Below are 101,697 nucleotides of genomic sequence, written 5' to 3' on the forward strand. Positions count from 1 at the left end.
AGTGGGCAAAAGAACGATGGATTTAACCCAGATCTCTTGACTGGGGGAGAATGTCTGCATTGTCAGCATTCCGTCCATCAATTGTTTGTTGTAACGCTTTTCGCCCTAAGTGGGATGGGTATTCCCAGACGTGGGACCCGTGCTCACTACGCCACTGGAGTCAAGCTATCCTGGCTGATGACGGCTGATAGCCAGAAACCGGTCCTAGGATGCTTGATTCCGGTCCAGTGAAGACATGGCTTGGCAGTTCGGGCTGGACTGTTCCCATGAGGCACAGGGTCAAGACTGATTTGCATATGGCCATGTCTAAACTGGGGTGGTGTAGTGGGCAAAAGAACGATGGATTTAACCCAGATCTCTTGACTGGGGGAGAATGTCTGCATTGTCAGCATTCCGTCCATCAATTGTTTGTTATAACGCTTTTCGCCCTAAGTGGGATGGGTATTCCCAGACGTGGGACCCGTGCTCACTACGCCACTGGAGTCAAGCTATCCTGGCTGATGACGGCTGATAGCCAGAAACCGGTCCTAGGATGCTTGATTCCGGTCCAGTGAAAACATGGCTTGGCAGTTCGGGCTGGACTGTTCCCATGAGGCACAGGGTCAAGACTGATTTGCATATGGCCATGTCTAAACTGGGATGGTGTAGTGGGCAAAAGAACGATGGATTTAACCCAGATCTCTTGACTGGGGGAGAATGTCTGCATTGTCAGCATTCCGTCCATCAATTGTTTGTTGTAACGCTTTTCGCCCTAAGTGGGATGGGTATTCCCAGACGTGGGACCCGTGCTCACTACGCCACTGGAGTCAAGCTATCCTGGCTGATGACGGCTGATAGCCAGAAACCGGTCCTAGGATGCTTGATTCCGGTCCAGTGAAGACATGGCTTGGCAGTTCGGGCTGGACTGTTCCCATGAGGCACAGGGTTAAGACTGATTTGCATATGGCCATGTCTAAACTGGGGTGGTGTAGTGGGCAAAAGAACAATGGATTTAACCCAGAACCCAGATCTCTTGACTGGGGGAGAATGTCTGCATTGTCAGCATTCCGTCCATCAATTGTTTGTTGTAACGCTTTTCGCCCTAAGTGGGATGGGTATTCCCAGACGTGGGACCCGTGCTCACTACGCCACTGGAGTCAAGCTATCCTGGCTGATGACGGCTGATAGCCAGAAACCGGTCCTAGGATGCTTGATTCCGGTCCAGTGAAGACATGGCTTGGCAGTTCGGGCTGGACTGTTCCCATGAGGCACAGGGTCAAGACTGATTTGCATATGGCCATGTCTAAACTGGGGTGGTGTAGTGGGCAAAAGAACGATGGATTTAACCCAGATCTCTTGACTGGGGGAGAATGTCTGCATTGTCAGCATTCCGTCCATCAATTGTTTGTTATAACGCTTTTCGCCCTAAGTGGGATGGGTATTCCCAGACGTGGGACCCGTGCTCACTACGCCACTGAAGTCAAGCTATCCTGGCTGATGACGGCTGATAGCCAGAAACCGGTCCTAGGATGCTTGATTCCGGTCCAGTGAAGACATGGCTTGGCAGTTTGGGCTGGACTGTTCCCATGAGGCACAGGGTCAAGACTGATTTGCATATGGCCATGTCTAAACTGGGGTGGTGTAGTGGGCAAAAGAACGATGGATTTAACCCAGATCTCTTGACTGGGGGAGAATGTCTGCATTGTCAGCATTCCGTCCATCAATTGTTTGTTGTAACACTGGATTCAAGCTGGCCTGGCTGATGAGGAGTGAAACCCCGAAACCAGTCCCAGGAGGCTTGTTTCCAGTCCAGGGATGACCTAGCCTGGCAGTTCGGACTGGACTGTTCCCACGAGAAGCAGGGTCAAGACTGATTTGCATATAGCTGGGTCCAAACAGGGATGGCATGGTGAGCAAAAGAATGATGGAGTAAACCCAGATCAGTGACTGGGGTGAGTGGTTGAAAAGTTTCAGCACACCATCCATCATCTTCTTGTGTTTGCATATGTTGTAGTTTTAAGAGTGTGCAAAGGCCTGGACATGATACTAAATAGGACTATGAATAAAATTGAATGCATTCATTGATAACATGACTTTTATGATTGCATTTACTTTATTTGTTACTCGGGAGTCGTTCTTGCAGCTCTAGAACACATTTAAAAGTTTTTCTATTTATATTTGCTGTTTGAACTGTGTACAGGTAAGGCTTAAAAACACTGGCTTTGGGTGGTTTCGCTTATTTTTGTACCAGCCGGGAAATTAACATACCAGCCAGGTACAACCCCACTCGCAGGTGGGCAGAGATTTCACCTTCACTTCCTGTTCCTTCTCCTGTTTGCCAGGTGGAGATTACCTAAAAAGTAATGACTGTGACGAGTAGGACTAAAAGTAGTGAGGATTACTAGTAAGTAACCAGGGCATTTCTGGCATTCATTGCTGGTACTATCTGCCCGACAGACTTCGGTTATTGGTTATGACATAATGTGGAGCATGTGGTCCGTGGGCTGCGCTGCCACCTCTGGTGCAGGAAACCAGGGTTCGAGCCTCGAGGTCGCGTCCACATCCTGTGATTCTGGTCAAATCACTTAATCTCCCCGTACCTGAATGTGTAATGTAAATACGGTGCTATATAAAGCGCTCCAATACCTTCGGGTCGAGTTCGCGCTATATAAATATGCAACAAAAACATAAAAAATGAGTGATGTTATATAATGAGGCCGTTGGCCACCTCGAGTGAATTTTAACCTCGTCACTTCCTTATTCTTTTGGACATGGGAGAGGAAAGTAAAAGTTACATTACTTAATGCAGTTGTTTATATAAACAAACCGAGTCAACACCAGTTCGGGCACGAGTCCCACAGGTTATCTCTAAATAGTTACCATTGTCAGAGCACCTCATAAAAGGCTGTTATAGTGTAACTGTGGCCTCTGTACTATTGATCCGGTGTAACTGTAGAACAAACTGTATGTTTACAACGAAAGTCGGACATAATTCCAGAAATGAAACCACGAACGCTAGGCAGCACGGGGGGAAACCTGCCCGGTTTCTTTTTCGTTTCTGCGGAAATGGTGGTGTGGGTATCGGTTCTGGACGGCGCGGCGGGGGCAGCGGGGGATGTTATCCTGGACGCTTTTGTGTTCCTACCCTTGACTACTGGCTCCTCCCCGCCTCCTCCTCGGTGTCTGTCAGCTGCTGTCTGGGGCAGCTGAGCTCTCAGCCGGGGAAAGGAAACCGAAAGACATCATGTACATTCAGAGAAGGCGGGGACGGGCCAACGCCTGCACAGCCCTGTCCGGGGTTTAAAGCCCAGCCTGGCGGGGGCGAGGCTTCAGAGACCGGGAAGAACGGAGGGCGAGCGGCTCGCGGAGCAGAGGCAGCCACCGGCAGCGGGAGCCCCAGGGAGAGGTGAGGAAATGTACAGAGCGCAGGAGGAGGCGGGGAGGCACTGAGTCACGGCCGACAATACCCCTCACAGTCACATCCGGGCCCCAGAAACACGGCCCCCAGAGCAAGAGGAGCCTCCGGAGGAGAAGAGCCATTGAGGGAGGTGAGGGCATCCTTCGATCGGAGGGAGGGGGAGCTCTTTGTGCATCCGGTGAGGGCTCAGTGCTTCAAGGGAGGCGGTCGAGCCGGAGGATAACAGAGCAGGTGAAGAGAGAGCACAGGCAGAATTACAGGGCAGAGCGGGGGAGAAGAGGTTGAAACACAGGGCAGAGAAAGAGATGAGACAAGATAAAAGGGCAGGTGAGGGGAGAGCCGAGGTTGGAATAACAGGACAGCGAAAGGGGGAGAGAAGAGGCGGAATGACAGGGCAAGATAATGGAAGAGCGGAGGAAGAGCGAGAAACAGAGGCGTTAAACAGGACAGGGGGAGAACGACTAAACAGAACAACAGGGCAGGAAAGAGATGAGGCAGAGAAGCAGGAAGGGGTGAAGGAAGGTAGAGGCAGAACTGAGCAGCAGAATAACACGGAAGGGAGAGAATAACAGAAGCACACAAACCAGAACAGTGAGGGGGAGAGAGAGGCCGCATAGGCAGGGTGAAAAGAAAAGTCAGAGGCAGAACAAGAAAGAGCACAGGTGAAAAAGAACAGAGGAAGAACAACAAACAAGGTGACATCAGAGGTAAAATAATAGCACGGGGGAGAGAAATGGAGACCTGAGGCCCGGGGTAGAGACGAGGCATACTAGCAGGGTAGTGTGAGGGAGAGCAGAGGTGGTGTGACAGGACAGGCGTAGAGAGCAGAGACGGAATGACGAGAGGTGGGAGACAGCACCAGCGTAATAGTACCTGGTGATGGAAGGACAGTGTTTAGTGAGAAAACAGAAGGGCGGGAAAGCACCCGGGGCTAAAAAAAACGGTGGGTGAGAGAGAGCAGGGTCCGAGGAACAGGGGGGTGCCCCATGATGGGATCAACGGTCGTTGAGCACACCTGGAAGTGTCCAGATCACTTCGCAAATCCACAGCCCATCTAATGGAAATAGGACAGGGTGTGGGGGGCAGGCGGCATCTCTAAGTGGAAGATACGGTGACACTGTGAATGACGCAGAAGGATGGCGCCCGGGGTTACATGATGAGTTATGTGTGCTCTAGTGCGCACGTTGCTGTCTGTCTCCCAGTCTGCCTGTCTGTCTCAGGCTGCCATGGCATTGCTTTTCAGTGATCTGAATGGTGTGGGCGACCGGAAGTGCGTGCTCAGTGCTGTTAACAGCCAGCACTGGGCTTTGCATTTTTGTAGCCAGTGGACTCACAGGCTGTGCGAACGCGGTGGCGTGCATTCGAACTTTACTCCCGGGTTCCTGTTGGTTCACTGTGACTCGGACACCATTTTAATTTCGAGGGACGCCTGGACTGCGTTGGCCTGCTTTCGACTTGTTCAACTCTTTTCGTTTCACAAGACTACCTATTCTGTGAGAAAAAAGAAGCTAGAAATACCAGTTCTGTCGGTGCGCTACTAGCATAGTCCCTGTTGAGAGGGAAGCAGCTGTCACTTGTACTTACTGATGTCTCTTCGTCGTTCCAACTGTGACATATTCCTAACTTGTGAAGGGGTCTCTGGAGAATGCCGTGTGTAGGTCACAGGTTTGACTGATGGTTTCCTGGGCTGCCAGGTTACTGGGCAGGACCCTGTGTGGGCACTGTTACTTACCACTGATGACCTAGGGCCACAATAATATTCTACGCTGAGTGTTGTGTCTCAAAGTTTGGGGATCGAACAAGAAGTAACATCTGTGGCCAGTAAATGCTTTACTGTAGAAAAATACAAAAATAAAAGGTCAGTCAGCAGTTCAGCTAAGAAGTTACGCGCAAAATACTAGGTGTTAACACCTTCTGCGGCCAGTATAGAGGCCTAAATGTTTTTACAATGTCATAGCGCGTATTGCTAACTTTCTGATGGCATGGGTCATATGGCCAAAGTTATCTTGTGAGTATTGGTTCTGTTCGAATAGGGGTTGTACAGAAGCACTCTGGTCTCTAGTTCATAGTGTGCAAACTCTGACAAAAGGGTCTCAAATGTGGGCAGAGGAAAGAGATGAGGGTACACTGGACCTGACTTTGGTATTTGATATCACCCTGTTACCAAGATGTATAAGGAAAATACTACTCACCCTGTAAGCATTTATTCGTAGCGTGTAGTGCTGTAGATTCACATGCTTAGCATACTCCTGCCATCCGGTGTTGGGTTTAGACATTTGCAAGTGGTTCTTGCTAGAAGGTGTCTCGAGTCTTGAGATGTAGTGGGACTTGCCCTCTTGGTGTACACTGTGCATGGGCACCAACTCCCATGTTTTTCACACAGTAGGTTAGAGTATGTACGGTTTGAATGTAAATATGGTGTGTCAACAGGAGCGGCCCGTGCAGTTAAGAGCGGTGGGGCTGGGTGGAGATTCGACAGACGACAAGGGAAAATTAAATAAATTATCAAATTTCCCTTGTCGTCGTCTGTCGAACCCCCCCCCTCCTCCCCCCCACCTGGCCCCACCTCTCTTATCTGCACAGGCCGCTCTTTTGTGTCAAGCTCAATATGCAGTGAAACAGAGAAAGAAAGAGATCTGCAAAAAGCAGAGGCCTCTGAGAAGGAAGTTGGGTGCATGTGAATCTGTAGCACTACAGGCTACAAACAGATGCTTACAGGTTAAGTAGCATTTTCTGTTTTTAGCATTAGTGGCTGTAGATTCACACGCTTAGCATAGACTGTAAGGCATGCACAAAAGACCTGGGTGTGGAGTTCCCACTCTGGCACTTGTTGATGCATTCTGCTGGGCTTATCTGCAAGATCATTGTCCGCCCCAGGGGTGCTCCATCAAGAGGTGACTGTTGTAGGGGAAAGCCCAATACCAAATCCCCTGGGGTAAGTGAGAGAGCTGAGGGGAGCATGTAACGCTCAGCTTCTGTAGGTATCCTGTTGTCTGTCTTGATGAGGGCCACTTTGCCCCAAATGACTTCTAAGCAGGCTCTCAAAGCTAAGTGAATGGCTTGAAGTTCCAAGTAGTTGTTGTGCAGCCCTGTTGCTGTGAGGGCCACTTCCCTGGACAGTCGTGTTGTTGGAGGTGCACCGGAACCTGTGAGAGAGGCATCTGTGGTAATGTTCACTGGCCTGAAAAAAGGCCCGCCTAGCAAAAAGTTGTTGTTGTTCTACCATTGCAGAGAGCAGTGCGTTTTGATTCGCACTACTAATAGATCTTTTTTTAGTGGTCTTGTGCTTGAGACCATTAAGCTGCTTAGCATGCTCGGGGCGTGGCGGGGGACGCTGTAGTGAAGGCTTGCATGGGCAACAGTGGCAGTATAGGAGGTTATCATTCCTAGAAGGTACATGACAGTCCGCACCGTGAGTTGAAGATTGGGCTGATAAAGAGGATGCATGTGCTGGAAGGCTGTGTCTCTTTGTTGATTGGGGTAAGCTTTTACCGTGACTGCATCCAAAACAAACCCTAGAAGGGGTTGGCTTTGAGGCTGCAGGTTGGACATGGCAGAATTGATGGTAAAGCACAGGCTGTGGAGCAGGGGCACCGCTGCTTGAGCGCGTGGGACACTGCAGCTTGCTGCTGCTCTTGATCAGTCGAGGCAGTGAAAGAGGTGTATTGGAGAGTATGCTGAGATCTAGAGAGCTTCTCTGAAAGAAAGTAATTCTCCTCCTTGTCACATGCATATCAACCATCTGAAAGGCTGCAGCCCTTTGAGTGACCTCATGATAGGCCAAGGTGTCACCCGGGAGGGAGGCCCTGCTGATTATTGTCCTAGACTGGGGTCACCTGGGGGATCCATGTGGTAGTAAAACCAGAGATCATCATTTGGGCCTGGGTCTGACAGCTGCATATGATGGTCAAAGTGGCCATAGGGGCTTCGTGGCGCTGCATAGGAAAGACAGGATCGTCTGGTGGAAGCAGTGGAAGAGGTGTGCATGGTCGTAGTGATGATGGTGGAGGCGGGCTGTTTGACTGTGGAAGAGGACCGGTGGCTTTGTCCTTACATCTCTTTGGTGCCGGCTCGGGAGGGAAGCCTGGCAGAAGGTTCCCTCTCGAAGGCCCGTTTACTCTTTTGAGGAAGAGGTTACATAGGCAGTGGTGGAAGTGGTTTTGATGTGATCTTGCCTGTGACTGGGTAGATGAACACAAAAAGAACAACTGATGGACGGAATGCTGAACAATGTTAAACACTCACCGCCAGTCAGAGATCTGAGCCTAAACACTGCCATATGCAAATCAGTCTTGACCCTGCTCCCCATAGGAACAGTCCACCCAGAACTGCCAGGCCAGGTACCCCCAGAAACAAGCATCCTAGGACTGGTTTTGGGGTGGCTGGGACTCGACTTCTGATGTGTGCCTGCCCTTGGCCGGAGGCTTGCCTGGTTCTGAAGCCTTCTGCTGGTGCTGATCGGACCCTGAAGGCAGCAGGGACCCTTGGCTTGCCTTTTCTCTGCATCTGTGCTCTGGGCTTGCCCAGACACCCTTGGGAATGGTGCTCTATCTCAGTGTGGAATGCAAAAAGAACAATTGATGGACAGAATGCAGAACAATGTCATACATTCACCCTAGTACAGAGATCTGAGCCTAAATCCATCATTTTGTTGCTCACCAAGGCATCCAAGTTTGGACTCAGCCATATGCAAATCAGTCTTGACCCTGCACCCAATGGGAACAGTCCAGTCTGAACTGCCAGGGCAGGTCCTCCCTGGACAGGAAACAAGCATCCTAGGACCGGTTTCGGGCTTTCAGCCCTCATCAGCTAGGATAGCTTGACTCCAGTGGCATGGAGAGCACGGGACCCACATCTGGGCATACCCGTCCCACTCTGGGTGACAAATACAAAAAGAACAATTGATGGACAGAATGCAGAACAATGTCACACATTCACCCCAGTACAGAGATCTGGGCCTAAATCCATCGTTTTTTTGCTCACCATGCCATTCCAGTTTGGACCCAGCCAAATGCAAATTGGTCTTGACCCTGCAGCCAATGGGAACAGTCCAACCTGAACTGCCAGGCCAGGTCCTCCCTGGACTGGAAACAAGCATCCTAGGACCGGTTTCGGGCTTTCAGCCCTCATCAGCTAGGATAGCTTGACTCCAGTGGCATGGAGAGCACAGGACCCATGTCCCATGGCTTGGCAGTTCGAGCTGGACATTTCCCATGAGACACAGGGTCAAGACTGATTTGCATATAGCTGTGTCTGAACTGGGGTGGCAAAGTGAGCTAAAGAATGAAAATGGATTCAACCCAGACCTGTGAGTGGGGGTGAGTGTTTGAAAAGTTTCAGCACTCTGTCCATCATCTCCTTGTGTTTGCTTTGTTCGTCCTAAGTTGGCAGGGTATGTCCAGACGTGGGTACCTTGCTCACTTTGCCACTGGATTCAAGCTAGCCTGGCTGAAGAGGGCTGTTAGCCCGAAACCGGTCCCAGGATGCTTATATCCGGTCCAGGGAAGACATGGCTTGGCAGTTCGGGCTGGACTGTTCCCATGAGGCACAGGGACAAGATTGATTTGCGTATAGCTGAGTTTGAACTGGGGTGGCAAAGTGAGCTAAAGAATGATGATGGATTCAACCCAGATCTGTGACTGGGGGTGAGGGTTTTAAAAGTTTCAGCACTCTGTCCATCATCTCCTTGTTTTTGCTTTGTTCGCCCTAAGTTGGCAGGGTATGCCCAGACGTGGGTCCCTTGCTCACTTTGCCACTGGATTCAAGCTAGCCTGGCTGAAGAGGGCTGTTAGCCCGAAACCGGTCCCAGGATGTTTTTTTCCGGTCCAGGGAAGGCGTGGCTTGGCAGTTTGGGCTGGACTGTTCCCATGAGGCACAGGGTCAAGACTCATTTGCATATAGCTGTGTCTGAACTGGGGTGGCAAAATGAGCTAAAGAAGGATGATGGATTCAACCCAGATCTGTGACTGGGGGCGAGTGTTTGAACAGTTTCAGCGCTCCGTCCATCATCTCCTTGTGTATGCTTTGTTTGCCCTAAGTTGGCAGGGTATGCCCAGACGTGGGTCCCTTGCTCACTTTGCCACTGGATTCAAGCTAGCCTGGCTGAAGAGGGCTGTTAGCCTGAAACCCGTCCCAGGATGCTTTTTTCCGGTCCAGGGAAGACATGGCTTGGCAGTTCGGGCTGGACTGTTCCCATGAGGCACAGGGTCAAGACTGACTTGGATATAGCTGTGTCTGAACTGGGGTGGCAAAGTGAGCTAAAGAATGAAGATAGATTCAACCCAGATCTGTGACTGGGGGTGAGTGTTTGAAAAGTTTTAGCACTCCGTCCATCATCTCCTTGTGTTTGCCTATCTCGGTGAGGGACTTCTTCTGTGGCCCTGACTTGGTAATATGGGCCTCAGTGCCTGAAGGTATACTTGCTGCCCTGTGCTTAGTCTGCATGTGATGGACAGTCCTAGGTTCCAGTTCAATGTCCTCCTTGTGCTGGTTATTGGACTCTTGACACTGTCTCTGGACTGGGTGTTAGTTGCATGGCCAGGAGATCAGATGGGCCAGCCTTCTCATGTTCTGTGCCGAGGAGGTGTTCTTCCCCCAAAAAGTCTGGGGTGTCTGAGGTGTCTTGGTGATGCTTCTGCATTTGTGCCTGGCATCATTCCCTTTGATACCGTAGGGTCTTCTTGCAGGCACAGATCACAAGCTTGTGATGGTATGTCCAGGGATATTTCGAGAGGCAGCAAGGGTAGTTCTGAAAGGTGGTCTGTTCCATCATCCACACAGCATTCTCTGGCGAAGGACAGGAGGTGATTTTTGACACCTGACATGGTGCGAGTCCAGTGATGTTCCAGGGTGTCAATAATGGTCTTTGGTGCTGCCAAAGGTCTTTAGGGGTCAGGGAGATGAAGGTACTTGAGCCCAATCTAATCCAGGGCGATGGGATCAAAGGGTAGCAGAATGGGGCTGACAAAAAACATGTTCCAAGACACGACGAGGTTGAAGCCCACTGTGCACATCTGAACCTGATGACGGAAAAAAAACGATTAAAAATGGAGTCCGTCACTCATGGGGTTCAATCTAGTGCTAAAAATACTAACGTGGAAAGTTAGTGGCTTGGGGGACAGGATCAAGCGTGGGGTTGTTCTTCAGTACATTAAAGTCAGATACCGGACATAGTACTGATTCAAGAGACGCACCTGATTGGTAACTAATGCGGTGCACTGAACAGATGGGGATACCGCATGGTCGGACACTCAGGGTTCACCTCGGGTTCGCAAGGGGCAGGGGTGCTTCTACGCAGGGGATGTCCATATATTGTGAATAAGACTTGGGATGACACACAGGGCAGATATTTTGTGCTCTCTGGTACTTGGGAGGGGCGAGTTATCAATCTCGTGCCTGTATATGACCCACCAGGCCTTCAGCGACCGGTACTGCGTGACATCGGGGTGCGGCTGGTCGAACTTCCAATAGTAGTGCTAGTATTGGGCGACGACTTTAATCTCGCAATGGATGGATCGCGGGACCGCCTCCCTCCCAGGAATGACCCCCATGGAGGATCCCAATTGTCCGGATTTGCATCCGCCCTGGGTCTGGCAGACGTATGGCGCTGGCTCAACGCTACCACCACACAATTCACTTATTATTCAGGTGCCCATATTAGCCAGTCCCGCATCGACCATATATTCACGCTTGCTCAGGATATCCAGTTTTTCGTAGCCTCCGAATGTTTAGCCCGTGGGATTTCAGATTATTCTCCAATACTGACGACACTAACCATGGGGCAACCTAAGAGTCGCTCCATCCTCACAATAAACCCGTGGGCACTTAAGGTGCCTCATATCAAATAGGCTCTACTTAAGGACTCTGACTATTATTTCAACGAAAACGTAGGGTCGGTTTCGTCGCCCTCTGTGATCTGGGGGGCATAAGGTGTGGTTACAAAGGGTAGGGCTCTGTCACTCATGGTAGGGCACAAGAGGGAACTCACCAAACGTGTGGTTGAACTCGAGGAAGATATCCTCGCAAGAGAAAAGGCCCTAGGGTCGATGCCTGATGCAGAGGCTCAACACTTGCTGGACATGGTGAGACTAGACTACTGTCAGCTTCTAAATGAAGCTTCCACGCCTGATACACTGCTATTCGACATAAAATATACGAACATGGCGAGCATACGGGCAGGATGTTGGCCTGGTTGGAAAAGAAAGTACGCGCATCCAGTTGGATACATTCAATTCAGGGTGCAGATGGTCAACTCCTTACTGACCCCCAAGACATCACTAATGCATTTGCAGCATATTTTTCCTCGGTGTACACACCTGCCGAGAATTCACTGTGCGCCATGGCTTCAGAACTTTTGTCTACCATTAAAGTAGCTTGTCTGTCTACACATGACAGGGACTCTCTGGTAAAGCCATGGGACCTAATGGGCTCCCGATTGAACTTTTGAAGCCAATGGCATTCAAGCTCTCCCCCCCACCTGTTAAGCATGTATATGGAGAGTTTTGACACTGGGGTATTACCCCCTGAAGTCAGGATGGCTTCCATTGTGGTAATACACAAACCAGGCAAACCCGCAACGGACTGCAAATCTTATCGTCCGATTTCCCTCCTCACAGCAGAGGCTAACATTCTTGCCAAGGTATTGGCCAATAGGCTTCTCCCATATTTGACCAGATTGGTACACCCTGACCAGTCCAGGTTCATGCCAGGCCGCAATACTGCCTTAAACCTACGCCGCCTGAATGGGGTTTTGGGACGAATCGACACCATAAAGAAAGATGCCATTTTGCTGTCACTTGACGCAACAATGGCTTTTGACACCATTGAATGGGAGTTCTTATTCGCGGTTTTGGACCAGATGGGGTTTGGCCCCAAATTCATTAAATGGATAAGACTTCTTAATTCCCAGCCAACTGCGCAGGTGGTGGTCAATAACAATGTGTCAAAAGCGTTTCTGCTGCAACAGGTACTAGGCAGGGATGGGGGGCACCCCTTCTTTTCGCGCGTGTTCTCGAACCATTGGCGGTTTGGATCAGGTGAGATCCGATGATTAGAGGGCTGCAATGGACTGACGACCATTTCCCTAAACGCGGACGACATCCTCCTTTACCTAGCCTCACCAACTCGATCTCTCATTCAAGCTCTAAATATTTTCCGGGTATTTGGAGCCCATTCTGGATACACTATCAACTGGTCCAAGTCGCAGTTGTATGTCCTTTGGGGTGACCCACCGCGTAACCCTAGGGGCTACAACATACCAGTGGCTTCACAGGGTTTTAAATACCTCGGTATTTTTATCACCCCAGACCCGGTCATGTTCCATGAGTCTAACCTGCTCCCACCATTTACCCGTCTCCGCTCTGACGTTAAGCACTGGCATTCTCTTCCCCTTACTTTCCTGGGACGGGCTTCCCTTTTTAAAACGCTGGCGCTACCACGTTTTCTTTACGTGTTACAGAACTCCCCCACCACGATCCCCGACATTTACTTTACTGGGTTGGAGGCCACTGTGCGTGAACTGCTCTGGGAGGGACGTGCCCCACGGATCGCCCTCCATAAGCTGACGATGGGGTGGTATGATGGGGGCATTGCATTGCCTGATATTAAGTTATACTATCAAGCCTCTCAATTGATCGCCATTAACAAGTGGGTACACGGTGAGCATGATGACCCGAACTTTCGTACTGACCGCTGGCTCTTGGGTAAGGACAGTTATAATCGGGCCCTCTACACAAACCCACGCAAACTTCAACTTACTGGGCCCACGTCGCCTACAGTAGAGACCTGGCATGGGGTCAACAAGAAATGGGATTGGAATAACACATTCACCAAGGCCACTGCACTCTGGGAGCCCGAAATGTTGGGCCAACTTAGTCATTGCCCTGGATTTGATAAGTGGGACATGATAGGGATCTCGTCAGTGGGCGACATGTGAGTGAAAGGTAAGCTAGCAACATTTGAAGATATGCAGGCTAAATACCACTTAGCTCATACAGAGGCTTACAGATACCTACAGATTAGCCACGCGATTGCTGCTGCCCTGCCTAAAGAGGGCCCTCTGGCTGCATCCACCCCCCTGGAGGAAAGACTGTTACTCGACCCCATGCCATCAAAGGCCATATCCCTCACATACAAGAAGCTTCTAAACAACCGACCTGACCCCATGAGCCGATTGTGCCAGTGCTGGGGGGTGGATCTGGGGGAGATCGAGGATGAGGACTGGCGTGATGCCATGGCGTCCCCTAGGGAGGTGGTCATTCCCTTTTGCCTGCGTTTGGTACAACTGAAAATCCTACACCGCGTTTGTTTTGACGCATGCACACTGTTTAAAATGGAAAGACGACCTGACCCTCTGTGCCTCCGGCGCTGTAATATGCTAGGCACCTTCTTCCACATATTGTGGTAATGTCCCAAAATGGAAACATATTGGGGGACCATTACGAAGCAGATGGAGAGGGCATGTGGTAAATCTTTGAAGGCTACCCCCCCGGCTCTGTCTACTTTGGGATGCCACGGATCTTACACAAGCAGAACAGGCTTGGACTTCGACTGGGTGGTCACTTGCGAAACGCAATATTGCGCAGAAATGGGGAGTAGAGACGGCCCCATGCCGGAGGGATTGGGCTATTGACATGGACAGGGCAATGATTGCTGAAAAAGACGTTTTCAAGCACAGAGGGTGCCCCAAAAAATGGGATTATAAGTGGGGAAGGTGGAACAAATACAGAGGTGACTTATGTGTATCCCCAACCATTGAGCTACGGCGAGATAGACGCCTCCAGCTGGAGTTCTCCGGATTTGAAGACACACACCTGCCCTGATGTGAGCGTCATGCTTGCTCCATTGAATGTCAGCTAAAGGGAGGGGACTCTTTATTGCGAATGATCATGTGCCCGGGTGCGGATTGCGACATAACAGATATGTTATTCACACTTGTGTGGGTTGGCAGGGTGGTGGACTGTACTCAAGTCGTACTGTATAAGTTGTATTTGCCATTTTTTAACAGTGGACCCATGTATCGGAGTACCCAAGCAATGTATCATGTCTTCTTCCTTTTGCTTAATAAAAATTGTTTATTAAAAAAATAAAAATGGAGTCCGTGCCCATGCGCAAATACACCAAGAACAGTCACACCACATCTTGTGATAGGAGAGACTTCTTTGAGCAAAAACAACTTGCAAAAGTCCAAGCTCAGCACTAGACAGCAGAAGTATGCTAAGCATGTGTATCTACAGCTAAACATACTACAAACTAACAAGCACCGTGGCAGAACGTCACCTCCAGTGATCGAGCTAACCAGACAGTTTGGTTTATTCTAATGGCTCCAAGGATCCTGAAGGAACTTCTCTCCCTGTTGCTGGCCAGAGTTTGTCAGCACGAGTCCCACCCAGACCTGTTCTGTCTGGTGTTATATGTATTGGCTTGGCTTAAGAATGAGCTGGACATGTGCCCGTTACCACATGAAATAGAGGCTAGGTGAGGTTCACCGGGGGGGGGGGGGAAGGGGGGGAAGGGGCGGGGGCGCAGGGGAGACTTACACTGGATATAGGGAAAGGACACCAGGTGCACACATTTTGGTGCACGGATAGGAAGTGTATACTTGTAAGTTCGACAATCCTCTGTGCTTGAATGATTGTCAAACTTACTGGAGGAAGAACACCGAGTTCTGCAGACCGTGTACAATGGCAGGGAGGCGCAGCTTCACAAAGCTTTGCAAAAACATTTCATGACCTCCAACACACTGAGAACTGTGGCCCACACTCTGATCATTTCCTCCCTGGCTTACGGAAATGCAGTTGTCGCAGGAGTCCATCTTTCTTATCTCGGGTCCATCGATGTAGTTTTCTATCCGATGGCACAAATTATCTCATCAACATTATCTCATCAACAAAGAATTTAATTTGCATGACGCCGATGTTGAGGGAACTTTGGCTTTCCATTCAAATCAGAAAACAATTCGAAATTGTGGGCCCGATTCACAAAGGTAACTTACACTTTTGGGTAAGTTTATACTTTTGAGTAAGTTTACAACTTTTCTGTATTTACATACTACACTTTTGTAGTAACTAACACTTTTATAGTAAACCCAGCACTACACATGGCCAACTACTGGTACTGCAACAACCTTCCATAGAGAATAAAGGAGATAAAACTTTTCCACAAAAGTGTAAGTTGCTACAAAAGTGCAGTTTGTGAAGGTGGCCTCATGTTTCTTGTTCACAAGGCCATTTGTCTCAAGGCCACTTCCTATCTTGTGACACTTCTCACCGTCTTGGGTGGTGAGAGAGAGATGTTATAAGCATAAACTTCCTTAGTTCTAAAGCAAGTCTTTCTGGAGCCGAGCAGGTCCTTGCCTTTAGATCTTCCTCCCCTCAGAACTCACTGGACTTGCTCACATTCAGCAAGTTACTAAAAGCTCATAGTACCTGTGAAACCCAGGATCTCTGGAATTGTGGTATTGTGCGTCGTTTTTTGCATACTTCTAGATTTGCTGCATTTGCCATATAATCCATCATCTATTTCATAATCTGGAGATTTTAACAAATGTGTTTTGTTTATATCTCCAACGATTCAGAAGTTACTAAGAACCCAGGGTGTTGCAGCGCAGTGGAAGGCCCTTTGCAAAGGATGACTGGTCACCTTTTTGTTACTTGTTGCTGTATTTGGTTGTTGTGGTGGTACTAATCAGGTTCAACCAATGCCCAGACAGTGTTCACAAGTGTAAACATGACCAAATAATGCTATCACAAAATGTGCTGCGTTATGGCACATTATTTGCCTTTTCTTGCAGCATAATTTACTGAACACTGCCCGCATAATCTGGCCCTGTCCTGCCGCATAATTCCAGTGGCCCAGGTTATACCTCAACTAATCTGCTAATATAATGCCTGGGGGTTTCGCTCCCCCCCCGATGTATTATTCTACAGAGTTAACGCTCTTTAGATGCCTCTTTGCATTATATCGTTTCTGGTTAACTTCTCAGGTACACCTCACATCTTTCTAGGTATTGCTGTACTGTAGAAAATCATAAATAAATACAACTTAATAGAATTACTTTAGTTCCAGCAACAATTCACTGACCAGGGTACTCCTTACCTAAAGTGCCTGAGGGGTGCAATGGCCATTTGCATCCTCTTATATTTGTGCCCGGGGCCCTTTGGTATTACAGCAGGTCCACAGACAATCCAGTGGTTTCAAACTGCTGCTCCAGCTTTCAATGAAGTGCTGTCCCCAGTGGAGGTGCAAGTTTGTGTCTGCACTAAAGGAAGTGCATTTTATTTTTGTAATATTGCATGTAGTCTCAATATATGCTTGGCACAAATCCGGTCTGCGTGCCGCTTTAATGTAATATGACCCCTGTTGTCCCTTTCCTTGTGTTGTATCTCCCTGTCCCAGTATCTATACCTTACTGTCCACGATTTATTGATTTCCAATTGTTAACATGTCCCTCTCTCATTGTGTATTACTGCTCTGCCTCTTGTTTATGGCTTCCTATTACCCCATACCCATGTCTCTGTTTTTTTGTTCTTCATCGTTTGTGTATTTCTTATTCTCCTGTGTTTGTTTCCTATTCTCCTGTGTTTGTTTCCTAGTATCTGTGTCTTTCCAGGTCTGTGTTCCCTGGGTCCATCTCAACTGCGTTTGCACCTCTGTGTGTCGTTTATCTGCACTTCCTGTGTCTGTTCCTCTCCATATTTGTAGATCCCATTATCCTGTCACCCTGTGTATTTCTTTCTCTGTTCGAGTCTCTCCATCTCCAAGTCTCCCCCCCCCCCAATCAGTCCCAATTTATACGCCTCTTTGTATTCCGATATCCTTCCATGTTTCCTGTATCCAGGTCTTGGGGTGCTCGTCTAAATATAAACTGTTATATGTAAAAAGCTGTTGCAAATTTGGCAACGTTTTGAATAATGAATATCACTCTCCCTTTTTGTCAGATTTTATTAAAGATGAAAAATTGAATACTTATTCATGCACATGCATCACACTTCCAGGCAGCATTTTAAGACTCTAAATATTTTAAAACCTAAAGCAAGAGAGGAAAGGATTAAAGGGTTTCAGTAGCCTCTATAGGGCAAGCACAGCATATTTCCTTCAGCAGAAAGCCCACTAGTCAAGTGTTTCTCAATGAATGCTCTGTAAGCAGGTGGGAGATGGTGATACAGAGAGTATGCAGTATTCTCTAATGTTCAGCAGGACCCAACTTTCTTCTCACCTTCATTTGATAGGTCTTTGTGCAGGGGCGGTTTTACGGAGCCTTTTTTGGGGGGAGGTTTATATAGCGCAAACTCGACCCGAAGGTATCAGAGCACTTTACATGAGCACCAGTTGCGTTACATGAGGACACATTAATTTTTGTTAGGAACGGGGAGATTAAGTGATTTGTCCAGAATCACAGGATGTTGTGTCCCAGCCGAGACTCGAACCCGGTTCCCCAGCTCTGAAGTCGACCACTCTAGCTATTAAGCCACATCCTCATCTCAGTCAACATTTTCCACTATATGTGAGCCTGGGCTTGAGAGTGTCATTTGGCATCAAATAACATAAAAAGGGCCAGGGAGTATTTTGAGACCAGCAGGTAAAAACTCCCAAAGACATAGACAATCACAACAATGTACCTGGGTCTAACAGCTGAAACTGGATTGAATGTCGAAAAAACTCAAAACAAGACCATGTTTCTGACAAAAGAAAAAGCACGTTTTTTTTTAGGATGAGAACCCTCACCCAGCCTGAGGTGGCATGCTTCATCCTAGGGTTCCTCCTCAAATTACAACGACTTGTTGTGGTGTGGGTTACAACTCCTATAATAGGAGGAGCTCTTTGGTGTTTAACTGCCCTATCAGTGTCTACGGTGTGAGTAAGCTTCTCCGAGTGCAAAGAGTGCGATGTAGTGAAGAATACAACTGTCGCCGGGTCAGACCATCAAACTTTTTTCTTGACTGCCAGGGTCTGGCACCCCCACTGCCATCTATAGCCTTGCTACTCGCTTGTTATCCGCTTGGTGTTAGAGTATGGCTTGCATCGCTCTTGTCCAAAGTGTTAACTAGAGAGTCACGGACCCCTATGTCTTCAAACTACCACCATCTATGTTATTTATTTGAAGAGTAGGTTACCCACCATAAGGTAACCACAAAGTGTTGAACGAACACGGAAGAGATAGAAAAGTGGGGCCATGGAGAGGAAAGAAGGGGACAAAATAGATAGAGCAAATTAGGTAGGAACATTGCAAATGGGGTGTCACCTCCAAAATTCTAGTATCTCACTAGACCGTGACAGTGCAATGTGGGTGTTAGACTGTTAGCGAGCAAGAGAGATATTTCATGGAATGAGGGAGGGAGAACGAGAGAGAGAGAGAAAGAGAATTAGAGCACCAGTGTTTTTGATTTGTCGGTTCAGTTTGCCTGCATTGCCACTGATTCTGACCTCATTGGACCTTTTTCTCTCTTACCTTTGACTCTGCAAAAAATCCTTAATTGTGCCCCTACGGTCCTCACTCACTCTTTCATTTTTGTGTATTTCTGCCTAAAGTGGAGCCTACCTGCCTACCAGCATTGAGAAAATGGATGGTAACCACCCCAACAGACGGCCCTGGCAGGGTCCACAACACCCCCCCAATGGTAACAGAAGAGGTGAGAAATAAATTCTGCATTGTGCTGCTATTGCGGGAAAGGGCAGATTCTGCAAAATATATATTTTCTTCGGCTGACATAAAGCAAGTATGGGGGTGATGTGTTTCTTTCTTTATCAGTAATTTATATACACCATATCCAATGAATAATAACATAGGTGTGATCCAAGAAGTTTGGCAAAAAAACCCTTGACAAAGTCAATTTGTCTGGTTTACACATTTAACAATCAATCAGGGGTTTATATAGCGCGCTACTCACCCGTGAGGGTCTCAAGGTGCTGGGGGGAGGGGGAAGCGGCTCCAGATCAGTCGAAGAGCCAGGTCTTGAGGTCCTTCCTGAACGTGTGCAGGGTCGGGGAGCGTCTGATGTTCACCGGGAGCTTGTTCCAGGTCTTGGCTGCAATGTAGGAGAAAGCTCTCCCGCCGGTTCTCTGTCCGCGGATGCGGGGGACCTCTGCCAGGGCGAGATTGGCGGAGCGAAGGTTCCTCTTGGGTACGTGGAAGGATACTCTCTCATTGAGGTATTTGGGTCCGATGTTGTTGAGGGATTTGTAGGCGTGGGTGAGAAGTTTGAAGGTGATCCTCTTTTCGATGGGGAGCCAGTGGAGGCCTCGTAGGTGTTGGGTCATGTTCTCGTAACACGGTGTCCCGAGGACGAGTCTGGCAGCTGCGTTCTGGCTGGTTTGGAGTTTGTGTAGAAGAGTTCTGTTGATTCTGGTGTAGAGGGCGTTGCCATAGTCTGCTGGTTATGAGTGCGTGGGTGACGGCCCTTCTGCAGTCGGGGGGTGGTCCATTTGAAGGTCTTACGGAGGATGCGAAGGCAGTTGAAGCTAGTGAAAGCGACGGCGTTGATCTGGCGGGTCATGGAGAGGGAGGAGTCAAGGATGATGCCGAGGATCCGAGCATGGTCTGTAGGGGTGTGTGGGCTCCCCTGGGTGGTGGGCCACCAGGTTTTGTCCCAGGCGGAGGTGCAGGGTCCGAGGATGAGGATTCAGGTCTGTTGGGTCGGCCGTTGGTTTCTTGAGGCGGGGTTTCACCTCATCCCGTTTCCAGTCGTCTGGGCAGATGCCGGAACTGAGGGAAGCGTTGATGGTCCGTCCTAATTCGGGTGCGATGACAGCGGTGGGGCCCTGTGGAAGATGTGCGATGGGCAGGGGTCCGTTGGGGCTCCTGAGGGAGTTTTCTTCATGGTCGCGGTGATGAGTTCGACGGTAGCGGGGTCCCAGAATGTGATGGTTGGCTTATCAGTGGCAGTGGTGGTGGGTAGGGGGGTGGTGTCCTGTGCTGATTCGCTGAAGTTGTCTTAGGGGACCTTGATCTTCAGATGGAAGAAGGAGCTGAGCTTGTCGCAGAGTTCCTGGGAGGGTGTGACGTCCGTGGCTTCGCAGGTGGGTTTTGCGAAGTGCTGTATGACGTTGAACAGTTCCTTAGCGTTGGTCGGGACTTTTTCTCTTATGAAGGTCCGTTTGGTGTCTCTTATGTGCTGGTGGTATTCCTTCAGGGCGCTCTTGTGGTTGTTCTGTGCTTCTGTGGGTTTCTGGTTTTGCCAGGTTTTCTCTAGGCATCGGCAGGAGCGTCTTGCTTCTTGAAGTTCTGCGGTGAACCAGGCGGCCTTCAGAGGGCGTTGTTTGGCGGGGTGGCGGAGAGGTGTAGGCTTGTCGGCGCAACAGGCGACCCAACGGTGAAATTCCCTGGCTGCGGAGTTGGTGTCGGTCGTGGCCCTGGGGGTGTTTTCACGGATGGTGGAGTTGAGGTGCTCCTCTGTGACCCTGCTCCAGTTCCGTCGTGGCAGGCGCGGGACGGGCTTGGGTGCGGTGGTGGTGTTGAAGGTGAAGAATTAAAAAGAAGTTTACTGCAGTGAAAAATAAAAGTGTTTTTTGTATACATTGCATGCCTAAGATGAAGGGTCAATTTAGTTTACTTTTGAGTTGTAAATAGCCCCTCATGCATTGCAGGGCACGCTTCCCACAGACTGATACACCAAATAGACAATAGCATATGGTGAGAGGGATAGACTCCTCTGGGTGGAGTCAAAGCACTGCTCTCTGTATATTTTAAAGATTTGCTAACAGTAGGTTATGCAAAAAGCCACTTTTCTCATTGAGCCACCCCTAAAAATGAAGACGTACCCCATGACTTATGTAATATGCAGTCATGCAATATGCTCACTTTATGGTTATTTTGCTGCATAGGAACCACACCTACTGTTTCTTTTCCTGAGTTAAGCACTATAGCCAACTGTAATGTTGTGCATTCTCTTGAATAGTTTAGCAAACTTATTCTTATATTCAATGGAAGAGTCAGCGGGGCTTCCGAGGCCCTAGTGAGAAGACTAGCCAAAGCCTAAAGAGAAAAAAAAATCAGCTATACTGTCTTGGCTCCACATGCCATTGGAATTATTTTAGTCTTTGATTCCATATGTCAACTCAATGGATCAGAGTAAATGAGAAGTGCAATAGCTTTATTTTAACCTTTTGCAGATACAACTAATATGTGCACAACATCAGTGATGATGCCTTTCAACTTTTTAAACTGATTTCAGTGGGACTTGGCTATATTTCTGACTTTCTAACTTAGATCTTGGTTTAAATGAGGCACTTAAGACTCTGATAGTTTGCGTTTATGAGTACGCGAAGCAGTACTACAGAAGTACTCTTCTACATACTCGCATACCTTTTGTGAATTGGAAACTTTTAGCTGTGTATTTGTAAAATTGCACAGAGGGTACATTCCTTTCTATTTGTACCTAGTGTATATGAATATTCCTTGAATATGCTCATTTTATCCTGACTTTTGATGTCTTGGGACCAATTCACAAACGCATGAAAAAGAGTAAGTAAAGAAGTACTACTTTACAAACTCCAGAATGTCTTTGTGAATAGGTCCTCATGTTTCTAGACGTATCTTAAATGTTTTTATTTTTATTTTCAGCGCCTGGAGATCGTTTGAATGGTGGACCTCCAAGGAGAGGAAACCGAGCAGGAGGAGGTCAACCTAGAGGAAACCCGCCCGGTGCAGACCAACCAAGAGGAAATGCACCTGGTGCAGATCACCTACAAGAGCACCCACCAGGAGCAGACCAACTACGAGGATACCCGCCCGGGGCAGACCAGTTAAGAGGAAACCATCCAGTGGGCCCTCCGAGAAGAAACCCTCCGCCCCAGTTTGACCCTTTAGTTGGTCCATTACAAGGTGATGATGGACATAACCCTTTAGGGAGGGGCCCACAGCCTGCTAGGAGGAACCACTGTGGCCAAGGCCATAACAGAGGAAGAGGGCAAAGGAATGGACCTGAAAACGAAGGAAGGAGAGAGCGATATGAGAACCACAATGGTGGCAGAGAGCGAAGGGTTCCGCCACAAGGGAATCCTTGTTTCCAGGATGCAGCACAGGGCCACGAGCAACCTCAGCAGGTGAGGAGGCTGGGCTATAAAGCATTGGAAGAACTCCTTGATAAAGATCCCTCTGAAGTGGTCATCACCCTTGCATCCCACTCTGGGCTGAAGGAGCTGCTCTCCATGCAAGCCATTAAACCTAATTTCCTGGAGCTCATCTGTCAGGTGCTGTGCAAGGCATGTAGCTCCAAAATGGACCGTCAGAGCATTCAGCACCTGTTAGGCATTTTAAAGGATTCAAACTTTCTCAAGATGTGTCTTCCCCAGTATGTTGTGGGCATGATGACTGAGTATTTACCTGCCCGGAGGCACCAGTATCCAGTGCACATTGGGAACATCGTTTCCCTTCTGCAGGAACTGGTGAGTGTCTTCCCAGCAAGTTCTGTCCAAGAAACGTCCATGCTTGTTTCTATCCTACCATCATCAATGAATATCCTGAGGGCATCTGGGGTGGTTATTGCAGAAAATGTGGAGAAGAGTGTGGAAAAAATTCGAACCAATATTCAGCATCTGCAGGAAAGGAGACGAGAAGGAACACTTCGTGTTGACACCTACACTGTTTTGGATTCAGAGGACGATGACCGGGATAGTTACCGCACAGTTACCATTTACCCTACATACAATGAGATTCACAAGAATGACAAACCTTTCCTTCGTCCCAACATGCTCTGTGGGGGATATGAAAGCACTTCCATCTACCTGGACACGCACTTCCGCCTCCTGAGGGAGGACTTTGTCAGACCCCTTAGAGAAGGCATCATGGAGCTTCTTGAGAGTTATGAAGATCAGGGCTTGCGAAAGAGGCGCTTTGATGACATCAGGATCTACTTTGATACACGGATCATTGCTCCCATGTGCTCCTATTCCGGCATTGTCTACAAGGTACAGTTCGACACGCAACCCCTGAAGTTTGTTAGGTGGCAGAACTCCAAGCGTCTTATATATGGCTCCTTGGTTTGCATGTCCAAGGACAACTTTGAAACGTTCTTATTTGCAACTGTGTCGAACCGTGAATTAGAAGACCTGCAGCATGGAATTGTGCAGCTGCGCTTTGAAAAAAGCCAGGAACTCCTGGCAGAAGTCCAGCCCTCTGACTCTTTCCTTATGGTGGAGACCACGGCTTACTTTGAGGCCTATAGGCATGTCCTAGAAGGTCTGCAGGAGATTCAGGAGGAGGATGTGCCCTTCCAGAAATATATTGTAGAGTGCAGTAGAGATGTGGCACCCCCCAGATATTTGCGAATGGGTGGCACCTATGATCTCACATCTTTGCTCGAGAGTGACTCCGGTGCAGAAAAGGCACATGTTGATCCTCCACATTTGCACATGAGTCGCACCATTGACATTCTTCGCCCCGAAGAGTGGCCTTCAAAAGAAGCTCTGCACTTGGATGATTCCCAGATGGAGGCGCTACAACTTGCTCTCACCAAGGAGTTAGCCCTTATCCAGGGGCCACCAGGAACAGGTGAGCCACAGAGAACAACACATTTCCTTACATATGCACTTAACTCTGACCCTTGCCTCTTAGAATTCAGTAATGTCTTGAGATGTCACCTCACACAATTCACGGCATGTTACCTGGTGATATTTTTGTTCATTTGAACCAAAACATACAGGGTCCACCTACTTATAAGGTACATGGGATTGTACCATTGACATTTGAGGTTCTTACAGGCTCCTCTCTATAAATATGCAGAAAAATAGTCCACCATGGTTTGTGCCACCCAGAACCTTATCTTTGATGATTCTTGGCCTTTGCCTTTCACCTTGAGGGCTTGCCTGTTCTCTGTGGCATCTGTGTCGAATGGCTGCCACACCGGATTGACCTTCACTTTGCTTGGCTCTTGTGTGTGGTGAAAATGAAGACTGAGATGCTGGTCACTGTGCGTTAAAAGCCACCAGCACCCTAGAGTTTTAATGAACTGGTTGAAGTGTCTGTAGCACCATTTTATTATTAATCTTGAGCTAACATTATAGCATCACACTGCAAGTAGCAGAATAATAGGAGTCCAGTGTGGGGGAAAAAGAAACCGTAGGCCTTTTTGCTAAATCTGAAAGTGCGCTCCGTGGTAGAAAGGATGTGGCAACGGGTGGCATACCAATTGTCACCGAAGTGAGTGGCTGATAGTATTCAGAGGTTGGAATGCAATATGTGTTGGCAGCATTTTCATGAGCTAGGACATCTGAAAATGAAATGCTGTTAGACTATTGGAAAAAAGGGTTAATCCTAAGAACAAACGTGAAGCTCCATGATTACTCTTTATGTTTTGTAGCTTGGTGCCGTCTGTTTTCAATCTATGATCGCAATATTGCAAACCTTTTTCTCAAAATCAATAGAATATTTAACAAAAACATTAACTTGTGGCCAAGTGCCACAAATTTGTGATGTTTTCAAGGACAAGGTAACCCAAAGGTATAAAAGGGACCATGGGTAAGGATTGTTTTTCAAAGAACAAAAGGCCCCTTAGTTTGAAAATGCATCTAACAATATACATAGAAATTGAATAAGTTCTATGTCACAAAACTTACAAAGAAGAATTTCCGAATATTTATTCAATCACATAATAGGAAGGAACTTAAATGAAAGTGGGAAACAAGAGACAACATACAAAGGAAAACAGCAGGGTAAAAACCATAAAAACTCAGACATTTAAAGGGGAGTGACAATTAACAATATTGCAAAGACCATGTCACAATTTTTGGTACTAGTGCTATTGTACTTATAAATCGGCAATATGCATTAGGCATGGTACTGTGTGTCGACGACATTTCGATCCAGTTAAGCGATATTGGGATCATCATCAGGATTTAGATTATACCTGAGATTAACAATTGTCTGTGAAAAAGACGGGAGGAAAAAAAGTGAAAAATATTTAGGGAAGGTTACAGTAATCATGAAGATCCAAGCTAGATACAGAGAAGGGCGCACTCTCATACCATGCACGGACGTGAGTGAGTGGCGTGCAGCCCAATATGTACAAGGAGGTGTCAAAAAACCTTACAACGTGTAAAAGTGCTTACTAGAGCTACTTAGAGGAATAGAGGGGGGGTGACCCTATAAAAAAAACTGGCCTAGTCATAGATCTGGTGTGATGAGCCAGTGGAATCTCTCGTAGGAAGGGAACTCTACGCGGTAGAGTTAAACAGCAATGATAGCGAACTGGGGGAAACAAGAAAATGGGAGGATGAGTTTGTGGTTGGATGAAAGAACAGTGGTGGAGTAATCTGGAGATTAGAACAAATTGGTGATGGTAAAAAAATCTAAATTTAACCCCAAAAATTAAAAGGTGTGGTGGGTCATGCTGTATTAGTTTCATTGTATTGCCTTGCATTATGTTTCACGTAGTCTGCAGAACACATGTGTGATTTCATGTCCATGAAAAGAATCCAGTAAATACTCCTTCCGTTTTTACAGTGTTTATAGGTTTCGAAAGAGACTGAAACTCCAGAGATTTTGAGCTTTGAAAATCAAGAAAGCAGAGGGTAGTGAAGAAGACAGGGCCAGGGAGGTAAGAGAGTGTGAAGGGTACAGACACACACTCTCTCCACTAATTAGTATACCATTGTTAAGTTGGGTAGTTTTTTGTTAGATTTGAGACCTTACTGAAACAACTGAGTAGTTGATCTGAAACTTGGCAGACAAGTGCATTTTAAGTTGTTTCCATGTTAGCCAACACTTAAACAACCCCAATGCCAACAAAACAAATCTAGCATGTTTTCAACTGCCGGTAAATAGCTGAAGCAGCTTCTAATGAAGTATCCTCTGTTGCTGTGAACAGAACCTTGGGTCCAGATTCACAAATGTTTACATCAGTTAAGTGCTGTGCAGAAATTGAACTTTGCAAATGTAAATTCTACCTTCTGTTTTGCAGGAATTGGACGGGTAATAATTTATGTCCGTCTGTAGAAATAAGGAATGTAGGTTTACCGTAAGGGGCGTAAATACGTGTTAGTAGATGTGTGGCCTGCATTTACCTCTTGCAGATACTTAACCAATGTAGAAATGCTTGTAAATTTGTCCATGTCAAATGTAGGAGTAAGTCGTTTTCCAGGTAGGGAAGGTGGCACCCATTATTTATAGGGGGAAGGAAAAGATGCCAGTGCTAATAAACATTTGTGTGTCATTAATGCATTCAGTTTTCTACCTAAATGACAATCATTTTAGTACTCTCAAAAATGTATGATTGTGGTAGATTTACTCCAGAACAAACTAGGATTTTTTTTGATCCCGAAAACATCGAACGTGTGCTTTAAACATAGGACTGGCCATGTGGAAGCAGATTTCTGATTTATCTTCGCGAGGCTTTGTGACCCGGTATCTGGGAGATCAATACCGATTTCTATGCGTTGTTGATGGCTAGTCCAGTGAGGATTGTTACACCACAGCTACTCATTTCTCTGTCTGATTCTACATGTTCCTGATGGCTATCTTCAGGTTTTAAAGAGGGCCTGCATTATCTGAGGTTGGTAGGGTTGATATCCACAGAAAGTATGTTGTCAAACAACTTTGTGGCTGTACTAGGTTTTGTTTAGCTGAAAATGCTAATTATTGGCCTTTGTTTGTGGTGTTACCTGGCAAGGTCCTGCAGATGACCATTTCTGCTGAGTTTTTGTTGCCATAAGAGAAAATGGCCAGGCGGCCTCTTCCCGTCCCTTGGTAAATGCACGGATGTGTCATGTTAAAGCACCAGCACTGAAGATTAGTATTTAATGATAATTTCAGCATTCATATTGCATCCATCGGTCGCATTGCATGTAGCAGGAGCAAGCGTCATTCTGTACGTCAATCACTGGAAACATGTTTCATCCACCATGTAATTCCCTGCACTAGATCGTATGAAAATACTTGAAGGACAGGTTGATGCACACCAAGCAGGAACCGGGAATGTGTCTTTTAAGTGGGATGGGGCAGCATAGAATTTTTGCAGTTATTTTAAGTGTTAGGAGGAACCACTTCTTTTAAAAACATGATTTCCAATTTCTATGCCTTTTCACTAGGGCTCTTGCCCATTCACTGTAAAGCTCTTTATTATAACTTCCTTTTTCTGAACAATACACCATCCCGGAAAGTACCTGAGAAACTAAAGTTATTTATAACATTTTTTAAAAAGGCCCAATGTCAATGACTGCCTATGGGGTGATTTCCAATGTGACCAATCTAGAAAACGAAACTAAACTACATCTACAGTTAGTGAACTGGTCAGACGGTATTTGGCTATAGCAGAATACCAAAACAAAGGCAATAGGCATGATTACATGCTTAATGTTATTATATGTAGACTGACAACATATTGCCACCACTGGCTTCATGGTGCTGGAGGCAAAAAAACTGCCAGCGCCATTGCCTGACTCAGAAAGTAAGACAATCCTTCATTTCTTAGTATCTTTGTGAAGCTCCAATGATATTAGATGTCTTAATTCCCTTGGTCGTGAATTAACAACTTGGCGCCTGAATATCTGAGGGAACGCCCATGCAAACGTGCCATTTTGAGCCACACGATGTGGCAGAGAAATTGACATTCTAAATGCAGTAGCCGTGGTCAAGCATAATGCTGAAAGGCTTTGGCATTCAAAACCTCTGTCCAGCAGCTAAATGGAGTAAGCACCCGTGCTGCTTCTCCACGTCATCAGATTTCCGCATGTGCAGTACAGTTCATATCGCAAAAAATATGCATCCCTTGTACTCTATTGATTCTGTATTCTGAAAACCCAGATAGAGGCTGTTAAGCGATTACATGCTAGAATAATCTACAAAAAAGCAACTACCATAGCAGGCATGTGCTAGGGAAGAAATTGTAAGAATTATGTAATGAGTTAGAGAAAATGGAATCATGCACTCGACACTGCATAATCTGTACCATAAAGGATAGGACGTATCCTAAGCACAACGCTTACTTTCCTCGCTTCTCTCTTTCTCCCACTCCTCTCTCTGAGCCTGATTCAGAAAGGGCCTCCGCACTCATGGCAAAGACCTTGCAGTCGTAGTAGAACCTCCGCAATGCCGTTTCTCCTAGCGCAGGTCTCGGCACGAGTGCATGGCCCCTGCCACGACTCCTGGGCCTTCGAGTGTGGAGGCCCTTTGTGAATCAGGCCCAATGTCTCTGTCTCTTTCACCACCTCCACCATCCTCCAGCAGCACAGGCTGAAATAACTGTGTCCAAGTTGCGCTTTTAACGGTACTGGGCATAGTTTCGTTGATGGGTTGACACCATAATATTCTTGATCTTGTGGTGACAATGTGTTAGAACCTGGTGATGGGTTGACAGTATGATGGAGCCTCTGATGATCATCTGCTTTTGTTAAGAGCCTGGGTGACATAAAGTAGATCACACAGCACTTGTGGTACAACCTGTGGGGAATCAATGACATTGTGGTAAAGCCAACCATTATGACTTTGTAATTGAGATTCAGTGATGTGGTCACATTGTGTAAGAGCATGTGTGATGTAGTCACAGTCATATGTGCTATATTACTATTGTCATATTCTTGAGGTACACATCTCTAGCTGACTCCTTTGCAGCGGTCTTTCTTCCACACCGACCAGTCCTTTTTGAAGTGCTTGTCCATGGTACCATAGTGTAATTTGCCTTTCTGTTCTACCAGGTAAAACTTATGTTGGCCTGAAGATCGCGCAGGCACTTCTCACGAATGACCACGTGTGGCAGATCAACCATCGAACATTTCCCGTCCTTGTCGTTTGCTACACAAACCATGCCTTGGACCAGTTTCTAGAAGGTAAGGTGCTTGAGTTTTTTTAATCTATGAAGGGGAAGAGATCATTTTGAGGAGGGACAACCCCGAGAGGAGGATTGTTACCTAAAGGGATATATGTTGTTCTATAAAACTGACTTCTTGATTTTGATTGGGGTTTTTAGGACTATCTAGTAGTTTGCAGATCTGATCCGAAGTCGCATGACAATGTGCATTTGGCATGTAGTTCGCAATACAATATAAACAACTAAATAAATGACCCCTAGATACAGTGTATCGTCACTTTTCCACGCTCCACTGCTCAAGTTTACAGTGTACTGTTCAGCGTCGGATTGGTAACGCAGGCGCTTGGGCAATGCCCAAAGGGCCGGTGTCCAGTTCCAGCTGTGGGCTGCTTTTTTGAGCAGTCTGGGGGCGATTTGGCGGTGTCTGCATTGTTTGGATAGCGCCAGTGGGTGCCTGAGTGGCCTTTCTGGAGGCAGATGGGCGCCCATTACCTCCCTCTTATCAAAGGGCAGAGGTGTCACTCCCTTTCTCTCGCTGGGCCGGCCTATTAACATATGCATATTGAGCGGGGGCAGGGGGCCTGAGCAAAAGTGGCCTCACTTGTATTGAGGTACGTTTCACCAGTGTAAACTAATCTATGCATTTTTTTACCCCCCCCCCCCACTTTTTAATAAAACTGCGCCGAAGCAGTGTTTTACAAAGGCAATTTGCAAATGTGGGCTACTTTTTTTTTAGGTTGCCCGGGCCGATTTTTAATCCCAATCCAACCCTGGTACTGTTGCATGGTAGTTGGTTCAGTTGTGTTTAGTGTTGGCACACTTGCAAGAAAAAAATACCTGCCAGTTGTTGTTGTTTTAAGAGCCTACAAAGGCCTGGATGTGAGACTAAATAGGACTGTAAACCAAATCGTATGTATTCATTTGTAACATGGCTTTTCTGTCTTTGTTTACTTTAATTATTAATGCAAAAACAACCGTTGATGGACAGAATGCAGAACAATGTCATACATTCACCCCAATACAGAGATCTGGGGCTAAATCCATCGTTTTTTTGCTCACCATGCCATTCCAGTTTGAACCCAGCCATATGCAAATCAGTCTTGACCCTGTGTCTCATGGGAACAGTCCAGCCCGAACTGCCAAGCCAGGTCCTCCCTGGACTGGAAACAAGCATCCTAGGACCGGTTTCAGGGTTTCACCCCTCCTCAGCCAGGATAGCTTGATTCCAGTGGCATGGAGAGCACGGGACTCGCGTCTGAGCATACCCATCCCACTCGGAGTGACAAATGCAAAAACAACAGTTAATGGACTGGAGTCAAGCTATCCTGGCTGAAGAGGGGTGAAACCCTGAAACCGGTCCCAGGATGCTTGATTCCGGTCCAGGGAAGACATGGCTTGGCAGTTCGGACTGGACTGTTCCATGAGGCACAGGGTCAGACTGATTTGCATATGGCCATGTCTGAACTGGGGTGGCGTGGTGAGCAAAATAACGATGGATTAAACCCAGATCTGTGACTGGGGGCGAATGTTTTGCCAATGTGCAACATTCCATCCATCATCTTGTGTGTTTTACTTTAATTATTAGTCACAAACCATTAACACAGCTCTAGAACACATACAAAAGTGCTTTCTATTTATATTTGCTAAATGTAAGGGCTAAAAATACTGGCTTTAGGTGATTTTGCTTATTTACATGCCGCTTGGGACATCAAAATACCAGTAGTACCAGTAAAAAACCGGTCAGGTGGCAACTCTTGTTGTGCTGTCTTGGACTTTTTCACTTCATATTTAAGTCCATAAAGAAAGTGACTTTAACAACCTAAGCTTAGTGATTTGCTTCTATGGTGATTATCTTAGTTAAATAAGTACATGTACTGTTGCTCTACTCACAGTTGAGACTATTCAGCTCACGCGTAAGTGAAAGATTTTTACAGTATAGTCACGATGACAACCTGCATGAGATGATTTTAATTCAAAAATATATTCTTTATTTATTAAAAAAACTTTCTTCATTGATTTTATAGTTTTTGACACTCCAGGATATGCAGTATAGCATTGCATGATAGAGTACTAGCTGACTATCCGAGTATAAGAGTATGCTTATCGTTTTAGTTTGCCACTTGTCAAACTTGTTGTGTTCGAACCTGCAAGTATATCGTCGATATGGTCAACAACTCCATAACAATAAACATCAACAATACCATATTAATGTATGTCGAGTAATTGCATCTTATGATCAATGTGAAAGTAAGTAATGAACTTTATCAAACTGAAATTTAAAAACTTTCCACTTTCAGTTTTATATATGTTCCCTGTGGTGGATATAGGGGTTCAGTGTGCAGTTGGGTCTGCGGGGTGCACCGGCATCTGGTCGATGTCGGGGTGAGGGCGAGGCCCGCCAAGCACTAGGGGGGTTTCAAAATAAACTTGCCTCAGTACTTTAAGCATGTAGAATTAAAGCACTAGATTGCAGCTCCAAAAAATTGCTAGTTTGAAGTTTTAGAATCCTTTTTGCCTAATTGTGCATCTGAATTCCTTGAATAGAAAGTCAATTGGGACATCTATAGTTTTCTGTGACGTTGGACAGCATGAGTGTGTGAGTGTGAGAGTGTGCTTGCACAAGATGTGTGTGTGAGCTTCAGGAGGGCGTGTAGACTAAAATGAGGGATGTTGGGCTGAGGGATTTTTGTTGAGACATCTGGGTGTGTGTTGGACATTCACCATTGTATTAGTGCTTCCGGAGTGTGTTGTGGTATTCAGAGGGTTTGTTCAGTAGCGGTGGCTGGTATTGTGAAGTGGTGAGGCGTGGGGGAGGGGAATGCAAACTAAAAAAATATTTTTTTATAAATATTAAAATTACACTTATCTGCTCTGACATCCACCGCCTTCCTCCCGATCCTCGCCTCCCGGACGTCCGGGAACTGCTGCACACTGTGCATGCTCCCAGCTCCCAATCCTAGTGCTGTTCACATGCTGGGAATGCTAATCTCAGCATGTGAGCAGCGCTGGGATTGATCTGAGTGCATCAGTTCAATACTCAGACATGGACTGGAAGCCTGTGTTGGTTTCTCCACCCAGCTGTACAAAACAGCTAGGTGGAGAAAGGCTAAGTGCGCATGACGGTTTGACTGGCCAAACTGTCATGCCCACTTGGTAGTGCCCACCACTCCACGCTCCTCCCTTTTGCTGCAGCATCAGAATGAATGGCCCCGTCCCTCCCTTGGCTTGCAGCCTGTAGGACAACAAATAAAATGATAATAAAAATGTTTTATTATCCTTTTATTTTTGTTGGTTGCTTCTGCTGGCTTTCAGCAGGGGAGGGTGGAGACGCTTCTCCGCCATAACGGAGAAGTCCCCCTGGGTTTGTTGGAGTATCACTGGAACGCTTTGTGGCTTTTGGAGCATATGATGGAGCATGAAGAGACTGTGTAGATAAATATGAAGTGTATGTTGGGGCATGAGGGTGTGTTCTGGGAAAAAGAGAAGTGTGTTCTGTAGCATTGCAGTATATGTTTTGATTTTGGCAGTGAGGCATATCACTGGAAGTGTGTGAGCGGTCATCTGAGCAGTCGTTGTGGCATTCAGAGAGGGTGTTGTGGAATTAAGGGTGTATACTGGGGTAATGGACTTTACTGCAGGCATTGTAAGTATGTATATGGTCTGAGATGTTTGTATTTAAACCTAAATGGTCAATGTAATGCCAGGAGGAGAGTTGACTGTGGTATATGGTGTGCCGGGGTGACTGAAAAAATGTTTTGTAGGATCAAGTCATATTGATTGAAGCACGCAGGGTGGTTTTCCAATAGCTGTACTTGTTGCGTTGCAGTGTGTTAAGATCCTGGCCTGTGTGATGGGGAATAGGGGTTGTGGGGTGGGCATTGGGCGTGTGTTTTGGTATTGGGTTTGTGTTGGAGCACTGATGTGTGTTTGACATGGCTTTTATATGTGCGAGGGCGTTAGTAATTAGTGTGTTGGGAAGTCCATAGTGTATGTTGGTGGTATCAGAGTTGTGTTCTTGGTACAAAGGTAATGTGTGCTGATGCCATCAGAGTTTTGTGTTGAGGCAGTGGATGCTAGGGCTCAGAAAGTGTGTTTTTGGCATCTGGCTTATTTTGGGCCATGGCGTGTATTTAGTTTGTGTCACAGATCAGATCAATCCCTCCTTCAAATGAGCCCCTAAGCAGAAGTTCTAGAAGAACTTGCTTGAGCTATACCCTTCTCCTGAACCTGCACTCTCCAAACTACTTTTTAAGAGTCTCCCCAACATGTGCTACTGTACTGTAAATTCCGGCTAAATTGCATGATTTCTGACTGTATATTGTATTACTGTTAATATGATTTTAAAGTGCTCCTCCAACTTGTGTTGGGGTCATGATGCACTTTATCAAGAAACTAGCTAAATAAATATATAAACAGGAGTGAGTATTGGGTACATGGGTGTGAGATTTAACATAAAGGATGCATGTTTTGTTGTTTCACAATTGGGCATGAAGATTTTGTGTCTGACCAGTTAAATGCTGAGCTCTAGCTTGTGTGTAGAAGAATTATGAGTGTATGTGTGTGTGCAGTTCTGGCAACAGATGTTGGTGTTTGGGCATCATGAATGTGTGCACAGACTTCATAAGTGTGCACGGACATCAGGACTCTGTGTATTTTGGCGTTATGAGTGTCTCTGCATGCATCATGATTGTAAACGGATGCATTGGACTTTAGTGCTTGGTTATCAGAATTAAGATAGGATCATCAAAAAGTGTTATAAATATGCAGACTCTGTTGACACACTAGGCTGTAGGGTGTTATGTTATGTTAATTCAACTTCTAAAGCGCAACAGTTACCCTGGGGTGTCTTGGCGCTGAGCACTGCCTAATGGATAGCTGTGGTGTAAGGTGTTTATAAAGTGAATAACCAGGTTTTTAGCCCCTTCCTAAATGAAAGAGGCTTGGTTGTGTTTCTGAGGTGGACAGGTAGATTGTTCGATTGTTCCAGGCCTTTGAGGCACATGTGATAAAGCTCCCACCACCCCAACATGCTTTTTTAACTGGGGGAACTAGCTTTTTCCCTCCCATAGAACAAAGGGTCCTTCTGGGAACATACCATTGGAACCGTTTTTTTAGGAAGTCCGTGCCCACTCCCTTGAGGGCCTTAAAAAACGTGCAGAGGGCTTTAAATTGTGCCCATTGCTTAATGGGGAGCCAATGAAGTTGCTTTAATTCTTTCTTAACCGAGACAAACCCAGGTGTCCCCGTCAACAACCTGGCTGCCGCGTTTTGAAGTCTATTTAGGTGTTTTGTTTAGATATTCAAGTATAGACTATTACAATAGTCTAACCGTGACATGATGAGGGCCATGACCACTGTCCTAAGGCTGTCTTCCGGAAGAAAACGCGTTATTTTCCTTAGGATTCTGAGGAGGAAAAAACTCGTTGAGCTGGCCCCACTTATCTGGTCCCCGAAAGTGAGTCTGTTATCCACTATGACCCCCAGGTGCTTCACTTTCTTGGTAGGGTCTGGCTGAGTTCCCAATTCTTCCGGCCACCAGTCGGGCATCCAGAGGTTCAAGTTGTTGCCAAATGTGATGACCTCTGTTTTGCCAGAATTAGGTTTCAAGCAATTTGAGGACATCCATCCCGTGATACCTCTCATACAATCAAGAAATCTTGATCCTGTTTCGGCCTCTTGCCCATGCCTGAGGGACAGCACTATTTGCGTGTCATCTGCGTAGGATGTCAATTGGAACCCAAAAGACCTTATCAGGGCCGCCAAAGAGGACACGTAAACATTAAAAAGCGATGGGCTGAGGGACGAGCCCTGTGGCACCCCACATGGAGGGGAGAAAGGTTTGGACCTATCTTTGTGTAGGTCCACCATTTGGGTTCTATCTGAGAGAAAAGATCTCAGAAGGTTCCATGCATTGCCTTGTACCCCTGCCTCTGATAAACAGTCTATCAGAATCTTATGATGAACCGTGTCGAAGGCTGCCGAGAGATCAGCATGGTCATGACCGCGTTGCCTCCAAGGTCTAAGGCCTCTCTTACTTCCTCTGTAGATTTTATCATGGCCAACTCAGTGCTATGATCAGCTCTGAATCCATAGTGTGTTGGGTCTAATATATCATTTGTCTGAAGGAACAAGCTAAGTTGGGCATTCTCAATCATTTTTGCCGGTAGGGGGGAGACACGAGATAGGACTATAATCATTTGGATCCTTGGGATCGAAGTTCTGTTTTTTGAGCAGTGGAAGAATAGATGCAGTTCTCCATTTTTTGGGAAACTGGCCGGATTCGAAAATGGCGTTGAACAGGGGGGTAAGGGCTGTACCAATAATCTCCGGGATTTGTTAGATTACAGACGATGGACACGGGTCCAAAGGAGAGCCTGATCCGATGTTATCCAGGAGTTTAATAGAATCTTGTATCTCTAATGGTGTGAAGCTATCAAGCGTCGATATCACTTTGGAACCACTAGACCCCACCCTGACTGCCGCGACAATGCCCTCTTTCTGGATAAGCGTAAAAGAGGAGAAAATTGCTTCCACCCTTTGCTGAAAAAAGGCGGCTAAGTCTTCACATAATTCCGGACTGCTCAGATTTTTGGAGATGTTGGGGGCGGTGAGTTTAGTTATTGTTTTAAAAAGTTCTATTGAGGAGGATTTTGCTTGGGCGATATGCTCCGAAAAGAACGTCCTTTTAGTGTCAAATAATCGTTTTTTGTAGAGGATCAGACTTGACTTATACGCTTCTTTATCAATACTATTGTAGCCTCTTCTCCAGGCTCGCTCTAGTCATTTACAGGTGTGTTTTTGCTTTTTAATTCTTCTGAATACCAGGGGGCTGATGGCTGGGCCCGCTTCGGAGTCCATAGTTTTACGGGAGCTAATTTGTTACAAGCGGCATCTACCCATTCCGTGTAGGCGGAAGTAGCATCGTCAACTCTAGATGAGAAAGTGGGAGCAGTTGCCTTGAGTAAGTCTCCTAACTCCGCATTATTGATATCTTTCCAGGCCCTTATTTCTATCTTTTCCTTTGGCTCTAGTATGTCTTGATGGCAGTTTGGATGCATCAATTCAAATTGAATGGTGGTGCGATCTGTCCAGGGGAGAGAAAAAACCTCGGTACAGATCAGGTTGGGATTGTTGGAATAAATCCTGTCTAAAGTAAGTCCCGCCGCATGGATGGGGCCCACTACCAGTTGCCTGAGGTCCCCCACATTCATCACTAGTCCCAATCTAATAGTGTCAGGGTCGGTGAGATTCTCAAGATGAAAGTTAAAATCGCCCATCGCTGTGCACGAATTTGAGCAAAGTCCCTCTTCCAGTAGCGTTCCAAGGGACTCCAGAAAATCACCTCTGTGGCCAGGGGGTCGTTAGAGAAGGATCCCCTTAAGTGTATTATGACAGGAGGTACGTATACTATTTTTTAAATATTTTTTTTTAAAACAAACTTTATTAAGATTTTCCATGAGAAGGAGCAATAAGTTACAAACTGCATGAATCACATTAAGTATATATAGGGCAGAGGAGACAATGCAGGCATCTTGTGCAAACCTGTAAATAATGTAGTATATTCGTCAATACATTCCTAAAATGCCTCAGGACGGCCTGAAGGCCTCCAACCATGTACATTGCTATGTATTACATACCCATCCTTCAAGATACTTTACCCACGGGGAGCGGTGCCCGCCCAACAATCCTCCAACTCCCAATCCCACCCTGAACCCACCCACCATACCAAACCATGCCACAAAAATTCAGTCTGAGGGCTGTAGAGCATTCCCCTGGGGGAGGGGTGGGGGGGGAGAAAGAAGAGGGGAAGGAAACCACACCCTAAGCGTGCGGTAGGGGAAGGAAGGCGGCTAAACAGTGCAGGAAGAGGGGAGAACTAGATAAATGAAAAGTGGAGTACGGGTGGGAGGCGCAGACCACCACCCACTGGGAAGTGGCTTCAATCATTCGGGATACTTCATCACCCAGTGCCAGGGGACAGGTTCTAGCAATCCCCATTCTTATCCGCCGACATGCACCCCGGCTCATACAGGGGGACTCTGGGGAGCAGGTCCCTGCAGCCCCCTCCACCTCCCCCACTTCACTCTTAAACAGCTCAGTCAGGTGTGCCCATTCTAGGGATATAGGACGCTTGCGCAGCCCCCAACTCTCCTCGCGGTGCAGGGCCTCTCGCTCCACCACCGACCATCTCAACACCTCCTCTCCCCAGCCCTCTACACGCGGTGGGGCACGAGACTTCCAACGCTGTGTTATCAGGCGCTTTGCCAGCATTAATGTCAGATTGGCAAAACGACGCAACAGTTTCGCTTTAAGGGGGAGCGGTAAAAGGCCCAATAAACAAGCCTCTGCTGCGTCCCAGGAGGGGCGTTCGGTGATTGTACTTAAGACTTGCGTTATCTGTGAGAAAGTGCCATCTTTCTTGCATGGTATGCCCCCACTTTTTGCTAAATTGCTGAATGTACTTCGATTGAGTGTACCCTGGGTTCCTGCCAATCAGGTGCCCAGGGCCTATGTTCCTTCCTTAAACCACACAAACTCCAAATTGGCAAACCCTAGCCACATGTCAGCCCCTAGTAAATGGTACCCTAGGTACCCAGGGCCTTGTGACCAGGGAAGGCCTCTAAGGGCTGCAGCACTCATTGTGCCACCCTCAGAGGCCCTGTACCCTTACACACACACACTGCCCTTGCAGGCTGAGTGTCTGGGTGCAGGACAAAACAAAGAGTCGACATGGCACACATCACTGTGTACCATGCCCATCACCTACACTGCCAAGGCATATGTCAGCCACCCCTCTAGCTGGGTGCATTACGCCTATGGTGTGGGCACAGGAGCAGGAGCCCTGTGCCCCTACAGTACCCGGGTCCATTCCTGGGCACTGTAAGTGCAGTGCTGTCACTTAAGAATACATGGTGCTGAGAGCTTGTCAAACACGAGCTCCACAGCACCATATTGGCAACACTGAAGCCTGGGAAGTTTGGTATCAAACTTCTCAGCACATTGAACCCACACTGATGCCAGTGTAGGATTTAATGTACTAAGCACCCCAGAGGGCATCTTAGAAGATGCCCCCTTACAGCTAACTTGCAATCCACGTCTGCTCTGAGGCTGCCCAGGCTGCCACACAGCAGACACGTTGCTGGACCCCTGGGTGGGAGAGCCCCTGCTCTCCCGGGCCTGCAACAATGCACATCCTGGGTGAGGTGAGAAATCTCCTCCCCCAGGATGAGCAAAGGGAAGCTTCAAAGGCATGCCGCCAGTTGGAGTTTCCCCAGGCCACTGCAACCCCCCACTCTGGCGGGAAGCTTGGCCGGAAACCCCATACAAGGACAGGGGATGTGCCAGCCTGCCCACCCCACCCCTCAGGTGGGGGAGGCGAGGTGAAGCACATCTCCGGGCTCTCGCCATCTTGAAGATGGGAGGCCCTACCCTATCAGGATTAGGCTACTGCCCCCCTCCCACAGGAGAGAGGCAGGATAGGGGGTGTACCCACCCCAGGACAAGGACCCATTGGTCCCTGGCCTTCACCTACCTGTAACGCCCCTAAATCTAGTATTTAGGGGCCCCCTGAACCTTCCTTCCTCAGATTCCAGATAGAAAAACGACAAGAAGAGCAAGAAGAACAAAGACCTGCCCTGCAGCTGCTAAAAAGAGAAGAAGACACCAACTGCTTTGGCCCCAGCCCTACCGGCCTGTCGACTCTCGAACCTGCACCAGCGCGGCATCCCACGTGGCCAGCAACCTCACCAACCCCGGAGGACCTGGCTACCCTTTAGCTCTAAGCCCCTGGGACTCCCACGAGTAGAGGCTCTACTCAAGAAACCTACTTGCTATCCCTGGCACCAGCCCGGGACCGCGGACCCAACACACTCTGCACCAGCCAAGCCTGGCCAGTGCCGGAGTGGACAAAGACCCAGAGGACGACCCCACGGCGACTGTGACCCAGAGTCCGGCACCCAAGGACCCCCCTCGACATCCCGGAAGAAGCCTGCAGCCTCAGAACCAAGTGCCACCCCAGCCGCGATCAACCAGAGGGTAAGATTCCCGACGTCAAAAGGCACCCCTGCACCCGGCGCCCTGCGACCCCCTGTGCCCAATCCCGGGGTACCCACCTAACCTACAACTACCCAACTTACCTCTCGAAGTGGTGGTGGCACCTGAAACATCCTCGTCCCCGAGCCTGCAGCCTCTTTCCAAACCGGAACATTCCCATTGATTTCCATTGAGCGCCCTAAGGCTCAAAAGCACCCTGCACCCAGCCGCCCGAGTGGCCCTGGCAGTGCCCTCTCTACTCTAACCTACTTCCCCACTTGCCCTGAGTAAGTGACCAGGAGCCCAGCTCCCACAGCCGCGTGGCTTGCCAGACAGCAGCCACCAACCAAGGCCCCCCTATCCCTCATAGGATAACATTGGGCCCAACTCTCTCTGCACCCGGCCGTCCTGAAACCGCTGAGGGTGAACCAACTGTACTTACCTGACACTGGGGGACCCCTGAGTCCATGCCCGGAATTTCAACACTACCAGTCGAGTACTTACCCTTAAACCGCTAACTTCATTTTCCTCATAGGGTAACATTGACTGGCTTTTTCTTCAAAAATCTTCTAAGTGTGAACTTTTCAAAACTGCAAAAATTCACCAAAAATCAGCCAAGTGACAAAAACGAATTTACTCACCTGCTCCTAGGTGAGCTCCCAGTGCTGGATCTTGGTGCCCAGCCCTGACTCTGAAAAGTGTTCACAACTATACTTACTTCTAACTCATTTTTCTCCCATAGGAAACCATTGTCTGCTTTTCTGTGAAATTTCTTCTAAGTGTCTACTTTTGCAAATTTGAAATATTCTTTTAAAATCGTACCATTTCTGCAAACGAAATTACTTACCTGCTTTTGATAAGGACCCCAGTCCTGGGTCTAGGCACCCAGTCCTGGATTACTAAAGTAACGATTAAGTACTCTACCTGCAATTTGAATTTCTTGCCATAGAGATCCATTGAATGTTTTCTGTGAAATATTTTCTAAGTGCTAACTTTTGAAATAGCTAAATATTATTTAAAAATCATTACAATTATTAAGTCGACTTTCATCACTTGATTCTGAATACTGACCCCAGGCTGGTTCTAGGATCCAGACCTGGAATTCCAAAAGTAATCTGAAAAGTAATTTATTACAAATAACCTGAATTTACCATTGAGCTCAATGCATTGTTATGTTTAGGAAATAGGATTGTTTATTGCAACCAACTGTGACTGTTTACACAAATTTATTGCTTGAAACAAAAGTATTTATATTCAACCTCTCATTCTGAGAAAGTATATTTTTACCCCCTTTGTGGTTCTAAAAATAAAACAAGCATATATTTTATATATACAAATCATTGGCCTAGAGTTCAGTTATTGAGTGTGTGAAACCATTTGCTGACTGAGTGTGTACAATAAATGCTTTACACTGTCCTCTGGTACTGCCTTACTGCTCGACCAAGCTACCACTTTTGAGAGTAAGGTCATACCTAACTTTGACCTCTATCAGCCTCTGGGGGACTGTGGACTCTGTACACCCTGTACCTATTAGGGAACAGTATATACAGAGCCACTTTCTCACATTGGTGGATCAGCGGTGGGATACAAACTTGCATTTGTTGGACTACTTGGTTACCATCTGATCACACGACAGAACTCCTAAAAATTGCCTTTAGAATTCTGATTGGTTTTTCCAAAATTACTAAAAGTCTTGCTAGGGCCTTGCTTAAGTCCCATTAGAATTTTAGAAAAATAAAAGTCACTATAGTCAGGGTAGAGGGTTAGAACTGTCAGGTTAGCATGTCTCAAACAAACCCAGCTATTAGTGATAATAATAACATGGACCTGGTGGAGGAGCTCGACCTCACACCTTACTTACACTTGTCTTTCAAGGAATTGAGGTCCTTATGTAAACTCAAAAATTTACAAATGGTTCAGCATCCAACCAAACAAGGGCTCCAGGAGCTCCTGGCTGAGTATGCTAAAGACCACCCATCTGAACATGGTGATGGCCAGTCAGATGGGGAAAGGGAATCAGGGGAGGAGGACAGCAACCTCCCCATACTATTCCCTAGGGAGGAGATGGCACCCATACCCTCCAACTCAAGACATAGCATCTGGGCACCTAGAGACCACACAGGTGGCTCTGGTCCCAGAGACAACACTGGGGGACCCCCCAGTGAAGAGGACAGCCTTGTGAGGCTGGCCAAAAGAATAGATCTAGAGTCCAGGCTCCTGGCTCTAGAAAAGGAAAGGAGAGAGATGGGTTTAGCACCCATCAATGGTGGCAGCAATAATAAAAACAAGGATAGGGAGGAAACTTCTGACCTTAAAATCCCCAAAGGGATTGTCCCTAAATTTGAGGAAGGTGATGATATCAACAAATGGTTCACAGCCTTTGAGAGGGCTTGTGATATCAGGAAAGTAAAGAAACCTCTCTGGGGGGCACTCCTGTGGGAACTGTTCTCTGGTAACTGCAGGGACAGGCTTCTGACTCTCTCTGGGCCAGAAGCAGGATCCTATGACCTCATGAAGAAAGCTCTGATTGAGGGATTTGGATTCACCACTGAGGAGTATAGAATTAGATTCAGGGGGGCTCACAAATCCCAGACCCAGTCCTGGATTGATTTTGTAGATTTCTCAGTGAAGACACTGGATGGTTGGTTAGCTGGACATGGTGTGCAGGATTTTACTGGATTGTACAATTTATTCATGAAGGAACATATTTTGAGTAACTGCACAAATGAAAAGTTGCATCAGCATTTGGTAGACCTAGGTCTAATTTCTCCCCAAGAATTGGGAAAGAAGGCAGACCACTGCGTCAAGACTAGGGTGACCAAGACAACCACTGGGGGTGACCAAAAGAAGGTGGTCACAAAACCTCCCCAGGGGAAAGGTGGTGAGAATCCCCAAGATAAAAAGTCTGAGTCTTCCAAAGGGCCCCAAAAACCTGTTCAGGTGGGTGGGACCCAAACTACTCCCTATGTGCCCCAACCATATAGGGGGAAGAACTTTGATCCCTTAAAGGCCTGGTGTAATACCTGTAAGAAGCAGGGACACCTAACTGTATCTTGCCCCCAAAACAAAGCCCCTAAGGCACCCAGTACAGCCACTCCTGGGGCAGCAAGTATACAAATGGGATCAGAGGTGTACCCTGAGCAAATCTGGGAACACACTGAAGCAAGTTTAGTCTCCTTTGGAGAAGTGGAGTTTGCCACTGTGGCTGTGTGGCCCCCCAACTTAAAGAAATACTTACAGTACCCCTGGGTAAATGGAACTAGGGTAGAAGCTCTGAGGGATACAGGTGCCAGTGTCACTATGGTGAAAGACACACTGGTTTCCCCTGAGCAATACTTGATTGGGAAGTCTTACCCAGTCACCAACGCTGACAGTGTCACCACTAGTCATCCCATGGCCATGGTAACATTAGGCTGGGGGGGGGTTACTGGCCTGAAACAGGTAGTGGTCTCTCCAAAGTTGCCAGCTGCATGCCTGCTTGGAAATGATCTGGAAACCTCAGCCTGGGCTGAAGTTGAGTTAAAGGCCCATGCAGCCATGCTGGGCATCCCTGAATTGGTGTGTGTGCAAACCAGAGCACAGAGCAAGAGGAAGGGTGAAAAAGTAGGTTTGGAGCCTGGAATAATGGCCCAACCAACCAAGAGGAAGGGCAAGGAGACTGGGGGACCAGCCAAACACTCAGAACCCCTCTCCCCCTGGAGAGGATGTAGATACCCCTGAGGGAACTGAGTCCATGGAGCTTGACCCTTACCAGGTTGAACTCTTGGGCCCAGGGGGACCCTCTAGGGAAGAGCTGTGCCAGGGCCAGCGAGACTGTCCCACTCTTGAAAGCCTGAGACAACAAGCTGCTTCAGAAGCCAGGGGAGATGTCAGTGGTACCCACAGAGCTTATTGGGAAGAGGGATTACTGTATGCTGAGGCAAGAGACCCCACTCCTGGAGCCACCAGGAGGGTGGTAGTGCCACAGAAGTACAGGGAGTTCCTCCTAACTTTGGCTCATGACATCCCCCTAGCTGGACATCTGGGGCAATCCAAAACTTGGGAAAGGTTAGTGAGTCACTTTTACTGGCCCCAGATGCACCAAAAGGTGAAGGAGTTTGTCAGCTCCTGTGTTACCTGTCAGGCCAGTGGCAAGACAGGTGGCCACCCAAAGGCCCCCCTCATTCCACTACCAGTGGTGGGGGTCCCCTTTGAAAGGGTAGGTGTGGACATTGTGGGTCCACTTGAACCGCCCACAGCCTCAGGGAACAAATTCATTCTAGTAGTAGTGGATCATGCTACTAGGTACCCTGAAGCAATTCCACTTAGGACTACTACAGCTCCTGCAGTAGCCAAGGCCCTCCTGGGTGTCTTCACCAGGGTGGGTTTTCCTAAGGAGGTGGTTTCAGACAGAGGTTCCAACTTCATGTCTGCTTACCTAACACACATGTGGAAAGAGTGTGGAGTGCAGTACAAGTTTACTACACCCTACCACCCACAAACCAATGGCCTTGTTGAGAGGTTCAACAAGACATTGAAAGGTATGATCATGGGACTCCCTGAGAAACTCAAAAGGAGGTGGGATGTCCTGTTACCATGCTTGCTTTTCGCTTACAGGGAAGTGCCACAGAAGGGAGTAGGTTTCTCACCCTTTGAACTTCTGTTTGGTCATCCTGTAAGGGGACCACTATGTCTTGTAAAAGAGGGCTGGGAGAGGCCTCTTCAGGAACCCAAACAAGACATAGTGGACTATGTGCTTGGCCTAAGGTCCAGAATGGCTGAGTATATGGAAAAGGCATCCAAGAACCTTGAGGCCAGCCAGGAGCTCCAGAAGCACTGGTATGACCAAAAAGCTGCACTGGTTGAGTTTCAACCAGGGCAACAGGTGTGGGTTTTGGAGCCAGTGGCACCAAGGGCTCTCCAAGACAAATGGAGTGGCCCTTACCCTATCCTAGAGAGAAAGAGTGAGGTCACCTATCTAGTTGACCTGGGCACTAGCAGGACACCCAAAAGGGTCATCCATGTGAACCGCCTTAAACTCTACAATGATAGGGCTGACATCACCATGCTGATGGTGACTGATGAAGAACAGGAAGCAGAGAGTGAGCCACTCCCTGACCTCCTATCCTACAGCCCAAAAGATGGGTCAGTAGATGGTGTGATTTTCTCAGACACCCTCTCTGCCCAACAGCAGACTGACTGCAAGCAAGTCTTGCAACAATATGCTAGCCTCTTTTCCCTGACCCCTGGTCTGACAAGCTGGTGTACCCATGATGTGGACACTGGTGACAGTGCACCTGTCAAGAACAAAATCTATCGACAGTCAGATCAAGTCAAGGAAAGCATCAAAGCTGAGGTCAGCAAGATGCTGGAGTTAGGGGTCATTGAGCCTTCAGAGAGCCCCTGGGCTAGCCCAGTGGTTCTGGTCCCCAAACCTCATCAACAGGGTGAAAAGAGAGAGATGAGGTTCTGTGTGGACTATAGAGGGCTCAACTCTGTCACCAAGACAGATGCTCACCCTATCCCAAGAGCAGATGAACTGATAGACAAATTGGGGGCTGCCAAATTTCTCAGTACCTTTGACTTAACTGCAGGGTACTGGCAGATTGGCATGGCCCCAGGAGCAAAAGAAAAGACAGCATTCTCCACCCCTGATGGGCATTATCAGTTTACTGTGATGCCCTTTGGGTTAAAGAATGCCCCTGCCACCTTCCAGAGGTTGGTGAACCATGTCCTGGCTGGGTTGGAGTCCTTTAGTGCAGCTTATCTTGATGATATTGCTGTCTTTAGCTCCACCTGGCAGGATCACCTGATCCACCTTGGGAAGGTTTTAGAGGCTCTGCAGAGTGCAGGTCTCACTATCAAGGCATCCAAATGCCAGATAGGGCAGGGCACTGTGGTGTACTTGGGCCACCTTGTAGGTGGAGGCCAGGTACAGCCCTTACAACCCAAAATCCAGGCCATCATGGACTGGATAGCTCCAACAACCCAGACCCAAGTCAGGGCATTCCTTGGCTTGACTGGGTACTACAGGAGGTTTGTGAAGGGGTATGGGTCCATTGTGACCCCCCCTCACAGAACTCACCTCCAAGAAAATGCCCAAGAAAGTTAACTGGACAGTTAGTTGTCAAAAGGCTTTTGACACCCTAAAAGAAGCAATGTGCTCAGCACCAATTCTAAAAGCTCCAGATTATGCCAAGCAGTTCATAGTGCAGACTGATGCCTCTGAGCTAGGGATAGGAGCGGTCCTATCCCAGACCAATGATGAAGGCCAAGACCAACCTGTTGCTTTTATAAGCAGAAGACTACTCCCTAGAGAGCAGCGTTGGAGTGCCATTGAGAGGGAGGCCTTTGCTGTGGTTTGGTCCCTGAAGAAGCTGAGGCCATACTTGTTTGGCACTCACTTCCTAGTTCAAACTGACCACAGACCTCTCAGATGGCTAATGCAGATGAAAGGGGAAAATCCAAAACTACTGAGGTGGTCCATCTCCCTACAGGGAATGGACTTTGAAGTGGAACACAGACCAGGGACTGCCCATGCCAATGCAGATGGACTTTCCAGGTTCTTCCACTTAGACAATGAAGACTCCATAGGACAAGGTTAGTCTCATCACCTTTCGTTTGGGGGGGGGGGTTGTGTGAGAAAGTGCCATCTTTCTTGCATGGTATGCCCCCACTTTTTGCTAAATTGCTGAATGTACTTCGATTGAGTGTACCCTGGGTTCCTGCCAATCAGGTGCCCAGGGCCTATGTTCCTTCCTTAAACCACACAAACTCCAAATTGGCAAACCCTAGCCACATGTCAGCCCCTAGTAAATGGTACCCTAGGTACCCAGGGCCTTGTGACCAGGGAAGGCCTCTAAGGGCTGCAGCACTCATTGTGCCACCCTCAGAGGCCCTGTACCCTTACACACACACACTGCCCTTGCAGGCTGAGTGTCTGGGTGCAGGACAAAACAAAGAGTCGACATGGCACACATCACTGTGTACCATGCCCATCACCTACACTGCCAAGGCATATGTCAGTCACCCCTCTAGCTGGGTGCATTACGCCTATGGTGTGGGCACAGGAGCAGGAGCCCTGTGCCCCTACAGTACCCGGGTCCATTCCTGGGCACTGTAAGTGCAGTGCTGTCACTTAAGAATACATGGTGCTGAGAGCTTGTCAAACACGAGCTCCACAGCACCATATTGGCAACACTGAAGCCTGGGAAGTTTGGTATCAAACTTCTCAGCACATTGAACCCACACTGATGCCAGTGTAGGATTTAATGTACTAAGCACCCCAGAGGGCATCTTAGAAGATGCCCCCTTACAGCTAACTTGCAATCCACGTCTGCTCTGAGGCTGCCCAGGCTGCCACACAGCAGACACGTTGCTGGACCCCTGGGTGGGAGAGCCCCTGCTCTCCCGGGCCTGCAACAATGCACATCCTGGGTGAGGTGAGAAATCTCCTCCCCCAGGATGAGCAAAGGGAAGCTTCAAAGGCATGCCGCCAGTTGGAGTTTCCCCAGGCCACTGCAACCCCCCACTCTGGCGGGAAGCTTGGCCGGAAACCCCATACAAGGACAGGGGATGTGCCAGCCTGCCCACCCCACCCCTCAGGTGGGGGAGGCGAGGTGAAGCACATCTCCGGGCTCTCGCCATCTTGAAGATGGGAGGCCCTACCCTATCAGGATTAGGCTACTGCCCCCCTCCCACAGGAGAGAGGCAGGATAGGGGGTGTACCCACCCCAGGACAAGGACCCATTGGTCCCTGGCCTTCACCTACCTGTAACGCCCCTAAATCTAGTATTTAGGGGCCCCCTGAACCTTCCTTCCTCTGATTCCAGATAGAAAAACGACAAGAAGAGCAAGAAGAACAAAGACCTGCCCTGCAGCTGCTAAAAAGAGAAGAAGACACCAACTGCTTTGGCCCCAGCCCTACCGGCCTGTCGACTCTCGAACCTGCACCAGCGCGGCATCCCACGTGGCCAGCAACCTCACCAACCCCGGAGGACCTGGCTACCCTTTAGCTCTAAGCCCCTGGGACTCCCACGAGTAGAGGCTCTACTCAAGAAACCTACTTGCTATCCCTGGCACCAGCCCGGGACCGCGGACCCAACACACTCTGCACCAGCCAAGCCTGGCCAGTGCCGGAGTGGACAAAGACCCAGAGGACGACCCCACGGCGACTGTGACCCAGAGTCCGGCACCCAAGGACCCCCCTCGACATCCCGGAAGAAGCCTGCAGCCTCAGAACCAAGTGCCACCCCAGCCGCGATCAACCAGAGGGTAAGATTCCCGACGTCAAAAGGCACCCCTGCACCCGGCGCCCTGCGACCCCCTGTGCCCAATCCCGGGGTACCCACCTAACCTACAACTACCCAACTTACCTCTCGAAGTGGTGGTGGCACCTGAAACATCCTCGTCCCCGAGCCTGCAGCCTCTTTCCAAACCGGAACATTCCCATTGATTTCCATTGAGCGCCCTAAGGCTCAAAAGCACCCTGCACCCAGCCGCCCGAGTGGCCCTGGCAGTGCCCTCTCTACTCTAACCTACTTCCCCACTTGCCCTGAGTAAGTGACCAGGAGCCCAGCTCCCACAGCCGCGTGGCTTGCCAGACAGCAGCCACCAACCAAGGCCCCCCTATCCCTCATAGGATAACATTGGGCCCAACTCTCTCTGCACCCGGCCGTCCTGAAACCGCTGAGGGTGAACCAACTGTACTTACCTGACACTGGGGGACCCCTGAGTCCATGCCCGGAATTTCAACACTACCAGTCGAGTACTTACCCTTAAACCGCTAACTTCATTTTCCTCATAGGGTAACATTGACTGGCTTTTTCTTCAAAAATCTTCTAAGTGTGAACTTTTCAAAACTGCAAAAATTCACCAAAAATCAGCCAAGTGACAAAAACGAATTTACTCACCTGCTCCTAGGTGAGCTCCCAGTGCTGGATCTTGGTGCCCAGCCCTGACTCTGAAAAGTGTTCACAACTATACTTACTTCTAACTCATTTTTCTCCCATAGGAAACCATTGTCTGCTTTTCTGTGAAATTTCTTCTAAGTGTCTACTTTTGCAAATTTGAAATATTCTTTTAAAATCGTACCATTTCTGCAAACGAAATTACTTACCTGCTTTTGATAAGGACCCCAGTCCTGGGTCTAGGCACCCAGTCCTGGATTACTAAAGTAACGATTAAGTACTCTACCTGCAATTTGAATTTCTTGCCATAGAGATCCATTGAATGTTTTCTGTGAAATATTTTCTAAGTGCTAACTTTTGAAATAGCTAAATATTATTTAAAAATCATTACAGTTATTAAGTCGACTTTCATCACTTGATTCTGAATACTGACCCCAGGCTGGTTCTAGGATCCAGACCTGGAATTCCAAAAGTAATCTGAAAAGTAATTTATTACAAATAACCTGAATTTACCATTGAGCTCAATGCATTGTTATGTTTAGGAAATAGGATTGTTTATTGCAACCAACTGTGACTGTTTACACAAATTTATTGCTTGAAACAAAAGTATTTATATTCAACCTCTCATTCTGAGAAAGTATATTTTTACCCCCTTTGTGGTTCTAAAAATAAAACAAGCATATATTTTATATATACAAATCATTGGCCTAGAGTTCAGTTATTGAGTGTGTGAAACCATTTGCTGACTGAGTGTGTACAATAAATGCTTTACACTGTCCTCTGGTACTGCCTTACTGCTCGACCAAGCTACCACTTTTGAGAGTAAGGTCATACCTAACTTTGACCTCTATCAGCCTCTGGGGGACTGTGGACTCTGTACACCCTGTACCTATTAGGGAACAGTATATACAGAGCCACTTTCTCACATTATCCTACCCCAGTATCCCCGCAACGCCGGACAGAGCCACAGCATATGCATCAGGTCGGCATCCGGTGCCGGGCAACGAGGACAGGGCGCAACCGCTGTATTGTACATCTTACTTGGTGTGTGGGGTGTAAGGTAAGCCCTGTGGAGAACAAACCATTGAATTGTTTTCAACCTGCAATTGCGGGACACTTTCTTAGGGTATTCCAGTGTATAGGTCCACTCTCTATCACTAAATGCCCGGGACAAATCTGTTTCCCACCGCAACCTGAGAGGAGCCAAGGAGATCTGTGTGTGTTCCTGGAGGCCCCGGTACAGCCAACGAACCAGGAAACGCCCATGGCCCATTATGTGAAGGGAGCGCAGGAGGTGGAATGTTGAGGGTTATACAGGTGTCGCCTGCCACTGTGCCCGGATATACCGGGAGATCGCCGCATGGAGCAGAAACTGGGTATCGGGTACCCCGTTTGCCCTCACAAAGTCCACGTGGGGCATCAAACTGCCTTCCTAAAAAAAGGCTCCTATTGTCTCCACCCTCTGTTGTATCCAATTCCGTAATCGCCCGGCACTCAGAAATCCCTGCCTCTTGGGGAGGCCACACAGCGACATATTGGGAGAACATGGATTTTGGATTTTAGCATACTTACATGCCCTTGTCCAATAGTGAAGCGCTACCTTCAGTAGGGCCGGGGGATCCGATGGCCTAGGGGCACCGGGACACAACAATGAATGCAAGGTACCACGCGCTAGTTGGGTCGGGGTGTAGCCGATTTCAAACAGGTTTTTCCCGGCCAGCCAGTAGGCCAACCACTGCAGCTGACCAGCAATGCAATATGCCCTAAAGTCGGGTGCTCCCACACCACTGGCGCCGCTCGGGAGCCGCAGCTTAGCTAATGCCACCCTGCGCCTCCCTGGACCCCAGACCAGCGAGGTCAGCAGTACATCCAACTCACGAAAGATCCAAGCGGGGTATACCACCGGGATGTTGACGAAATGGTAAAGCAGGCGAGGCAGCATCCCCATCTTAGATATCGCTACTCGTCCCGCGATGGTAAGAGGCAATGTATTCCAAAATGTAATTTGGGAACGTATGGAAGAGATTGTGCGTACCAGATTGCCTGCTATGACATCCGGCTACGGACCGAAAGATATTAATCCCCAAGTACTTAAAAGTGACTGGTGCCACCCTGAAGGACAAGGGCCCAAAACTGAGCTCCAGAGCCGTGAGCGTGCCACTGAAGGAATAGGCTACGGACTTAGAAGCATTGAGGTGCAATCCGGAAACCTCCCCGAAGTGAAGAAAAAGATCCGCCACTTCCCTCATTTCGGCCTGAAGATCACAAAAATACAGCAGCATGTCGTCTGCGTAAAGCGAGACTGAATGCCGGACACCCTCCATCTGAATGCCATGGGGGACCATGGTCCGCCTAAGGTTCTGGGCCAAAGGCTCAAGCGCCAAAACAAACAATATAGGCGATAATGGGCATCCCTGACGCTTCCCCTGAAAAATAGGGTAGGCCAAGGAGATTATCGAACCTGTCTTCGCCCTGGTTGTGGGGGCGGTGTAGAGCAGCCGAATCCAGGCACATAGTTCTGGGGGAACGCCCATTTTAGCCAACACTGCCAGCATATAAGACCAACTTAGAGTGTCGAAGGCCTGCGATATGTCCAAGGATAGACACCCTGCCCCCGCTGGTCGGAGCCCGGAGGCATACAGGATGGCGTGAAAGCGCCGAAGATTCAGCGACGTACTCCGCCGTGGGACAAAGCCCGCATTGGTCTGTATGGATCAGCCGCGAAAGAAGAGGGAGAAGGCGGTTAGCAAGGAGTTTACTAAGAATTTTATATTCTGTATTCAGGATCGATAGAGGACGGAAGGATGACATATCTAAGGGATCTTTATCTGGCTTTAAGAGGGATGTGACGATCGCCTCCCGAGTGGTAGGGGGCAGCCTCGACTCTGCGAGTGATGTCATATAGAGTTGAAGTACTTTGGGGATTAATAGAGGAGAGAAAGTGGAGTAAAATTCGATGGGTAGTCAGAGCCAGGGGTCTTCCCACAGGCTAAGGACTTAATAGCTAGTCTGATCTCGGCCGGAGTAATCGGCGCTTTTAAGTCGTGGATTTCTGCTGCAGATAGCACTGGTAAGTTCGCCTGCGCCAAAAACTCAGTCACAGCATCTGCGCCTGGCGCTGAATGCGCCCCATAAAGTGTCTCGTAATGGGTCCGAAACGCCAAGTTTATATTCCCAATCGAGTCTGGACTTGTCTGTGTTGTGCGGTATTAATAACCAGGATGGGAGTAGGGCAGGTTGGGGGGGGCAATTAGCCGCGCTAATAACGTGCCCGCACTGTCAGCCTCCGAGTGCGTGCGCTGAGTGTATGCCCTGTAATCTAATAAGCGAAGACGCTCTAGAGCCTCTGCATACTTAACTCTGGCCGTCTGTAAGGATTCCTCAGCCTGCTCGTCCAGTTGGGCCGCTACTTCATGTTCCTGCAGCGCTGCCTCCAGTTCCGTTAGGTCCCGGATCACTTCCCTACGGGCCCCCACCAAGGAGCTCAGGGACACCCCTGTATAGAGACCTTAAAGGCTTCCCATTCTATGGAACGTGTCGAGGCAGTGCCTTCGTTAACAGTAAAATATGTGGTGATCGCCTTTTGTAAGGTATCACGGAAGACCTGGTCTTCTAATTGAAGGGGTTGCATCCTCCAAGTCGGTATCGGCGCTGGGGACAGGCCCCACTGAAGGCACAATTCGATAGGGTTGTGATCGGATAGGGTTTTGCCCAAGTACGTGCAGTGGGAGACTGCAAAGGACAAAGTCGGCGAGCCCAAGAAGTAATCCAGGCGTGTATGCAAGTGATGAGGATAAGAATAAAAGGAGTACTCCCTAGCAGTCGGGTGTTGTGATCTCCAAAGATCTAGCAAATTCCAACCCGTGCCCACTGACCCAAGGCCGCGGCACGGGTTCGCGCAGCAGTACCAGCCAGTGGAGGGTGAGATCGATCTAGCTCAACATCAAAAACAGCATTCAAATCTCCACCAAGCAACCATGAACAATCACTCCAGTCAGACAAGGCTACGGAATCCCGGGAGAGGAATTGTACATGATCTACATTAGGGGCGTACAAGGAGCCAAGCACTACGGGCGAGCCATCCAATAGGTCCCGCAACAACACATACCTACCCAGATCATCTAACCGGCTCTCTAACAAGGAAAAGGGGACTCCTGCCCGGAGCCATATTGTAGCCCCTCTAGAAAAGGCGGAGTATGAAGTGGCATAGAATTGATCCCTCCAACGTTTTTGCAATTTCAGGGACTCTGCATTGATCAGGTGAGTTTCTTGAAAACATACTATTTGAGCCTTATGGCGGTGCAACTGGGCTACTACCCGGTGGCGTTTTCTGAATGGAGCCCATGCCCCTTACATTCCAGGAGATGAGGACATACGACCTTGGGACTGTCATCGTATCAGGAGAAAATCACACGCCCCCCCAGCGACCCACCCCCCCGAGCCCCTCACCCCCCCCGCTTCACCCCCATCAACCCTGCCCCACCCCCAACCCCCTCCTCTCAGACCGCGCGGCAAACCTATAAACAAAAACATTTGTTACCCAATACTGGGTCCAACGCCCCAACCGCGTCCGACCAAACTGTAAACGAATCATAACTACAGAACCTGAACCAGTGCTATCGCCTAGTGGGGGAGAAGGTAAACTTCACACTGAGTTATCAGAAGCGTGTACAAATCGTGGAAGTGCCCAAGACAGGGCAGGCCGGGGAACTACCCATACATGCCCGGATTATACAACATAGTCCAATGGCCCACTGAGGTGAGCAAAATGCATAGGAGATGCCTCAAACAAACAGGGAGGGAGTGTTCACTCCCAAGCGCACCTCCGGAGAACAAACCCTGCAATAAAGAGAAGAAGTTCGAATGTCAGTCGGGGAGGCTCTCAAGGGGGTCTTTGCTCAGGTGAGTGGAATCCGACGGGAATAGTGCCACGCTTTCATCCGTGTCCGAGTCTAAGGAATTTTCTAAGCATGGACTAGTGCTGATCGGTGGCCGGGTGGAGCGAAAGGATGAGGCCGAGCACAGTGCCTCGCGTTGGCCCTCTCGGATTTGTTGCTGTGGCGGAACGCTGGAGGTCGTGCTCTGCGTTAGCATAGTCTTTTTCCTCTTTCGTGGCAGTCGCTGCGATTGTGGCTGTGAAGAATCCAGCCGCCTAGCCGGGAGAACCTCTGGGAAGTGCCTGTCCAGCCAGTCCCATGCACTGTCTGGCGTGTCAAAAAAGATAGCCCGGTGTTGCTGGACCACCCTCAATTTGGACGGGAAAAGCAGTGCAAAGGGGAGGCCCGCAGCTCAGACCCGTGCCTTCACCTCCATGAAGGAGAAGCGCTTTCGCTGGACTGCCTGCGTATAGTCCGGGAAGATGAGGACGGTGGCTGCCTGCGTATAGTCCGGGAAGATGAGGACGGTGGCGTTGTCCACAAGTAGTGGACTACTGTCTCGGGCAGCTTGTAGTAGGTGATCACGATCCCTATAATTGAGGATTCGTGCTAAAATAGGGCGGGGTTGGCTCCCGGCGGAGGTCGTCTCGCAGGGACGCGATGCGCCCTTTCCACAGTAAAGTGGGGGGAGAGAGACCAGTAGGGGCCACTACCATTCGCAGCCATTTTTCAATGTGAGTCCTGGGGATCGGGCCCTCCATGCCCTCCGGGTATCCCACTATCCGGAGATTGCTGTGGCGTGCGCGTCCTTCCGCATCGTCAGCCCGCGCCTGTAGGGCATCGATCTGCTGGCGCATGAGGGTAAGCTGTTCGGTATGAGTCACCACCTGGGATATCAAAGGCTCCACCGTCTGGCTCGTGTGCCGCACCTTGTCTGCCAGCTTCATGTGATCATCTTTCAGGATGTTCAGGTCTACAGATCTCACTCCCAGCTGGCCTTCCAACGCCGATCGAGTGTCTCTGATCTCTTTGAGGATCACATCCAGTTTGTCTGGGGACGGAGTCGGTGACCCCAATCCTGCTGATGGGCCCGGGCGTCCGTCTGCACGGTCCGGGGGTTGTGACACAGTGCTCTCACCAGACGGCTGCACAGGTACCCTGGGCCTGACCCTACCCATTCCGTCGCCAAGGTGAAAGGGAAGCAACAATCCGGAAAGGCCGGGCGTATTCGTGAGGATTCCCTCCCCAGAAACTATGCCCCGCGATAGGCAGAGGGAAGAGCAACACTCCGGGCCCCGATGTGCACCTCCATATCCGCCCCCGGATCAGGCACAAGTCCCCGCAAGGCGAACAGGCTTTCAAGGAGACACGGTATTCTGGCACGTAAGGAAATGTCAGGAAGGAGCCTCTCAGCATAAAGCTAGTCCATCCAGGGTCCCCAAAGTCTTACTGGTATTAAGGCTCCACTATGGCACCACCGATACTGCTCTCCCGCAGGCTGGGTTCCAGGCGGCAACCACAGACAACCGCCCCAGCAAACAGCTCACCAATACCGGTCCGCCGGTCCACCACCGGTACGTGGCGCGAAGAAAGCCGTCGGTTCGAGGCCTGCCGCCGCTGGTGCCGTCTCCACGCGCTACTTCCCACAGCAGCACCACTCAGATACTCAGAACAGCATAGTCCTCCAAGCGGGTGTCTACCCATGGGTTCCAGGGCCGCTACGGCAGTCCCCACCGCAGCCAGTCGTCACCCGGCAGGTGTCTCGCCCCGGAAACCTCCGTTACCACCAGGGGGCACCCAGCAGCCGCACCCTCCTGTGGGTGAGCAGCGGAGCCCGGGGGGCCCCCCGCGGGTCACCCAGACACAGCAGTCCTCTGGAGGTAGCCCCCAGCCACCACGAGTCCACCCAGGACCTCCGGCCCTCCGCCACCGAACTGTGGCACGATGAGGTCCCAGGACCAGTACGCCACCAGGGTCATCTCAGCCCAGCACGCTGTCAGGGTACTCGGTGCGCTCGTGGGCACATCGGTCCAGGCGGGCAGGACAGGCTGAACGTCGCGTCTCCGCAGGCTGAGTCCCCAGGGCGGGCGCGGGCACACCAGACACTCCAGCCGGCACCCAGGGAAGCACCCCAAAGGAGCAGCAGTGGATCGGCAGGTGGGCGCAGCTGAGGCCCTCCGCAGGGGGGCCCGGGTCGCCCGGATCCAATCGCCAGCCGTCCTCCACCAGGCCGCAGTCCGGGAGGTCAAGTGCGATCCGCTGCCGCACGCCGCCCACGTCGGGGGGCCTCCGCCATACTCCAGCTCCGTGGTCGCAGCTCGCCACTACTTTCCCAGGCCCGGATTGGCGCGAAGTCGGTTACAGCACCGCAGCCGGCGGCGGCGACCCGCGCTATAGCTGCAGGAACACCGGATCAACCCACCTGCATCCAGAAGCAGCGCCCGGGAGTTAGACACTGCCCCAGCCCATGGAAATGTAGCAAATTGCAGGATAATGGAGCCCCCGGCCCGGAGCTCGTCTAACAGACGTCCGCCATCTCCGGCTGCTAGCCACGCCCCCCCAGGTGGTACGTATACTAAATGAAAGTGCTTCACGAGCCGAGTTGGATGCTGAGAGAAAGGAGGGCTCCAGGGAGTTGTGGTAAATAACTGTCAGTCCTCCTCCCTTCTTATGTGCCCTGTCTTGTGTGTAGCATTGAAATCCTGGCGGGGTGGCTTTGGCTAAATATGGTCCTGAGACTTTATCAGACCAGGACTCTGTTACGAAAGCTAGCTTGATGTTATATTCCTCAATCGGCAATGCACACTCAGTGCTATGTTTAATCAGGGACCTGGCATTTAGTAATAAGCATTTTAGGGGGGCTAAATCTGCTCTGCGTTTAGTCCCTGCTTTTTTAACTTCCAAGCGAGTGAATGAATGATACATGATATAGGGGAGTTTCAACTGGCAATTAGGACAGATACTTGCCGGTTCCTTGGGGGTGGCTTTAAGTGTGATAAATGGGCAGCTTACACTTCCACCTGCTTTGTTCAATCCCAGAAGGTAATCACTTAAATAGGTCATGAAGTCTGGCTTCATTGAACCAGGGGGACAGACCCTGAGCCCGGCCCGAGCGCGGACGGGCACAGACTGGCCTGAGTTAGGCGCGCCATGGGCGCGTCCGCTGCGCGTTCGCGCCAGCCTGCCTATTTGTAGCTAATAGCTAGAAAGACTAGAATGCTGGTGTATCATCAGTATTATGGTTTAAGGACTATGGTTTGGACACAAAGAACGTATGTACATCAAGATTATGTTTGCAACATTAGGATTGTGTTGAGACACAGATGTATGTTGAGCCTGAAAACTGTCATGTGTGTATTGAGTTTAGGGTGTGTCTGCACATTGGTTATTACTAATTAAGGGGCATACTAATTGCATGCAGTGGCTTCAGAATTATTTACTGCGCAAACCACTGCTTTCTAAATATAAGCATTGTTTTGCGTATCGCCATTGTGTTTTGAGGTGCTGGAACTGCATCATTTCTGTGTAAGTTGTTAAATATTTTTTGGCATGTTAGCTATCTCAGCAGTACTAGGGTTGTGCGTTGGGCATTGAGAGTACGTGAAGCATATGAACTGTGTGTTCTGTGTCATCCAAAAACAAAACTTTAGTTGAGAGATGTAACCTCTTGACATGTCCATGATAAAAAATAATATTAGATTTGCCATGCATCCTTCTGCCTCCTCCCCGATAGAAACAGCCGGTGAAGGTCTTGTGGACCATCGCGGCAGGTCAAACTCCTGTTTAGAAGCCACTCTTTGGAACTTTCTTCCTTGTCATATTCATGTCACCACTGATTGCTTGGCTTTTCACAAACTGAAAAACTTATATTTTTTTATGCTCCACAAATTAACTTAATTGGGGTGTTTGTTCAGTGAAGGGGCACATATGGACATCTGTATCACATACGCCACATTCATCCGTTCTGTCCACATTAATAGACACCCCTGTGCTGTTTCACTAACGGAAATGTTAGAATTATTTGTCATGTCATGGTAAGTGAAAGCAAGTGTGCACATGCAATGTATGGTGCGATATGACCTAACTTTTGATTCTTCATTGGGCCTCCTGAGAAACGGCTGCCTCAAAAGCATGCAACAATACATGAAACTAACACACATGTGCGCTGGTATCAAAACACATGCATCCACAAAGACCACGCCATCTTCACACGCTTTTGGGTAAACCAGAAACGTTTCTGTAGTGTTGAGTATATGACGATTCAAGTGTCCAAACAACATTGTTTAAAAAAGAATGCTATGTAACTGTTGTCAGCACAGGCTGGAAGTTATAAATGGCGGTAAATCGAAGCCATGAGTTGTCCCATGTGAAAGCCGCAACCCTAGTTAGAAAATTAAAACAAAAACCTGGACACTAGTATTTACCTCTTCAAATCCTGTTAGATGTACCCGAGGGGCTTTGGATATCCCTCCAGCAATGATTGGGGACTGTAATGTCGATACCAGGAACAAAGTATTTATTTTTGAAGCGACAGTTCTAGCCATCACCTGTGGGCAACCCTCATCTCCCAGAATGGAGTCATATTTTGTCCTCAATTGCTACAAAACAACGAGTCTCTTCTCAGGTTTCAAATGTGTGATGTCCATGAGCAAGTAACTCATCCAACCCAGGATTTTACTTTGCATTCTGGGGCTTGTAATTTTATCTACCCTAAGACCGCATTACCAGATGCTACTGTAGAAATTAGATGTTAAGACCGCCTGTGCCTCAGAAACTTGCATGCTCTATTATCTGTTAGATTAGGAATGTAGTCCAACGTGTTTGAAGGGACTTTGTGGCATTTTAGAGATAACTTGTTGTTTCAATAGTCCCAGCTCCCATGACCGGCACAGGGCAGAAGAGGTTAACAAGGGCTCTCATTCTGCAGCCTCAGAAGCTGTTCCATGTGTTAAAGCAGCAAGTCTTCTCCCTTCAACATAGTCTGACCCAGGCTTTGTCAAGAGACTAACTACCCCCCACCTTTTCCTGCAGCCACCGTTTTTGCTGCTATTTCCCACATCTTTCAGTCGTTGCTGTAGGCGATGCAGGAACATGGCAAGATATCGCACAACTTATCCCTTCGGTGTTTCCCTGTTTTCGTTAGTTACACCGCTCAGTGAATCGAGGACGGCTGCAAATGTTAGGTGAACTCTATGGGCGAACGTGCCAAATCCTAGCACGGCCACCTCAGTCAGTCACACTTCAGGGGTCAATAGAATGACTGGCATCAAGTTTGGCAACATGAACTCCTGAGGCAGTGCATGACATTGAAAGGCTGCTCTAGCAAACTATATTTCAAACATGTGTCTCTGTGACATTACTTATGAAGTCCCGATGCTAGCTTTAATTCGCTGTCTTCATTTGAAGACCTCCACACCCCACCCTCTTGCGCCCAGCTTCTAGGGCTGGCTTATCGTATCGCAGCACAAATCCTCTTGTGCGTCACAAGTGAGGCAAGCCAACCGTACAGGCTCGATCATGTTTCCCAAACCCCATAGCATTTGTCCTATGATGATTTATAATTGTAAACGATTGCAATGCCATGCTTTATCACTTTCAAGCCAGGCGTATTGGCATTGTCAATGCTTGTCTTTCTCTTGGCTGATATTTGTCAGCCATTTTGTCCAACCATTGCAGCACCATATATCACTCCAGAGAACAATGCCCAGCACATAATTCCATTGTAGATCCCCTGGTTAGATATTGTTTTCTATATTTTAGTATATGGTTTATAGACTTCAAGTGTTTCGAAATGTATATTTGAGAGGGCTGATAGGCTATGTGAAAATTTCAAAAGATAGTTTTAAAAAGTGAAGAAATACTAATTTGTGTTTTGAGTTTTTCTAAAGTTTAAAACCATGTTTACTTTCAGATACGTATTTTCGTCTTTTATTTCATCAATGTGCTCTATGTAAACTGATGAATAAAAATGTAAGCAGAAAAGCCCTAATCGGAAAAGCCTTTGCATCGTATGATAAACTGCTGACTTGGCAGACGGAGATAGGTCCTCATCTTTGAAGAGAACCCCATTTGTGTTAGGCAGATGTCCCTTTTCCCCAAAAAAGTGATTTTTGTACTTGCTGGCTCCAGACAGAGATTAAAAACTAATACCTACTTGCTCAAAAATAACTTATTTTTTGCATTAACTTGTTTGGGTGTCTGTATGTGGGAGATGGAGGAAGGAAGTGCTTTTAAATGGCACATCTGTAAACTGAATCCTCTCTGAGCGATAGGGTAAATTTAGGTTCCAGATTTTGTACCCTTGAAAATATTGTGAGCTTGCTACACTGCCCACTGGGGTCCAACAAGCCTGTGCAGGAGAGTGATGTGGTAGGTAAACCCCAATGCCCATTCAATCCTTGATCATTCTGTAGAGACTGCAAACAAGAGAGCCATATTTTACTCCATTTTGATGAAAAATATTTCTCTATCGTCTAGGAATCCACTCCTTTTTGACCAAGGGAATCGTGCGTGTTGGCGGGCGAAGCAGCAGCGAGATCCTGAAGAAGTTCACCCTGAGGGAGCTGAGAAGCTGCAGGGATTTCCGCCGGAACCTGCCACAGCACTTGCGGAGAGCTTTCATGGATGTAGGTTTTCAGAGATGCATGCTGTGCTCTGTAATCTAGTATTCAGCCTGGAGCGCAGGAAAATGACCTAGTTTTCAGTATCTCTCATTATCTCTAAGCCATTTACTTTCCCCCAGGCTCTGTTCCTAATTCCTGCTTATTTGTTTCTTGTTCCTTTTTTCTTCCTTTTTATTTCACACCAAGTTGACTTTGCTTTCTATTTCTTATTTTCCTTGTTCTATCATTTTCTCCGACTCTTTTGTGCTTTTATTATTTCTTTTTATGTCCTTTACCTTCCTAGCCTCTATTTTCTTTCCACTTGCTTTTTCCCTTGTTCCCCTTTTCACCGTCCTCTCCTTGCTCCCATTTCACCTCCCTCTTTTCGTGTTTTACCTTTTTTCTTTTGCACCTGCCTCCTTTTTCATTCCACGTTCGATCACACAGTACCACCAGCCTTCTTTTGATGTTTATATTCCAGTTGTAAACCTTGTAAAAACAAAATACATACACCAACAACCAACCAGACCGTGCCAATTACAAGCTCCATCAGTCTAGACAGCTACAAGCTTTCTTTGGAGGGTGGGAGGCTCTAAGGGACTTAACATATATTGACTAAAAAAGGTAGTTGTCACTACCCCTCACAACAAATGAAATTAGCAGGAAATCCGGCAAAGTCACAGCATAGATCAAACATTAAATAATGTTTCAGGTCTAGTACAATTGAAAAACACCCCAGGAGCCAAACTCTTTAACAAATAAGTGCTGACAGGCTGTGCTTCATTATGGGTATATAGCATGTACAAAGTATAATGTCCACATGAAAACCTGTCAATTATTTTCTTATTACAAGCAGGCCAAGACTTAAGTCGCAAAGAAAGTGGTGCCCATGTTTTTCCACCCCATTCTTCGCCCCTTTGCTTCGCGATTCACAAAGATGGGCATTGTGTGCCTTGTGGGGAACAATGACAATTGTGACTCGCAACGCACTTTTGTACGTTTGCATTTTCATTCTTTGGCCTCACAAAACCCCTAATTTTGTGAAGCATAGGCTTTGCAAGGAGTGATCTTCAATTGTTCCTTGGCTTGTGTCAGTTCAACCACTTAAACTACCATCCCCAAAAACAGCAATTTAAAAAAAGGAAAGTCTGCGAATGACTGTGTGGTGCTATGTGGTCATCGAGCAACTTTTCGACCATTGTACGTGCTAAAGGTTAGACTGATGAATCCATCAGTCTAACACGCCATGCCATGAATCATATAAACACATCTCCTGGAACTGGCTACTGCCATGTGTGATACCAACTTGATGCTACATTGTCTGACAGATGTCTGCAGGGGTTGTTAGGGAGGCTAAGGTAATCAGGAATGCAAATTTTAATCTTTACCCTCCTTTATACACCGGTAGGCATTTCCATGCTGTGCCCCGGCGTAATAACATCAGCGGCAGCCAGTGCCCCTTGTAACATTATTTATATTTGTACTACTGTGTTATTAAAACTACAGCCAACACCAAAAAGGGATCCACACATGCCTCTAACTTTATCTGCTTCTTTTTCTTAAAGCAAACAGTTGCACGTAAATCCAGGCGATGGATGCCATTATTCCTGCTTATCACCAAGAAAGAAGAAATCTAATTAACTCTGTGCCCTATGACTACTGTAGACCTGACACACTCTCTTTTTTGGCAACTGTTCAACTTTTGTGCTGTCTTTTGACTACCTCGCTGTCTTTTCAGGGAATTGCATTTTCCTTGTTCATTTCCTCCTTTCTTTTACAGACTTGTGGCACCCTTTTCATACTCTAGCTATAGACATATCCAGATGTTGTGGTCTGTCTGTCTTTACACAACCAATCTGTATCATGAGCATCATTTCCTGCAGCATCATTTGGCTTTTGTCCTCTGGTATAAGACTGCTGGTCACATAAGAACATAAGTCGATGCCATAATGCAGGGTTCTCCAAAGTCGGTCCTGCAGGGCCGGGTCCATGCCAGATTTTTAAGATAACTACATTTATCTAAATGGGAATATGCAAAAAATCTGTCATGGATCCGGCCTTCCAAGACCTGCTTTAAAGAACCCTTCCATAACGTGAACTTGCACCCGTTCTCTCCCATGATGCCGTGTTTCCTTCCTTGCCCACACTGTACCCACCAGTCTGTGCAAACCTCAGCATTCCATCCCAGACATACTGCTGGGAGCTGCACATATTCTTTGAAGGCCATTTCCGTATCACTACGTTCTTTGTTCTGCTCTTGGACCAAGGCCATCTCCTGCCTCGCTGTCAAACTGCAAGCCTTTCCATGGCCGATTAATCTGCTCTGATAGAGAGGAAGATGTGGCATAGACTTGTGAAGGTCCCTGATAAACATCCAGTAATGCAGTTCATGGCGGATGAGCGCAGCGGAGCGAACAGGGTCTTGATAATGCTCTAGGGGATGAGATTCCTGCTTGAGTTCTTGCAGATACTGTAAGGGTCTCTGTCTCTCTTTATGTCTCCCCGAGCAGATCAGCTCACAGTTGAAGCAATCCGAGCAGAAACTGCAGGAGGGCAGCCAGCACTTGGAGTGCACAATGCTTGGGGTGATGCATGAGCGGTATCTGGAGAAGCACATTGAGCCTGCTCACTGGGACAGTCTGATTAATGGCCTGGTAAGTGTACATGTCCTCATTAGTACCTTAGCTGTTACCATGCGCCATTAGAACACTAGCTGTAGGAAACGCTGTGGAAGTGTAGACTGGTTAGTGTGACCAGATTTTCAAAAGGAAAAACCCGGGACAGCCACAAACATAGACATAGGATTAAATGTTGCACCGACCATGGCCTCTGAAGGGCTACATTGAAAACCTATTAAGCCCTCCCTCCCCGATTGTGTGATGAGTTCCAGATCATCAGCAGCCGGGGAAAGCCGACTGGTGATCTGGGATTTGGGTGATGGGCCCCACAGATGCTGATCCACTCCTCATTAAATCCTGTTGTGCTGCATGAGTGTGGCTAAGCAGCACAGCAGACGACGATTTAAATAGTGAACGTCTGTGGTTAGAGGGCCTACTGTGGGGATAGTAGACAACCAGTGACCCTAACGAATAGCGCAAGAAAGGTGCCTACAAAGATTGATGTATGAGTCCTAAGTAGGATGTATGATGTGCTATTGCTTTCGTTGGGAAGCAGTCTGGGAGATCTGGCAACAGATGGTAGCCCAGATTTCAGAAAAATGAGTGGTCGGCTAAGTTCCAAAAGAGCATCTCAGAAAACGACTCCTAAAAAAGTTTTACTTCTGCTTATCAAGCCATTGCAGATGAAAACAAAAAATCTAATTTGTGCAAAGGTAAAAAAAAGTAATGTTAACTCCTAAGCAGCGTCAATATATTTTCATTGTGGGTTTAATTTATTGAAGGGACGCCCTTATGAATACTATGCACCCTGAAAAAAAATGTTTAGTTGTCATGTGTGCATAGGTACCGCCACCCTTTTGTGCTATGTTAGTAACATTGTGGATGACTGTGTAGTCTGTGTACCTGTGCCAGAATCAAGGCACTGAAGCATCTTGTTCCCAAAATGTAACACGCCGCAGAAGCCAGTAACTCAACTCTTATCAGAGCTAAGATGTACACACTACTGAACATTCCTATCATTCTATCCCAAGAGCATTATCTCTCTATGAATATGCCCTTATGAACAGACAAACTTTTGAGGAAATCACTATGAGGCAAACCTAGCTGTAATAAAATAAACTTTTAAAAAGTAACTTATTTTTTTGCTAGTAAAAAGGTAATAGAAGGAAAAAGGGAGCTATAGTTTGTGGCTAAATTATTGACTGTAATACCAGAAGACTGGGAGGTTTCTTTTAGGTGATAACTGAAAATCCACTAATTTGGGGGGAAAGTTGTAAATGCCCTCTATACTCGATAGATGTTATTTTGCTGTGTATCATCTACTAGCAGATGATCCTCCAATGAAGGATGTGCTACTTCTGTACACATCTACAAGTATACAGATGGTAACTATCCCTATACTAACCATCTGGGCTATAAACTGTGCCTTTACACTTGATAAACATTGTGTGACCCTTCCTGAATACATGTGTCCTCCCTTGCCCTGATTCCTCTTTCTGCTGTCATTGTGGCTCAAAAGCAGTAGTAAGTACTCCTTTTATTCAGGTTGTGGTGTTATGAGATACACACCTCATTACACGCGCACCAACTAAAGATTATGCAGGTGGCTGGCAGAATTTCAGCGGTATCACTGGCCACGTTAAAAATATGAACATGCGTCTAGGTGAGCGAGTCATTCCGCCCTCAGTGCTCTGTATTTTCTTTGTGGTCATGAGCACACATAGCACAGTAGACTTTTGAGCAATGCGGATGTACTTCAGAATGCTTATCCTTTGTTATACTCTTCTAAGTAATTAATTTAGTTTTGTTATGAGTTGTGCAAGACTTGATACCTTGCTGCTTATCATGTGAAATGTGAAACTTTCAAAGACTGAAAGGAGCCCAGGTAAATTTCAACAAAGGGGTTGCACACATAATCTGGAAGCTATTCGATATCACATGCTGTCAACACAGACCAATATTCTTGAATATATATATTTTTAAAACTAGATAAACATTTTCAGATGGCTCTATGAGATTTTTACAGAGGTTTCTTTTTTCTTTTTTGATAGCCCGGTATTTACATACACTCATGCTTCATCCTTTTTCAGTGCAAATAACAAACTCACATGTCCACTGCTCACATTAATTTCATATTTCCCTATACTAAGTCCCCACTAATCCTGTTTGCGTTCCGGAGTAGCGTACAACCCGCTGAAAACCGCTTCAACACCTCATGAGGGGTAGCAAGCGATATATAAATGCAAAACCTTCCACTATCCTTTGTGAATCAAACTAACAGACTCACATGCCCACCGCTCAAACTGATTTCATATTTCCCTATACTAATTCACCACTAATCCTTTTTGGGTTCCGAAGTAGCTACTCGCCGAAAAAGCGCTTCGATGCCTCATCAGTGGTAGTAAGCGCTATATAAATGCAATTACAATACACCAAGTGCTATTGCAAAGCCCTGAAGTCGTATTCCTATAAATTGATGATAATGGTAATCATAAACACGCCATTTTGGATCCCTGCTTTGACTCTGTGGTTTCTGTTCATACATATTAAAAAATGATGGCGTTCTATAACAAAAGTAGATCCATGATCTGGTACTAAGGGCTTTCTTGATTCTAGTTGTATCAAAATCTTTATTACTCAATTTGAGTAACTAAATAGGGCACATAGGGGTATTTCTCCTGAACTCCATAAATCAATTGATCAAATGTCTCACTCCTGTACATTTTATACAAAAAAATGCTTGCCTATTACCTGGCAGAGCATGTCAGATTCAAGTGAGGCCTAGCCCAAGTTTCTCAGGGCTATGAAAGAAAAGTGCTTGTTGGCAAGAGAGAGGGGAAAGGGGCACACAATTCAAAGGGGGGCGTTTTTGTAAGCAGTATTTCAGAACTTTGGCATGTGTTTATTATAAGCCTAGGCTTGACGTCTTCCCATTGGCAGATGATCTGATTGATCTGTGTGTTCAGGCTTTCTACTGGGTAACCTATAGATGACCTACATTGTGGCACTCCTGCTTGCACTGTGTTTATTCCATACTGAGATTTTCTTCCAATCTTGTAGCTATCTGCTAATCAATATATTTCATTCCTTCAGAACGATGACATGTTTTATTACCAAGGAGGCAAACAGTCTATGATTCTGGAGTGGCTCGGCCTTGGAGTCACAATGTTTACTAGGAATACGGATCACTTTCAACCTGGGGCACAGAATGCAGGTAATCAAGACATTGGCTCGAAAACCTTTACATCTGGAGTCTTGGCAGTAAATTAGCCTTCAACAAACTCATACACAGACACACACAAACACACATACAATCTCCCTCTTGCTTGCATACTTGACTCTGGCTGTAGAAAGATTAAAAAATGTATCCACAAGAGGCTGCCTATGAAAGGCCGTTAATATTGGCCAGAGGGCTTTCAAAGGAACTTGCCTAGGTAGAAATCTTATTATTCTCCCTCTATGTCAGTGTATATGTGACTATATCAAAATCTAGCTTGCTGTTTTCTTCTTTGTGGCAAATATTGCAGACATGGTACAGACTGTACTGTTACCAGCTACACACACTTGCAGACCTGCAACCCTTCACTGTAGGGGATGAATGCACTTCTCACTTTGCAGCTCTTTAAACTGCTCCCCATTTTTGTTTTTCCTTTTTATGCTTGTTCAAACTAACTGACACATCTACCATGACATCATATCCTGCACAAAAATCACTCTCACACTAACTTTGTCTTCTGGACTGTGTCCTAGCTGGGCAAGAAGAAGAAGAGGACGATGAAGATAGCAAAGAGGAGGAAGAGCTGATTGAGGTTCCTGAAGAGGCCGATCTGCTGCAGGCTGACCGGGTGATTGAAGATGAGGAGGATGGGCGACCCAAGAGGAAGAAAGAGGAAGGGGTGATGAATGAATTGGCTGATTTGCTGCTTGCCATGAAGGTAGAAAATAAGAGCCCCGGCGGCGCTGCCGGTGATGCGGGACCTGCTGAACAGGCTGAGGCCGAAGGACAGTGGCAGGTTGGTACATAAGGGCCCTTCTAAGAACCACACAGATAGATGTTAAGTGTAAATTAACCTTTTTTTCTGTCATTATTAATGGGAATTTCCAATTGCTCCCAATTTTGGAGGATGAAGAGAACAGAGGGCGTTGTTCAAAATCAAACAACTGCAAGGGTGGTGGAAGTATGGGTGTGGGAGGCCTCCAAGATAACCTTGCAGGATTTCTATGGGGTAATGTGTGCAATAGAAGCCTTAACATCTTTTGTTTTTATTTTGTGCATTTGATGTGAGTTCAAAGATAGAGTTCAGGTGTCATGCAGTGTTGTCTGAAAAACTGCTGCTTATCTAAAATGGAGATGTGTGTTTACTTTTCCTTTCCTTGATGGCAAAGTGTGGGAATCTTGTGATGTGAAGCAAGTGCCAATTTTACTGGGGTTCTGTAAGAAAGTTCCCTCTTTCTGCATGGTTGCCCTCCCTTTTTGCTGAACTGCTGATGTACTTTGACAGAGTGTGCCCTGGGCTCCTGCCAATCAGGTACCCAGGGCTATATTCTTTCCCTAAAACTGCATTGAAGACAATGTCCAATTGGCACACAGGTGAGCCCCTGGCAAATGGCACCACAGGTACCCAGGGCACTGTGACCAGGGAAGACCTCTAAGGGCGGCAGCACTTATTGTGCCACCCTTAGAGGCCCTGTATCTTTCCACTTACATACTGCCTTTGCAGGATGCGTGTTGTGGTGCAGAACAAAGTGAAGAGTCGACATGGCACACATCCCTGTGTGCCATGCCTACAACCCACTGCCCTGGCATAGGTCAGCCACCCCTCTACCTGGGTGCACTATACCAGTGGTGAAGGTACAGGTGCATGAGCTCACATAGGGGCTGATTTTAATTCTTGGCTGTAAGGATACTCTGTCGCAATGGCGATGGAGTATCTATACTGCAAAAAATGCGGGTGGACCATAGGATTAATCACAGTGGAGGCTACTGTGTATCTGCCGTAAATAATATCCTCTGGCGGCCCTCGGAGTAAGGGCCATTGGAGATTGACCGCTCATTCCATCCACCTAATTTAGATGAGCGGAATGGCAAGTCATTTTCACCGCTCGTCACCGCCAGGAAAACCCTGGTGGTAAGGTGGAGTGAAAACTGCTACATGCTCCCTCGTCATGGAAGAATCCTGTTTCGGGATTTTCTTTTTGAAAATGAAAAAAAAGAACCTGTTTGGTACAGGGCTCCGTTCTGCTGGTGGAGCCTTGTACCAAACAGAAAAATGAATTGACAGAAACCACCATAATCCTAGCACTACTTTATAAATGGCTGCCAGCTTGGCAGCCATTAATAAATCTGGTGGGTGGTCCCTCCACTGGGGCAACTGAGTAAACTACTCCGTCGCCCTGGCAGAACAACCAGCTATCCGTCAATCTATAAATGAAGCCCATAGTATTAAAATTATATTTTAGCATTTTTAGATTATGACGCTGTTAATAAAAGGTTTCCCCGACATGCTCCATGATAAAGTAACAAATGGGGATGAAGGAGGGAAGTGACTATCAGCAGTGCTACCACTGTATAATCATTATATTCCAATGATCTTCTATGCTCTCGCCTGAAAACCCCAAGTGGCCTCCATTTATTTGACATCTCCCTTTAAAGCCCAAGAGGTGCCTACTATTGCAGAGTGTCTCATCTAACACACATCCAAACCACTGAGCCATCTAAGTCATGGAAAGTTCTAGCTGCTTTCACCTGAGTTAAGATATAGATATTTTCAACCTGTAGGAGACATAGGGCCAGATGTATGACCATGACAATTTGCGACTCGCATATTGTGCTTGATTGCGAGTTGCAATTTGCGAGTTGCAAATTGCCATGTACAGCAGTGTCTGAGATACTGTTTGCGGTTCCCAATGGGGTCGCAAATTGCATGCCTCATCAATATTCATGAGGCACTCGCAATTTGCGACCCCATTGGGTATGGCTGTCCCTCCCAGGGATGGTGGCCTGCTAAATAAAGCAGTTTTTTTTAATTCAGCCTGTTTTCCTTAAAGAACCACTGCCTGCCTTTAAAAAATATTTTTAGAAACAGTCACAAAGGAGAAGGGGTCCCCTGGGGACCCCTTCCTGTTTGCGAGTGGTTTACTACCCTTCTGTGAAGGGTGGTAAACTGCGACTGTTCAACAGTCCTACATGGCATTTAGGGTAGCTATTAGGAAGGGAACGCCCCTTCCTAATAGCGCGTCGCAAAACACTATTTTGCGAGGCGCTAATTTTTGCGAGTCGCAAAAATGGGGTTTGTACATGGCCAATAGGATTTGTGCATGCGCAAACTGGTTGCATACCCATTTGCGCATGCAAAATAAGGTCGATATCTGGCCCATAAGGTTTAGCAGGCTACCACCCTGAAGTGTCCACATTTTATGCTAGAAGTTCCTTTTATACTTCCTGTGCGGTCTGCTTGAATCTCATTGTTTAAGTCTAAAAAAAATGAATGTTTTGTTCCATTAGCATCCAGTTAATTTGGTGCAAATGTCACAACCTTGCTGCTAAAACTTGCAGTCACCATACCCATACACTTGCATTCTTCATGTGACCCGTACAAACCTGAATGCCCTTGCAACTCAAGCTCTGATGGGCTTTGTGACTGTGTTACCTTCTTCTCTAGGAACCTTTGAATCTTCCTTCTAGAAGTAGTTGGAAAATTCAAGAGGTGGTATGTTCACTATGCTGGAGGAAATTATGGAGATGTTCATGTTTAGCTTCCAATTGAATAATTGTACTTGCGGCACATTGATGAACATATGAAAACTCCTACTGGGTGTCATTCATGTAGCAGATATTTTCATGTCTATATTGACTGTCACAACCTTAATATCATTTATTTGATGCTCTTTGATTGAAGGGCTTGCAAACTCCTGTCCTGGAGGCACTGAAGATTCCTTTCATGAGACAGACTCTTTCCTCTGGCCACGATTCCTATCTGTGGGTGGGGAACGGAGGTCAATGTTGTGCCATCCATTTTAGAAATCCTGGATAAGTCATCTTTGTGAGGCACCTGTGATGTTTACCAAAGCATAAGACGGTCACAGGGAATCTCCATCTACATTAGTAATCATGAGCACAGTAACTGCATGCTCCATTATAAGTCCCTCTTTTCTGAAGCAGTGCTCGTGCACTTTTACTCAACTTCATACTCTGGGAACTGCTGTGCTTCAGGCACATGCAGTCAGCCACAGCATACAGTCACGTTTGCTCCTTTTCCATTATACCCGCTGCTGCCATCTCAGGTCCGCAGCGGAGCTGGTAGAGTCTGTGCTTGCTGCACCTGTTTTCCCTGATGGCACTCACAATTAACTGTGATGTCCACATAGTGTAAAGCCCGCTGTCTCCTTCAACCGTGGCATAGTGTGAGCTCCAGACAGCTGGCTCCACATCAGCTACTATTTTTTTGTCAACTGTATCACAGGGTAGAGGAAGTCTTTGACTCGAAGAGGCCCCAAAGGCAGCCTGTCCAACTCTAAGATAGTGCTTGTGTAGTGTAGCAAATTCCGCTTTGCGCATGTGTATAGCCCATTCTTTTCGATGCAACATAGGGGTTCTGAAAAGCGAGTCTCCTCTGGGGTTCATCTCTCTCCCTACATCCCATCTTAAGGATCACAAGTTTTAGGAGAAGTCTGTGCCATCTTAATACTAATACAGCCTAAGGGTTGTTTTCAAAAAGTAATTTACACAGACCTCCCTGACAGTGAGGTCGCCCTGTTTATCTTAACAAAATATTATGTAACCATGTCTTGTCTAGATTCCCACAATCATGGGTATCTTGTGCCACTAGTTGCTGCTCAAGAAAGATACTCACTAGGGAACATTAATTAAACTTGTGGTATAATTTCAAGTGACCCTTGGCTTGTGGAATGCCTTAGTGCTGAAAACTAGTTGTCTGCCCCTGAGCAAAGTTTCCTTCCACAGAGTGCCCCCCACTTGAGGCCCATATATAAATCAGGGACTACTATTTTGTACACTCTTCATTTCTCTCCTTTCTGGAATTATTACTCTCTAGTTCATGATTCCAGGCTCAGCCTGATGGTGCAACACAAATACCAATATACAGTACAGTGGGGTGAAATCTTGCACTTCTGATGCCCATGCTTTATGCAGTTGCTAAGTTCAGGATTTGTAGGGTGCATGGCTTTTCCAGCTAAGGGAACACCATATATTGCAAGGCAGACACATAGAATTTAGATAAACTGGCCATATTTTCAGGACAAAGACAGCGTGATTAATCGTACAGGGCATAATAAAGATGTAGCTTACCTCTGAAGAGTTCTAGGCCATCTTCGCGGACACCGTACTCTTGAGTGCCACGTTCTGCTGGTTTTCACAAGCAATAGATTCAGACATCAAATGTCTAGATGCACCTCTTGAACGACTCTTGTTGCAGCATGCAGTGTACTAGTCGGCTTTCTTGGGTAGTGTATGCCTCTTTTTTCTTTGAACGCTTTGACTTGTGTTGCTGTTTTAGACGCTGCAAGGCATTTTTGTGGCATTCTTGCACTCACAGGCCTACTGATTTTTAGGTCTCGCATAGGGCAGCGCATGTGCTGCCTCTACGAGGCATCAAGTAATCAGGATTAGTGGTGAAACTCCACCCATTTCGTTTCTATTTGTTTTGTCGCTTGGCATTGGTTACATCTGGCATTGCTCTTCTTATCTCACTGATTAATTGGCTGGTGGTCCGTTACCTCACTTCCGTTTTGCCTCCATTTTGCAGGAAGCGGCACCGACCAACTAAAGTTTAGTTCTGCTGCTGGCTGTTATGTAATCATTTAGGGACTACTGTTACGTGATACAGCCCACCCCAGGCTCGAACCCTGTTCTCCAGCTCCAGTCGGCAGCATTATACCTTGAGCCACCTCCTCCTGTCAATTTTCCTTATTTCAGTAGTCGATTTGTGAGTGCTTTGTATTGTACATATATTCTAGCACCCCGTGTCCATCACCGGGCACCTAGGTGCTACTCTGCAACGTGCTGCTCTCGTATTTCTATACAGCTGTCCTTCAGTAATACTCAGATATTGTATTTTAATTTCAGTTAGTGAGTACAGGGTGGGGGAGTTTGTCCGCTGTTAACTTCCCCTATCTATTGGGGTTCAGGGGGCAGCGTGTGTGATGCTGGTGTGTTGTGTAGGGACGGAACGGGGGGCTGGGGGTGGATAGCATTCTCGTTGGCTGTGATCAAGTAAATCCAGAGTTAATCCTAATTGCAACTCGCTGTTAAACCGACAAGACTTCAATCACTATTCCCGGCTTACCCTGGAAAACCCTTTCTCAATAGTAAGTAGCGGCCGGTATGAGACGGGACCCCACTCCCCCAAATATACTCACACGTCAAAGAGCGGGGCACGGGAAATAATGGGGTGCAATAAGGAATAATTAGGGACATTGAAGTGCTAAACAACGCAGGGGTTAAAAAACACACTTATAGAGGTTCTTAAAGGAGGTAGCTGCCATCTTAGCGTCACGTGGCATGCGTGCACACTCCTGACGAAGGTGACAGCCACCCAGTTATCACGTGACATGCATGTACACACCTGACGGACACCTTACCTGCAGCTGGAGCCTGTATCACTGTCCCGTCAAACACCACTCCGGGCTCGCGTTGTGTGCACGCGAGGGGGAGGGGTCATGCTACATCTCATCGAGGGTGTGCCAATGGGGCCCTCTACACTTTTCCCCTTTGTAGGGTTGGGCGCTTATACCGTCTTGATTTGTGTGCGTGCGAGTGTGGGGTTCTTGCTATAGGGAAGGGAGTATACCATGCCCCTCTGTGGGGTTTTTATACCATGCCCAATCTTATATGTGTGTGTGTGCACAGGAGTATGTTGGGTCCTCTGAGAGGGTGTTTTTCGGTGGCACGCCAAATTGAGGGTCTTATACGTCCAAAAGAGAGTTTTACATTCGAACTTCTGAGGGGGTGCCCTGTGCCCCGTTGAGACAGAGTGCAGGGCCACACCCCCTGTGAGATGTGGGTCTGTTGTACTTTGTGTGGATGCTGTTCTGTGCCGCTCAGAAGCGCGTGAGGGTGTACAGTGTGTTCGTGTGTGTCTATGCGTGTGCATTTGTATGTGTCTGTGTGTCCCTGTGTGTTTGTATATGTGTGTGTCACTGTGTGTTACACTGTGTCCCACTGGGTGCGCCTTCTGCCACTCTGATGGGTGTATGCTCAGTTTGAAGAGCCCCATACCGTGAAGTGTTGTGTGCACGTATGTTGTGCTCCTCTGAGGAGAGTGTGTCGTTATGTCACTGTGAGGTGTGCGCGGTTGTTCCAGTGACACACTGTCAGTGGGTGTATGTCTCGCCTCTCTGGGATTGGCGGATATACTCTGCACTGAATATGTTAAACTGAGCCCACGTGAATTTGTGTGTGTGGGGTGGGGTATTATATGATGTTCCCCTGCGTCTTTGTGTGTGGAGGAGAGTTATGATCAGCCCCGCTAAGCCATTCGGCATCATATCGTCCTGAGGGGTGTGTGTGGGCGTGGAAGGCCGGGGTATTGTGTGCAGTGTGATCCTTCGTTGCTGGGTGAGTTCTGTCATCGCTTCCATCAGTGTAGTGTACACGGTGCCGCTCTGATGTGTGTGTGTGTGTGTTTGGGGGCGGGGTAGAGAGAGAGAGGAACACATTGGGACACCTTAAAGCTGAGTGTGTGTGTAATGTGTTACCCTCGGATGACGCATACCACACCGCTCTGAGTTGTGAGTGTTGTACCCCTCAGAGGTCTTGGTGATATCGCATCATGTCTCCCGCGGGTAAGTTGTACTTTCCTCTGGGCAGTGCACAGCATTGCCCTGAGAGAGGTGTGTGTGTAATAACATTATATAGTGCCTCTGAGGGCAGACATGTGTTACAATCTGCCTTCTGAGTTGCGGAGTGTGCTATGTTGAGCCCCGTGAGCCCGATAGTAGTGCCCCCTCCCGGATGTGGGAAATGTCACATTTTACCCCTCCCCTGCCCCACTTCAGATGTCGGGAGTGGGTTGTCTTGTGCCCCTGGGGATGGGGGTGGGGTTGTTGCACTGCGCCCTTTTGGCTTGGAGTGTGTTATGTAGTCCCTTCTGAGTTGGGAGTTGTATTGTGCCCAGAATGAAGCTTAGGAGCGTGGGGGTAGCGGAGGTGGGGCACATGCCTAACCACCCCCCGTAGTTCGAGCTTTGTGTGTAATATTGTGGCCCCAGATGCCCCTCCCGTCATGGCTTTACAGGAATAAGCAACGGAAGGTGTCCTCTTTCGTCCCCTAAGCCTGCTACTTTCACTAATGACTTACATAAACCGGGGACCTGACCGGATTATCCGGGCATTTGTCCTGCCTTGTAAATGTTGTCAGATTCGTGTAAGCACAACACTGGACATGTGCTCTGGGACCTCCTCCCCCGCACTCCACAATCCCTCTCGCACAGACATTGGCCCTCTGTTGTGGTGGATCCGCGCCACCTGCACAGAAAGCAGTAATGTTGTCATCGTGGACAAAAAACGCTTCCAAGTAGACTCGAGGAGCTTTAAGTAAATTCTTTTTTCAAATGATATAAAGCGCTTCCTTCCGCTTTCGGGATACTTCAAAGAGGTACTGCAGGGAAGCAATGTCTACGAATGTCACTCCCATCAACGTTTACTGAGTAGGAAAGCGCTACCGGCTCATATAAATGGTATCAAGCGCTATACAAGTGGATATAAAACAATCTGTTCATATTTGCTATCCAAAGATGGTGGGTGTACCATTTGCGCCTAAACAAAATTTCAGCAATTAAATCAGTAGACTTAAATTGTGCTCTAATTAAATAATGTATATGTATTATTATTGTGGGCAACAACAACAACAACAAAAAACAAGCTTTTGCATTGCAATAGGTCTCGCATTTGCCAGAGTTTGAGCTATTGGCATTGTAAATGACAATGCTTTTTATTTATGTGTTGTTTTTCAAAATTGATAAATAAAATGGCATTGTTATTTACAATGGCATTCACTTAAACTTGTGCAAATGCGAGACCTATTGCATTGTAAATGCTTGTTTTAAAATTCTTATTGATTTTTAAAGGCACAATACTCAATCATACAGTACAGACAGATATCAAGCTGATGCGATTCAACAAGAGAGAGTTCCTCCTCCCTCGCTCCTGACATCTCCTCCTCGATGTCTAGGTTACACGACCAACTTAGAATTTGTGCAGTCCTCCCTACCTCCCTTCCCCGTAGTCTGGAGTAGGTCTACTGAAATATAGCCTCATGTCTGTGAGGGCAGTCCTGAATTCAACAATGCAATGAATCTCCTTCACCAAGATGGCTCAGCATATCACCTGACCTCAGAGCACTAAACTGAGTACCAATGAATTGCAGCTATATACTAAGAATAGCTTCCATTATTTTCAAAGCTCTACTTACAAAACTAAAAGTCTTTTGAAAGAAATTAAATCTAGAAACAAAGACATGTTCACTCTCAAAATCACGAGATTCTATATCCAAAATACCCTGCTCCAATCTTTCTCTGGTTTACAGCCATTCAATATGATATTCAACAACATTTTACCCAAGCGCAGGAAATCCCCTTCATACTCTATTTTAAAAAGGGGACCAAACAATACCTCCTGAACAAGACACTCTGCTTAAATATTGTAATGGATACAGCCCAACTATGCAGGGCACCAACATATGACCCAACTGGACAACTTCACAACTAACTTTTGATTTAGGAGTATAGCAAACAAGGGTATAGTAAAGATGATATCGTTGACTTTATGTGCACCTAAGATGTTGCTGAAGCCTCAGGGTCTCTGCAGTTTGCAGGAAAACCTCTTTCTGATATGCCCAATGTGCCTTGTGGAGAAAATGATAAACATCCTGAAGACGGCCCCATCTGGAATAGATTGTTGAAACATGTACATCAGTTACCCAGAGAAAAAGTACTTTAAAAGAGAACCCACATCCTCACACGTTTCTTATGTTAATGGTAAATGAAGAACTACACAAGATCAATAGTTTTTTAAAGAAAATTGTTATACTTCTGAATCATCTCACCACAATCTGTTCATAAGCAAATACAATACACTGGCATCCTTTATGATGTATTTATAACACTTTGGGTTGGATTTACCCAGCATCATTATCTAGATATTGTACTCTATCCGACTACCGTAATTACTGTTTTCAATTACCCTCTATGCATGGTATTAGACTGTAAAGCACTCGGAAGATGGCATTGATGGATTGTCCGGGCCACTGAAAACCAGAAAATAAATAAATAAAGGAAACAGGCATTCCAAGTTCTGGTATTGCTTTTGATTACCGCCTAAACAGAAGATCACAAGCACATTTAGAATAGTATTTATGTACGCGGCAACTGACATTTATTCATAAACCAGAAAAGTGTACACAGGTGTTGGCAAAGAGAGAAGCTTCAGGAGCTTCACGGCTTCATTGAATTCTTCACATTCAAGAATGTGATGTATCTGAGTGCAAAAACAGGAAGAAATTGGGCAGAGTAGCTGTTTCTGGCTGACATGACCTTCACTTGAAATATTTTATGGGTGTGTTGCACTCCTTGTGCGAAGCGTAATAACGAAACTAGGGGCGAAGGGAGATGAGGGGCTGGTGGGAGGAAAGGAGAGTTCAGGGACAGGAAAAAACATTGCTGGAGATGAAACAATTGGGAGCTGATGTCTGACTGGAGATGGTAGCCTCACCGTGAACCCCACTCGGCTGACATTCTTATGCTTCCCTTCTAGGTACAAGGTGACCAGAAGAAGAAGATGAAGCGAAAGATGAAATCAGAACTGCGGAAGCTGAACTTCATGACAGAAGCGGAGGCCATGGATATCCACGATCTCTGGACCCTTGACCTTAAATCTCGATGGCGCCTCTACAGGTATTTATTTTATTTATTTATTTATTTGAAAAGTTTTTTTTAAATTTATTTATAAATCTGTTTATTGAAGTTTAAAGAAGCGTACAGTACATTATAAAGTCTGAACGACATATATTGACATTTGTACCGCTGTTATGTACCTGGGCGAGTGTACATTGGTTTGGTGGGGAGTGGATACACCTCCTAATCCCTTGTCGGCATTGAAGGCCTCTCAACCATGGTGACAACTATAAAGTCGCTTTTGGTATCATACCATAGAAGGAGACGACCCCAACTGAAGAGTATTAGCACTCCACCCACTCTCCCCCAGCATGTCTCCATAAACAGTTAGCAAACCATGGAATAACAGGGGCCGGGCTTCAAATGCCCAACCAAAACAGCAACAGTAGCAGAGTCCGACTTGTGTTCTAGTATCGATTTATTTGAAAAGTTTTATATAGCGCTGGCTAGACCCGGAGGTATCGGAGCGCTTTACATGAGTTTCAGACCATAGTTACAAGTTACATAGTTACAAAGTTACACAGTTTCAGAGCATAGTTACATGCGATTAAAAAAACACATACGTAAGGGAAAAAGCAGGCAAGGGGAAAGATTCAGGTGAGAGGGGATAGGAGCAGGGGAGGTAGACAAAGAGTGAAAGAGGTAAAGAAGTGGGGGAGGGTGAAAGAAAAACTACCGGGAGCCGAGGAAGAACAGTGACCAACGTCCGGTGTGCTGTGATCCCAGTGGAAATGGTGTCAATACCACACCTCCGTTGAGTGGGGCTCCCTTTACTCTGTGGACTCTCTCAGAGGGGTCTTTGAGACTCCAGGGCATACATACTGGATTCTTCTCCAACAAGGGGAGAGGGAGTGCTCTGGCAAGGGGCGCCATACCCACACCTCCGCTGTGTGTGGCTCCCTTGACGCTGTGGACTCTCTCAGAGGGATCTCTGAGACTCCAGGGTATAAATGCTGGATCCCTCCCCAACAAGGGGAGAAAGAGTGCTTTGTTAAACGGCACAAGGTTACAGTAGTTACAGTTGCAAAGTCTAATAAAGAAAAAACAAGTTCACAGGAGAGGAAGGAGGGAAGGGAGGGAGGGGGAGAGTTACAAGTTACATCAGTTACAGGGTTACATAGTAGACCAGTCCTCTGGTGCGTATGGAGTAGGGGGAAATAGAAAGTGGGGAAGCAGATTTAGGTCTGGCCGACCGGCCATGGAGAGTAGTACGTCAGTGGAAAACACCGCAGAGTCATAGTAGGCGGGTCACCAAGCCAGCAAGGGTCAAGAAGATCCGCAACATCCAGGGCCGGACCCCCTCACTGCGTTGGGTCACATTCGAAAAGGAACAAGACCGAAGGAGGGGGCGAAAGGGTGCCTCACAGTGATGATATCTGAAAAGAGGGGTGGAGGAGATTCCAAGAGGGGATCGATCAATAGACAGATTGGAGAGTGCAAGGCCCTGGCCAGCAGTAGGAGACGATCAGGGAGTCTGTTGAGACCGAAAGATGGAGGATCCAGGACATGGACCTCGATAAATTACACACGATGCGGGTTGAGTGTCTTCCGCTGGGCGGACGCCATTCCACATGCCGGTATAGCTGAGTATGAGGTCTAGTTGAAACATGCTCCTGTTAGATTCACAGGAAGGGCAGAAAGTTCTGAGCTTAATAAAAGAAAACGCTGAAAAACTGAATTTCTGCAACCAATAAATCACCACTGGAGCCTAGAAGCGCCTGGGCACATCCATAAACACGTAGGAATAATTTAGCCAACTGTAGATCTTCTGAAGAAATGCGATACTTGAATTCTGGAACTGCTGAGGAGGAAGCGCAATACACTAGGCTTCTAAATGGGAAGAGACTTACTAGGTTTCGAGGGAGACTTGACCCGCTCCCTCTACCTTTTGCCAAACCCAGTGCTAAATGAGGAATACGCTGCGCATGCTCGGGAAAACATTCTTGAATCTCCGGCAAGCAACACTGGAAACTCGGAACTGTGTCAGGCGGAGATACGCTTGGGAAGCCTTCCCCTGATGATGAATTCCAACATAGGGTACGAGCAAAGGGAAAAACGCTCCGTTCAACTGAAAACGACAGTTAAAGTAAGAACTCCAGATCCTCTACTCAGACATTGAAATAGATTCCAGACATTCTACCAACACTCAGTCATAGTGCAGTTCAACTCTCTTGTAATCTCCATCAATACCATGAAGCATCTCTTAGGTACACTTAAATATACATCACCATCCATCTTTGATTACAGAACGACACCATCCATATGAGATAATCTACCCAAAAACCTCCATTAAATTATAGAGCTTCTACTCTCGAGGAAAAATCATAACAGCTGGCATTTGCTACTAATCTCTCATCCTCTATTAACTGAACACATGTTCTCAGTAACATTGCCATCACTATCTTTTTGAAGGACTAAGTATGGCTAATTTTAGAAAATGCATAGACCCAAAAAACCTGTCCATCCCTTTTACACTCTATTCCTAGCTTAAAAAACTATTTCTTATGAAAGTTGTGTACACTGAATTCAGAATTGTATGCGCATGAATATTTACGATCTGCACAAAAAGTGTGTGTGTTTGCAGTAAGCAAACTTGTTGAAAAGACATATGGTAGAAGTTTGTGTTTTTGTGTGTGTTTTACAAATGAAGAAAATTTGTTAGCATGGTTCTTTTTTTTTTTTTCAGGTTGCATACCATAGAATTCTTATACATTCCTTGATAGCCACAGTTGAAGGGCCTTATGATCACAACTGAATGAATAAAAACAACTAAAATTAGTCATGCCTGCTTTCATGCTATTTACATACATAGGACATAAATGGCATGGCTTACTGCATGCTTTATATATAGCATACAGAGAGTATAGCCTTGGGCCACACTCTGTTTGCCTGAAGCCATGAATGTATCAGATACAGTGTGCAGCCACCAGTCAACCTCTGTGCTTACAGTGCACTCGGTATGCTCTTTAACCGTGCACCGTGCCTGCTACTTACAGGTGCATAGGACATAGGGGAAAGCCAGTGGCTAAACTCCATATGTAAAGAAGTGATCCTCCCATTCCTGTATTATGACTGGTCCTCTGGGGGAACTATCAGAGCTGTAATTCCATAACCAGATGACCCCTTCTAGACCGACTTGTGAATCTCCACTTCAAGCTTGGGAAGACTGAACAGATGTCGGATGCATTTCGCCAGTATTGGATGAGTGTTTGAACTTTGAATAAAGGAGACCTCTGTTTCATTCTTGCATCCTAAGTTTCCCTTTTGAGCCAGCTGAGGTTGAAAATCTGGAGCGCGAAAAGGACTGCTGAGCAGGAAAGGATATCTCCTTGAGAGTGGAATTGCTGGATTGCTTTATCCCTCCAGACTGGTCCTAAGTCAGAAAAGCCTGTGTGAAGCCATACTGTTGTGCCCTGAGCTGAGAAAAAATAGGAGCTGACAGCATGAGGAGGATCACTCTGTCTGGAAGGAGAAACTGACCTGATCCCAGGAAGACCTGCAGAAGACCCAGCTGACTGGAGAATCTGCCTGGATGACACCTCAGTGAATCAAGAACCACATGGTCCTTGCAAGGTGGCTGTCCAAGAGATGAAAGATCAAAAATCTACAATGCTTGGATCATGGAGTTGTCAAATTCTGGGTCTTAATTGGTATGGAGTCTGGTTCAGTTGCCCAGGGGAGGTCATTCTAATTCTGGAACTATCTGAATCATCGTTCTAACTTTGATGGTTCTGACTATATTGATATTTATAGATATGGCTATGCTGTTATCCATGAGCTCTATTCCAAGCAGTAATATGTGAAGTCATTTGGTTCTTTGTGGGTGAAATGTATGCTCACTGGTGACTGAACTCATGGAGGTCCTTTACTTGAACACTAGATCTCTATAGGAACCCTGGTCTGCACTATTGACTTCATTGCCTGGCACCCGGCAGAAGACACTTCAATCCACTGCGTTTCACCTGAGCCAGAACCAGTGAAACAGAGAGTCAGGTGTATCCTGGAAATATTGCTACATTTGTTCCTTTCTGGAGAAAATCCTTCCCCCAATGTTGATGTTCTGTACATGGTAGTGATTGTGAAAATGTTCATAATTCTGTTGGAAAGCAGATAATTTCTCTCCCAAGAAACGTCCACTAACAGAACAGGTATTTTCTATTCTGCCTCGTCCTGCCTGGCCACAAGTATCAAAACCAACAAACACCAAAATTCATACCCTAAATCAGAGCCTTGTGTAAATTATTGCAGATGGCACTCACAATTGCTCTTCTGTGTAAAACGTAGTGAGGTGTATTTTGCTGTTCAACTGCAGCCTAGTCAAGTCTCTTTATCATGGGTTCTTCAAGGTATTGGCTCCAGAAGTACCAGGCAGACATACGGCGGAGAATACAGCTCCATGAAAAGGACTACCAGTCAGCAACTGAAAGGATGGCTGAGCTGAGACGGCAGGAGGACCTCTGTATTTTGAGGGAAGCCAAAGTCATCGGCATGACAACCACAGGTCAGTTATTAGGACTGTTTCTATTAGCTGAATCACAAAGCTGTTGTTGTCTAGTGGGGTGGCGGACAGATGACCTGAAAATGTCTGGATTCCGCCTGCCCTCCCTCTACCATATTAATCATGATCCAGATGTATACGTTGTTCAAGCAGGCAAGAGGTGATATTAAAAAAAAGAATTGCTTTGTTCGTGCTGATTTAGTGTTTTACAATATTCTCTATCCCCCTTCTCCATTACTAGGTGCAGCAAAATACCGCCAGATCTTGCAGGAAGTGTCTCCACGGATTGTGATTGTTGAGGAAGCTGCTGAGGTTTTGGAAGCACACACCATCACCACACTGAGCAAGGCTTGCAACCACCTGATACTCATTGGAGACCATCAGCAGGTGACTACAAATGGCTTCCTCCTAATATGATTTCACATTAAAATCCCCTTTCCACTGCAGGTCTGTAGATGACTGACCCCGTATTAGTTGTGTAATGGTAGGGCAACCACATGCTGCTATGCGCATGTTTCCCTGATATGACTAGCCCTAAATTTCATTGCTGGTAATGGGGAGTATGGGCAACCAATCTACATAAAGTTTAACCTTGAATAGGATTGAAGGTGGGACTGAAGAACACAAGAAAGGGTGAGATGGATTAGATTTGGGAGAGAGAAGAGATTGCCTGGTGTCTGACTATTGCCATCTTTTGCAGCTGCGCCCAAGTCCCAACGTGTATGACTTAGCCAAGAACTTCAATTTGGAGGTCTCACTCTTTGAGCGGCTGATCAAGGTCAACTTTCCCTTCGTTCGTTTAAATTACCAGGTGAGTGAAATGGGACTGACATTATTGGGATGGAAGTAGCATCAGTTAATAGAAGAGAGATAGATGTAATAGTTGTGTGGGGGAGAGAGAGGAGCGAAGTAGGAGAGGAAGAATTGGTGTGGGAGAGAAAAACATGCCTGGGGTAGTTAAGTAGTGAGTGAGGTGCGAGTGTAGAACTTGGGCATTGGAAGGAGTGGATCAATGTGGGTGGGAGCTGTACGGGTACAGTATGTATAATGTAGAAGGTGGTGCGGTGGGTGAAGAAGGCTGAAGGGTGAGTGGACTGGGAGTTAGATGAGTTTGATGTAAGTAACTTGATTGAGATGGGAAATATGAGCTTGGTGGGAAAGGTGGGTGTCATGGCAATGAAGCCACTGCTGTGGAATAAAGCGTAGTGGGGTGGGAGTCGAATCAGTGGTGATGAGAGGTAAGTAGTGTGAGAATTGTGAGTGGAAAGCAAGATAGGTAACTCAGGTGGGAGAGATGACTAACAAAAATAACATCTTTGTAGTTGTGGGCGAAGACTATAAAGGCAAAGTGTTGTCACTACCCATGGGTGTGATGTGGTGCCGGGGAAATAGTATAGTAATAGTGAACAATAGCATAATGCACGTTATATATTGCACATTTTTTCTAGCAACTGCTATCATTACCCATTACAATAATACTCTTTGTATCAACCTCAAAAATATTTTAAAAGCCTGTCATTCCAATGTAAATTTGATAGCTCCTGGCAACAATGGCTACCACATTTCCAATATGTGAATTCATGTTTACTGACACCACCTTCTTTAATATGCATACAGATAGGCATAAACTAAAAGAAAAATGAAGAGCTATTAAAATAAGAACCTCTTCCCCATCACAAATATCTATCATCTCCCAATATATTTTTCTTCCTTTTCTACACATCATAGCTATATGCACACCTGACTTAACGTTTTCTTTTCTCATATATCTTCGACTGCGTGAAAATTTTGCTCACCTCAAAAATTACTCATATTTTAGATATTCCTCTCCTTTAGTTCTTTTTTCTTTCTTCCCTTCTGCTTTCTTCCTTTACCCATCCATATTCCTTGCACAAATGTCTACTATCTTGTTTTAAATGAATCTGTTCTATTTCAGCACCGCATGAGGCCAGAAATTGCTCGACTGCTGACACCTCATATCTACGAAGAGCTGACTAACCACCCTTCTGTGCTGAAGTATGACATGATCAAGGTGAGTATTCACCTGGGCCTCTAAATGATCATAGTGTGTGTGTGTGTGTGTGTGTGTGTGTGTGTGTGTGTGTGTGTGTGTGTGTGTGTGTGCAATGGAGGTGCATCACTCCTCTTACCCATCCGTTAGTTATCATATCAAGCAGCAATAGCAGAGGTGCAGCCTAGTTGATGAAGGAAGTCGGGGCTGATTTAGATTTTGGTGGACCGGGTACTCTAAACTGATGGTATGCCATTCTATTTAGACAGTCACCTGTCTGATGGTGATGCCCCCATCTTCTCCAGTGTTGAACCTTACGCTGATTGGCTGACCGATTAGGGGTCCATCATAATAAGGACAACAGACCATCTTGACTTATTTATAGCAGGTGGTCTGATGTGTCCCTCACCTCCAGGAAATACTTGGTGCTCTTGAACAGAAATAAAATAGTCCCAAACCGTAAAGGATAACTCCCTGGGTGTGAGTGGGTCATTATTTTTTTGTTTTTTAATCAGCACAGAGATGACTACTGCACCAGCAGTGATCTCTGCAAATGATGGTTTTGTGCCCGTCAAGTTGGCGGACAAAATGGCATCCTGAAAGACTGAGTAAAGACTGGGTCAGACTGTTAGCTGTGTGACACCTCAGTGTTTAATTTCTTTCACACACTCCTTGTGCTGATATATTGGTGCCTTTGTCTGAAATGTATAGTAATACTGAGTGATATCAGGAGTGGTGAAACATAAAGCCCATCAAATGGTAACACCCATTGGCAATGCCAATAGGTCTGGCTTTTGAATGCACTGTCAAGCCAGACCTAAAAATCCATGTAAGTTAATACCTGCCCTACTTCCACCCATTCTCCTGCCAGAGAAATATAGAATAACTTATCTAGTTATCTACAACACTTAGATAGTATTATCATGTCATGTGTGTGAGCCCGGACATTTCAACCTTAGACAGCCGCATAAATAAAGAAAAGGATTGCAGTTGTGTGGAGGGCAAACACTGTTTTTGTGGAAGCATACAGAGTCTGTTGAATCAAAACATGTATTCCTGACTCCCAACATGTGGATGGAGCCACAGCAACTCTCTAATCTGGCAACAGATGTGCTATCAAACTAGACCATACAAATTAACCCCCTATGCACTGAAAAGGTAGTTGGGATTGAACTGTGATTATGACAGCATGGCTAGGGTCACAGGAGCACATCTACCACTGGGTTGTTCTCTTAGCATATGGTCTGTCTGGAATGTGTTTTGCTGCACAATTATTCCAGACAGCAGTTTAACAAAGTCATGGGATGGATGTGGAAGTGGGTGTGTGTGTTTTTGTGTGCCCACCAGCTTGCCTGTGCACCAGGAACTTAGTGGTATGTAGGTGCAGGGGTAACCAGACTATTTGATGAAACTTTGGCATTTGTTTGTTCCTGGTAAGAGCCATTCTCTGCAGGGCCAGACTGGCTACCGGGCGTTTTGGTGTGCTGCCAAGCTGGGGCCTGATTTTGTTGACTGGGACTTGCGTGTTATTAAAACCATTCATTTTGCTTTGTTTATTCAGGAGCACACGCAGGTCCCCATCAACGAAATCAGCCCCCCCGCAGTGAAATCAGCCCCCAGTTCGGCAGCACACCAAAACGCCCGGTAGCCAGTCCGGCCCTGATTCTATGTTACAATGTGTTCGTAGCATGTGTGGCTGTAGTTACACATGCTTCATATACTCCTGCCATCTAGTGTTGGCCTCTGACTTTGCACGTTCTTTTTGTTGGAAGAAGTCTCTTTGAGTCACAAGGTATCATGTGACTCTACCATTAGTAGGAAATGTGCAGAAGCACGTCTCCATTGCTAGATTTTTTTTCTCAGTCATTGGGTTGAGACACGTACTGACGAGGCTTTCGGACTTGATCCATTCAACCTTCGTGATTCTGACCACCATGGTAAAACTTCGATCCCTATTGTTGAGAGAAGTACTTCATTGACACCTGTACTCCTTTTTCGTCATTGACACGTAACAGAAATTGTAGAAGAATGTGGCACCCTAGCATAGCGGCCCCCTACCATTGGGGCACTAGTACCACATTGGCGCTCAGTCGCCTCATATTCCATTAAACTCCAGAGAATGACTGCTACAAAGGGTGATGTAACCCAAAAGTGTTCTCAGTGTGACACATAATACCTCTGGGCTGACTTGCACAGGGAGTGTAGTTTGTACTTTTCATCACATCACCAGGATAATGAGTGTGTCTTCTGTTTAGCTTCTAACAGTGGAAAGACCCTTCAGAGGTATATAGACCAACACCTGCCAATCCATAGACGCCACATCTGATATTTTTGGGGAGGGCAACTCCCTCTGCGCCAAGGAAGAAGATCTCATGGCTTACCTACTTACCTACCCAGCCCAGAGGTAACCAAATGTGATGCCTCTGACCCAGAAGATGTTCCCTTCATGTTTACCACTGAGCAATGAACCAAGTTGATGTCAAGGGTTGTAAGTTTGATTGAACCCGGACACGATCAACCTCACAATCAGCCATAGACAGAGGAATAGCATTGACCATCTGGGGGTCAGGCATCCGCAGGTGACTATCACCATGGCTTTGCTTCTTTCTGGCTGGAGGGTACGTCTTAATGCCATGACAGGTCAGTGACTTTGGTCATCTCAACAACAGCGGTTTCCTCATCAAGCTTCTACATCTTGTGCTTCTTGACATCCACCTGGCCTTGAATGCCTTCTTTCAGAACAATCAGACAAGGTGGTATTGATAATAACCAAAATCCCAAACGCCATGTATTACTTATAGAAACATGGCGGCACACCTTTTCCACAACTGTCAGCACTACCACAGAAGATTTGACATTGAGCTATTCACCACCCGATACACTTCTTAGCAGAGTACCCAGGAGTATACAATCACTTTGCTGACCTGCTAAACAGGACACATCACCAAAAAATTGGAACTCTATCCACAAGTCCTATCCCCCTATGTTCAACAATGGGGGTTTCCCATAATGGACTTATTTACCTCCCACGAAAACGTTAAATGCCAAAACTTTGCCCCCAAGTTTCCACATCCACAGTCCAAAGGCAGTGCAATCAGGATAACTGGTCAGGGATATTTGTCTACTCTTTTCCTCCTCTCCCACTCCTTATCTTAGCTACTCCAAACATTCTTCATCCTGATAGCCCTCATGTGGCCTGGACAACAGTGGCTCTCAACCCTTTTGAAGATATCTGTTACCACACACTAGAGACTCCACAACAGGCTGGACCTTCTCAATTAGCAACATGGCAAAATCAGGCATCCAGACACGAGGCAACTCAATCTAGTAATCTGGCACCTGAGGTCATTTGTTATGTAAGTTTCCCAAAAGAATGCCTGGACATCCTAAAGGAAGCTTGCAGGCCTACTACTAGGGCCTGCTATGTGGCAAAATGGAAAAGGCTTGCTCACTATTGCAACTCCAAGGATCTAGAACACCTCCCTAAACTGGCAATCCAAGACATTGTCTACTATTTACTTCATCTACAGAAATCAGGGCTGGCATATAAGTCTATACGACTAAATCTTGCAGTCATTGCTGTATATATACAAACTAGAGATCATTCTTGTCTCTTTTAGAATTCAATTCAATAAAGAATTTCTGGGAGGATTTAAAAGAGTGATTCCACCTAAAGTGCCACCCTCTCTTCTCTGGAACCTCAATATAGTACTCACAAGACTCTTGGGTCCCCCCATTGAGCCATTGAGCTCCTGTCCTTTGCAATTTCTCTCTTAGAAAAAGGCTTTCACCATACTCCTCACCTCACTAGGGTGCATTAGTGAGCTACAAGTTGCTACTTTGCAAGAGCCTTTTAAACAGGTTCGTACAGATAGGCTTGTTCCAAGAACTAATCTTAAATTTCCTCCTAATGTGGTCTCTCCTTTCCACCTTAATAAAACAATTGGTCTACAATTCTATCCCTCATCCGGACTCCGTAGCAGAAAAGGACCTTTATACCCTAGCTGTTGTTTTGTCGCGTTTGCTAAACCTCGTAAAGGTCACCAATATCAAAAGCTGGCATAGCTAGATCGATTTTTAAATATATCCAAACACGTTACCTTAAAGCTATAAGGGTTCTCCCCGCTCCCCCAACATTGCACTCTACTTTGAAGAAGGGAGCAACCATGGCATTTCTAGGTAATATTCCCATAGCTAACTTCTGCAAAGCAGCTACATGGTCAATTCCACACACTTTTACCAAGCACTACTGTGGGGATATTCTTGCTCATCAAGGCTAGAGTTGACCAAACGGTATGAAGAACCATATTTCAGACATCCGCAGCATCTGTTGACTAGCCACGGCTGCTTCAGGGTTTCTTGCTTTACAGTCTATGCAGACCGTGTTTATCTACATCCACACGCTATGAATATAATATGTTTAAGTACCTTTTAAGCATCTGTTCATGGCTTCTAGTGCTGTAGATTCAAATTCACCCATGCTCTGCCCCAGAGTCTGTATATTCATTGCAAATCTCTGTAACCTTAAGTATAAATATATATAAATGTATTACTTTACACACCATTTGCATGATCACCAGATTCTTGCTACTAACCACTCCATACCTACACTCGCTGCTGTGCGCACAGAGATCTAGCACCTTCGATACTTAGGGAGGAGTCACAGAATACCTTGTGACTGGAAGAGACTTCTTCAAACAAGAACAACTTGCACTGTCTAAGCCGAACACTAGATGGCAGAAATATGCAGAGCATGTGAAAATACAGTACTATGAACGGATGCTTACAGGGTAAGTAACGTTTACTTATTTCCTTTTGTTTGTATAAAATAAGCTGATCTGGTCATGCTACCAAGATCAAAGGGTGTGTGAAAGTGATTCCATAGAAGTAGGTTAAGCAATTTTATTTGACTTTTATTTGCATACTTCTTTGTCCTTGTTACAGTTCTGCTAGTCCTTTGGATTTATGTAGTCCACCTACTCTTGTGTCTTACTGATGTGAAAGAGGGCCTGCATAGTTCAGTAAAGATAGGTTTTTATTTTCTTCAAGGCTAGGTATCCAAGTATCATGTATATATGCCTGGAAAATGTGTTCCAGAGACTAGTGCCTTGTTTTAGTTTGATTTTGTAGATGAGTGGGGTCAGAGAACACGAACAGTAATGTATCTTGATAGGATTGGCATGTAGGCATTGTGGATCAACTCTATGTACTAACCTGTGTGTAATGCACAGTTCCATGAAGCGTCAGTATTACAAGGCCTCATAGTCGGAGAAAAGTTCTGCTCCATTGACTCTATAGCTTAGTAAACTCCTACCCTAAGACTGTATAATGCACTCGGAACTATCCCAAGGATTTGGTAGGTTACAGTCCTTTTTTGGAAGTTACCTTGAAAGCTTCTGTAGGAAGCTGACTCTGTATATGGTACGCCACTAGATGGTTGTACCATGCTCAGAGTCCAGAGATTCCCCAAAAGTGTACCGGGCTGGCTCAATGTAAAATTAAAGTACTCTATTAGTGGTAGGATGGGGGAGCATCCTTAGGTCTAACACAGAGGAGTGTAAGACATGTTCGAGGCATATGAGCTGCAGATTACACACTGTGCATAGATCGCCATCTGGTGTTGGACCCGGATGTTTGCAGTTGTTTTTCCTCTTGGAAAGTCTTTGGAAGTCAAGAGGTATGTGACTCCTCCTTTGGATCGTTTTGCGCATGGGCTTCGGCTCCATCCTCAGATAGTTTTTTTCCGCCATCGGGCTCGGATGTGATCTTCGCGCTCCGGTTCCGAACAGTTTCCAATTCTTCTATCGACGCTCAATCCTCCCCCCTTTCGCGGTATTGTTTTCGATCGCGATCTCCACACTCGACGCGGCTCTCATCGATCCAATCTTCGATTCCGGTCGTCAACGAGGGCCTTCGGGCCCACCCAAGCTCCGGTCCTGGCTGATGGAAAGGACTCCATTCAAAAAGCGTCTTCGATGTGGGTCCAAATTTCCCCACACCGATCTCCATGAGGTATGCAACCTCTGCCTCTCCCCTGAACACGAGGCTCGAGACTGTCCGGCGTGCAAATCCTTCCGGTCCAAGAAAACCATTTGAGACCGAAGGGCGAGAAGAACCATGGCACACTTGTCGACAGCGATCCCCGACGACATCTTCGGAGAAGGCGTCGACGCTCCAGAAGGACAGTGCACCGAGGATGGCCTTGTCAGCGCCTCCGAGGCCGACGATTCAGATGTGGAGGACATCACTCTGGCACAGAGGGTCATGAGTACCAACATCCACCCCCACCCCACACCCTCGACGGCATCCAAAAAGGCTTCGGTCACGCCTTCGACCTCGGGCCTAGGCACGACCAAGGACACTGCTTCCCACACCGCGCCTTCGGGCCCGGTAAAGAAGCCTATCAAGTCTTCCGGCGGCTCGGGCTCGAGCCAGCCTACCGTAGGTGCCGAGAAGCACTCCTCCGCACCAACACCAAAAAAGAAAATGGCCTCCTCCTCGGCACCGAGCTCCACACAGAAACACTCGGCGCCGAAAACAACCACCAGCTCCTCGGTACCGACACCGTCCCCGGAGCCGACCAAAAAACACAAAGCCATCGACACCCACACCTCGAAGCCGAAAGTAATCTCGGAGCCGAGTAAACAACCAGCCATTCCGAAGCCGCACTGTTCAAGACAACGAACTGATGCAGACTCCAAGACAAAAAAAACGACGGCTTCGGCGCCGACGGAGCGGACACTCACTGAAGAACTATTTAGGCCTGATCCATTACAAAAAACACTGGTCAAGGACCCCAAGACTGGACATTTGATACTCCACATCAAAAAGAGACCGCTGGACAAGCCTGCCCCAGCTCCACCTCCAAAGAGGAAAGACTTTGCTACCTCCCCTTTGAGAATACCTCCACCACCTCCTCCTCCGACTCCTCCTTCTCCACCTTCTCCTCCCCAACTCATCATTCCCCCACACCCTCTCCGGATGATGATGATGATGATGTATATGATGACACAGGGGATGAGCCCCATGACCAACCTACAGGGGACCCCACTCCTATAGGCTCCCCAGACCCATGGGACGACTATAACATTCCAGACATCCCTAATGTCCCGCAGGATGATCTCTACCCTTTGAGACCATCCCCACCGGAAGACTCAATAGGGTTTAACCAACTACTCCAGAGGGCTGCACACTACCATGGTGTGGATCTCCATACTGACCCCGTGGAGGAGGACTTCCTCCTAGACACCTGCGACACAACACACAGGGCCACTTCCATCCTGCCCATGCTCAAAGGCGTTATCAAGCACGCACTGGAGGTCTTTAAAGACCCGGTCAGAGCCAGGGTCATCAACCCTCGCATCGACAAAAAATATAAGGCCGCCCCTACAGACCCCACCTACATCAGAGGGCCAGCACCACAAGATTCCCTAGTAGTGTCCACTGCAAGAAAGCGTGCAAACTCCCAGGCATCAGACGAGGCACCACCACCTGATAAGGAGTCCAAACTCTTGGACGCATCGGGCAAGCGCACTTCATCCCAGGCTGCCAACATATGGCGCATCGTGAACACACAAGCGCTTTTGGCAAGATATGACAGGGCACATTATGATGAATTGGAAGCCATAATGCAACACCTCCCTGACAAATATAAAAGTAGAGCCAATGAGCTAATCCAGGAGGGTAAAACCATCACCAACACCTCCATTCGCTGTGCCCTAGATGCAGCTGACACCACCTCTAGGGCAATTAACACCAGCGTCCTCCTCCGTCGCCATGCCTGGTTACGGATTTCAGGTTTCAAACCAGAGGTGCAAGCTTCCATCCTGAACCACCCCTTGGACACAGATACGGCGAAGTCTATGGGAGCCTTACAATCGCACCCGGCCAGGCGCTCCTATCGCCGCTCTTCCTTTCTTTCGAAGCACCTCCAGAGGCTACTCCTCTGACACCGCTTCTACTTCCTATAAAGCCCCTACCCAATCCACCTTTACAAGGGGTTACCAAAGAGGCGGCTACAGGGGCAACAATAATAAGGGCAGAGGCAAGACAAACACCTCCCGTTCTGCCTCCACCCCTGCCCAATGACTTCCCTCCACTCCCCCGAGACCATCCCACTCCGGTTGGGGGCAGACTCCACAATTTCCTTCCTGTCTGGACTACCATCACCTCAGACAAATGGGTAACGCAAATAATTCGGTCAGGCTACTGCCTCGAACTAACATCTACCTCCCAAATATTCCACCCAAACAACGCCCAATGTCACAGGAACATTTAGCACTAATAAAGCAGGAGGTAATCTCACTCCTACAAAAGAGTGCAATAGAAGTAGATCCTACCCACCAACAAAATATGGGAGTTTACTCCCTATATTTTCTCATACCAAAAAGGGACGAAACTCTAAGGCCCATCCTAGACCTCAGACCTCTAAATCACTATATACACTCAGACCATTTCCACATGGTCACACAGCAGGTACTTCCACTGCTCTCCCAAAACGACTTCCTGGCCACCTTAGACCTCAAGGACGCCTATTTCCACATTCCTGTTCACAACGCTCACAGGAAGTTTCTCAGATTTGTAGTGGACGGTCAACACTATCAATTCAAGGTGCTCCCCTTTGGAGTCACCACAGCACCACGGGTGTTTACCAAGTGCCTAGCGGTAGTGGCAGCACACCTGCGAAGGCAATATATTCATGTCTTCCCATACCTAGACGACTGGCTCATAAAAGCCAACTCATACAACCAGTGTGTACAACACACTCACGCCACTATCTAACTACTTCACGACCTGGGCTTCACAATAAATCACATTAAGTCCCATCTGCAACCATCCCACGTCAAGCAATACCTCGGTGCCACCATAGACACTGCAAAAGTGATAGCCTACCCCAGTCGTGCCAGGATAGCAAGCATTCAGACTCTCCGTGCCAAATTTCAGCCAGAACACTCTCTTCCAGCCAGAGTGTTCATGCAACTTATAGGAATGATGACCTCTTGCATATTCATAGTACCTCACGCAAGACTCCAGATGCGTCCTCTCCAAGAGTGCTTAGCGCGCCAATGGAACCAGGCCCAGGGTCAATTGACAGATCTGGTGTTGGTAGACGGTCGTGCTCATCGCTCTCTGCAGTGGTGGACCACCACAAACCTTTCCAAAGGGTGACCGTTCCTGGAACCGGGTCCTCAAATAGTACTGACAGCGGACGCATCGCTCTCCGGCTGGGGAGCTCACCTACTACATCACACCATGCAGGGCAGGTGGACGCCTCAACAAAAGTTACTCCATATCAACCATCTGGAGTTACAAGCCATATTCTTAGCCCTAAAGGCTTTTCAAACACATGTCTCAGGCAAGGCCGTCTTAGTCCGCACCGACAACATGACAGCCATGTACTATATGCAAAAACAAGGCGGCACACACTCTCCGCAGCTCTCTCAGCTAGCACAGAGCATATGGAGATGGGCCATACCCCAAAAAATCTTTCTCCTAGCCCAACATGTCCCAGGAGTCCAAAACACTATGGCAGATCTGCTGAGCAGACAAACACAACAAATCCACGAGTGGGAACTCCATCCACAAGTTCTTCACCCGTACTTTCAAATGTGGGGGCATCCACAGATAGACCTCTTCGCCACCCACGAAAACGCCAAATGCCCAAGCTTCGCCGCCAGATATCCACACCCATTGTCCAAAGGCAATGCCATATGGATGAACTGGTCAGGCAGATTTGCGTACGCTTTTCCGCCTCTCCCACTCATTCCATTAGCAGTGCGCAAACTACAACAACATTCCCTAACTCTCATCTTAGTAGCTCCAACTTGGGCCAGACAACCGTGGTACACCACACAGCTGGAACTATCTGTAGTTCCGCACCAAAAGTTACACCTCTCTCCACGCCTCTTAACCCAGAACCATGGAGAGATCAGGCACCCGGACCCAGCTCAGCTCAACCTTGCGATCTGGCTCCTGAAATCCTATAATTCGGTTATCTAAATCTTCCTCCTGACTGTATGAACGTCATTAGAGAAGCTAGGCGACCCACCACTAGAGCTTGCTACGTAGCCAAATTGAAACGTTTTGTGGTCCATTGTCACAACAATAACTTCAATCCCCTAGATGTGTCCATTCAGCACTTCATAGGCTATTTACTACACCTACAGAAATGCAATCTAGCCTACATGTCTATTAGACTGCACCTTGCAGCCATAGCAGCTTATCTACAAAACAGGCAACATCCATCACTCTTCAGAGTTCCTGCCATAAAAGCCTTCATGGAAGGCCTCAAAAGAATAATTCCCCCCAGAGTGCCACCCTCACCTGTGTGGAACCGAAACATCGTTCTCACCAGACTAATGGAGCCTCCCTTTGAACCTCTACACAAATGTGAACTTCAATTCCTAACATGCAAAACTGCTTTTCTTGTAGCCATCACTTCCCTCAGAAGGGTCAGTGAGATACAAGCACTCGCCATTCAAGAACCTTTTCTGCAAATGCACCATAACAAGGTTGTTCTCCGTACTAATCCAAAATTCCTCCCTAAGGTCATCTCTCCCTTTCACCTAAACCAATCAGTAGAACTACCCGTATTCTTCTCGCAACCACAGACCGTTGCAGAAAGAGCTCTCCACACATTCGATGTCAAACGAGCCTTACTCTACTACATCAAGAGAACACAACCCTTTCGTAAGACCAAACAACTGTTCGTTTCCTTCTTACCACCACATAAAGGCAACCCCATCTCCAAATCTGGGATAGCTAGGTGGATTGTCAAATGCATTCAAATTTGGATGAGGCTTCCATGGCACTCTAAGGGAACATTCCCTTAGATGATATCTGCAAAGCAGCTACATGGTCAACACTGCACACTTTCACTAAACACTATTGTGTCGATGTGCAAACTAAGCAACAAGCTAGTGTGGGCCAGGCTGTACTCAAAACATTGTTTCAAACCACTGCAACAGATACTGGTGGTCGCCGCGAGGGGTGGGTACTGTTATATAATCTATGCACAGTGTGTAATCTGCAGTTCATATGCCTCAAACGGCAAATGCTACTTACCAGTATGCATCTGTTCTTGGCATGTGGCCATGTCTGAACTGGGGTGGCAGAGTGGGCTAAAGAACGGTGATGGATCAAACCTAGATCTGTTGACTGGGTGTGAGTGTTTGATTGGTTCTGATGCTCCGTCCATCACCACCCCCTTTTGTACCGCTTTGTTCGCCATAAGTTGGCCATAAGTTGGCAGGGTATGCTCAGACGTGAGTCCCTTGCTCACTTTACCACTGGATTCAAGCAAGCCTGGCTGAAGACGGCTGAAATGCCAGACACCGGTCCTAGGATGCTTGTTTCCGGTCCAGGGAAGGCATGGCTTGGCAGTTCGGGCTGGACTGTTCCCATGAGGCACAGGGTCAGACTGATTTGCATATGGCCATGTCTGAACTGGGGTGGCAGAGTGGGCTTAAGAACGATGATGGATCAAACCCAGATCTGTTGACTGGGTGTGAGTGTTTGATTGGTTCTGATGCTCCGTCCATCACCACCCCCTTTTGTACCACTTTGTTCGCCATAAGTTGGCAGGGTATGCTCAGACGTGAGTCCCTTGCTCACTTTGCCACTGGATTTAAGCAAGCCTGGCTGAAGATGGCTGAAATGCCAGAAACCGGTCCTAGGAAGCTTGTTTCCGCTCCAGGGAAGGCATGGCTTGGCAGTTCGGGCTGGACTGTTCCCATGAGGCACAGGGTCAGACTGATTTGCATATGGCCATGTCTGAACTGGGGTGGCAGAGTGGGCTAAAGAACGGTGATGGATCAAACCCAGATCTGTTGACTGGGTGTGAGTGTTTGATTGGTTCTGATGCTCCGTCCATCACCACCACCTTTTGTACCACTACACACACCCACCCGCCTTCCCCGGCTACCTTTATCTGTTCCAGCTTATCTTATTTAGATAGCACACACATGGGCATCTTCACTGTTACTACTACGCTCCATCTTTCCCTGCTGGTGAAAAACAATCTGAGGATGGAGCCAAAGCCTATGCGCAATACGATCCAAAGGAGGAGTCACATACCTCGTGACTTCCAAAGACTTTCCAAGAGGAAAAACAACTGCAAACTTCCGGGCCCAACACCAGATGGCGATCTATGCACAGTGTGTAGATCTGCAGCTCTACATGCCAAGAACAGATGCATACTGGTGAGTAGCATTTGCCTTATTGCACAACATTGACCAATAAGGGACACACGACTCAATAAGGAGATCCACACCAATTTTAAAAAAATAAGCATAGTTTCAGTTTTATTTTATGACCAAGATCTTCGCAATGAGGTAAGTATATTTCGCAGGAAAAATACTTAAGACTTTCCAACGTCGACACTTTCAAAGAGTTCGGTGATATCCTATGGAGGAAAACAATAATGCGGTTAAACAGGAAAGTACACTACTTGCATTTCCACTCTTCCGGACCAAAGGTCAGCAAGGTGAACGGGTCAGGTGAGCACCAAAACTACACCACCAGCAATAGGGGCGGCTGGGGGCAGAGGTCAAAATCGGAATTTGGCTCAATGCGTTTCAATGGAGACTGGGGGTTCTTGAAGTCTCACTGCTTGCAGGTACGTAAATCGGTTGCAGGGACCAAGCTTTTGGTGTTAGAGCCAGCACAGCGGGAGCCAGAAAGCAGCACCAAACATGTACCACAAGCGGCACAGGGGCGGCCGGGTGCAGGGTGCAAATTCAGCGCCGGGTGCCCAATGCTTTTCAATTGAAAACTTGCTATGGACAAACAAGCTGCAGGCATCGCAACGGAGGCTGCAGGAGGGAAACCAGAGACAGCAGAGATAAGTAGAGATGTAGGGTGTCGTGGGGGCACCGTCAGTTCAGCTCACCAAGGCCCAGGGGCTTCGGTGCAGGGGTGTCCTTAGATGACGGATTCTTCTTACCAGAGACGGTCGCTTTTAGGGGAAGCCTCAGGATTCAGGCTGCAGGTGTCATCGTGGAATCCAGTAGGGGGTCAGCCAATGCTGGATGAGATCGGGATCACTGAGGAACCTGTTGTGGGTTAGTGGGCCACTTGGACACAGGCCGGAGGCCTCAGGTGCACAGTGGGCAGGACTCGCGGTTGCGGAGGGTGCCAGAGTCCTTTGTGTAGGTTTCTTGGGGACAGATACGCTGTCCTCTGGAGTCTCTGGTCTTTGTCGAAGGGATCTGGAAGTCGCTGGCTGCAGGACAGGTGTTGTCTTCTTTTGCAGGGTCTTGGAAGCTGGAGATCGGCAGGTAGGGCTAGGGCCAAGTCAGTAGTCTTCTCCAGGCTTCGCTGCACAGCGTTTTCTTCGTCCTTCTACTGAGGTCGCAGGAACTAATTTCCAGGTCTGGGAGAGCCACCTAAATGCTAAATTTATGGGTGTTGTAGGGTAGTAGCAGGTAGGGCCAATGGGCACCTTACCTGGGATGGCTACTCACTCAATTATGCCAACCTCCTGAGGTAGGGAACATAGACCTACCCCTGATTGGAGGGGTCTCCCCATCTTCAAGATTGCGGGACTGAAAGATGTGCTTTACCTTTCCCCCACATTAGGGGTTGAGTTGGCAGAGGTGGGCACACCTCCTATTCTCCTAAGGTTTCCCACTGGTTTTCCCTCCAAAAGTGGGGGTGTAAACCGGGGGCTGCCATCTGATGTTAGCAGCAGATGAAGGGTGTCGCATTACAAAGGTGGCAGGCCTTTGAAACTTTCCTCTCGAGCACTGAGCCCATCCTGGGGGCGGGTAGGTGTGACACCTCCGCCCAGGATGTGCATTATTTCTGGTCCCAGAGAGCAGAGGCTCTCGACCCAGTGGTCTAGAAACATATCTGGTGGTGGCAGGCTGCCTACATTCAGTCTGTGACCACAACAGAATTCGGTAGGTTTTCAGGGAGCACCCCTGAGGTGTCCTCTGAGTACATGTTACAATAACTCCTACACAGGCACACTGGCATCAGTGTGGGTTTATTGGGAGGAGTAGTTTGGTACCAAACACTCCTGTATTCAGTGAAGCCATCATGGTGCTGGGGAACTCGAGTTGTCGAGTTTCCAGCCCATGTACTCTCTATGGGTTTCCCTGGCACTTACATAATTAAGAAATAGACCATAAAAATATTAGACTCACACCTGTGATATAGTGCACCCTGCCTTAGGGCCGGCAAGGCGGCTAGAGGGGTGACTTATCACTATCTTAGGCAGTGCTGGTTGGCATGGCACACAGGCAGTGTGCCGTGTCCTCTTTGACATTTTGTCTGCTCCAGGTCATGCATGCTGCATTAGCAGTCTGCCTGGCCTAGGTGAGGGGTCGTTAGGGGACCTTCTTCAGTCCCAATGCCCTAGGTACCCAGGTACCATTTACTAGGGACTTGCAGGGGCCTGAAGGGCCAATTGTGGAATAGTTTTTAGGGAAGAAGCGCTGGCACAGGGGACCTGGTTGGCAGGTACCCTGTGTACTACAATCGAAACCACATCAAATACCAGGCAAAAAGTGGGAGCTAACCATGTCAAAAGATGCGCTTTCAGACAGCTTCTATTACCTACAAGCACTCATTGACAACAGAAGTAGGTAAGCACAGAATGACTGCCGGGAAGCTGCTGAGTAGAATTTAGAAATGGCTTCACAGAGGTCTCGTTGTTTAGTCTCCCAAATGCTCTCAGTGTATCTGCTCTGGAAAGTGTCCTTTCACTCTCCACCTGTTTTTATTTTTGTTTTTTACAGTTCAGTAAAGATATGAAGACATATATTTGTTTCTTTCAAGTAGTATCTAATTAACCAAGATGTCCTCTCATCATATTATTTCCTTGCGTGTTTAAGAATTCCATTTCTGCTCCTATATAACCTTGGCTATACCAAATTTTGAACTGCCTATGATCCTCCGCTCTGCCTTCCCTCCCCATTTCTTTCTGGATTTGTTCAGCATACATTGGCCATTTGTAAGGTCTTGTAGTGTGTTTACATGTATATAATGCGTGATGCTACTTCCACTGTGTTGACGCTCAGTTTTTAGCTGTGGTGTGTGACAGGACGTAAACTGTATGAACACTGATCCCAGGACAATTAATTGTGTTCAATGACCACAAATGTTGTATTATCCAGAACCCTGCTCATGAGCTGCATTAACTCTTTTTCTACAACCTGCCTGCTATATGGCTGTTATGCATTTAAGAGTTTGCTGAAAGGACCAAACCTCTCTTTTGGTGTAGAGAGTTCTGAGGCCTAGAATTCTCCAAATGCTTTGTTTGCTCTGAAAGAGTGTAAAGATGTCTGTACATAAATATGAACCCTTAATATCAAAGAGTCAACATGAAAACAAGTTGTACTAGTTGATTCTCTTCTTTCATAACTTCTCTCTTGTTTTGCTTCCAGGGGGTGTCCTCCAACCTTTTCTTTGTGGAACATGACTTTCCAGAGCATGAGATTCCAGATGGAAAGAGCCACCAGAACCAGCATGAGGCCCAGTTTGTGGTGGAACTTTGCAAGTATTTTCTGCACCAGGATTATCAGCCCTCTCAGATCACCATCCTGACAACCTATACTGGACAGCTATTCTGCCTTCGAAAACTGATGCCCGCTAAGACATTTGCTGGTGTGAAGGTGCATGTGGTGGACAAGTACCAAGGCGAAGAGAATGATATAATTTTACTGTCGCTTGTCCGTAGTAATAAAGAGGGGAAGGCTGGTTTTCTCCAGATTTCTAATCGTATTTGTGTGGCACTCTCCAGGGCGAAGAAAGGACTGTACTGCATTGGGAACATGGGCATGCTGGCAAAGGTACCTCTGTGGAGCAGAATCATTCACACATTGAGAGAGAAAGGCCAGGTGGGAAAAGCACTGCTGCTTTACTGCCAGAACCACCCCATTACCAGAACATTGGTGTCCAAGGCAGCTGACTTCCGCAGTGTGCCAGAAGGAGGTTGCAGTCGTCCCTGTGAATTCAGACTTCGCTGCGGTCATGTATGCACCCGTGCATGCCACCCTTATGATTTGGAGCACACAGAGTTTCAATGCATGAAACCGTGCCAGAAGATATTGTGTGATGTAGGCCACCGATGCCCTCAAGTCTGCTTCGAGGCTTGCGGGGACTGCGTTGTGAAAGTACAGAAGGTCATCCGCAAATGTGGCCACCGACAGCAGGTGCCCTGTTCAATGCCTGTAGAGGACTTCTGTTGTCAGCAACCTTGTAAGAAGCTCCTCAGGTGTGGGCATGAATGTGGCAATGTCTGTGGGGAAGAATGTGAGGAACTATGCCCCCAGGAAATCACAGTGACGCTCAAGTGTGGACACACCCAGCAGGTGAAGTGCTGGACCAAGCAGGACATAGATTATGGTATGCCAGTAAAATGCAACATTAAGTGCCCTGCCACCTTGGATTGTGGCCATCCCTGTCGTGGTTCTTGCCATACTTGTTATGAAGGACGATTTCATGAACACTGTAAGCACGAATGCAACAGTCTTCTGATATGCTCACATGAGTGTCAGGAACCATGTACTAAAGAGTGTCCTCCATGCCAGAGAATATGTGAGAACCGTTGTGTCCATAGCCAGTGCAAGAAGAAGTGTGGTGAGCCTTGCGCCCTCTGTGTGGAGCCTTGCGAATGGACGTGCAGGCACCACCAGTGCAGAAAGCTTTGCTCTGAGCCATGTAATAGGCCCCCATGCGATGTCCCGTGCACCAAGATGCTGAAGTGTGGGCACCCATGCATTGGGCTCTGTGGTGAGCCATGCCCTACAAAATGCCGTGTGTGCAACCATGATGAAATCACCCAGATTTTCTTTGGCTTTGAGGATGAGCCTGATGCGCGATATGTGCAGCTGGAGGACTGCAAACATATCTTTGAGGTTACTGGCTTTGATCACTACATGAACAGCAATAGAGACGAGCAGGAAACATTTATCAAATTAAAGGTTTGTCCCATTTGCCAGACCCCTATCAGGCGGAATCTGAGGTATGGCTCTCTCATCAAGGAGCGACTGGAGGAGATTGAAAAAGTTAAGGTGAAACTGCGGGGTTCGTCTCCTGAAATTTTAGAAAACAGACTGCGCTTGCAGTCTCAGCTCTCTAAGATGAAGGATATACGTAGAAATGTTCCCATGGAGTATAAGATGATGGAGGAGAAGCTTATGTTGACTAATCTATCTCTCAAGGACCTTGAAAGCTTGGAGAACCAGATGGTCTTTTATGAAAGGCTGGGAGGCTTGATGAGTTCCATGAATAAGATGGATGTGGATGAGAAACCAGCGCTACGCAAGAGGCTAGGTGAAGTTCAAAGCTGGCTGGAGAAACCTAGGTTAAGCTTTTCCAAACAAGAACTCTTGGACCTTCAGAGTGAAGTGCAGCGGTTGACCTACCTGGTGGATCTTCTCACGAGATGCAAAATGGCAGCTGGAAAGATTAATGTTACTGCCCAGAGCGAGGTCAATAAATTACGCCAGGTTCTGGAGGCCACCAAGCATTTCACAGAAGATGAGGAACAGCTGGTGAAGGCAAAACTCAAGGATCTAAAGTCTGTACTCCCTTGTGCAGGTCTGGGGATCAGTGATGAAGAGCGGGTGATGATTGTTGCAGCTATGGCCCTCCCAAGGGGTCATTGGTTTAAGTGCCCCAACAACCATGTCTACCTGATCACAGAGTGTGGTGGGGCAACACAAAGGAGCAGATGCCCAGAATGCAGCGCCGAGATTGGGGGGGAGAACCATGCCTTACTACCAAGTAATCGGTTAGCTTCGGAAATGGATGGTGCTCCGCATGCGGCCTGGTCTGAGACGGCCAACAACATGTACAACTTTGATGGCTTGAGATAGCTGGGTTAATACAATGAAAAAATATCCTAGCGATAGCTAAGAATCCAGCATTATATTAATAGCTATACTTAATCTTTGTGAAACAATCTTCCTTTTTACCCAGCTGTTTTTATCGTTTCCATGCTTGCTGATGCCAGTTTTGGAAAAATACCTCTTTCACAGACACTATTTAATTTTTAAAATGTGTGTGTATTTTAATCTCTCAGCTGGAATCAAGATTGGGGAGCGGTTTATTAAGAGTTAATGTGGTATGGAATGTTTAATTTGTGGAAGCAATGGGGCGTAACAAACACGATTGAATAGACAATGATTTTGTAAATGCGCTATTGATCAAGTAAACCCCTTCGATATCACAATTTGGGGGTGTGGGGGGAGAGAAAGGGAGACATCACTAATGGCAGGCAGTTGGCCAAAGCATCTGCTAGCTCTGTTTGGTCTCTAAGTGGTAATTATCTCTCTCTGCCTATCTTCTGTACAATGTGATGATGTTCCTCTAGTTTTGCAGTGCAAGGAAAGGATGCATTAATCGTCAATAAAACATGGGTTGTAAACCTACCCCCATCCCCCCCTATTATTGTGCCGTATTTAAAACTCTTTGCCCGGTTCTCCTCTTTTATCATACTGGACTGATTTGTACACTCCATAATCTCAGGACCTTTTTAATCTTCCAGTTGTCTTGCAAGGGGCCCTCTTTGCAGGTCCTTTACAAGCACTTACCTGAATGATCCTCTGTGTTCTGTACTATGCACTTTAGAACCAAATGGGAATGAATAAAGTAGTTCCTAACCAGAAGGTGTGTTTGCTTCTTTTTTTTTAAACTCTGGATTTCAATCAATTCTATTGATTCCCACATCACTCTAATATTTCATCCACTTTCAAGACAAGCTTTCCTTTAATTATTGGACTCAAAGCCTCTGTGTCATCTTTCATTTCAGTTTTTCTCCCCCTTCAATTGGGTACTGTGAAGCACTGACTGACCTCTCAGGACAGGTCTCCACAAAGACAGACCCTTTGTGAAAGCAAGCAATTGAAAGTCTTTATTAAAATAAAGTACATTTTTTCTGACACCCTTTATAAGGCATAAATATGCAAGGTATGTATGTCTCTTACTGCTTCAAGACATTTAAGTACTGTTACTGATATCTGTTTTTTCAATGAAATAGCTTTGATTGATTTTGTGGAGAAAACAAGCATTTTAGGTCTGGCAACAGCCTGTTTCTGTGCCTCAAATAGAATGGAATGTGTGCTTGTCTTGGTCCTGAATTACATGAAAGGACAGTGATGTAAATGACACCCTTTC

At 47.1% G+C, this 101,697-nt stretch overlaps 1 protein-coding gene across 2 annotated transcripts; it reads left to right on the top strand.

Moving 5' to 3' along the window:
• Positions 1–3,152: 3,152 nt before the first annotated feature.
• ZNFX1 (zinc finger NFX1-type containing 1) lies at positions 3,153–101,189 on the top strand. Of its 2 annotated transcripts, none has more exons than XM_085619399.1 (14): positions 3,153–3,385; positions 18,926–19,026; positions 21,957–23,885; positions 29,024–29,155; positions 59,411–59,559; positions 62,046–62,189; positions 65,247–65,367; positions 65,904–66,166; positions 75,924–76,063; positions 80,410–80,564; positions 80,803–80,948; positions 81,262–81,372; positions 82,498–82,593; positions 97,962–101,189. In XM_085619399.1, exons 2-14 carry the CDS (start codon positions 18,957–18,959, stop codon positions 100,395–100,397), a joined length of 5,892 nt encoding a protein of 1,963 aa, XP_085475525.1. In that variant the 5' UTR covers positions 3,153–3,385; positions 18,926–18,956; the 3' UTR covers positions 100,398–101,189. The 2 variants fall into 2 exon arrangements, with proteins under 2 accessions (XP_085475525.1, XP_085475526.1); XM_085619400.1 differs by having other exon boundaries at positions 3,215–3,527.
• Positions 101,190–101,697: the final 508 nt, after the last annotated feature.

Source organism: Triturus cristatus, chromosome 7, assembly GCF_964204655.1.
Source record: "Triturus cristatus chromosome 7, aTriCri1.1, whole genome shotgun sequence".
In the NCBI taxonomy this organism is placed as follows: domain Eukaryota; kingdom Metazoa; phylum Chordata; class Amphibia; order Caudata; family Salamandridae; genus Triturus; species Triturus cristatus.

What these genes read in the sequence shown, in the direction of transcription:
- ZNFX1 (XM_085619399.1), top strand. Translation starts at nt 18,957, where the DNA reads ATGGATGGTAACCACCCCAACAGACGGCCCTGGCAGGGTCCACAACAC. An exon ending in TGCGGAGAGCTTTCATGGAT is followed by an intron (nt 59,560 to 62,045) that starts GTAGGTTTTCAG and finishes CTCCCCGAGCAG; the next exon opens with ATCAGCTCACAGTTGAAGCA. An exon ending in TCGTTCGTTTAAATTACCAG is followed by an intron (nt 81,373 to 82,497) that starts GTGAGTGAAATG and finishes GTTCTATTTCAG; the next exon opens with CACCGCATGAGGCCAGAAAT.